A 144,179-nucleotide genomic window follows, 5' to 3' on the forward strand; every position below is an offset into this window, starting at 1 on the left:
CTGTTCTCCAGCAACAAGTGTGATGGAGAGATGAGCAGCTTGCAAAAGGACCTGGCCGAGGACTCCCCTAAGGCCATTGTAGAGGAGGAGCACGGCAAGAAGAAGCACCGCAGGAACCGAACCACCTTCACTACCTACCAGCTGCACGAGCTGGAGCGTGCTTTCGAGAAGTCCCACTACCCGGATGTCTACAGCCGTGAGGAGCTGGCCATGAAGGTCAACCTGCCCGAGGTCCGCGTGCAGGTAAGGCCGGCTTGAAAGTGTACATCATTCAGAAAATAATATTTGACCTCCACATTCCTGGAAGTTGGATTTTGATGACTTGCACAAGGGCACTTTGATAGAGCTTGGAAAGTGAACTTTGAGAGAAGCAACCAGTCCAAGATCCGATATTGTCGTCCATAGGCGGTCTTTACCTGCAATCCGGTGGGGTGCAAAGGGTGGGGACAACGAGCGGCGATCCTGGATATTTGCTTTGGGGGGGGCGGGCTATCCACAGACCCCTCACCATTAAATAATTTCATGGTTCAGGTATAGGTTCAGAGCCTTATGCAAGAGCATGTTGGCGGTATCTCTGGTCCAAGGCCAAGATGTTACCGAACTGGCCAATCTCACTTCCAAGTTCCAATGTTAATTTCATAGAAGGTCTTAAAACCGACAACTCTCTGCTCCAAAGCCAATCCCAAACAGATCAACTGACAGTCCTGCAGGAGGTTTATTACCTTCCGCAGTACTTAAGAATCTCTCCTTAGCAACCAGTCTTAACTTAAATATTTCAACTCGTAATGGACAGCGACTCTGCGGTCCAAAGTAGTTGGGAGTTTGGTACAACTCCTGCGCACCAGAAGAATCATAGGTTCAGTGATTCCAGATCACGTCAACTGTTTTCGGAAAGTGAATTCACCTCTTTGGCAATCAGTACCAAGTTCCACTTTTCGGAGCACAGTCTTTCTAAATCCTGAAATCCTCTGGGACAAAGCCAAATCCGTAGAGACTGGGCTACCGTGCCCTAGCGGAGTTTAGTGTCTTGCTCAAGGACACTGGAAAAGGTTTGGAAATGTAGCCTTCTATTGTTGAAAACACTTCCTAAATTCTAAAACTTTGGTGTAGCAGGTCCCAATAAGAGAAGTGCCTGGCTCAAGGCCACTTCAAAAGTGCTTGGAATTAGTCATTCATTCTCTTGTTTGAAATGCAAGGTCCAGGTCTCAAACAATCGTCCAGTCAAGACTTATGCAACTTAAGTGGGAAATTGTGGCAGGCATCAAGAATTTGATTTGTTTCCCTTGTTCGCCCATCAACAAAAAGCGCTCCTCTATTTTTAGGTTGTTGCTTCTGCACACTGCGGCCAGCATCTGCTGACTGCCATCCTTTGTCCAGTTCGCCGCAAGCGCAAACATAAATGACAGTTTGGCTAAGTGGTCTTGATGAAGGTTGCTGTATGATGTACAAGTGGTGGGTGGAAAAAAAGAGTCAACAGTGTTCATTTTGGAGAAAATTCGCTTGAGAGAACTTAAGGCAAATACAAAAAAAAAAAAAATGTGAGGAATACTTTGTGGACTTTTACAATGGTAATTGTGCAGGCCATCCCCAGAATACAAATGGTATGATCAGTTCAATTAACTTTTATGTCAACATCTATGACGTTAGAGCTGAATAATGTTGATAGTGATCACAATTTTATTCACCACGATTAAATTAACTTGAACGTCGACTTTTTTCACATTTAAAACGTGAGCTCTGCTACATTTCTTCTCAAGAACTTTTTTCAATCAGTTATCAACCCTTTGCCAGTGAGGAAAAAAGTGATTAAGGGCTTCATTATGTTGCCCAAATAACAAGTGAGCACATGTGAAACTTTGAAACCACTTCCAAGTTTTATACTTTAGTCCGGATCAGGTCTTTTGGGTTCAGTGCCTTGCTCAATGGTATGAAGACGTGTAAACCGATTCCATGTTTTGTATTTTTGACTGGTTTTAACCTGCAACGCTCTGGTCTAACATCAAGTCCTTAAAAACTAATAGTGACTCTCTAGTTCAGGGGTGTGCAAACTTTTTGATTGTCGGGCCACAATGGGTTCTAAAAGTTGACAGAGGGGCCGGACCAGGAGCAGACGGATGGAGTGTTTTGGTAACCTCACCTCATCGGAGAAAAAAAAATACATTTAATTTTAAATGAAAGTGAACAATAGCATTACAACAAAATATATGTTTTTGACACACCACAGTATTTCGAAACTAAAACATTAAGGTTTATTCATTTCAATTTTTTCAAGTTCAGCGGGCCGGCTTAAAACGTTTAACGGACTGCATATGGCCCCCGGGCCGTAGTTTGCCCACGCCTGCTCTAGTTTGTAGTGGTCATGATGAGTGAACGCTTTGCCTGTGTCCAGGTGTGGTTCCAGAATCGGCGCGCCAAATGGCGCCGTCAGGAGAAGATGGACTCCACCACCATGAAGCTGCACGACTCTCCCATGCTTTCCTTCAACCGGCCCCCATTGGCGCCCAGCGTTGGGCCCGTGGCCAACCCAATGCCCCTGGATCCCTGGCTCACCTCTCCTATCTCCAGCACTACGCCCATGCACGCTATCCCAGGCTTCATGGGCTCGCCGCAGGGCTTGCAGCCGGCCTACCCGGGGCACGGCTTCCTCGGCGGTCCGCCCGGCCTGGTGCAGGGCATGCAGCCGATGGGGGGGCCGCCGCCGTACCAGTGCCCATCTAACTTCAATGACAAATTCCCCATGGAGGACGACAGGAGCTCCAGTATTGCAGCACTCAGGATGAAGGCCAAAGAGCACATTCAATCCATGGACAAAACCTGGCAACACATGTGAACCTCCGTTTTTCTTTTGTTTTTGTTTTTTCTGGGCTGCTCCAGTGAATGTTTACAAATTATGGCGACAACACACGGGTACTTTGGATGTCAGGACTTTTGGAGGACCATTGTGTGTTTAGACTGTGTGAACTATTGCCTAAATTTAGTCTTGGGTTAAGTTAATGGGGCCAAAAGAAGGGCTCCAGTATCTTTATTAAGTCGGGGGACCAATGGGCTGGGGTCTGCAGCTTTGAAAATATCTGAATGGAGCCTTTTTGTATCGTCAACTATAAATACCAGGTGGAAACGTGACTACTGTAAATAACTTTTTTTTTTTTAAAAAAAAGCATTTGATTTAACGTATTCATTGAGGTGGCCACAACATGTTTTTTTCATCAGCATTGAATACAGATTAGACATTTATATATACAGTATATATCAAAAGAAAAATACAAATGGTCTCATGAATTTTACATCCTGACTTTCCACAGTCAAACTGCCGACATCCAGTGAAGATGATCAAGTGTATTTAGGTTTAACAATGTTCTGTCTGAATAAAAAGAATGTCTTGACTGTTACTTCAAATGCATCCACCTTCATTACTTTGCTTGGCGGAAGCGGCAGCACCACCTGTGCTTGTTTGAAAATTTGTTCGAGTTTACAGTTTGGAACCATGTCGCACCTTGCGGGGCGTTGTCGTGACTGCGTTGCACCTAGCGTTCCAGCGGACAATTTGGTGATGGTAAATGTAGACTGCTTGGCTGAAAAACGGGCGTATCTTCTTACGTGAGGGGCAAATCTAGTTTCGCGTGTTTGATCATTTGGTAGCCCACGCTCTGCCTCAAGAGGCGTTCCAGTGTCATCGAAAGCGCAGCCCAGGTGCATCTAGCAATTGGTGACTAAAACCTCCACAAGGTCAGAGCTTGACTAAATTTGTATAAATGTGTGATGAAGGTCATGCTCTGAAGAAATTTATTGGTGGCCCGTACACGTAGAGGTTATCTACAGTGGTGCCTTGAAATACAAGTTGAATTTATTCCATGAGAACGCTAATAACTCAAAACACTCGTAACTCAAATCATCTCTCCCCACTGAAATGAATGAAATTGCCATTAATTTGTTCCAGCCTTCCCCAAAAATAAGGAAACTCGGGTTCGTATTTTAAATGAAAAAAAATCTGAGTAATAACATAATTAAATGGGTGACATCATGAAATGCAAAGAATTTAAACATTGTGATGTAATGATTGAATTGAAATCAAAGTGCTATTTCTTATTTGAGTGACTTAGCCAGTATATTGCGATTATTGATGTTAAGTCTAAACCTGTCAATGGTCTTTTCCATTTTGCGTCAGTGTTAAGCTAGCGGTGGCGTTTCTAAATTCAAGTTGTTTGGTTGTTTTAAATATATTTGTAATTCTTTTTCTTATATGTTTTGCAAACTTCAAGTGGAAGGCGCATTGCATCTTTTTTTGAAGCATCGTTAACTATGGTGCTCAAATCTCAACATTGCGCTTGTAAGTCAAAGCAAAGAAAATCATGGAATGACGGCTCAGCTCTGGAAAAAATTCCGATACGGGTCATTTGTATCTCAAGGCACCACTATACTATATTTGCGGAGGGGGGGGGGGCTGTAAGGATTCGTCCAATACACGTCATTCTTCATGTTGAATTTAATCAGATCATGCCTCAATATTTTGTTCATTTCAAAAACATGTATTATGTTGGTGGCACACATGACAACGCAAGAAGAGGCCTGTCGCAAAGTTAAAGAGTGTAATCTGGCCACTCAGAGGCTAATTTAAAGAGACAAGCCTGCCTCTTAACACCTAATTACTGCTTTTAAAGCGATTAAGTCCAGATCCTCAGTCATAGACGGAATGTCCTCAGATGCCCATGAATAAAAAAGCCTTTTCATGACCTGATTGTCAACCAACGACCCATTTAGATTATTTTTAAATGTGATTATCTTTCAATGTTTAGATGAGCTTTGAAATGACTGAAACAAGTGCAGTCAAGTTTCAGAGCTTTTGAGGTCCGATGGAAGTCTTCATTACGCATATGCAAAAATAAACAAAAAAAAACAAAACATTAAAGTAGCTCGACTGTAAGACTTGCTTTTCTTGACTCGGCTGTTCTTAATGAGAGGCTGTGTACAATGGCTGGGATGGCGGCCCACCGTGGATATTTGCCAGGCTGTTAGGCAGATGAGGCTCCACTCCATCAGGCCCAAGAGGGGGTGTCATAGGACCCCCCATCCGGCCCGCTAATTGCCCACCGATAAACTTCAACCACCAGCATGTTATTGTCCATTTTATACTAAGTTCTATCTGTCCTGGAACTTTTGTGTGTGGACTGAGAGGTCAAAAACAAACAAAAAAAAAGATATTGAGGTAATGTTAGAGTCATACTACCTGCACAATCCGGACAAATGGCTGGCTTGTTAGGGGTGGAGTTTTTGTGACATTGTGTATTTTGTTCCACTAAGCTGAAAAGCAAAGGGGGAAAAATTTAACAAATTATTGATGACAACAAATTCATCAGATTATATGTCAGACACATTGACATTTGTTGATACTTATGCTAATTTTTTTAATTTAAAAATTAAAAAAAATCTAAGAATACAAATCTTTAAAACCTGATATTAAAACATGGAAAAAATTTATCTCAAATTTTTGTAGATTTTTTTTCAAATAAAAAAAATCTAAGAATACAAATCTTTAAAACCTGATATTAAAACATGGAAAAAATGTATCTAAAATTTTTGTAGATTTTTTTTTCAAATTTACCAAATGTATTCAAATTACAAAGTAGAATATTTTTCTTTTTTTTTTATTGTATAAAAATTAACTCATCAGATTTGGAGACCTTTTTTGGGATAACAATACGTACATTGTTAGTTAGTTAGTTTTGTGAGTTTTTACACACAAAGAAAAATATATTTTTGCCACCAAATTTAGAGATACAATACATAGACATCATTGTCAAAAAAGGTGGTAAGTAAAAAAAATTATAACCTTTAAAAAAAATTCACCAAATTATTTCATTCATTTATATATATATATATAAAAAACAATTTTTTTGCATAAAAAAATAATATCCAAATATGTACACTTTGATGACTTTTGCGGGTATAGGCAGATCTTTTCATATTTGAGCATCAACACTGCAGCCACAGGCTTGTACTTCGAAGAGGAAAAGGATTAGAAAAATAGTGGAGATTTGGCTAAAATTAGTGAGAACTTCATAAACACACCTTAATATAGCAACAGGGCCCAGTTCAGTGGGCATTAATGACGCACGCGCAGTGATGTTATTTGCTTGGCTGAGCATGAGCCGGGGCTCCTGTTAGCAGGCCCACGAGCAGATGGGGACCGCGGTGGAAATAATAAGGGAAAAGAGCGGAATTAATGAGGTTTGATGCGGAGCACTTCTCAAAGAGGGACACCGGTTGACATAATTGGGGATCACTCAGGAGGCCAGGGAGCGCTTCATGGCTGGCGCCACTTGAATTTCTGCTGTCCAGTTGAAATGCCCCCCCCCCCAAAAAAAAAGAATGAAAAGAACTTAGGGCAAAAACGAGGTTGTTTTCAATACAGTCAATACAGCATATCACAAAAATCAATTAACAAAAATGCCCCCACGCAAAAAAAGCCCTCTAGTGGCTGTAAGAAGTAAATCATGGAGTTATGGTTTACTGGTCGCACATGTGTGAGAATAATATTATAATTTACTTGCACCGCCTCAAACTTAAAGGGACAAATTGTCACCATTTAGGGGCAATTTGGAGCCCTTTATTTTTATTTGTCATTTTTTATTTTTTTTAAATAAAACCTCAAATTGGAGGATACATGCTTTTGGTGACTCAAAATGTAATGAATTTGCAATCAATAAATCCAAAACAGATTTGACATAGAAATACAATTGACAAACGTAAATGTTTGTAAATAACGGTAGGCATGCATTACCAAACCTCCTTAGTATTGTGTTTAGTGTCGTCTGAAATACAAAAAAAAGGAAGTTGAAAAAAAAAAAAGACGTAATTTTTTTCAAATTACATACTTTTGGTAACACAAAACTGTGTGATGATGCAAAGGTTTTTTTTTTTTAATTTTATTTCTAAATTTTATTAGTTTGTATTATTATTATTTTTAAAATACTGAATACAACTACTCACAAAAAGTTCAGGATATTGGGCTTTGAAATCTGTTTGAACCTTTTCCAAACTCCGCAGCGCACATGAACTGCATGAAAGCATGAACTGCGCTCTGCACACAAAACGCGTCGAATGAGCAGTTGGATGAATATAAACTATATTTAATAAAACAAGCTGACAACAAACAGTGAGACAATGAACACCGATGTCCATGCGCTCATTTGATATCGCAGAGAAGGGCGACGCCTCGCATGATCCAGTGGTCGGGCGGGTGACTGGTGCCCAGTATCACGGCGGTGATGTAATTGAGGTCGGTACGCTTGGGTTTTTTATAAATGGGGCACACGTAGTACTTGGGGTCGGGAGGGGCGGTGGAGTTGATGGCAAACATGTGGATGACAGGCAAGGGCGTAAAGAGGACTTTGGGCGCCGATTCGCAGAGGACCGAGTGCTTCTTGTCCCAGTCGGCGCCCTCCAGGAACAGGCCGTGAACGTACACGCCTTCCTGTTGAGCAAAAGTTATGGTGTGAGTGTGAGTACATAAAAGAACCCAAAAAATATTCAAATGTATTGACATTAACAGGAATAAATAATTCCAATTCCATTAATTACAATGGAAATATTTACCAAAAAGTTTCCAACTTTAAGAGAAAATTCCCTTTGCGGTTTGTGTCTGTGTTACTCACGTCTGGATCGGCCTTGATCTCCTCCTTGGTCTTCTTCAGGACTTTATTGTTCAGGGTGACAGAGTCCAGAGCCCAGCCTTTGTTTGCCCTCGTCACCTCTTGCCTCATCGCAGTGAGGAAACCTGCAGTGGACAGTGATGTCAGTCAACGTGAATTGGAATCCATTTATCGCAAAGTCAATCTTTTGATGCATTAGAGACAGAAAACAGAGAAAACTGTCGGCTATCTGTCGTTCAGCATCATTGACACGATTGAGTCACATCATGGCTAGTGCACTAAAGCAGGCATCATATTGCTTTTGTATATGTAGTGAACCCAACATATTTGCAGTACAGCATTTCCAAATTTCTGAATTTATTGGAACGTATGCTGCTGAAAAATTAAACTATTTGCTGTTTTTGTGCACTGTACAAAGTTTTTTTAAATATTACTTTGGCGCCTCCTAGGCAACGTCCTTTTTAAGTTTATTTCATTGATTTTTTTTGGGCAGTTTTTGAGATGTCCTGTTTCATTAATGGTGCTTGAACGCACCTTGTGCAAGGGAACATTGAAGGTGACTATTTTCTTTGTTTTCAATCTTTTTTCAATCTAGCGTTAATTGCCTGTGTAATGTACTTTTAGCGTTACAATTTTGCCTGTATTACCTAACATTTATTATTATATGTAACTGCCAAAAGTTGAGTTTAATGACTTCTACTGTTTGCATAAAGTGGTACTGGGCGTGTATGATGTCATGACAGTTTGTGCTTGGGTGTTATTAGGCTAGTCTGCCAGCGAATATTATTGATGAACTTCCACTGAAGGTGAATTATTTGTCTTCTACGTTTTGGCTTGATTATGTGATTCTTATACAAAAGGTGAATGTCAGGATTTTAATGATTTTTTTTTTTTAAATGAATCCTGATGTCTCGTTTACAGGTGTTGAACATTAATACTCACCCTGAGGGTTGAAGAACCCCGTCATCCAAAAGGTTCTGGGTCGCCGAGAAAACACCCAGCTGTGAAACTGTCTGTTCCTGTCCAGGAGTTCAGTGAACCAGAACCCCAGTGTGGTAGACTCCCACGAGAGCTTCCTCCACAGATTGGGTACGCGGGCGTCAAAAATGTTGTCCAAGGCGTCACGCAGGGTCTAAATGGGATAAATAAATAATAGATAAATACATACAAATGGTGCAGCATCACATGTAGACAGAAACAGTAACAGTTTTCAGTCGTATATTTGTTACTCTCTGCATAGAACTCAACTCACTGCAACTCAGCTTTATTTATAGAGCACTTAAACATTTCAGCAACCAAAGTGAGTAAAAATTAGTCGTGCAATAACAAAATAAAATAATACTGCAAATGAATAATGGTTAATGGACAGCTGCTACATCTGCAGTGGAAAAAGGCTACAAACGCAAACATAACCAACATAGTGGACCAACCTCGCTCATGATGATCGTGCCCTCGATAGCCAGCTTAAGATCCAGAAGAGTGCTGCGCACCACGGAGATAATCCTCTGCATGCGGTCCACCTCCTGCCGGAGGAAGATGTTCATGGGGTTGAGCGGCCCCATCTTCTTCAGACTGGCTCTGACCTGACACCGGCAAAGACGCACGTTTGAACGACAACATCCAGTCGAGAGGGGGGCGACGTTTGAGATGCAAGCAAGCCCAACCTCGTGAGGTATGTAGTCGCGCGGCAGCTTGTCCAGCATGTCCTCTGCCATGCTGTACACGATGCTCTCACGGGTGGCCCCCGAACCGCCACCGCTCTCCTTGGGCTGGATGTTGGTGATGGTGTCGAGCACCTCGGCAGACGTATTTCTCTGATAGCTGAGAAATGGAAATCACAATGGATTGTTTTTTTTTCATCTATCCATCTTTTTCTTATTTCATTTCTCTCATTTCTTACACAATGTCAGCGTTGGGGTGCAACCCCAGTGCTTGCGTGGAGTCCACAGCAGGCAAGCCCTGAATGTAGTCCACATACTCCTCGATTGTCTTACATATAGGGATTTGGTACTCCGTGTAGAAGCAGAAGGACGGGTCCAACATTTTCTTACTGAACCACACCTGTAATAGGAAACATTAATATATTATATATACATATATATATATTTATTTATTTATTTTCACCAACTATCTGTATTCAACAATAAATGCTACTTAATAAATAGCAGAGGTGAGGTTTTGTTTTTCTTCTTTGACAGCAGTCTTGTTGTAGGTTCAGCTGGTTGCAGCCACATTATGCATTTTATTTTTGGTCTCAATTCAGCGACAGATTGATTATTTTGCCCACCCCTTGTATCTATAGAGAAGGTCAAAAGTAAAAGAGGTCCTTACCCGGGCGAAACATTTGAGCAGACGTTTGTCATAGTCGTCAGTGACTCTGCCTCCGTACTGCACTTCAGCTAGCATGTAGCGTAGCGTCACCCAGGAGACGTCCTTATTGAGGGTGGACGGTTAGGAAAAGAAGGTAACAAATAACAAAAGTGGGGCATTATCCCATGTGTGTGTGTGTGGGGGGGTGTGCGTGCGTGTCTGTGTATGTTCACCTTCCTCGGCCCGCAGTCATCCAGGTGTCTCTCTACAAACTCCACGCTGGCTGTGAAGTCTGCAGAGTTGAACTCGTATGGTATGTTCCATCCCAGCGGTCCAAATTTACGCCGTTCCTACGACCAACCAGTCAACAATGCTGTAAAATGACGGTGTGATTGTAATGTTCGTACGCAAAACGCAACATTTTTTGGATCGCCTCTGTCATGCTTTCACCAGCAAGGATTTCAATTTTTTTTTTGTCAGTGAATAAACGGCAAAAATTGTGCGATATTCACAAGATTTTACGATGGCAGGAAAGAACATCACCGGAGTGAACGAGATTGTGTTTGCTGAAATGTTTTATTTCGTGGATTCGATCAATCACGTTACTGAGGGATCGACAAATTAATATATACGACAGCCGATCAGACTTTGCATGAAATGCAAAATATCCGCCGATTTGATCCTGATGATCAGATCAGTGTAAAGTCTATCAGGAATATAGCTAGGCCTTGGAGCAATTGTTATGTCGTCTGTCTACATGTGTTGCTGGACTGTTAGTGTTCATCCGTTGCATAAAGGGTGACAACAAAAAGTATGTTAAGAGTGTTGTACCTGAACGGCCGAGTGGAGAAAGGCCACTCCGTACAGCAGCGGCTTCCATGTCGGCAGGTTGCTGACTTCCAGCTGGTTTTGCGAGATGCTTACAAAGGTTCGCTTCAAGCTGGCGCGAAGTCCCTGCGGTGGGTCGTTGGTAAACTTGATGGAGGACTGGAAGAACACAGATTGCCAAGTAAGGGTGGTGTTGTGGCAATAATTTCTATAGTGGTACAATAAAGGGGAGTTTCAAGCGTCATCTTTGCAGTCTATTCCTTGCAGGACAGATTGCACACAACAAATGTTGGAATGTACTGGTGTATATTTAAGATATGTAAATATTGCACTCACAAAAAAAAAAAAAATGGGAATTGTGATAGTAACCAGCAAAAAACATTTTATTGTATGTGATTATTTTGCAAGTACCACAAAATTTGTAAAGGCCCAACTAAAAACCGTCCGTAAAAATCCGTCTGTCTTTGAGAAAAGCAATCGAATTCTAACAAAATTAGCATCTCGTTATGTTCTTTTTTTTTTTTTTTAACTTGCAAAATGAAACCATTATCACTTTGTGTTTAGGATAGAAAAACGGAAGAGAGGAACAACCTACTCTGGAAAATTTAAGCGTTCCCAAAAAGTGTGTGTTCTGCAAAAATTAAAACAATTAAAAATAAAACATCAAGTGAGAGAGATACAACCAGGGAAAAAAAACTACCAATGATTTCACGTTGTCATTTATCCCCAAATTAGACCATTTTAAGGTAAATAAAAAATCTGCAGATTCAATCAAGTAAAATGGCAACCTGTAGGAGCGTGATGGAGAAGAAGTCATGTGGTTCGGTGGTGACCCACACCCTGAAGGTTTTGTGGACAGTTTCGGTGACTGTGACCGTCTCCAACAACTCATCCATGAACTCCAGCCCCAAGTGACAGTTCTGCAGGAGCACCCAGCCTCCCTACGGGCACAAATGCCGGGCGAGATGAGCCATTAAAAACAAGGACCGTAAAATGCATGCATACGAAGATGTAAAAACAGAAGACGGTCACACCCGGTCATTAAAATGTAGTAAAGTCAAATGTGTGGTTTTCGCAGAGGATAAAGAATATATGCCTATGTTCTTGGTTTGAATTCTGGCTCGGGAAGCAATCAAGTAAGTAATGAGGAAGAAAAAAAAAAGAGTAGGAGAAAAACAGAATTGGAAAATAAGAAAAGGAAGAAAAAGCCCAAATAACATTAATAATAGATAAAATTTTTACTTTGTATAAAAAAAAAATCAAATAAAGTAAAGCACTACTTTCTACAAAGATTGGATCAAAATTCGTGGTTTGAACCAAATCCTAAAGAAAATTAGTAATAAGCTAATACATTTAGCTGTAACAAATGACATGTTTTTTTTTTTAAAGTATGTGCAAAGTATCATTATTTTCAGTGTACAACACAAACCTCCGCCATTGAGCTGTTAACAAGCTTCCTCGCATGCACTTCTTGCCCTTGCCCCATGGAGATCGACCGACAACCTGGGAGACACAAGCGGACTCTGACTCGGGGGGCATGGCTGAAAAAAAATATATATATTGCTCATGGCTCTGTGGACTCACCAAGATTGAGCTTCTTGGCTAGCGCTTCTATTTGGTTGGTGGGATCCGAGCCCATCGAGAGGAAGCAGATGAGCGGCGTGCGGATGTCGCTCTCCTCCCACGTGCCCAGCAGGTTGAGTAGGACGGGCTCGGCAAACCTGGCGCCCATCGAGTCACCCACGTACTTCCTGGCCTGAGCTAAGGTGCGATCTGGACACCAGGACCTGCCCAGGGAACAACGACTCACTCTCAATAAACTCAATAAACACGATTGAAAAAGATTGCGGTACCTGATAAGCATGAGTTTACTGAAGACGTCCAGGTTGTTGTAACCATCTGGAATGACAGTTTCCTCTGGGGCGTCGCCATTGGCCCACACTTTCCAATGTTTTCCACCTTTACCCACCTGCAACACGGGACGAACAACAAGGTGTGACGACACACTCGTGGAATCGGAAGCTGTGAAATTCACAAAAAGCGACCTGATTGAGGATGTTTGCAAACTGAGGAAGTTTACTAAGCTCCACGAGGTTAAGCCACACAATGTCGAGAACCCAGTTGAAGGGCTTCGGGGGGCACGCCTTCAGGTCGAGAGCAGCGCCACCTGCAGGTTAAGGACTTCATTAAAATGCTTTTAGGTGTATTTTTTCATCTCGAAAACCAAAAGTTTTCCCAGAAAAATGCAAATTCTCATAAAAATTGGACAGATCGGACTAACGAACAACTATAAAAACAATAAATTGAGCTCATTACATTTCTAAATACGGACGCAAACAACTATAAAACAAAAATATTCTCTCACTGTATTTTAGATCTTTAAAAAAAATCATAAAACCTGCAATAAAATAAATAATAATTTTTTTACATTATGTTCCAGTAGCAACGTAAAAAGGCGCCTAATAAACATTTTAAATTGCACTTTAAACACCTTTAAATTTTTTTTAAGGAGTACAAATACAGATAAGATTCCAATGGTCCAATGGTAAAACAAAATGAAATGGCGTTTTTCAATTTTTTTTTTTTTTTAAGTAGCATACCTTTGATAAGAATCTGAAATTGGCTGTGTTGAATCCTGCCGTTATGCAGATCGATCTTAAGTGCCATGAGCATGGTGAAGATGAACTTGTGGTTTTCATACAGGCCACGCACTGTGTACCGGAAGACTTCATACGTCAAGTACTCGATGATGTTGGCGATTCGTTTCGACGTTTTGGCCGACTTCTCCGACCTGTGACATTAAGACAAGAAAGAGTAATAAAAGCTGGGCAAAAAGGGGGGAAAACATCCTCCCACCAATCCTTCCTCCTTCCATCCCGCCAACCCACCGAACCCAACTCCCGACATGAGCGACTTTACCTGGCCAGCGAAATGTCGAAGATTTTGAGGAACTGACCGAGGGAGGTCTGATACATGACGTTGACCATGCTCATCTCTGTGATGAGGAAGTAAAGGATGCTACCTCGGCATGCCACCGGACGATATTCCGACTGAGCCGCCTTAATTTTCTCCTCCGCCTCAGCCGCAATGTTCAGCTTGACGCTAACCTCGGCAGCCGTTTGCTTGGTCGTGCTCAAAATGCCGATCATGGAGTCATCATCCACCAAGGAGCCTGAGGGCCAAACGGAAGGAGAAAGTCCTGAACTGACTGCAACTCTTACAAGCAGGAAGCCGCGAGAGTGATTTTGGACCTTTTGTGGTGCTCAGTTTGTACAACAGGTTGTCCTCCAGCTCCTGCATCTTCCTCTTGTTAGAGGTCACATCCTCAATAAGCTTCAGCCTCTCGTTTTCTAGTTCCTGTCAAATGCGTTGCAAGAATGAAAGGCAGCTCATAACAGGATATTGAGCACATTTTAATGATATAGCGATTCAAAGACAGAAAACAACAATAAAAAGGGTTGATAAGAAACATCCGAAATGAAAAAAATAGAACACTCCCAAAATGCAGAGTGCAAAAAAAACACACTTTCTTTGAGTTTTGATCAAAGATACACAACATAAGGAGAGAAACAAGCAAAAAAGCAAAAGAAATTGATGCTGCAATATGTACAAACCTTCTTCTCAGCGAGGATGACGCGACCCAGCAGCTGATCTTCCAGACCTTTCATGTTGACAGTGAAGTCAATAATGGACGTCTTGGCGCTCACCTCCGGAGTGTACGAAGGATTTGGCAGTTTGGTGGTGATGTAAAGTCGGAACTTGTTGGATACGTCCACATCTTTGTCTCCCACTTTCACCTGCATGGAGAAAAAGCCTCATGAATTCCGAAGGGCTGCACTTGAACCGTTTTTGAACTACCAACAACAAGAGTGTAGGGTGGAGTGTACAGTTGTTTGTTTTTTTTTGGGTCAATCTATGGTTTACAAGTTGCACCTGATTATAAGTCTGAGGACCAGCCAAACTGTGGAAAAGTGACTTATCGTCCGAAGAAATTGGTAAATATATATTACTTTATTTTGCACATGCAAAAAAACTAAAAACAAACAAAACAAAAAAAACAACAAATTGATCAAAACAAAAGAAAGAAAAGAAAATATGAGGGAAATTTTTTTTGTGTGGTTTAGATGGAAAAAAGTGTCAATATTTGGAAATAAAAAAAAAATAAAAATACTGGAGTAAAAACAACAAATTGATAAAAATAAAGGAAAGAAAAGAAAATATGAGGGATTTTTTTTGTGGTTTAGATGGAAAAACGTGTCAATATTTGGAAATAAAAAAAAATACTACAGTATTAAATCATTGGTTGTCAAATGAAAAAAAAACTTCTGAGACAAACAACAAAGTATAGTGTCATCGAAAAATAAAACCCCTCAAAACGCTCATCTATCGGCATTCCATAGAATTACCTTGAAGTTGGAGCCAGATTTGAAGAAGTTTTTCTCCAGGACGTTGTCAAGGGCAGGATCCAGCTCCTCGCCCACATCTTCAATAAGTAGTGGCCTCCCCAAGGAGATGGAGTCCTCTAAATGTGTACGAAAGAACTTGTGGTTGAGGGACGTCAGCTGGAAGCAACACAACACCCACCGTGAGATTTGAGAGTTTTATTTCAGTTGAGGTTTATGAACTATACCTGAAGGGAATTGGCTTTTTCTTTTGCAGTGATCCAAGTCTTTCCTTGAGTCTGAGGATCGACCAGGAGAGGATACCTTGACGCTTTGGTGACGATGATGCCATTCTGCACCGACAGGTCATCTCCGGGCAGCCCCTGAAGATTCCACTCACTGATCTAGACCAGACAAAAACACAAATTTTTTTTCTCCACCTAGTCATGAATCAACTGTCGGCTTATTTTTCTTTTTCTTACTGTAGGAGCGTCCACTAATGTGGAGATCAGGTTGAGGTTCTCCGTGAATGGGATTTTGTTGGATATGAGCTCGCTCTTCCACATGTCCAGCAACATGTCACGGAAATTCTGGTTGAAGGGGCCGCAGTATGACAGGAAACCCGTGAGCTGCAGGACGTCGCCCACCAGTCTAAAAGTTAAAAGTTTTTTCTTAAGAGTCTTGATAAATGTAGAGGGGGTTTATTTTTTTTTATTTTTCTTTCGTTTTATTTTGGGTGTAGAATTTCAGGTACATCACAACATTAGGAGAGAAACGAAAACAACAAAATATTAGCTTATGTTGTTGTATATATTAAAACGCTGATCACAAAATTCCCCCAAAAATTAAAAAAACTACCAAAATTGTTTTTTCTTTTTCCTTCGAAACAAGCAACATACAGCATTTGGAGAGAAATAACAAAAATATCTCATTGTGTTTCTTATAAAAATTTAAGAAAACTGAAAAGACAAAAATTGGCAGAGAAAGAGCAAAATATTTTCTTTGTTTTTAGAATAAACTCACAAAATGTTTTGTAAGTGAAATAACCAAATGAAAATGAACTATGTATTACTTTATTTTTATTTTTTTTTTTTTATTATTTTAAGAAATTCAAAAAATGTGAAGGTATCAGATTAAAAAAAAATAAAATATTGGGAGAAAAAAAGGCAACATATATTCCTCTTTATTTTTTGGAATTTCTTTTTTAAAATTGTCCACAAATTGGAAGAGAAACAACTCTTTGTGCTTCTGATTTAGAAATTAAAAAAAATGAAATGAATAAATAAAATGTGCTGTATATACTGTCGAATTGAATTGGCCACGCTTCCATGTTTGGGATAAAAATTGAAAAACTTGATAACTTCCGAAATTTGGAGAAAAAAAACAATACTGATTATTCTTTGTGTTTTGGGTAAAAAAAAAAAAAAAGAATAAGAAAATTTCTACCTACCTCTTGATCTGAGATTTAAACTCTTTGCTTTGCTGAGTCCAGCGAACTTTCTCATTACTCAGCCCGCCAATAAGATCTGAGGCGGCCTGCATTTTATTCTTACACATCTCGGAACGATCCAGCAATTCCTGAAAAAAATGTTCAAAGAGTCAACAGCATGCACTTCCTCTAGCATTTAGTTTACCTTCCAAGTAGCCTACCTGCTTTTCTTTGCTAGCGGCGTCACTCTTTGCTTGCACCAGGGCCAGTTCGGCTTCCTTCTCGGCCAGCGTGGCCTGGGCTGCCATTTGCTCAGCGCTGGCTTTTTTGTAGCGCACTTCCTGAACCGCCAGATTAGCCTAACCACAAAGCAGATGGATGGAGTATTTTGGTAACCTCAACTCATCGGAGAAAAAAAAATACATTTAATCTTAAATGAAAATGAACAAAAGCATTACAACAAAATATATGTCAATGACACACCACAGTATTTAGAAAATAAAACATTAACAAGCTTTATTCATTTAATTTTTTTCAAGTTTTGGCGGGCCGGATTAAAACGTTTAACGGGCGGCATGTAGCCCCCGGGCCGTAGTTTGCTCACACCTGCAGTAAATGAACAGTATGCACGTCTATGTGCCTGGCCTCTTCCGTTCGAATGGCAAAGTCACACACGTCCTTTCTAAGCGCACATTTTTTTTTTTTTGTTACAGCTTACCTTGAGCGGCAGCACTTCCTTGTTGATGTCATAGAAGGTGGCCATGGCCCTGGTCCACGCGAGTAACCCAGCTACGCTGCCACACACCTTCTTGGCGTTTTCCATGGTGTAGTCTTCCATTTCAAAGTAGGGCTGCAACAGCTCCACCGTCTCCTCGTTAATCTTGTCCTTGACGAACTGCTGCAGCGACGCCAAGAAGCCTGTGCTGCCCATGAGCTGTAGAAGATGGCAAGATAGACAAAGGTGAGAAATCGGGACATTGGACACGATGCGCGAACATAGAAACAACAAAGCGTCTGACACACCCTGAGAGCATCCGGCCATGATGGCTTGAGACAGGGCAGGTTGGGATCCACAGTGATGGTCTCCAACTTTCTTTGGAACAACAGCAGGCAGCAGTCCATGATCCTCATGATGAGGTGTGGCGGCTTGGCCAGTTTTCTCACAGTGGCGATATCAGCAGGCTTGATGGTCTGTGGGATGTTGTTGTTTTTTTTTTTTTTAACACACAAAAAACAATGCATGCAAAATATGTCTCGGAAGTGGGAATGGATGTGCTAGGGCCCTAAGAAAACATATAATACTCAATTTATTTCCCTTTCAAGTTAAAGAAAAATCAAACGACAATGATATTATTCAAATCTTGGATGAAGTAGATCTTCAAAGATAATCATGACACGAGATGATAATAATGACTGGCCAATTAATTTCTTATGTAAAAAAACAAACAAACACACAAACAAACAAAAAACACAAAATATATCTCTCTCTGTCAGATTTTCCGGACCATAAGGCGCACCCGAATATAAGCCGCAACTCTTTTGATGATGATATATAAACCGCACTAGGCTATAAGCTGAAGTTTTCTATGTTGAAAAGAAATGAGTTGTTAACTCCATGTACAGAACGATTTTGTACTGTGAATGCATCTAAAGGTACATAAACAGATTGTTAAAACAGTGCCTTTTAACATGGCAACAACTTTGTTAATTAAAAAATAAACAGACCCAAGAGGAAAATTTTTTTTTTATTTATTTAGCGTATTTTCTTAACTATAGAGCGAAAAATCCACAGAAAAACCGCATGGTTCAAAATCTAGGAAAAAAGTAGCGGCTTATAGTCCAGAAAAAAACAGTAAGTACATTTTTCTGCAGTACCTTGAATATTTATTAAATCACCAACCTCCCAACAATATTGTGATAATTATCAGATTGTGATAATAATAGCATAATATCGTGACATTCCTTCTTAGGTTTCTGGCATGAATAGGCCCCTCCCCGATTATGTAAAAACTTGAACGCCTTTGTTTGAATTACCTTTTAATCGACGCGCAGTTTGATAGCTAGTTATGCCAACACCCTGAAATTATACCGGCATATTTTCTTTCGACTTGTTGCTACCTTGTTGACGGCCATTTAGAGAGTAGAAAAATACAAAAGTCCCAAGACATCAAACAGTGCGGTCGGTGTAACCAAATTATCGCCCAGCGCTACTCGAAAGGATAATAGAAACTTACGTTCAGTGCATTTTCGGCCTCCATTAATGCCGGTTTAGCCGCCTCCAGTTTTTCTTCTGCGATGGCCCTCTCATGCGTGATTTCGTCCACAATCATCTGGGCTTTATCGCTCACTGTCTGGACCTCGTTCTTGATTATAGTGGCCGCCTCGGTGCTGACCATCACCTCGGCTAACACCTAAAAAGGTACACCTCATGTCATTCTTATGGCATAGCAGAAAACTGCTTCGCTCACGTGATGAGTTCTGTTTTTTATTTTACCTTGTCAGCTTTGGCGGAGGCCACCACTAACTCTTTCTCACTGACTTCCAGCTCTTTGGAGAGTTTGGCGACAGACACACTGGCCTCCATCAGTTTGTTCAAACCTGACATTAAGTCGGAAAATAAGCCTATTAAAAGAGCCTTGGGGAATTTTTTTGTCATTCATTTCAACTGTGAAACCCCACAGTACTCAAAATGTGTTTTTTGGATGGGTCAGTACATGTCAATCATTTATACGATATACACATAAAACTCCATTATAGTCCCCTCATTTTGTTTGGTGATTCAGACAGCACGCTAAATACTTGCTCCTTGTCGCATATCACGTGCCCACCGCACCTGTCATGGCATACGGGCACATTAAGATCTATGACTATTTATTGTGAATAAAAAAAGATATTCATTTTAAACTGTATTTTATTCCCTTTGTCATACATATTTTCATTTAAATAAAATGAATTAATTATTTGCATAGTGCCTAGTTATTTTATCACCTTGATATTTGTGCTTGCATTGTGGTCTATATTAATCTGTTGTGGTTAACGTGATATTTTTTTGTGAACGTAAGGTGTGTCAGTTGCTAAGTAGGATTCTACAGCTACTTTATAATTTTCAATCCGAACTAAGTCTCTGGAACCCAAATGCACTCATCGAGTCTGAAGCTGCATTTCCACCTAAAGTTCCAGGAACGTTAGGTTCTATGGTCCTTCAATGAACAGTTCCGGGAACTAACGGGTCATTGTACTTCTACATTTCCGACTAAAACGTTTCTGGAACCTGCAACACCCAGTGTCTGAATATACTTTGCCACATAAAGTTCGGAGACTTCATGGAACTCAAAGTAAGCTATATTTCAACCTAAAACAATTTTGGTCCTTAGTACTTTGTGTTTTGGGTTCCAAAATGTATTTCTGCCTCTTCTAATTTTCCTCACCGACATTCATGCGCTGGGCCAGCGTGTTAATATGCTCGTGGTTTTGATGGTAGAGCGTCTTGTAGCCGTTGATGAACGACAGGTACGATTTGGGGGTGACGTGAGTTCTTCTCCTGAATCTGTACAACACAAAACAACGCATGGTCTCAACCGCTCCACATTCCACTGCTAAAGATGAGAATTTCTTGTTGAATGACATCAAAATAGTTTTAGTTACCGTTCAAAGTAGCTTTCGCACGTCTCAGACACTTTGCGATGGTACACACCCATGGTGGTCACCATGGAGGCTTTTACCTCTGTGGAGCAAACCACAGGAAACGCTGATAGGAAATGATGAGCCACCGCCACCAGGGCCTCCTCAGGCCACGGGGCAAACCAGTCCATTGTGCAGCCAGATATCAGGCCCGGGAACTTCAGAGACCTAGAGCGAAACTTTGGTCCCACCTGGTAGACAGATACAGTGCTAAGTATGCTTGCTGCACACGTGAGTGCGTGCGTGTGTGTGTGTGTGTGTCGAAAATCGATAAAATACCCATTTAATCTGCATAAAATATGCATCGATGTAAAAAAATATAAATATCGATATAGAAATTTTGATCGCAAAAGGAATTGTAATGATTTCAGTTCACGCTATTGTACATTTATTTATTTCCATGTTTAGTTTTGGCACTAAAAAAAAAAAAAAAACTGACAAGACAAAAAAGACAAAATTAGTCATTCATTTTCAAGTTTTTCTTGTAAAGGACAAAATGCAGTTGTTAAAATAAAAACAACACAAATTTGATATTCTTTTTGAAAAGACAAAAAAAACATATATACATATATATATATATATATAAATAAATAAATAAATATATATATATATATAAATAAATAAATATAAATAAAAATATAAATATATATATATATATATAATTATTTTTTTTAATTAATGTATTGATTTTTTATTTATTTATTTATTCATTTATTTATTTTTCATAACCACATACCGGCGAGAAGCACAAGACAACGTGCAGATTCTTCCGCGCCCGTGATATGAAGTAGTCGTAGAGGTTGTCAAAAGTGGGTGGAATGCGAGGAAATTCCCTTTTCATGACCGGGATCAAGTTTTGGGTAATCTCTTGGATCTCATCCTTTGCAAAAAGGTTGGAGACCTGCGTAAAGATGAAAGATTGGTAGTGAAGGCATTTCAAGCGCGACATCAAATACTGTATCGTGTAAAATTTCCCTAAAATATGTAATCACCTCTCCAGATGACAAAACATTGTTCAGGTACTCGAGGAAGGCCTCCTGTTTTATTTCATTGTCTGTAAAAAGGAAGGTGATGCCGCGGCCTTCTGCACCACTTGATTTGTACAACTTTTTTAGATCATCCATGAAATTAGATATATTGTAAGACCTGAAGGGAAAGACGGAAAGGAAAGTGCGACATATGCCATTTAGAATAAAGAAATTGAATATACATGCACATGTGATATTTGCACTTTTTCTTCGTGACATCTGTAACAAATTAGCAAGAACATTGCAAAGGCAATTCATAAATTTGCCATAATGTGGCCCTATGTGTACAGGGAAAAATACATGTACTGTAATCCATGATAGAATACCACTTTACGTAAGGAGGGTGTACTTGTATCAACTGAAATTAGGCTTTTTTTTTTTTCATTTTTAATAAATTAATTTAAAAAAAATCCCTGGACGTTTTCCTCCATTGTGTCATTATAGAGAAGCACATGCAGAATTTCAAGGGGAAAACGTATGTTATTAATTTTGGAATAGAACATAAAGTACTCTCCAGCTAAACGCTGAAGAGTGTGCTATATTTTGTGTTCTCCTTACTTGGTCAGTGTGATTTGGTTCACTTCGTATCCAGCTATGTAGGAGGCAAGACGAGTCAAACTCTGTTTCCCGGATCCGCCCACGCCTACGAGAAGGGCGTTGCCAGTATCCGTGCGAATGATGCGTGAGATCTATAAAACAAGAAAATACAGATACTTTGTTACTGTACTTCAATTTTTCCGGATTCAATATATTTGAAAACAGATCTCTGTGCAGTGGACCCAAGTTGTTGTTTGTTGTGTTTTTGTCACATGATCAATTGCTGCGCAGTGAACGTTTTTTTTTTTTTATTTCATTACGAAACAAATTACATCCACGCATTATAAACAACTTTTAGAATGACAAAAATAATCGGTTTAGCATGGAAAAACCCTCGAAGTTGCAGTATTGATATCGATATATCGAATATGCAAAAGTGGTTTCGAGTCATCGTTTAGCATATAGGTTGTGACATGCACCACTCTAAAAATTACCAGATCCTGGTGTTAAAAATAAAATCCATCTGATCTGGAAAAAAAATATATAATCACACACACAAGCATGCTGTACTTATTAGTAATTATCAATGTTCCCTCGAACTTTTCGTACAATGACAATAAAGGGCATTCTGATTCTGATTCTGACCACGATGACCACACCTGAGATCATAAATTAAATGATGCGGTAAAAGATATGGTACAAAAAAATAAAAAGTCAAACCACCTGTATATTAAAACACAAAGTAGAACAAATCACTGAATAGAGATTTTTTGACACAACTAAAATAGTTATAATAGTCCTCGATTGTCACTTTTATTTGACTTATTCTGACCTTGACGAGGTGAGTCATGGCATCTGTGAAGAACACTAAATCCATGTGAGAGCCCCTCACTTCATCGTTGTGCTTGGCCTGATAGAACCTTAGCTTCTCCTCCAGGAATGCAAAAGTGGGAACCTGATAGAAAAATAGCTCAGGTTGAGGACAGTTGATCGGCGCAAACAAAATAGTCTGAATGGCAAAGTTATGTTTTCATACAAGCTCGTAAATTTTGGGGGCGTCGAAATTGGCGTTTTCGTCCTCCTCGCCAGTCGGTTCGGGCGCCTCTCTCAGGAAATCCACAAAGTACGGTTCATTGTGGATGGACGCAACGAGGCTGGGGTCGACGTGCTCTTTGACCACGCGGCTTATAGAGCTCTCAAACCAGTCTTTGTCCTCGGGGCAAATGAACCTAAAAAGACAAGCAATAACAAAAATGTCTTCAATCGGACTTTCCAAAAGGAAGGCCGGATTCAACCTTAGAAATGACAATTAAATAATTCTTACTTTTTTGGATTAGAATACGTGATAAATGTCCAAAGACGCCTTGTGAGATGCTTTGTGTTGAGGTATTATTTGCATTTGTTCTGTTTATTTCTATTGTGTTAAGTGTCAGTTCCCATTACTACTTAGTGAAAGGAATGATGGCATTTTTTACAATTAGCACATTGATGAGTACATTGTATGCTGGCCTAAGGTGATTTCTCTTTTTTAAATTTTTGGATTAATTTAAGTTACTTCACAAATGATCTAACATGAAAATTCCTTTTTTTTTCTTTTTAATAAATTGATTATTTTTAGGTACTGTGGTTATTTCTATTGAGCAAGTTGGCTGGTATTAACAACTGACGAAAGGAGCCATCACAGTACATGTGGTGGACTTTTAGTTTTTTGTTTGAACCTCTCAAATCATTCATAGTTCTACTTTGCAAGGTGTGATCTAAAGAAGGAACTAAACCCAAAATGTAAAAAAAAAAATTTTGCATATCTACATTATTAGCTGCTGTTTACTTAAAACCACCAAATATTTATTTATCTTCTAAAACAGCGCATCAATACAAAATATGAATTGAAACTATACTTTTGAGTTATATTGGTTATCTTTCAAATGATCAATTCATTATTTTATTAATCATTTGGAATTGGTATCAGTATTCCGTGCACATTTTGACTGGATTATTTCTTATCATTCTATTCATCTTCCTATTGTGCAAGGTTGTGCAGTTATCATGAAATGAGCCAAGCCCGCCAGATGTGGAGAAGTGTCCCAATCTTGAGCACGCATCCGAGCGCTTATGCAAGCCATTTTGGCCCAAGCATGATTCCAGCAGCCTAGTGTGAGCACGTCGCGGTTGATTTGTCTACCTGTCAGCGATGACGCGCGTGCATTCGCTCTTGAAGAGGGCCACAAGGGTCTTTAAGTCATTGCACTGCTCGGCCTCCACCTTCAACATTCCTTGCCAGATCCTGGACAAGTCTCTCAAGTTGAAGATGTAGTGGAATTTGGAAGGTGTGGGCAGCATCTTTATCTAATGGAGATATATACAGTACAATCGTCGGTTCGGAAACTTACATACCATCATAATGACGGTGCAGTGCATAAAAAAATGCGCGCTTAATTATATTTATGTAAGCCACTGTTGCATTAAGCATAGTTGGAAAATGAAAACTAGACTTAAATATGGGGAAAAAAACTGCACTTGATGATGATTAATGATTAAATCAAAACGGGTTGAACATAAAATTTAAAATGTCTTTTTTGGAAGGGAAACTCCAAACTCCGCCTTTAAAGTGTTATTACTAAAGTATAACAATGCTATATGCATGTGAGGCGCAGTTCTTATATTTTCTTCACTTGGGGTTGCCATCCAAGCATCCTAAAGTAATGTACTGTGAGAGTGTAGATATGGCTGGCTGTTAATTGACCGTGTATAAATCTGTACTTGTGTTTATGTAGTTACCGTATTTTTACGGCCATAAGACGCGCTGCATCAAAGGGCGCAATACCAGTTGAGGATGCTATTTCGGTATATTATGCATATACTAGGCGCACCGCACTACAAGACGCTAGCTCAGCTGCTCGCGCTAGCTCAGCTGCTCAAGACGCTAGCTCAGCTGCTCGCGCTAGATGATGCCAGCGTACGAGGACTCAATTCCCTAAGGGATCGCTGCCAGAAGTATCACCCCATTTCAATGACAGATGTCCTGAAACTATAAGGACTCACTGTCAGTAACACTGACTCTAACCAATAAAAGGTGTCATAGCAATAGTCTACTAGACAACGTCAGGGGAGGGACTTCACTGGTCACCACACTCCTTAGAGTCACGGTTTCAAATCAAAACCAAAATAAAAACTCAGCATACAAGCAAACAATGAAACAAAGAAATAAGATTAACACAAAACATGTATCTCTCATGCCATCTATATACCCAAAAGAAATAAAAATAACACAAAAAGATTATAGCAATGGCTTCTTGGGTGCCACTCAGACTCGGCCAATGACATGGCTGTTTAGAGAGATGTGCAGTTGTGCTTTGGGCTTTTTGCAGTCTGTTGTCTAAACCTGGGACGTTTCTTGCTTGCAATAACATAAATGATAAGACAGACTACAACATTGTGGACAGCTGAACCTTTTGTCCAGCTTTCTCCTACACCATCACCCAAACACCATAGTCACATAATGTATAAGTCACGGTCAATTAGAAGCATAGATGACTCAGACTTTGACCAGCAGGGTGTGCTTACATGCACTCCGAACAGCCCAATGAGTAAAAGGGTTGATGGTCGAGAGTGATGCTCAGTCCATATAATGGGCGCGTCGCTTTACAAGGCGCTTTGTTTGTTTTGGGGAAGATTAGGGACTTTAAAGAGCGCCCTATGGCCCGTAAAATACGGTACCTTTGTTCAATAATGCAATTGAAAATGCACCAGCATCTTTGTCTGGCATACTGGTGGAGGGATTATTGTTTTAACTAGCTTTGTTAAATTAGTTAACAAGGTTACCGTAAACATAAAGTAGTTTAACTTGAGCCAGTTGTGTATTGCAATCAGGACTATACACGTTAGGTTATTTTATTGTAAAACGTGAAATGATCCCAAAGCTCTGGACACTCTTCTTTTACGCACTCCTTATTCCTGGCTCATGCTTATTGCTTTGCAGTAAAATTAAAAATCTGAGACTCAGTGAAGTTGCGAAAAGTGAACTGTGATATGATAGGATGAGTACATCATAAACTACCTTGGTCCACTGCCATAAAACCCTCCCAGCTGACACAAGCTTCTTCACCATGGCTGTTATCTGCGCCTTGAACTTCCTGCACTCGTGGAAATAGCCGCAGCCGACCACACCTGCGCGTCAAAGCCAAACGTGACAATTTGCAAAAGTTGTCATTTTAAAAAGCAGCATTTTGCAGACCGATATTTACCGAAGATTTTGTCAATGGAAGTATTGGAAGGCAATGTGCAGTTGAAGACGGTAAACTGCCTCTTGAGTCTCTGTGGGATGTCATTTCGCCCGCCGCCAGGGTGAATCATGGCCCCCAGCATTTGCACGTCCACAATCGTGATGAAGTCGCCTGGTTTGTCCAGATTGTACATGCCGCCCATTTCCATCATTTGCCGGACTATCTCATTGGTGATCTGCGAGGAATTCACACATAGCGTAAACTGAGACAATCTTTAAGATTTAAGTTCAAAGTGTAAAAAAAAAAAGGCAAAAGGCCAAAAGACATCAGTTAAAATATTTTCACTAGAAGTGCACTGAAAAAAATGATTAATTGGAAACTAATCAATTTTATTATTTATGTATTTATTATTAGTTATTAATTGTTTATTATTTATTATTTTCATTATTCGTTTTGACACCTTGTGTTAAAACTGTCCCAATCCTTGGAATGTCAATCTCAACGGTAAATAGTCTCAGATTTCTGTCATCCCCGTTAGAGCAGACTGATCATTTATTGCCTTTTTTTTTCATTGTACCGGTTCTTCCCAAAACAGCCTGGTTTCGCCCTGTGTGGTCGCATTTCCTTTACACTTTTTTCGTTGCTCAGAACCGCTTCCGACCTTGTTCGAGATCGCAGGCTGTTTTTTTTTTTTTATTCTTCAAGATCCTGTGCCTCCTGTAACCTCCTCTGGCTGAACGGAGGTGTTATTGAGCATGACATGAATCCACACACATCACAAACGTAGAGAGTGACACACACCTGATCTCCCCATTCGTTGACAAGAGGCATATTGATGTCATCAACGAAGACCGACATCCTGCGCCCGCCTGGTGGTCCGTACGTGCTGCCGATTCTTTTCTCTATATAGCTCTCCACAGTGCGCTGTCGAAAAACACACTTAATTCTTAACCAAACAGCTAATGTATAATTTCACAATATGCTAAATCAAAATGAATATGACTTATTGTGCAGGTGCACTTTAAGGCCAGTGATGGAAAGTAACAACGTACAAATACAGGCACTTTGTTAATTCATATCGGATGTATTACGTCCTCTCTGGATGAGATAGGTGTGCGCTTAAAATGTACATAAGTGCTCTGATTTATTTTTGTTTAGTTTATTCGTTTGTTTATTTGTATTTTTCATTCTTGAAGTTCAGAGAGGTCAAGGATAGGTTGCCACACTCACATAGACACGGTCATGAAACAAAACACTCCCTTTGTTGAAAAGAGATCTGTACATTATATTACAAAATTTGAAAATAGACATAAATAAATAATAATAATAAAAATACATAATAAAAATAAAAATAAAAATAAAAATTAATAAATAAAAAGAAAGACTGTCAACCGCGGGGTCTTATAAGCAAAACAGAGACAGCAGCAACATATTAAGCATGAACAATGTTAGAAATTCTAAGAGGGAAGACATTTCACAACTATGACTTTATTCAATCCAATTGTTAGATCTTATCTGCTACTAGAATGATTCCTGGCGAATGAACCAGCCTAAGAAACACCATACAAAAGTATCCATCTAATCAAGAAAACATAAAAAAGTAAGGTGTAATTATCATTAGCTAATTTGGTGTTTTTTGTTATCCGGTTCAGTGATTCCGTATGCCATTTTACCTGAAACATGATGGGCTCTGTGGCAGAGGAGAAGTTGAGTGACTTAAATAGATCCATCTCAGGGTCAAACTTCTTGGCGTGGCTTTTGATCATCACCGTCTTGGCCGTCCCTTGCTCACCAATAAGCAAGACGGCCTGTGGCGTTTTAAAAATTAATACATGTCGTAATCATATTTACATTGCTTGAAAGAAACCGCAACCCACCTTGTACTGCTTAGCAATAGTATCCAGCAAAAACGCAGTCCTGGTGTTATCAACGTTGGGCACAAGGATGGAAGAGTAGTCCGGTACGTGATCTGTAGGATACTCGTACTCCCCTACGTGTTCGTTCCAGTGACACCACTTACCTGGAATATCAAGAAAAACAGTTGAAGGATCTCTTATGACTTCCCCTTTAACGTGTGGACAGGCATGCCAGAGAACTATTTGCATACACTTAAAAATAAAAATGTAAATTTTCTATTTATTTTTGTGAGCGTACCATCTGTCCCAACCATGTATTCAAACATAGTTTCGCCTTCCTGTGTATGAGGCAGATCAATGTTGCTGCCGTGCTCTCGGAAAAAAGCCTCCATTTTGTCTCGGTCATCCAACTCCAGAAGGGCTCCCAGACTCCACATTAGGCCAAAGATGAAGAGGCGCTCCAAGTGTTTGTCGTTGACCAGGCCCCCCATCTGCTTGGTTGGGATGAGGCCCTCCAGTAGATTACAAGACTGCGGGAAGACAAATGAATCAAAATCAGAACGTAGTGGTGGTGGTTACTTTGGTTTCCGTACCTGCATGATGTAGTTACACTCCAAAAATGGCATCTTAGGTTTGAGATTCTGCCTCATGTATGAATACACGTCCCAAAATATCCTCCCGTACAGATTAATGATGCTCTCAGCTTCTTCAGCGTTACGCTTGTTTGTCCATCCCTAAACAAAACACAGACGAGATTTCAAATGTGCCAAATTGTAAGTGCCAAAAAAGTTTTGTTTGGTGTTATTTTCTATATTAGATCAGACGTTCACAAAACATTTATAGGCCATGTCACAAACTATAAACTGCGAGGTGGCTCTTCCTACACTACCAAATTCTAAAAGTAGTCTCTGATATACACCACTCTGTAGGGCAGGTGTGGGCAAACTGCGGCCCGAGGGCCACATGCGGCCCGTTAGACGTTTTAAACCGGCCCGCCGAACTTGAAAAATTTTAAATGAATAAACCTTGTTAATGCTTTATTTTCTAAATACTGTTTTTCAAAGACATATAAATATTGTTGTAATGCTTTTGTTCACTTTCATTTCAAATGAAATTTATTTTTTTTTCTCCGATGAGGTGAGGTTAACCAAAACACTCCATCCATCTCCTCCTGGTCCGGCCCCTCTGTGAAATTTTAGAACCCATTGTGGCCCGCCAATCAAATTGTTTGCCCACCCCTGCTCTAGGGGCAAGTATCCTATCAGATAGGATTTCTGCCCCGGACGGTGGAAATACCGGTTTGCCGGCAGTGGTCACACACTGCTCTGGGACAGTATTTGGGAAGAAATCAGGTCTGAATTCTTTCTACCCACATTTTGGAGGTATTCTCTGATAAATTCTACTCATTTAGGTTAAGCAATGCAGGATGAACATCAGTTGCAGACTGCATTAAAATTCAATACCCAGTGGTTGCATTGGCCACACACTGCTGTGGGACAGAATTTGAGGTGAGGTCAGTCAACATTGTTTCTACTTCCAAATTCCGGAGGTAATATCCTTTATGTGCGTATCTCTGGAGGAGGGATATCAGTCCCAGATTGTAGAAATATGGGATTCAGCGCCACACAATGCTGTGGGGTGCTAGTCACTGATGGTGTAGTGGTACACTCGCCCAGGTTGTGTGCGGGCAGCGTGGGTTCAGTTTGCACTCAGTGACGGTGTCTATGTCTGCCCTGAGACTGGCTGACGACCAGGACAGGGTGTAGTGCGCCTTTCGCCCGTAGTCAGCTGGGATAGGCTCCAGCATCCTCCCGCGACCCTGAACAGGATAAGCGGTGTGGATAATGACATGACAATGCTGTGGGAGGGTGTTTAGTATAAGGTCAGGTCTACATTCTAATTGCACCAAACACCACTCTGGTGGTAACCGTTGGCATCTTGCATGATGGAGTTCCATCCCAGATTTTGGAGAAATTGGGATTAGCTGTTCATCCAGGTTCGTTACAAACGGGGGAATAAACAGGATTATGTCCTTGCTGGATGACAACTATACCTTGAGGATGGGTTCCCAACTCAGAGCCGAGGAGCTCATGAAGACCATACCGACACGGGACACGGTGGCCGGAGAGGCATTTTCAATATTGTGCACCTCAAACACCAGCTTGCAAGATGGCGACATGGTGATACGGTCACCGTTTGCCAGTGTGAGGGTTTTATTGTCATCAAGCACGGAGTTGAGGTTTTCAATCCAGATGGCGTCCACGGGACCGTCCAACACGATCCATATGATCTCCCCTGTGGGTGAAATTGATCATTTTTGCTGCTACCATTTTGCTCACTATAAATGCGGGAATGTTCACACTGTCTGGTAGTGAGACGAATGAAAATGTATTGTCCTATTTGACTTTAGGACATCGATTTGAATAAGCACTTCACCTTTCTTGGCCTTTAGCGTCCTCCTCCATAGAGTGGAGAAGATACCGTCAGTCCAGTCGTTGGTGGCAGCGTCGAGACGGCCAAACATCTGTGGCGCGGTGATGGCCTTGGGGTTCATGCGCATCTCTCTATGTGGTGTTCCGCACTCTGTGAGCGATCGCATGAGGATGTTGATGACCGCCGTCTTACCCGCCCCGCTCGGCCCCAGCGTCATCAGGCCGTGGCGCACAAGGGAAGCCTCGTAGAGCTGTTGTCATGAGTCAGAACAACGGATTAACGTCCTAATTAGTTCAGAGCTGAGCAGCAGTATATTTTGCAGTACCTGAACTAGTTTCAGGTTCCAGTTGGGGTGGTTAACCAAAGCGGCCAGGTCAACTTGATTTTTCACGGCGGCCTGCAGTTCATTGTAGGTGCTGTTGTCCAGCTTGATGCCAGGGAACAAGTCATTGATGAGACTGAGGAAGAGCGGCTCGTCCTCATCCACCTGAAACAGTGTTCACATTTAGAGTGTCTAATTAAAAAAAATAAAAATATGCAGGGGTGCACATAGGTGGGGCGCATTTGGGTTTTGGATACATGCGCAGAGTGGTGTATGCGTAGAAGGTGGTGAGAATCTCCGTTCCGGGTGAAAGCAACTCCCACTCCTGTCGTTCAGAATGACTCCCACTCCCGTACCGCTGCCATTTTGGAGGTCAGCTACATTAAAAAAAATTGCTGCACATCTGAGCTTTTTTTTTTTTTTCTACTGGATAATCCCATTGCCATCTGATTTTTATCCTGTACCGTCCCAATCCTGTGATTAAAGGTAAATGTTGACTCTCATTTTGAGGGAATCACATGGGATTCCTGTGAGCCATGGCTTTCCCGAAAAAATGTCAACTTCTTCATGCAGTGCTGCTTCTGCGAGTTTTATTGTCTTCACAAAACCTTAGTGATTAAAAAAACAGCATGTATTAAGATCTAACACAAAGCCTAGATCTTGAAAGAGAAAAAAAATATATGTGCACCCCTGTTTTTATCTGTGGCGTTCATGTGATACCAGTTTGGACAGATTCATGTCACGCAGCACTCTCATGACTGTGCTGGACTCTGAGTCATCGGGCCGTGCTCTCTTGCAGGCCCCAAGTGTCCTCAACACGGACAGGATGTTCCTCAAGCCAAAGTCATAGTGCACCTGAAATATAAAAAAAAAGGCAATCTCTACTTTGTAGTGAACTGGATGAAAAAACAAAACAAATCTCAATGACACTGGTCCGCAAAAAGTTTTAAAACATCTGCGACATCCGTTTTAAGGGGAGCTCACGTCAAATTATTCCTGCTGCTTTGTCTCACCTGTTTTGTAAGTTGCTCTTCACACAGTTTATAAAGAACAAAGAATTTCTGGGCTAAGAGGACGTTCTCATTGAATCCACAACTGGCCAGCTTGACCCTCATGATGATCTGCCAAAGACCAGAGGCAACAGGACTCTTATATCACAACAAATACAGCAAGTGGGAAGCTCTGTCATTTAAAAAAATAATCTTCAATCTACCTGCCGATCAGGCACCATCATGGACACTGTCCTGAACTGCACTTTCAAGTTCTCAGGAAGTTCCTGACGACCGGCATAACCGGGGTTCTAGGCAGGGAACGACACACTTTAATGCTCTTAACCCTGTCATTTCAATTTTGATGTCTTACCATAGTGATAAAAAGGCCAAACTCCGGATTCAAGTCAACAACGTCACCATCCGTGAAGATAAAAGTCGTCTTGTGCGTTTTGCGAGCCACCAGAACGATGTAAATTTGCTGAGCGGCCACTGACAACACCGGCAGGTCGATCCTGTTGAATTCGTCAAAGCAGCCCCACGAGCCGGACTGTGCAAGGCCTGGAAAAAAATAAGTAATAAGAGTTGAATCTGCCAGCAATGACTATTAAATGGCTTCTTCAATCCAAATTGCCATTTTCCTGTGTTATGGATGGCCGAGTGGTCTAAGGCGCCGTGTTCAGGACCCAGTCTCCCCAGGAGGCCTGGGTTCGAATCTCGAATTTCCCCATTGTGGGACTAATAAAGGGAATATTATTATTATTATTATTATTATTATTATTAAGGACATGGCTCCTTGAGACTTTTTTGTGGGTCAACAAATGATAGAACACGTTTTAGGCCGAAACCATTTATATATTTATTTTTAAAAATAAAGTGAACAATAATATCAAGTATTGAAATTAGCTTATTTTTATAGACGATCTGACTAAACTATTTTTTTTTCTTCCTGGAAAATGATAATTTTGAAGATGCAAGAACTCCGCCGGACAAATTTCATGCTCCTAAGAGAAACTTTTGTTGGGGGCTGTATCCAAACACAAATGTTCACTAAATTGGCCACTTCAAAAGTAGAAGGGCAGAGTTGCTGTGTATTTTCAGACAAAGGTTTTTTTTTTTTTTTTGGTGTTTAGTCAGGGACGGGATTCGCTAAATATTCGGCCAGTTTCTACTAAATGTACATTTGCACCAAAATGACTTCAAACAAAAAATGTGACCCTGGCTAAAAGGTACTGAGTCAAAAATGCAAATTGAAACTTTTTTGCAATTATCCTAATGATATACCAAATTTTATGTCACGAAGAGAAAATAAAAAATGCATTTCCAAAACATTCCTAGCAAAGAAATTTATTCGAGGCTTTCCACCTCATGCTACAGTCCTGTAGTGAGAAAAAAAAAAAGCCAATAGCATAGCACAGTGCCTTTGAATACCTTTGTAAATCCTGCCGAGTCCCCTGAAGTCCATTTGGTCAGAGCAGTTGAAGACCACCACATACTTTCCCAAGCACCGACCCATGTCTTTAGTGGTCTCTGTCTTTCCTGTGCCGGCTGGCCCAGCAGGGGCTCCGCCCATGCTCATGCCCAGCGCCTGGGACAGTGTAATGTAACACCTACACACGGGCCATGATTACGCTTGTGAACAAAATCAATGACGTAAAGCCAGTACGCTAATACACACAAGAAGTGTAGAGAAATTGTGACAATGTTGTCTTGCCTGTCAGTGAGTGGGGTGATGACCAGTCGGTCGGTGCAGCCGAGGAACTCGTTCTGATAAATAAAGTCGACATTGGTGATGGACACGATGACCTTATCAATGCCGTCATTGTAGTAAAACCTGCTTTGCTTCAGCCACTCAAAGTCATTGGTAGATTTGACTGATTTTGCCACCTGAAGAGAAAGCGACATCAACTTGGTACAAAAAGGCAAAGAAACACAAAAAACAAAACAAGAGTTATAAAGCAAGAGTGAGTCTACCAGCTCTTCAAAGATGTCACTCTGGTGCACGTGGATGGTGACGAGAGTCTCGTATTTGACCCTGTCAAATTTGGTCAAGTCGTAGGTTGTCTGCTTGATGAGCATTCGGAGGAGGTTCAAGAATTTCTTTTTGGTGAAGACCATCACCTCCTTGCTGAATTCAGCATTTTCAAGGGCCTCTTCTGAGTCCCTTGTCCAAAGCATTTGGATCCCAAGCAGGCCCACCTAAGACAGGAAGTGGAATCTGTGATAACTAGCAAAAACATGGACCAGTACATTCACCAGCAAAGGACCCAATCTGTCCCTCATCTTGCATAATGTGCAGGCGCAGCACAAGCAGACACGTAGACAAATAAATGATTCATTTATTTGGCTGCATGTCTGGTTGTGCGGCATCTGGTGTGACGTGGTACTGGTAAGTCTGTTCTCAAAGCCGTTTGGCTGACTCAAACCCAGTGGGTGAAATTCTGACGAGAACTCGCAGACGGACTAAAGCACTGACAATTGCCCACAACTGCACATTTCCTGTCCCTCCCATTACGGTACTGAGCTGAGGCGGCAGCCCAAAATTTTAGCTCACTGTTCAGCGTTCATGCGCGCCCAGACAGAAGATGAATTGGCGGCAACTTGTGTGTATCTGGGACAATCCACTTGCGGAAATGTGTAAGCGGGCTGGAATGACACTGACCTGTGCTTGGAACTTGTCAAGGAACGGTATGAGCTCAAACTCTTCGTCATTGATCACATCATCAGCCGCTTTGATGACTGTGTGCAAAGACGTCTGCTGCTCCGAGAGTAACTTCCCAAGCCAGAGCTCCACAGGACCCTGAGCTAAGACAGGTTTGTCCAGCTGAAATGGCACAAATATACAACATGAAACCAATTAGAAAATGCATACAAGTATTTACAGTACATCCTCCATGGATTTGGGTCACCCATGAACAAAGACCGAAGACTAGGTCCATATCAACGATTTGCATGCGTACCGGCAGTTTCTCTGATTCTTGAGACAGGACAGCCAGAATGCTGTCATACTCATTGACATCAAACTCAGCTTCATTCACATTGTCAAACACCCCGAGAAGATGCGACTGAGGAGGGAGAGAGAGGGGGGGGGGGGCCACGAGAAAAAAAACAAACACTTTTTATTGTATTCATTTTTGACAATATTGCCATTTGTGTTTCCCAGTCAATATCGTCCATTATAAATTAATCAACTCATGCTGTATGTCCAGTGATGTAGACAATTGCGGTTTTATTGTCAATTAAATGCACTCACTTGGATCGTGTGAGAGTCGCTAGCTTGCCCAAGGATTTCCAGGAGGGCAGGATCAGACACGAAGAAGAAACGTGGGAAGAGGAGACGTTTTTTCTCGAGGTACCTGCAGCGTTTGCGCTTGTTAGTATTCCGACAAAACTGTTTCCAATGCAAAATCATGTCATTCAACTTGTGGTGGTAATGTGCTTTTACAATTCACAAACTTTTTTTTTTGTTTGTTTAATACAACCTTCACTTGGCTCAAACGCAAGTCGACTAAAAGGAATTGTGAAATTCGTGACTTTAATCCAATCCAATTTTATTCAGATCGGCCACAAAATGTTATGGCCTATCTATCCTCAGTTATTCAGTGTAAACTTCAAATATTTGTTTTGCTTTTATGATCAAGCAAAAACTATGTCTATTAGGCATCAGCACCATTTAGTGGAATCTTGATGTTGAGTTTAGGATAGGCTCTTCATTAAGTCGGGCCACAACTTTGTGTAATGAAAGAAAATATTTGCTGCCATCTTGTGGCATTCCTATGTAATTACAACCCTTATTGGGTGGCTGTAAATTGTCAATTTTGGCAGCTGAACCTCCACTAAAGGTAGTGCTCCGTGGCGGTTCACTGTGCCAGTTTTTTTTTTGGAGTAACTAACAAGTTCCAAAAATGAACAAGTAAACATATACCCTGTGAGTGACTTCTGACAAAAGTCCAGTTGCTTCTGAAGATCTGGCAGAATCTCTCCCAACATTGGATCCCCGACACAGCACTCCACCACGTTCGGGACGTCCCGCGCTCGCTGCATGATGTTGATCCATGTTGAGTCAATTTGCTGAAAGCGCTCTGCTTCCTACATGATTGTAAAACACACTCGAATTAATGATCAATTCCCCCATGTTTGACGCCGTTTTTCTTCATTAGTTTTCCGGGTGGGCTTGAGAGTTGTCATTGGACGATAGGTGGGGCACATCCTGGAGTGGTTGCCAACCAATCACAGGTCACATATAGACAAACAATCATTCATACTCACATTCACGCAGAAGGACAATTTAGACCAGGTGTGGGCAAATGCTGGCCCACTTTCACCGAATATTAACATCAACAATAGACCTGTAATATTTGTAGCATTATGCTTTTTTTCTTAAATGGTTAATTAGAATGTTTTTCTCCCATGTTTTATTGAATTAATGTATGTTTAAATAATATGTATTTAATACATACACATTTTCTTAGCTAATAATTAACAGTGAATAATATTTTCTTTTAACAAAAATGATTTAGTATTCTCTTACTCAAATAAGTTATTTTATATGTATCACAAATATTTGGACATTCCCAGATTAAGAGCGACAGGCAATTTTACCTGCGGCAGGTCTTTGGCGATGTCACCCCCGACAAACACGGCCTCCAAGTAAATCCAAAGATTTTGCACGATCACCCACTGCTCAATGACGTCTGTTGACGTGGACAGCTTGGAGACCCAGTCCTGAATCTCTGCTTTGTAGAATGTGCAGTATCTAAATAGACGCAGAAAATATCACTATTATGAATTTTCTTGCACGTTGGAATAAAAGAGTTGCCTTTGCGCCTCTTTCACAAACCGTGCATGCACACAAATTTGAGCGACAAACATTTGACGCAGGCAGATAACTTTTCTTACATGAAAGAGGCTGTTAAAAAAAAAAATGGGTGACTTGACTCTCTCCTCACCGGTTGCTGAGCAGCGATCCCAGCACCATAAGACTGTCCTCTAGAGTGGTGAGGATCTCTGTTGTGTCGCTGCCTCGCAGCATGAGCTCCCCCCTGTCCTTAAAGTCCATCAGCGTCAGGTTTTGGTCATGCCAAACAGCTTTAACACCTGACAATTTGGCCTCGATGTCTCTCTCTTTCACGGCGGATATGCAGATGTCCTGGAAGATGCAAAGAGGAGCGTAGCGAATTAAGCTGCAACCTCGCCAGTGCGGGGCCGAGGCAATGAGAGAAGAGATCGTCGACAGCTAACCTCAATGTCGTCCTTGTGCTTCAACAGCGGCGCCTCCATGATGTTGTCCAGCGTGCAGGTGGGCGACTCAACCTCAAAAGTGTGGCCAGTCAGGTTGGAAATCTGATCCCAGTGCCTGCGGATCATCGACTTGTTGGTCATCATCTCGAGCAGAGGACACAGCTCGTTGAAGTCGTCGATGGTCTGCTTTAGGTCCATGAAAGCCTGCCACTCCTTCAGGGCCTTGGGAAGACGTCGGCACCTGGAAGTAGACATTACACTTGCTGCAGTTACGGTCGAAAATTTACATGGGGGAAAATTTGGTTTTATATTCAGCGGTGAGAAGTAACAAATATTCTTTAGTGTATTTAAGCAGATTTTTTTTAGGTCTCTGTGTTTTACTCAGATGAGTGTTTTTGCATTTTTTTATTCTTCTCCAATGAACCCACCACACTGAGGAAGAAACAACCTATTTATTGGACTTCAATGTCTGTCAGGCGTAATAACTTTACATTATTTTAGTTGTATTTTGCGCTTGTTAACTCCTCTTGTATTGCACTTTAAACTTTGATTAAAACATTGCTTGTAGGACAAAGTTTTTTGGATGGCGAATATGTATTTGAGTTCCATTAATTGGAAAAAATAAATAATTTATATAAAATGTTCATGGTGGGGTGTAGACGCTACATGCACTAAAATGAGAAACACAAATGGAACCTGTTCTGGAAGTCCATAAGCTCATTATTGATCTTCTCGATATCCACTTGTGTCCACAGGAGCTTGGAGTGACCACTGATGGTCTTCATGACAGTGTCGTACAGGCCGTAGAGCTTCTGAAGCAGGTCCAGCTCTTTCCTAAGGGATGAAATGCATGTTTTAACGTAAGGTGATCGTTCACTTTTGAAGACTTCAAGTGTTGAGCCTTTGTACTTTTTATTTTGAAGGCACTCATAATCAGAGACAGGCAGGCCGAGAAGCTGTTCGCCGGAGTTGTAGGTGGTGAAATTTCGCCACAGCTCAGAAAACCGGGCCTTGAATGAGATAAATACACACACAATTAAAATGACTACAAATAATTGGAATGATAACACTTTAAATTATATTGACAACAAAAATAGTTGGAACGCAGCGCTTCATTTTTTCATTGATGGGCAGAGTCAGAAAAAAAATAAAGTGCATTGTAATATACAAATGAATAGAAACATTTTAGGAGACAATTTTTGTCTGTGTTTTCCTTTCAGAATGTTTTTGTTGTTACGAAAGTCATGCATTATTTATTTATTTATTTTAGAAAAAAGACAAAATTTCAATATTGTGTGATTATGGTCCTCTTTTTTAAACAAAAATCACAACAAATAATAACTAGCACAAGTACCTGGAAGCTTTGGAGCCTGCAGCTGGCTTCTTTCGGTTCTATTCCCTCAACCATGGGGCCTTCCTGCAGTGTGTTTAAAAATCAGTTTTAATATGCACGTACGCCATTTATTTGACAAACGGACGGATCGGCAATGTGCAGCTTACAATATCGTAGTCATCCATGAAAGAGCCGACATCTTTTTCAAAGACGCCGACACGCTCCATCAGGTCCTGCTTGAGGCTGGGTTGCATGCGGAAAAGCTGATCCTGAACGGACATCTGGGGGGCAAAAAAAATGGATACAGTATAAAGAAGAATATCTTCTTTTTTTATTGATAATTTAAAAAATGTTATTATGGTAGTTATGGTAGTGCTGTGAAAAATTGGGACAATCGAACTCAACATAAGAATAAATTTTTTTTTTTTAATTTAAGTCATGTAACAAGTCAGAAAATCGTCATCAAAATGTATGTGGACATCATCTCTGCTTATCCCCACAATAACCGCTAAAAATATCACAATGATTGCCCCAATATTTTGTATTTTAAGGACCAAGCATGTTCCTCATCAAGCAACATAAGCGTCTGTCATGGACGCCTCTTTGGAGAGGGAAAAACTAAGCCATAAAATTGAAAATAATGGGGCCACCGATTTTATATTTTCAGAGGCTTAAGTGAGCATAAATATATTTCCCCAATTATATTCTCACTTCCCTATTAGGAGTCAACCTTCAATTTTGATGCATGATTTTTTTTTTCTTGATTATTCCCATAAAGTCCCTTGAAAAGTTTATAACTGTGAAAATTCCAGCATTTTTGTAACTCTACTTACAGCCTTAGACAGAAGCCTGGTAAAGAAACGACCCAGCCCGTACACCTCTCCTGGTTCCTTCTCAGTCATTTCAGCTTCGTAAAGGATCAGAACTTCATAGGCATCCTAAAAATAGGGAAAACGTGTCAGATTGGATCCAGCTGGAAAAGAAAAATGGAAAGTTTCAGTATTTATACCTGAGTGGAGACCAGCGTTATATCGGTGTTTATTTCAGAATCCCGCAGGTTGGCCAGCGTCTTCATGGCACAGCGGACGTCATCCAGATTTGTAATGGGATGTGACAGTTGTGTGAAGCTCCTATGGGTGTGCAGGCTGATGTCGATGATGCTCTTCCGACACTCTATGCGCAGATGTTTGCACAGGATCCACTTCCAGGCCTTAGCCTCAACCCTGAGGGACTCCTTCAAATGATCTGATTCAGAAAATAACTGCTTAGCTCAATTCCTTTTCTCTATACAAATAACTACAGTGGTGCCTTAACGTATAATTTACATTTTTTCCTGACCACACTCAAAATCACTCAACTTTCAACATTGAAATGAATAAAAATCCTATTAAACCATTATTACTCCATTATAACATGTTTTTTCATCATATAAATAGCACTCTACAGTTTTGTACCTTATTTAAAAAAAAAAAAAACTTGCTTCCTGGCCATTTGAAGTGGCTGCACGCATTATCTTTAAATTAAGCACAAGATAGGTGAGCAGTCTACATGGCGGAAGCATGAACTGACTCACTAGAGTCGACGCACGCAAAGTATGTGAATGAGGAACTGCAAGATCGCCACTTGCAGATGATGTCAATTTGGCCACTGTGAAGTGGACATTTGGAGAGCGCCTTCCACCCCAGATCATGTGTCCGTGTGATAATAATAAAAATGATGCAGGGAGTTTCATGCAATCCGCTCAGATTATTTGTAAAAAACACATCAGAGTACATTTTATCTTACTTGTTGACAATTGTATCATCCCAACAACGATGACGTTCTGGATTTCCTCAATTTGGCTCTCAAATATGTCGTAGTGCTGCAATTTATTTTTAATCTCAATCAAGGTTGGTTTGCTGTCAATGAAGGCCTTTAAAAAGCAAACACAAGTGTCAAAGAAGCGCACCACGAGAAGACACTGACATACAGGGAAATTGCACCCAATGACACATATATATATATATATATATATATATACGACATATATTACTTATTGGGAAGAGCACACCCAACCAACATGTGTGACACCCCCTCATAGTCCCTTTTCCCCTTCAGATTGATGCCCCAGATGATGTACGTTCCCAAACCTTGATGACGCGTTCCTTGTCCTCGCCCCATAGCTCCTTGAACTTCTTAAAGCGATCCAGAACGGTGGCGGCATTGTCCCTCTGCAACTTCAAGGCCGACTTCAAGGCAAAAATGACGGCTTTGATATCCTCGTGTTTATTAACGCGAGTGAAGAAGTTCAATTTCTCCCGACCTGAGAGAGAGTTGAGCGTCATTCCAAGTGAATGCAGTATTATTTCGGTCCATGGACACTCACCGTCATTAGATGAGCTCTCATGTCTGTATTCAATTTCCCAGCATTGAATGCCCTTGTTGACTTCCAAGATAAATTCAATTATTTCATGTATGGCGTGATGAATCTGATCTACAGTGGGGACCATCACCTGTGGACAACCACACATTATTATTATTATTATTATTATTATTATTTGCTATCAATGTCAAAAATATTTTGTGGGGTTTCGAGGCAGAGTTATAGTTTGAAATCAGGATTTGAAACAATTGTGTCAAGTTAGGTTTTGAAGACTGGTTTAGAGTTCCAAACAAATTTGGGTTACTAGGCATGCTTGGGATTTCAAATGATTAAATACAGGGTTCAAGCCCGGGTTATAGTTTGAGACAAGGTTTCAAGGCAGGGTTAAAGTTTCAGGTAGTTTTGAAATGAGCATTTCAAGTCAGGTTTAGGGTTTCAAGTAAAAAAAAAATCTAAACAAATTTTTAGGATTTACAATAAGGGTTTCAAGCAATGCTAATGATTTAAAGTTCGGGTTTATAGCTCGTATTAGGCTTTCAAACAAAGATTGGGGTTTTTGAGCAAATTTGTTACTTAAGAAATGTGTCTCAAAGTGGTAGCCCTTTGCATTAATCAGTACAAGAAGTAGCGCTCAGTTTTAAAAAGGTTGGTGACCCTAGATATTTAAAAATCAGTTGAGAATTGCTCCAGGTTGATTGCCATTGTTTCCTGTGAGTTACTCACCACATTGGGTGCATTCAGATGCACTTGAGATTTCATCATGGGGACCCAGCCGGAGTCAGCTCGCTTCTGGAAAGAGCTGCAAGTCCCAATGTCATGAGGAACAGGAACAATCCATGATGTGTTTTTATCAGCGATAGCGACCGAAGAAGACTTACTCATAGCCGCAGACTCGCCTCTCCAAGGTCTTCAGGGACAACTTGGTCATTTCCACCAGTGCATCCAAAATCCTCGCGCCGAAGGAGTCATACTGCTTTGTGAAGTCCTGAAATTGTTTGCAATTGCATTGTTTCTAGCTTTAATTGCACTAATATATATATATATATATATATATATATATATATATAAATTCAATTATTATTATATATATATAAATTCTATTATTATTATATATATATAAATTAAATTATTATTATATATATATATATATATATATATATATATATATATATATATATATATATATATAACTGCCCACAAGCGCCAGACTCCAGCAGTGTTAGTTTGCAAGGCCTAGTAGTAACTTGAACGAGGTGTTTTGTTCTGAGACGTGCTAAAGATGTACAGCTAATATGGCACAATGTTTGCAAAGTATGCAAATTATTTTTTAAGTAAACCAAACTGAGTTAACTGAGTTAAAATATTTAACGGAGTTAAAAAATTTGGGATTAATCACTTGAGTTAACGCTTTAATTTTATATTTATACATACATTCTAAAAAAAAACACATGACCGGAAGGACACAACAAGTCTGTCATTTCGGTTTGAAACGGGTATTTTGAGTCCATTTGGAGATCGTCAAGAGATGTTGTCCAGTAATGCCCCACTTGACAAAAAAGTGTACTATCGCCATGACGATAGTGAGCACACAAACCTTTTCAAAGCGTGTCGCTTTATACTTCTCTTGGTTCTCCGATGTTGCGTCAGAAGTTCTCTGGGGCTCCTTCTGTGCTACAATGTCAAATTAAAATGACATAAAAAATAAACTTGTTGGTCACAATCTGAGGTAGCCCTGATTGACATGGCCAAGGTGCGTGTATTCAATTTCACTCCACTGGATTTACAGTACAATTATTTGGGGAGGAGAAACAAATGTGCGAGTACCAGAACTGAGTCCTTCCGTGGGCTTCTTGGTTTGCTTGGACTTGTAAATAGAATTGAACACCCTACCCAACTCGTTCACCGCTTCCTTCACGTGATAGCACTTGTGTTCTAGTCTTGTGACACCCTTATGGCATAGACTCTTAAAAAAATAAAAATGAATTGATGTTGAAAAAAAACCCTAAATGCAGCGATATGCGTTAAGTTGCGATGGCGGCCTTTTACCTCAGTGAGATGAACAAGCGGTTCAATTGCAGAGGCCTGATCTTCAGGCAGCTCGATGAGAACAGTCTCTGAGATCTCTTTAAGATAATCGTCAATGTGAAACTTACAGATTCCTTGCACCTGACAACCAACACAACACACAACATTTTATTGACATACACAAAAATAATTAAAAAAAAAGATTATTTGTTTTCATTCATTTTAAACAATTTCATTCAACAATACAACAAATGTAAAACAATTTAAAATAACGCAGAGAACTATTAAAAAAATCTATCCCTCAGGAATGACGAAAACATAATTTTTAAATTATGAGCCGACATGTTTGCTACTTGCAAATGGGCACGATCAATTTCCGCTGAGCATGAAAATAGGCTGAAACACTAATTTGAAGCCTGAAGCCAACTTTGACTAAACTACAACTAAACAACTAAATCTAGTTTAAACCTCTGTGACCATATCGTCAAACCCCTGTCTTGGTTTGGAAAAACAATTTGCAACCCTAAACTTCATTTTAAATACTATCTAGTCTTAAAAACCCAAACTTGAAACCCAGACACGAGCATCAAACCCGAAATCGAAATTAAACTTGAGGTGCAGTACATACCTTAGTCAAGATCCGCTCGAGTTCAGACAAGGCGGTGTCAATATTTATAAAATACTTTTCCAGAAGCAGCGATGACCACATCACCATCACTGACCCGTAGCGAAGCAGGGACTCCATCTTGTAATTGGACACAAACATAAATTGCGACTCATGAGTAACTCTCCAAACAAAGCAATATTGTATTTCTATTTCATGCCTTCTGACCGCTAACGGCGGTGCCTAACAGCGGCGTGGTTGTGCACATGATTTGGGGTCGCTTCGGCAGAACGAGGGTGGATCTCTTTGCCTCCAAGGACTCTACAAACTGTCCTCTTAGGTTTCTCTTTAGGGAGACCACTAGTCCTCTCGACCAGGATGTGCTGGCCTTCTCTCCGCCTTCCCTCCACACCCTCTAACTTGGTCTGTTGCTTCAGAGTTTCCTTCAGTAGGACTACGAGCTGCTGCTGGTGGCCCCGTTCTAGTCGGCCCAGATGCGGTTCCTCCTCCTGCTGCCAACTCTGCTTCTCTGACCCGTGGTGTCTCCTCAACAAGATGGATCTCTTACCGTTGGTCCTAATCCTCTAGGTGTGGTCTTTTGCTCTTCGGAGGATTCTCAGTGAGGTTTGTGTCTGAGATTCCTCATGACTTCCCGTCTATAAAGTTATTCTGTGTTGTTTGGCACCAATCGAAAGGGATGGAATAGTAAAAGACTTTCGTTTAACAAAACGACGGATCTATGCGTGCCGAGCATCATGTCTCTTGGAATCCAATTCTGAGGGGGTGACTTTCGGGAATAAATTATTCTATGTTGTTAGGCAGCACCCCTAGCAGTCATTCGAGACTCATAGAACTGAAGTGACATACATAACTGGCCTTTTTTTTGGGGGGGTGGAGGGGGCAATTCTGAGTTTATTGTATTGCATTCATGAAAGAGCTTACTTGAGTGGTCTTTGATGTCATCAAGTTGGTAAAGTCCGCTGGTATGTTGTCACAAGTTTGCTTGTAGTCCATCAAAATGGTCTACATGAGGAAACACAAGGACGCTTTTAGGTTGTTTTCAACGTACAACGAGGACAGCAAATGATGGAAAATAGACTTACGTGAAGACGATGGTGATAGGTCTTCAACTCGGCCTCTACCTTGAGGAAATGCAATGCCTGCTTGGGAACATCCAGGCCCATTTTCACCAAACTGCTGGCCTCCTGAATGGCCTCACTTATTTTAGGATCAAAGTTGACCAAGTACTTTCCCGTAACAGTGCAGCGAATCAACAGTGTCGTATTCAAGGCTGTCGAGATACAAAACAAATATGAAATGCAAAATGTTACCCAAAGTTCTGTGTGCCGCTATTTTTTTTATTCTTTGAGTCTATTGACTCTAGCCCCTTTCACACAACCTTCCCGGCATACTGGCACGGCACATTGGAAGCATGCATTTATGCACCGCTGCCTTTCAAGAAGGTGCATCAGATCACCGGAGGCTACATTTCCCACAGGACAAAAGCTGAGAATACGACATTGATGACCGGTGTGAAAGGGGCTACACGGGGATCATTGTGTCCCTCACACTACAAGGATGGCCAGCCCAAGGCAGTGTGAAAGCAGGTAGAGTTCCACCTCTCAGAGAGACTGATAAATTTGCAGGTCAAATTCAACCCCTCATAGGACAGCGAGATGTAAAAAATTGGGCGAAGATGGCCCAGCGTGAAAGGGGGCAACACACAAATTTACCGTCAACTTCAACTCCCATTCAATATTGGTACCTTAAACATGCAACAGCACAAAAGGGGCTGTACAGATGCTGATTCACATCTGGTACTACTTTGTTGACCGGTGAATTTGCACATTGAATTGAACCCTGCACTCATACCTTTCACACAGTACAGCAAGATAGGAGGGGCTTCTATCGCTAATTTGGTTGCCTTAACACAATTGCAAGAGAACAAACCAAAATCCAGCTTTGACACTTCCGCCGTCCAAGCTTTGTGGTGGTCCGACTCGAAGCGTTGTAACACGGATGTAGTCTGATTGTACATTTTGACCACAGTACGTCCCTCAGGGGTGGTCAGGATGTCGGAGTTCTCCTGTAAAGAGAGGAAATTAAATCTCATCCAAGATCAGGTAGAATTTTAGAATGCATAGCTCTTGTAAGGCGCTCATTCTATCTTACACGTATATACGATATGGGCTCGTGTATTTTCTTGTAGAGATGCCGGGCCCAGCGAAGCCTACCAGAGATTGGCGGCATATTTCGACCCAGTGGCGGGTCCTCGTTTTGCTTCTCAAAGAGCTACAATAACATTAGCGCAAGGGTAATAAACATGTGATAGGTGCATGACATCCACAGAGCAATAAATTCACATGATACATTTACCTTAGATACCGCCTCCACTTCTGAGACGTAAAGCTGGAGAATAGAACCCAAAGCAGTGGCCATTTCTGCCTTTAGACAGGGAATGTTTAGTTTCTGAAAACTGCAACAACAACAAAAAAATGTGCAAAAAGGTGCTTTAAAAAAATGCTACAATTAATAAAACATTGTTTGTCTAGTTTGGACTCACCGTTGTATTACACTGAGAGCTTGCTGGGATGAGTCAAACTTGGAAAAACTAGAGTTCATAAATCCCTTTAGCTGCTCCTGCAAACAAAAGAAAAATAGTCAATAAAACGTTTTATTTGAAGAGAGAGGTAATGTTTTTTAGGTAACGTTTTACCTCTGTCATACAAGAGTAAAAAGAACCTTGATTTAAATGTAATATCTACCATATCTTTGTGATTTCTGTAGTCATGTTGCTTTCTTGCTTCACGTTAGCATTACAGTAGAGCAATTCTCATTTGAAATAGGACCCAATCGCTGAAGACATGTAAAATCCTTTTAATCTACTTTAGTGCTTCCTCTTTTCAGTCTATGATCTTCAAAAGCACTTTCTCTACTCAGGTTGCTAACCTGCTGCATATTAATTAGAACACCAACTGATTATATTATTTTAATTTAAAAATCATTTCAAATCCAATCCTCCATCCAAATCCCAGCACTCTTCCTACTCGAGTGGATATCCTGCAGGATGTTAAAATACAAACTCTGAGTATTAGGGATGCACCAATCCAGTGACTGAAGGTTTGACTGCTTGAATTTTGGCTATTTAGTTTTGCATTTGCTGCCGCTGCTGCTGTTTTGCTCTTGCTGGTGTACAATGTTGCGCCTCCCCCCCCCAAGCAAGAAGAAAACAATTTGCGCCCCCACCCCACCAGCACTCTCCACCGTAACTATAAATAATAGCATTTTTGTTCCGAACCAAACCTACACCGAATATTCGCGGCGCACAATGGGCAATGAGAGCGCCACTGCTAACTACTGGAGTGGATGTGCAATTACACTTAAAGCGAAAAAAAAAAAAAGAATGTTCCCCAGGGTCACACGTGCCCCCCTCAGCAGCACACCACCCCCCCAAGGGGGGGCTTTTTAGGAAAAGTATGTTTTATATTTGATTAAAATAATATACATTTCTGTCACAATTGAAAGATGTAATAGCTCTGACAAATACCGCAACTTGATATTGGTGAGTATTCAAATAAGTAAGTACCTTTATTCATAGCAAACAAAAAGTGGTATTGGTGCATCACTAGTCAGCATGATAACTATTTTGTCATCCTCAATTGAAATAGTATCCTAATAAAAGGCACGTACTACAAGGCAAAATCTAAGATCATATTCTATTTGCCGTTTTGTTTTCAGGTTGGTGGCAAATGCAAAACTTAACTATGATGCAAAAGCAAAGAAATATGTACACAGTACTCTGTGGACTCATGGCTACGTACCTCCAGATTGCTTATATGAGTCATGAACGTCTCGTAATCCGCTTCGAATGCCGCCGTCCTCGACGCAAACACGTCCGCCTGCTTGTTCTTCAGGTCGGTGGACACTTTGCGGAACTGGCCGGCCAGAGTCTCGATGCCCTCAATGTTGGATTTTGCCAGGCAATCAAACGTCTTGAATACTGCTAATATTTTGGTAATCTGTAAAAGGTATATGTTTGCGTACCAAGTTAGCATGTTAGTGTTTAAGCAATTATCTCTCTAATTTTAAAAAAGTGTCAGAAAATAGGGAAAATAACAAATACTTTTTTTAAATCTCTTATGCTTCCTGAACTTAGAATGTAACTTTCCCGTATGTTATCATGTTAGCATTTTATCAGCTTTCATTTTTAATCGTATCCAATAAGGGCCACATACAGAAAAACTGAAGGATGTAAGGGTCTCTTTTTTCCCCATTTCTTTTTTCACTTTAAATTATTAAACACGTCAATCCAGGCCTTGCATTTTGTTTATATATTACAGTTACTTGTATATAGCTCGTATAGTAAAATATGATCAGGCAAATTGTTTACGATTGCTTTCAAAACATTGGGGTGGCCCAGACCTTAATCCTTTTAGAATAGACCCGCCCCTTTACTAAAAAGCTGCCAAATCCCATTTCTTGTATTGAGAACCAAAACAATAGCCTTCTATTTATAATTCATTGTATATTTATATATTCTACACCTAATTTACCTGGCAACAGCGGAATAATGTGAGTATCTGTACTTTTTTTTTCACTTAAAGCTCTGGAACACATGATTTGATGTAAAAGAATTATTAATTGATGAATGGGATTTTTTTCCACTGAATAAATGCCTTATTTTATTTTTATTATTATTTTTAATTATTATTATTATTATTATTATTATTATTATTTTTATTATTATTATTATTATTATCATTGTTATTATTATTATTATTATTAAGATTCAGGGTGAAAATAATTTACTACAACCTAAAGAACACATGATGAACAGGGGTGCCAATATTTATGGAGAGCAGCGTATGTGGATAAGTGGCAGCATATCAAAGATAAAACATACATGTTCGAGGCGCTTGCAGAAGACCTCAAATTTCCTCAACACATGCATCTCGGAGAACCCAAAGGGCCTCTGTCCTGGCATTTCCTTTGCTTTTTCCTGCGTTTTCTCCAAACAAGATTCATACTCCCGATACAAACCAAGGCACTCCTATCAAATGAAAAAAATAAAATAAAAACAAATTGCTCACTTTATATCTGACTCAACATAATTGGCATGGTTGTCTTGTCATCCTTACCTGTATTTTCATCACAACATTTTTAACATCTTGATCCCATATTGCTGTGCCATTGTTGGCAATGTATTGCCTGCATGCTATGATCATCTGATTTGTGACCTGATTGCACATCATATCAGATTATGAATTTATTGCAATTGCACTCTTGGTATACATCTTACGTTATGCGTGGGGAGCCCAATTGGATCCACGCACTTTGATGAAGATGGCCGATATCTTTTGACTGGTGTGGTAGTACCGTGACACCGTGTGGATCATCTGAACTGCATTAATGATGTTCTGCACGCTTTTCACAATGGTGGCCTGAAAAAGATACAATTAAAAATCATCTTACACTGACCTTTCAAAAAGCTACCTAATGATGAAAAGAATTGAGAGTACAAACCGGGTCGCTGATATAAAGAGGCTGGCATACTTTCTCCAGTGCGTCCAGGAACTTGACATTGTCCTTGGACTCGTTGTAGATGTCTGTCACCCTAGACTCCAGCATGGGCCACAGCTAACCAAGACAACACGATGCAATGCACTCAGAAAGAGATGGTCTTAACATTTAATACACCTTAGCCCAAGTGTGGGCAAACTATGGCCCGGGGGCCACATGGGGCCCGTTAAACGTTTTAATCCGGTCCACCGAACTTGAAAAGAATTAAATGAATAAACCTTGTTAATGTTTTATTTTCTAAATACTGTGGTTTTTCAAAGACATATATTGTTGTAATGCTTTGGTTCACTTTCATCTTAATTTTTTTTTTTTTTTTCTCAGATGAGGTGAGGTTACCAAAACACTCCATCCATCTGCTCCTGGTCCGGCCCCTCTGTCAAATTTTAGAACCCATTGTGGCCCACCAATCAAAAAGTTTGCCCACCCCTGTCTTAGCCAAATTATCTCTTATCTGATTTTGATTCGTTGTGCTTCTTATTATATTTGCTCCATTGTGCCTGCTCTTAACTATATAAAAAGCTCATTCAGTCCCAGGAACATTGACGTTTTTTAAGAATCCAGACATTCAATCCCAAGTACGACGGTTTGAAAATGAAACTGAATGAGTTTTAAAAGTCTATAATCTTTGGTGCGGGTCTGCTTCTGACCTTACGTTGCAGTATGATGGCCGTGGCGACCAAGAGAGCATCCATACCTTCAGTGCTTTGGAGCGGCTAAGTCTGAGCACAGTTATGACGGCCTTGCACCGTTCGCCGTTGATGTGACTGAGGATGGAGTAGAACTTCAGGAGCGCCTGCCTCCAGTAGTCTAGCTCGCTCAGCGGCCCGTCCGACACGAGACCTTGCTTCAGCGCATGAGTTTCCAGCAGGACCTACTCATGCAAACAAAGTAGATGGTGTTTTCTCCACTGAGATCTTCTCTGTGCAATGTGTTAAGTCTTTTTAGACGCTACCTGGTCAATTTGCTTATACCACTGTATCAGAATATCTTCCAGCTGTTTAACCATTTCAGGGTTTTCTGCTGCTAACGTCATATCTTGATGGGATGCCAGTGTACTGAAGTCAATGTTCTTAGCTTCTGCCAATTTAACATTCTGATAGCTCATCTGTATCACTGGCGTGGAAACAAGACAAAAATAGCAGCTATTGAAACATTTAAGACTATTTTAATCAGAACAACGGATGGAAGCCTTACCATCTAAACCCATCACACTATGCTTGAAGATGTGCTCAAAATTTGGTTTAATCCTGCTTCTTTTCCTGGTCTTGTCAATATTTAGCAGTGCTTGAAAACTGGGCAGCAGGTTATTAAAGCTGTTCTTGATTGCTTTATGAAAGCCATCACGCGCATCAAACATGGAAAAATAGGTCTCCTGAAAAGCGGAAATAATGCTGAGAAATGACTTGCTGGTTCATGTGAAAAGCAGCCGGAACAGGCAGTGTTATTGTAAGTGATGATGATTATCATTCTTAGCTGTCAATCTACAGATGATAAAATTATGGTTTTTAATTACATTCTCTGCGTACTGTACGCATTTGCTACAGTATAAATTGAGTGTGATTTTTGCTTCCTTTAATTCTGCAGGATATTCTTTCTGCTGTTCATTCTCACTATGTGATCTGTTTATACTGTATTGGTATTTATCATGCACAGTATAGAATTTATTGCTTTATACAATACTGACTATTTTTTTGCTTTTGCGGTTCACATAGACATATGAATAAAAAGTATGCATACGGTAGTACAGTATTAGACAGTCTTAAATTATTTAGTAATTTGTACTGTCAGTTCGTAATTTAAAGCAGGCGTGGGCAAACTACGGCCTGGGGGCCACATGCGGCACATTAAACGTTTTAATCTGGCCCGCCGAACTTAAAAAAAACTAAATGAATAAACCTTGTTCATGTTTTATTTTCTAAATACTGTGGTTTTTCAAAGACATATATATTGTTGAAATGCTTTTCATTAAAAATTAAATGTATTTTTTTTCTCAGATAAAGCAAGGTTACCAAAACACTCCATCCATCTGATCCTGGTCCGGCCCCTCTGTCAAATTTTAGAACCCATTGTGGCCCGCCAATCAAAAAGTTTGCCCACCCCTGCTTTAAAGATTATTAATTGATGCAGTACATAGTAGTGTATTAATTGGAGTGTATTTCTCCATACAATGCTGCTGAGTATTTTTTGCTGCTATTCACGTTCATATCCAAATGTTGTAAACAGATATTTTTATATTTCTAATTCTGTCCTACCTCATGTATTTTGTCTGCAGTCACAGCAACATCCACTCGTATTCGAGTGAAAGCGCAATATATGCCCGTAAGGCGCTTCTTTGATAAATTGGCATGGACAAGTCGCAGTGCTTTCCGGGGGCCAGGAATTGCACGGCCACATTCTGAGGTTAAATTCCACATTAGTACTAATGAGATAAATGTAAATGAAATAAAGATCATCTTTCAAAGATGATACCTACCTGCCCCAGGATGTTTTGCCTCTTGATACACAAAGGCAAGGGTAGCACTTCCATTAATGGCAAAAAAATTGTCAAAAGGAGCCAGCTGCATACAAAGACAGCGAAAACAAATCAACTCCTCCAGAATAAGAATATTAAACAAGATGAATACAAGCTACTTTTTAACATGTTTGATCTTATTGCATGGTTTAAATCTTGCACATCTTATTCATATTTGGTTCAGTGATTCTGTTTTTCTGCCTGTTCTCACTATAGAAACAAGAATTGTGATGGATTTTGATTGGCTAGGCTTTTGTTCCTCTTGAAAACCATGCACCCATTTACAATTAGTGCTATTCTTCTGCAGTGCAACTCTTCCCCATTTGTTGTGCATTGGCAATCCCGTGAAATACGTTGCACATTCTCACCGAGAAGTCCAGAATGAATTGTTCCACTGCTGACGGTGTCAAGCCCAGCCTTAAGGCCAGCATATTGATCACATAGCGGTGTCTAGGTCCCAACTGCTCCTTTCGCTCCTTCCTTGCATGCTTGTGATTTTCCTGTGGAAAACAACCTTCACGTTAAGTACTTTTAAGTAATGGTAAGGCACAAAATTTTCTGTAGTGGACATATCCGCGCAGTTCTGTACCTGACTTATCACTTCTTGGGGCTCCATTATTTAGAGATTTGAATTCTGACTTTGTAGGTAAGCGGTTCTCCAGTTTTTGTCTACATAAACAAACATGATTAATAATAATTAGCTACTCATCATTACTAAACACATGATATTCAAATGAAGCTCAAGACACAACTGATTCCTACACAGGACTGACACATTAACCCAGTTTTTACACTCGTACTTATATCGACAAGAACACAACGGACATTAATTTAATCAAAAGCAGACAAAATTCTCAACACATCTCAACCTAACTTTATTTATAAAGTTCATTAAAAAAAAACACTGCTGTAACAAAGTGCTACAGCGTGCATAAGAAACCACCTCAATAAAGCATCATAAATATGTATAAATAAATGTATGTAATGTAAATGTATTCCAATAAAACTATACAAGAGCTCAATTTACATCACTACAAAAAAAAAAAACATGCAATATTTTTACTGACAATTTGAATTTAAATTGATTATTAAGTGATAACCTGGAGCATGTTGCGTTAGCCTGACACTAACGTTCAGTGTGCTGGCTTTTCCTTGCAAAAAAAAAAATCAATGGCTTGTTTTTCAACGAACGCATTAGTTTTCCTAATATCTGACAGTGGAACACAATGGAAAAAAAATTGACCTGTGCGTCGTACGTGTGCCTACTTTGTCATTGTTGTTTCGATAAGTGTGTGATTGTGTGTCGTGTTCTCCGCCATAAAAGAACAATTGCGTCATACTTGCGGCGTGCGCAACAAAAAAAAAGACGTTTTCCCTTTTGGTGGTATTACGGTAATCTCTATTCTCGTTGTCGAGACTAATGGTGCGTTCAATGACACCAAGAAATTGGTGATATTTTACAAAAAACAAATGAAATCTGTTCATGTACACATTTGTCGGGACATCTTGTGGATATAAAAGGACTTTTGAAAGACTATATAAAAATATTTGCCTGTATTTATTGGCTGCACGATATGATATTTCACCTTTAGTCACAACACTTACACTTTATCAACTGCGCATAACGTTTTGTGATTTAGTTTTTGTAATAATTACGTTAATGCACTTTTAACGTCTTTTTAGGTCTCGTTAAATAGTTTTGCTGTTTTTTTCCAACAGTCGAGCCAGGTAAATTTCAAGTGGAAGATTTCCTACTTTTCACTACTTTTGAATGTAGCATTACGTTAGCTGATGTCGTTACACGTCAAAAGAAAACTACGTTCAGAATGTTTATGTGATGTCGTTACACAACATTTTAAAGTCGTATACGCTTTTGGAACAAGAAAAGACACAATTTGACATATACCGAAAAAAAACAACACGATTGAGCCATGTTGATGTGGGAAATTGCGACCTCTATATGTGGACTGACATATAGCGCGAGACCGTGAATTCATCAAGTACTGATTCTGGATCAGTCATTATTGTCAACCTATGGTTCGTGGTCCACTGTGATTGGTCCCGCCGCACAGTGTGCTCGTCCAATGGCGTGCGGACATCTGTTAGCTTGAGCGGCTTCTGGAAAGACACTCCACTCAAGTGTCAAGTCTCTCCCAAAAGACCCCCGAGAAGGACATCTAGTCCGAGACCACTCAAGATGGGCAAAATGCAACTTTTGACCGCTGTTACTGTGCTTTTAGTAACATATTGCGCTCAAGCCAAAGTGTACTTTAGGGAAGACTTCTCGGATGGCGGTAAGGTTGAATCAAAACCGAAAGTTAATATCCTGCTATTAAATCAAATGTCGATCTTATATAAACTCCAATTTTACTCGTATTTGACAGTGTTCTTAAATCCTTTTAAAGTTACATAGGTGTTGCTATTGTCTTGGCTAACGAGGCGTCGCCTCTTAAGTGGGCGTCGAGGATCTGATAGCGTATTTTCGTGTAACCTGTTAAGTCATTAATCTGGTTGATTCCAATGTGTTTGTTGTTCAGATGAATGGAGAAGTCGTTGGGTGGATTCCAAACACAAGTCTGACTACGGCAAATGGAAACTGACGGCAGGCGAATTCTACGGGGACGCCGATAAGGACATAGGTGAGTAATATTCTCCTTTTAGGTTTGACTGCATGAAAAGGTAGCGCTAAAGGTGCTCTAGCGACTGTTGGCCTTGTACCTTATCTTTCAGTTAAACAAAGAGAAAGCAAAACTGCTTTTTAAAATGTCATTCTTTCTCATTTTATCCATCCGCGTAAAAAATAAATAACTTGTAGGTTGGCTTTGCCGGTAAGGCTTAGTGACTTGATGAATGCTATGGCGACTGATACATGATGAACATATTTGTCAACGGCGATGATTAAAGATGTGAGATTAATTGGCCCTCATGCCACCATTTTCATAGGGAATCCTCAGAATGATGATCAAAAATGTTCACGTAATGCATCAAAGCTTGGTAATTTACCATCTCATCTGTCTAGGGTACCTGCTTGGTATTGGGGCTTATCTGTGCACATTTCAGAGGAGTTTAACGAGGTATCCGCCCTGGAATTTGCTGCTTCAAACAAAAATGGCAGACCTACATTTCAATTTGGGGTGCACAACATGTTATGATAGCCACACATGTCCAAATTTATATTGATCAATGGTGGTGGGAAATACTGGAAATCGAAGGAGTTTAGAACATGTTAATTACAAAAAAAAATACCAAATAACGTGTGCATAGATGTATTGTATAGTGGTGAACACTGATTTGAATGGAGAACAAAGAATGGGCGTGATGAAAAGGTGAAGTACTGTATAGTATAACCAATGAACGCTGATTCTTTTTTTTGGGGGGGGGACAAAATCTGGTCCTCGAGGCCTGCACTACTGATAGTTTTAGATGCTACTGATAGTTTTAGATGCCCCCCCTCATCCAATAATTGAAATGGATCATTATCAGGCTCTTGTAGAGCTTGCTGATTGTTTGACTTCAGGTGTTTTGGAGGAGGCAAGCAAATAAAAGACGGCATAATAGAGGCCCTCGAGGACAGGAATTTGAGACCATGATCCAAAACCTGGCTAACCCTTGACCCTTTGGAGAATAAGCATAAAAAAGATGTATTAATATAGACACGTCAGAGCTGAGCTCTTTGTGTGCCAGTATCACATTGTATCTTTTTTTTTTTAGGTCTGCAAACAAGCCAGGATGCTCGATTTTACGCATCCTCAGCCCGCTTTGAGGCGTTCAGCAACGAAGGCAAGAGTCTCGTCATCCAGTTCACTGTCAAGCACGAGCAGAAGATAGATTGTGGTGGCGGCTACGTCAAGGTCTTCCCGGCAGACTTGGATCAGATCGCCATGCACGGGGATTCCTCATACTACATTATGTTTGGTAAGTCTCACCCATACAAGCCACAGCATTGTGTGTACGTTAAACACTTGCAAGCTTTCGTGAATGTGATTGTTTGCTTCACACAGGCCCGGATATTTGTGGCTACAGCACCAAAAAGGTCCATGTCATTTTCAATTACAAGGGCCAAAATCACCTCATCAAGAAGGAAATTAAGTGCATGGTAATTTATTAATATATTTAAGGAGCTGACTTGCACCGAATCCCTAAAACATACGTAGATTTCTCATTGAACTGTTCCCTCTGTTCTTTTCAGGACGATGAGCTCAGCCACCTGTACACGCTGATTCTAAATCCCGACCAAACCTACGAGGTGAAGATTGACAACAAGAAGGTGGAGTCCGGCAGCCTGGAGGAGGACTGGGACTTCCTGGCGCCAAAGAAGATTAAGGACCCCGAAGCCAAGAAGCCCGAGGACTGGGATGACCGCGCCAAGATCGACGACCCCGACGACACCAAACCCGAGGTGAGAAAGAAAAACTAACATTCCCTGTCAGGCATGTGTGAAAGTAAGTTACAGTGGAATTACAAAGTAAAACTACTTTGGATGATAATGTCTTAAATATGAACAAATGGCAAAATTGACTTTTGATATTGGAAATGCGTTAACTCTTCAGGACTGGGACAAGCCTGAAAACATCCCTGACCCTGATGCCAAAAAGCCAGAAGACTGGGATGAAGACATGGACGGAGAGTGGGAGCCTCCCATGATCCCCAACCCAGAGTACAAAGTAGGTGATTAAAAACCTGACTTTTTTTTCTTACCCAATGGCTGCCTGAACTGAGACTTGAGCATTTTATTTACTCTTCAAAACACTTCCCAGGTGTCAAATACGTGAGGGATCCACAATTCTAGTGGCTGTCAATTCCAATAATCTACAGATGCCATAAGAAGGCAGCAAAGCACACTTTATCTTTGAATCTCATCCCCTCACTTCAACATAGTCTTAGAACCAAGATGACGCCAAAGAAACTAATGTCATGTCAACCCGCTCAGGCGCATACTAGGAAATTGGCAGTTCACAAAAGATTTTCTTAGTCGTTTAATTTCTCATTTCATTGATGGGCCGAGACTACAGATCCTGCTATTGTCAATTTTACTTTCCATGTCTCCATGATGCGACTTACTGATGCTGTTTTGACCATAACTATAAATATACTTAATGTTGCAGGGAGACTGGAAACCCAAGCAGATGGACAATCCCGACTACAAAGGTAGCTGGGTACACCCCGAGATTGACAATCCCGAATACAGCCCTGACGCAACCATTTACAAGTTTGACAAGATCGGTGTGATTGGTCTTGACCTTTGGCAGGTAAGAGTGACAAATGTGTTTGTACTACGAATATCACATTGACTGGAAGCTTGAAGCTCAATTTTGCGCTCAGGTCAAATCCGGCACCATCTTTGACAACATCCTGATCACAGATGACGTGAAGGAAGCTGAGGACATCGGAAATGAGACATGGGGTGTCACAAAGGTATGAGGCGTATTCTGTCAAGTCTGAAAGTACAAAATATGTATCCTAAATATGTCCTGCATTCATCCACAGGAACCCGAGCGTAAAATGAAACAGGAACAAGATGACCTGAAACGCAAGGAAGAGGAGGAAAAAAACAAAGAGCAGGACACCCACACTGAGGAGGATGAAGATGATGATGATGATGAGGACGAGGATGATAATGAGGATGAGGATGAAGGTGACGAGGATGACGCAAAGCCAAAAGATGAGCTTTGAAAAGGTCTGCTTTGCAGAGAGTAAACTGTACATTCCAGGGATATCGTGGCTGCTGTGCACCCTCGCCCTAAAAAAAAAATAAAATTTGTCAACAAAGGGCGATAAACTTCACTTAGGCCACTCTGTCAACATTGCGGCTACCTTCAATGACTGGACGCATAATTACAATCGAATTTTGTCTGAATTGCCATCTTCGATAAAGGAAGTATCAATCTCCTGTCCTTTCCTCATCACTTCTGGGTCGCAGTGAATGGTAAACGTAGCAAGTCATTCATATTTAAGTGGTAACGTCATTTGCTGTGGAAAAAAATTGTGTACCATTCAAATCACCCGAAAATAATCGAGGACGATATTGAAATGTTTCACATTCACCCACTCTACAGTGCAAATAGGAATTGCCCTATGATGCCTTCAAATGATGTGAAATCACTGTTGACATTTTAAATATTTTGTGATCAAAGCTGTCCAGTAAATCAACTTCTCAATCCCTAGCCTGATGTGACTAAAAGCAAGGCATTGCTAATTTCTATGGGTCTAAATGATTATACCAAAGTTTTTATTAAAGGTTAACCGATTTTGTCTGTCTTATTTACAATTTGTGCACCTGCATAGACAAGAGAAAATATTAGGTGCCGGTTATTGCTTGTGCGAAGTCAGTCAAATTTCTGGATTAAAGAATCCTGATTTGCAAGGTTCAAGCTGCGGACACAATTGAAGAAGCTGAAAAAAATTGTGTGGCACTGATGAAACCATTTCAAAAACCTGTCACAACTGATGTCACCGACGATACTGATTGTGAAGAATGTTTTCGATCTTCCGCCCCTATTCATTCACATTCGTGAAACCACCCCAGACGCAACAAAGATGCAAAGCATACGATAGAAATGTAAACATTTCAAGCAGATTAGTTTAAGCATGCTCTTAGTCTCATTTAGCACTAATTATAATAAAATAGCCCTGCATAAGCGTCAAAAAGAAAAAACATTCGACCATAAAGACACAAGCAAATGCATTTTATGACACCGAATGCACAAGGTTTTCATTAAAATCACTTCAAAACGGCTCATTGACTATCAAACTATAAAAGCAATTCAAACCATCCTCATGACAACAAAAGGCATCAAATTGCAAATGAGGAGCGCCAACACGACTGCACGCTTTATTGGAAGTGGCGTCGCGAGGTAAATTATTTTTTTTCCAAATCGTTAAATTAACTTCCTGTTCAAAATCTGCCTGTAGCGCTTCCGCCAGAAGTAGAGGCCCAAAAAAATATCGCATCGTTGATGGTTTTAGCATACCATGGTCGTGAATCGAAATCGGTTTAGGGGCGTTTCGCTAAATTAATCACGGTCGGGTGTGGATTCGATTCCCGGTCAGTGAACACGTCTTTGACACAAGGATATTTGTACCTATGTACTTTTGACAATAAAAATGCTGACTCTTCCATGTACATTTAAAATTAAAAGGGAAACATACGTTGTTCCCTTACGTGTCATTTTCGCTTGTCCTATTTTGAAATCCGCCCACTGTTTGACAATATCCAATCGGATTCAAGCAGGAAGTCTTCGCGCTTGCTGAGAGAACTTGTCAATGTAAAGTACATAAACATATAGTCAAATTAACTTACTGGAAATGAACTGTGCAAAATACGATTTAAATAAATCGCAATGTGGGAGAAATATTGAGGAAAAATGTAAACTGAATCGCCAATGTTACGCAAGCGTGTACAAGTTCATATCAGCGTGGGACGTTCGTGCCTACGCACTAAAGGGGCGGATGGACGCGCGCTCCCGAGACACCAGGAAACATGGCGGCGCTCATGACTCTCAGCCAGGTAATAACTTAACTAGCTTTGAAAAAGTCGTTTTTTCTTCCGTATATCGACCGCCACTCTGACACCACAACTAACTCTACATACAGCATTGTAGTCTGAGATATGTGCGTTACTTTCCTCGCCTAAGTCAAGTTTTTCGCAAGTTTTGTCGGTGCGTATTGCCGCTTCCTTTCGTCAGGACGTTCATGTTCACTTCGATGACGGACAAGAACCGACAAAGCGCGACTAAACGCCACAGCCGCTCAACGTTATAAGCTGCACGCCTTTTTCATCGATTTCCTTGTGCTTTCCTACAGTTATCGAGTGGCAACCCGGCCTATGAGAACTACTACAGAAAGGTTACTCAACTGCCATAACGCCCTTTTATTAATAAGCGTCAGTTTGCGTCAATAAAGTTTTTGTGTGTCACAAAACTCACCATGGTTTTGTCTTTTTGCAGTTGGATCCAGTGAACATTGGCAAGATATCTGCTGGGGATGCAGCTCAGTTCCTGAAAAAGTCCGGGCTGTCGGACATCACACTCGGAAAGGTTTGACTTCCAAAATACAGTGCAGTGTTTCCCAACCATAAATGTGCTGGGGCTCATATTCTTTATTAGAAAATGTCATGGCAGACAAACGTTTCGAAGTATAACCACTGAAATAATGATGGCAATGTCTCATTTGACTGTGCAGTGGACCCTCTATTTAACAGAAGATTTTAATTTTCAGATTTTATTAGTTACGAATTTCTTAAAACAAATTAATCCGCCAACCAGTGTGACTCATCCACTCTTTTCCTGGAGTTGAGCGCCCACTCACAGCACCCCATGCATATGTGCAATTTTATTGTGCGTTTCCCTGTTGAGTGCACATTAATTGGAAACATTTTGAAATTATATTTCATTTATGTAATTTCTTGTGTGATTATTCAGGATAATGATAAACGTTTTGACTTTTAGCCACTTATACTGATCGATCTAATTGAATCTTTTACTGCGCTTTGCTCTTTTTTTTTTTTCTTGTGAGCGTCAGGTTAAATCCTTCCATAACAAAATGCTCAGTATTGAGTTGGATTTTTATTACTGCTAAAAGAAATATCATGCAAAAAAAGTAACTACACATAAGTAATATTTTCTTAGTGTTAAATAAGACAGTGTAAAGATGCTAAAGATGAAATAATTATTGCTATGATATTCTATCATATGAGTATCAAGGGCCAGGAAGTGATGACTTATTCTGTTGTATGAATGTCAACATTTGGGTACACATTTTAATTTGACCTTCAGTCATCACGGTGAAGATTGTTTAATTGTTCTGCCTGTCACTCTCTGTTGCTAGTATGGATGACCAAAGAGGCATTTTATTTTTTAAATAAATAATCATAAAAAAAATTTGGGCTGTTCACAATGAATTGGATAATTTGTGCCACAACACAGCCGTTGGGAATCACTGCTATACTTGACACATATATATTTAGAAGCTTTAACGTCACTTTCCCCCCCCTTAAAGATATGGGATTTGGCCGACTCGGAGCGAAAAGGCTATTTGGACAAGCGGGTAACGCATAGACTTTCTTTTGTACAAAATGTGATGTCATTGTGGAGGCCGACGTGGGCGCCAGCCACTGGGTTGTTCTCGCTCTCCTTCCCCTTCTACTTCTCTCATCTTCTCCTTCAGGGTTTCTTCATTGCCTTGAGACTGGTCGCCTCGGCGCAGGCCGGGCATGACGTTAGCATCAGCAACCTCAACCAAACGGTGGCACCTCCTAAATTTGTGAGTAGCAAAACGAACTCACTCTTGTGAATAAATTACGAGCTGGATATTGCTACATGCATAAGACAGAAATACTCCAGTTTCCTCTCGATTTCAAAAAACATGCTCGTTAGGTTTGCATTTCAATTGTGCATAAGTGTGAATCCTTGTTTGTCAAAACCTGGCCTGCAATTGGCTGTTGACCCGTCCAGGGTGTAGCCCGTCTTTCGCCTAAAGATAATGTGGGGTTGACTTTAGGTCCCCACAACAATAATGAAGACATGTGCTATAGAAAACTGATGAATAAAATGCAGTATAAAAAAAATCTCAATTTACAAAGAAATAATAATAAAGCAGAATTTTTGTAGATGTTGATATGTAATCAACATTGCAGACTAATAATATTGTAGTTTTCAGTAGCGCTGCACTGCTGTTATGTTGCGAGTCACATTGACCTGTACATTTTCCGGGTTTAAACATTCCTGCAATACAATATTGACTATACTTTTAGTAGCGGTGTTGCAATTGTTCATTGTTAATTAATTTTTAGTGATTATAGTGATTGTCTACATGTTATTAATGACATTACACAGATTATTTTTTTGTTTTACTTTTGGACCATTAAACACTTTCCAGGGTATATTAACAGAGGATTATTGCTTCTGTTCCTGGCAAACAAACATCAACTGTAGAATTAATCCAGCAGATAGCCTGTGTGGGGTGGTCAAACTTTACCCAAAGGTAACCAGAAATGATCTCTCAATATGACGGGGTGCAAATTTACACCACTGTGAACTACAACCATAATAATAATCAAATGAATATATGTCTGAACACTTTGATAAGAATTTTGTTTTGAGAGTGGTTTGCCTAAAGTTGTGGCGAGTGGTTGTACTTGACTTAAAATGACCTTTCTCTCCATAAACTTACTGAACTTGATGTTATTTCCCCCAGCGAGACACAAGCAGCCCATTATTAAGCACTCCAGCGCCTGACTCGCATTGGGCCATAAGAGTAAGTTTTTTTTTGTTTTTTTTTTATTTAACATTCCCCAATATATGACATTATTATGCTGCATTTTCTCTCCCCCTTGCTTCTTCTTACTCGTTTCTGTTTTGATTTTCAGCCGGATGAAAAAGGGAAATTTGAGGGCATTTTCGAGAGTCTGACCCCTGTGAAGGGCCTCCTTTCCGGTGATAAAGTCAAACCCGTCTTAATCAACTCCAAGCTACCTCTGGATCTGCTGGGGAAGGTGATGTTACCTACTTAAAATGACAACTTTTGTCGTAGACCATGTTATAATATTTGTGAATTGACGTCGGGGTACTTGCGGGTGGCAAAAATGTGATTCATTACTGCTGGCCTGAACTGAAATGAATTTCACCTTGTGGATATGCATGTATACATGTGTATTTTTTTTAATCGAGTTGAAAAAGAAAATCTCAATTAATCCAGCAGAACCTGAGTTTTAGGGGAGTAAATCAAGTGGATGACACTTTGAGACTATGGCGGTACAGAAAAAGGCAGAAATGATCATTCAAGCCATTGACTCTGTTTCTCAGTCACTCCGACTTGGCCAAATAACATGTGAAGGTTTGTTAACTTATGATATCAGAGAGTATCTCTTGCAACCTGGGAGTTCCGATGACATCATGAAGAAAAGGTCCAAAGCGTTAAATTAAAGAGTTTTTATTGTCATGCAGATTTGGGACCTGGGCGATGCAGACAAAGATGGCTACTTGGACAAGGAGGAATTCATTGTGGTAACTTGCCTACTTGCTCATGAACACAAAAATGCACCTCTCCTATTCTTCACACAGCTTATTTTATTCCATTAGGTCATGCATCTTGTGTACCGAGCCATGGAGAAGGAGCCAGTGCCGGTTACCCTGCCAGCATCCCTCATCCCACCCTCCAAAAGGAAAAAGGTGGCAGGCGCAATACCCGGCGCCGTGGCCGTGCTGCCCTCCAGGTCCGCCTCCTTTGCTCTCAAGGACAGCACGAGAAGCGTCTCCCCCCTCGCCCGATCGTCTCCCTTCGCCAAGCTAACCCCAACACACTCCTTTAAAGACAGCAAACAGGTATGTCATCTACTTGTAGTACATGTACGTGCTGGCACACTCGCAATATAGTGAATCTTAAAGGCAATATCTTAGAGAAAATGTACTTTTCAATAACTTGTAAAGAAGTAGAGTAACTGGGTATCTGTTTTGCTTGCTCACCCTTCAGGTGTGAAAATATACAAAGTCAGGCTTTTTTTTTTAGCTTCACATTTCCTAAAATGTGTCTCCTGAGTAAGCTGATCAGAATTTTGCCAGACAGTAATGTCTCAAAATTGCCTAGAGTAGAGATGGGTGGAGTTAGCAGTGGCTTATTTCCATGATAGGTTGTCCTGCATTGTTGAGAAGAGTAATTTTGACATTTGATATTTTTGTGATTCATCTTGTGGATGGTTTAAAAGAACATTACAAGATATTGCCCCCCCAAACCAAAAACTAACACACACCTTTTTAATATACATTAGCTGGCACTTCTTATAACATGATTATTATTGGATGGAAGATTCAGACTAGCAATCTGCTGCTCTGTGCAATGTACATTTGCATATACAATGTGCAAAATCCTTATATTTAATACATGGTCATTTAGGATGCTTTAATTTTTTTTATCTAAAATAAATTTCTACTAAGCAAATTTGATAACCTTCAACTATGGGATATTTAGAACTTAAACTTATTATTGAGTATTTCACTAATTAAAAACATAAATATTCTAACTACCAATATCCATTGGAATTTTTTTCAATCTTTTAAATATTATAATATTATTATAAGCTGATATAGGATATATTTTTTTAAATGTACTTTAGATATTTGCATTTTTGTGAGCACTTATGCTTATGTTAATATTCTGATATAGGATATTTTTGAAAATATACAGTAGATTTTATTTATTTAAAGAAAAATGTGAATAGGTCGCTAATGTAAATGTTGTGAAGGGTATTTTAGAACTTATTTTTTTCATTTCAGGGCTTGAGACTGTGACCGATATGGTCGCATGCGCGACCTGTTTTTCCACAGTCTGCGAGTAAGAATTTCATCTGGTCTTGTTGGTGCGAGCACATATTTCTTAATGCTGCCACCAACCCAAGCACTCTATTCGACACTGTGGTTAAAAGTCACCCCTTTTTCAGTAGTCTATGGTCTCCGAATTGTGCATCAACTGACTACTTTAAACTTTCATGTGGACCGCAGTTTTGCGCTCTGTTCCGGTCACGAAACATTTTAGGATGTGTGCATGCGTTCCACGCATACGAATTTGTCCCCATGTGACGTTAGTAAACATGTGCACGTATCGGCGTTTATAATCGAAAGAGCAACCTAGCAAAAGATAAACACCAGAACAGGTCCCGTGTTTGTTGTAACATTTGACGGAAATACAAGCAGTTCTTCTCATTTAACGTTCCTCAAAGCAGGTGTCCATTGTTGTTTATGTTTGTTGTTCACTCCACACAGACCTGACTGCTGATAAAATCACCTCCACGCCGTCCTCTTATCATTTTTGATCGATGGTGACACAGAGGTCTACACATGCGCTAAGAGTGTGATGCGAGATTGTCTATGCCCTCAGTATTTTGAATTAAAGACCATCCAATGTACTCATTTTCCACATGCCAAAGGCCGTGCGTAATTCCTTACGTAATAATGAAAAATGCTCAGGGAAAAAAAACAACAATAGTAGTTTTTTATTTATAATTTAATGTATCATACATTTTATCAAATCAAAAAACAACATTAACTGATAAGTGCATACTGACATACAGTATGTGCCTCTTTTATTCCGGACATTTAAAATTAATTGCAAACAAAGTTGCGTTTCACTGTAAAATATTTAGCAAATAACTCAAGTCACTGTCAATATTCACTTCATACGAAACGAAACTATGACACACCAATTATAGCAACTACTAATCAGCATGGATGCATGGTTGAGCTTATTGTTAGTTTGTGCCACTTTCATCTTTTTCTTTACTGGGGGAAAAGTGCCAGAATTTATTATACAGTATGTGGATGCATTTGTGATGTAAGATGCAGAGACGGCTTGTGTAGCAAAATTGACATTACAATTGTATTCAGTTGCGAATCAAGTGGTTCGACTCGTTTTTCCACATTTTGCCATTCTTCACCTGCCGCCTACTCTTTACCTTGTTTTTACTTCAGGGCTCTGTCACTTGCAACACTGACAAACAGGTTTTACCATGGGCGGGAAGTCAGGCCTGTAGATCACATTTTCCCATCTTTTTCTGATTGTCACTTTCATTTTGTTACATGATGACTTTGTTACTTTTATCTTTAGTAGGGTAACAAAATGAGTAAAATTCTCATTACCTGCATTTTTAACACCAAAGTTATGTAGCACAGCTGCTGAGTCACTGGTGGGCGAACTTTATGTGGGGGGCGGTGTTTGGTAAACACTCGTTCACAGTGAGAGGCCGTATGATTGGTGGGTAGGGACTCAAACTATTTGTGTACAAGTAATTAAGAAGTACATTTTTCTATATTGTATGTGTGTCTCAATAATATCCATGACAATAATAATGATAGTCGTCCTGTTTTCTCTGTTGAGTTCCAGCCAGAGCAGCAATGGGTGGTGCCCGAGGGTGACAGGGAACGTTACAATGACATCTTCAAGAAAACCGACGCAGATAACGACGGACTGGTCGACGGAACGGAGGTCATCGAGATCTTCATGCACTCCAGCCTATCCCAGACCATGTTGGCCCAAATCTGGTGAGGCAGTGACTCACTTTGTGTGGTTGGGGCGCTGGTGTGTTCTAAATAGAATCAAAATAAATAAAAGCTCAGGCCTTTTGTGAAGCGCACAGACCTAGGAGTTCCCATGCTGTAATGGTTCTGCAAGCTACAAAATAACTTATGGCATATCCATCCATTATCTGAATTGCGACTCCTCACAAGGGTCGCGGGGGTGCTGGAGCCTATCCCAATTGTTTTTGGGCAGTGTGCGAGAGACACCCTGAACTGGTTGCCAGCCAATTGCTGGGCACACATAGACAAACAACCATCCCCATCCTCGCTCACACTCACATTGAGGCCATATCATTCAAAAAAACTAAATAAATACCCTCCTAAGTACATATGGGCATCGGCGGGTCATATAAACAAACATACTTTACCAATTTTTCCGCCCTGCATTAGCTTTGGAATTTTGAAGGCTATGATATGATTGTGATGCATAACTTAATTCTCACATCCTTGCATATTTGGCTCGCTTATACACAGTTTTTGTGGTTTGAAAGCACACACCTCATGTCAAATAGCCAACATGTTGATAACTTCTTTGTCATGTATACATGGGCACCAAGTCTTTGGAAGTGTTATGCGCGTTTGACTTGACTTGAATGTTTCGTCTTACGGAAACCAACGTGGCTGTTTGTTAGCAGGAAATAATTCTTTTTTTCTTTTTGACTCACTAGAATGTGTTTGAAATGCCTTCTTTACTAATTTGAATACTCATTTGTGACTGTGGTTTTACTATGATGACTGATGATATGTTTCATGTGCAGGGGCCTCGCCGACACCAAACAGACAGGCAAGCTGACCCCAGAGCAGTTTTCTCTCGCCATGCATTTGATCCAGCAGAAGATCACCAAAGACATCGACCCGCCAACCACTCTCACCCCAGACATGATTCCCCCTTCGGAGAGGACAACAAGTATGGTGGCGCCTTCCGCAACCCTTCCCGTAAGTTCTTGATTTGAATGAGCCTTGAGTTGTTTGCTGGGTTTTCCTGCTGTTTTGTTTTTAAATTATTTGTGCTTTCTGGCTCTGCCTGGCTAAATTGTCCTGTTGTCATTTTGCATGTTTTCTTTTTGGTTTGTTTTGTGTTACATTCGCTCCTGTTTGACAGAGCTTTGCTGAGCTTTTTTCTGCTGGGAGACTTGACTATGAATATGCTCCGCTGGCTCATGCTCCTATTGTGAGTATTTGCCACCAGGGGATGCTATTGCTCCACCTAGAGGTTCTACACCTGCCCGTAATGTTGTACTTTTCTTCCTCTTTCCTGGACTTGTCAATGTATATATACAGTTGCAGCTTTTTTTCTTACCTATTCCTAATTTATTCAAAACATAGCACCGATCTGGAACTATACCTATTATTAGATTTATTAATTTATTTATTTATTTTTTTATCTGGGACAAAGTCTTGCAATTTAATGTGCACAGCTTTTATGGAATTGATCATTTCTAAATTGCAACCTTTTTGCACATTGTAGTAGTAAATGCACGCGTACACAGGAAATACACAGACTGAACGGTATCCATTGTTAACCCCCTTTTTTAATGTAGTTGTCTTCACCACTTTTTTGAGGGGGGGGGGTTCCAAACAGTGCGTGCAGTCTCTAGTGTAAGTGGTCACGCTATTTAGCACCCGTTATTTGTGATTGTAGTCAGTCAGTGCCCAGAGTGCTTTTGCAGAACAGCTTGCAAGTGTGTGTGCGTGCGTGCATGTGCGTGCGTGTGCTTGAGGCAGGCAAGCAGTGATGAGTCCCTTGAAGTAAATTAAGCAAAAGAAATATTGTAAATCTAAAACTCTTGGTTTGTAAACAATACTTCCGATATGTTATCTGTTATGTTATCTATTCCGAAAATGACCTTCTTTTACTTTGAAAGTTCCATCGATACTTTCAAACCTAAGAGGGACAGAAAATGCAGGATTGGTCCATGATCTCCATCAAACTTCCTCGAGCTGCATTTGTCATGACATCATAATTATAAATGGTGCGTTCCTTTGTGTCGTCTCGCCGGCGTGCTTTTCATGCATTGTGCGGCTGTTCAGGACGCATGAGATGCATTTCCTTCCTGTCTTTTGTTTCGCTCCACACATCAGCGGGGAGCTCCTTCACTGATCTAATCCCTAATTCTTAACTCGTTTTCTGCCCTATTGCAGCATCATTTTTTTTTCTCACTTCATTTTTTGTAACTTTCCGTCCCTCCACAGGACCTCACTGCCTTAGCGCCCGCAGAGGTGACAGGGATCAAAGAGCTGGACGACCTCAGTCAGGAAATAAGTCATCTGCAGAGGTGAGCCCCTCAAAGCGGCCAAGGAGAGATTTGTTTCTCTTCCTTTTGTGGAAAAAGAAAAGCGATGGGAAATGAGCTTGGTGGAATGACAAGCTTTTATTTATTTTTTATTATATCAACATTTGTGAGCCGTAATGCTGCTGCTCCTATCAGCTGTTTCATGCCAAGCAAAGCATTGTCCAGCAGCAGTCTTCATTAGAAAGTCAAATCATCCAACTTTATTATTTTTATTTTTCTACCTTCTTTAAATCACATTGAGTTAGATGGCTAACACAGCAGTGCAATTTTCTTGCTCATGTATTATTGTTTAATGGCCACAAATCAGGCAGCACCAGAGCTATTTGGAAAAATGTTGGCTTTTATCAACATTATGATGCTCAGCGTTGAGGTCTTAATTCAACTGTCTATTTGTCATGGGAAGCACGACGGACTAGTGGTTTGCAATGTCTGCCTCACGGTTCAGGATCCCAATCTTGGTGCCGGCCTTCTTGTCTGATGTTTTTGCATGTTCTCCCCACACATGTGAGAGTTTTCTCATGGTACGCCGGCTTCCACTGGCATTCTAAAACCATGCACGTTGGGTGCACTGAACTCAAATCTAAACTTTCGGAAAATGCAACACCATTGCTCAGAGCAACACTCTATAATTATCATGTTCCTCTAGTATGCTTTAGTTTAAATGTTAGATTACTATACAGGGAGTCCTCATTTTATCGTGGCCATGGCATTTTGTCGTCTTCACGTGGAAGAGGTAGTTTTTGATTTGTTTATGGCCTACAATATTAATTATGATAATGACTTAATAGATAACTGCCTGTTCCAACTCTTTGCTCCGCTGTAAACCAAGTACTTTTATGCTACATAACGGTACAATGCTGCGATAAAAGGAGTATTCACTGAATGAACTCTCTTGCGTGATTCCCCTGTAGAGAGAAATTAATTCTGGAACATGAGCTCAAAGAAAAGGAGGAAAACATCCGAAGGCAAAATCATGCTGTTCAAGTAAGACAAAGCCCAAAAAATATGCGTACTTGAATTTATGAAGTAGATTTACTGTGCAATGTTGTTTTGTATTTAGAACATGCAGCATGACCTAGACCGGGAGAGCAGCAGTTTGCAGGACATCGAGTCTCAGAAGCATGACGCCCAGAAGCGTCTGGACGAGATGGACCAGCAGCGCTCCAAACTGGAAGGGATGCTCAACGACGTCAAGCAAAAGTGTCAGGAGGAGTCACAAACGGTTAGTTGTCTTTTTTTTTTTTTCTTTTCCCCTGACTTTATTGAACAATAGTCGGCAAACACCAAATCCTCTCCGTCCCCTCGCAGATCTCCACCTTGCAAAGCCAAATCCGCTCACAGGAAAATGACCTTCGGAGCCAGGAGAAAGAGGTCACTCGCACCAAGACGGACCTCGGTCGCTTGCAGGGCGAGGAGGCGCAGCTGGAGCAGAGCCTGCTAACGGGCCGTGTCCAGCTGGACAGCATTGTTAAGTCTCTCAAGACCACCCAGGAAGAGATTAGCCAGGTGAGGGTGGACATAGACACACATTTGCATAAAGGTAAATCTACTTCAGCTGGCTCAAGAATATCAAACTCTCACTTTGGCATGATTTGAAAACTTTCATTCAAACGTCAGCCAGTTCTTTTAGTCTTTCATGTTCGTTCCTGAAGACTGTATTTTGCCAGTTAGACTATTTAATGGGCAACAAGTTTAGTACACGGTCTTGTGGAGCCTTTCCACCATGCAGGTGCAGCAGAAGGTCTAATGTCTCCAAAATGGTTCCTGATCTTATTCTGTCCTTCGCCTCTCTTACGCGGGAAAACGCCCTAACCTAACACATGGAAGTATATGTACCAAATTTTGTCTTAACTGCCTGCATGGGTGCAAAGACATAGGAAGATGCAAGCATAAAGATTACAGCAATATAACGTTTTAGCTAAAGTCACGTTCCTAATTATGTGAACCAAACATGCCTAAATCTAAATTGGTAGATCTAGGTTTGCGGACACTCAAGAAATGAGAGGCGAGAATAAATACTGTACACCCCCTGCCCCCCCCCCCTTTTTTTTTTTCTTTTAAACGTCTTTTAACTTTGGTCACATTCACCTTTACCATTTAAAAAAAAAAAAAAAAAATCAGTAGGGTTCTTGTTCTTAAGGTGAGCATGGCACTGAGATTTCCGGGCAAACATGAGTGCTTTGTTTTCTGTTAGGTTCGCCTTCTTTTGTGGGCTATCATAAATCTAGAGTGTCCAATCTGTTCCTATTTACATGAAGGAATAGAACTTCCGTTTTGCATTTTGCACCAGACGGTCCCATGCCTTTTTGCACTGACTAAATAATAATCTATGAGAGTTTGAATAAAAATGGGTAAAAGAAGAAAGAACAGGGTTGACCCAGGCCAAATCCTTTCTAGTCACGCAGCTACGCGGGTACAACAATAACCCTGTATGTTTTTCCACATGGATGAAAGTCTTTTCTGTTTTTGGTTTTTCCTGCGGTGCTTTCAGGCTCGCAGCAAGCTGTCGCTGATCCAGGAGAACCAGAGGGAGTTCACCAAGACCATCGAGCAGTACAACAGCGCCCTGCGAGACCTTGCCGGGGGAAACAACATGGCAGACACAAGCCACCTGTTCTCTGAGAAGGAGAACGGCGCCTTCAGGAGTGTGGCGGTGGGCATCCTACTGTATACGTGTCGTATGGCTGTCAAATCTATTGGAGGCATTCAATCCATCTTTATTTATCCCCGCCTCTTTCAGGATGATTCAGTCAAATCAAGGTTAGCCATGTTCAACAACAACGCTGCACCAGTGGACCCCTTCCAGACGGCGGACCCCTTCAAATCCCACCCCTTCAATGGTCCTTTTGAAAAATGAGAGTAGAGCAAAGTGCGACCTACTTTCCATACTCACAAGCTGTCTGTGTCCTCATAGATCCTTTCAGAGAAACGGCTGGTGATGCATTTAGCGGGGCGGGAAGCTCGGATCTGTTTGCATCCTCTGACCAATTTGCAGATAAACCCAAACCGCCAGTAAAGGTGATGATGGAAAATTTGAGGTGTTACTGTTTGCTTGAGTGCCATCGCTGAACTTTTGCTTTTTTTCCACTCAGCCCGGTTCGGTCCGTGCTCGTCTCGGCTTCTCATCCCACAGTCCAAAGCCAAAGCATTCAGGTACCAGCGTCACTGCATGCCATCACACAGTCCAAGTCCCAAGAGTCTTAATAACAGGCTTTCATTAAAATACACCGAGGATTTTAAATCACAGCACGCTTCGTGCAACGATTAATTGACAATCTATTAGCAAATGAAAGCAAAATAATTGTTGATGGCCTTAGATTTCTGTCGTCCTCCATGTGAAAGCAGACTTCTCTGTGTTGAATCAAAGTATAACGTTTGCAAACAACTTTTACTTTGGAAAACGATGATCAACATTTTTTTCTAACATGTAAAGGGCCAAATCAGTAACTAACTCTTAATTTGTTAGTGTATTCTCTACGCAGTTATTTTGGAATAATTGTATATTTTTTTTACGTAGGAATGGAAACCTTTTTGGATGTTATTATGTGACAAAATAATCCAACACAATCAATTAATCAAATAATTGTTTGTGGCAGCCCAACTTCACTTCCCTTAAACCTGTGCTTGAAATGATCCTGTTTTGAAGCGCAGATTTGTCTCATGCAAACTAGCCGCTGCTAACACCGCCCTTCTACAGCAAGGCAATTTTGGCTCTCATCTCCATTATAACTTGGGGTGGAGCCGTCGTGTGGCAATTTGTTGTGCTCAGAGTCCTAATACAAGAGTGCAATGAAAATCCAGGGCTTCACATTTCCCCACAGGCAGTGAAACCATGTACGGTACAGTTCAGATAATCGAATCAGAGATGGATTTTTTTTTTTTTTTCGAAGTTTTGGACTGTGTAGGGAAACTGCATGAACTTGTTCTGGTGTATTAAAAAAAAAAATAAACCATTTTTTTTGTTCATTCCAGAAATTGACATTCTCTGTCAACAATCAAAACCCAGCACTGAATTCTGCACTATGCTACTTAAAAGTTAGTTTTACTTCCCCAAAAGTGGAACTGTATGAGACATCGAAAGCTACAGCCCCCTTTACACCGCAGTCTAATTTTTTGGAGTTGGAACCGAAGTGGAATTGGGGGTAATGAAGTTGTAACTTTCCATCTTTGTGGGAGCAAGTTTCTCTGTTTATGATGGTATCTAAATAAGCCGTTTCAGGGTTACAAATGTCGTGCGGTGAACTCATTTGGCAAATCGTCGTTAACTTATATAGCACGTTTCCACTTACTAAGGCACTCAAAGCGCTTCACACTGACTTCACAATGACTTACTGATGAGACAGCATCAGGAGCAACCGAGGCGTCAGTATCTTTCTCAAGGACACTTGGTCATGGTCACAATGGCCATGGATTGAACCTACAACCTCTGAAGTTGGAAGATAATCACTCTACCACTGAGCCATGCCGCCCCATTTATGTGAAAATATGTTGTCAAATAGCACGGTATGCTCAGTTCCTGCCGCGCTTCGTTGTTTCCTCTTAGTTTATAGTTACAGCCTTGAAGGTTTTTTTCATGCAATTATTTGTCATTTTGACTTGTTCGCAGATTATCAGACTGAGGGCCCCTTGCATTCAAATGTGGGTTAATTTACTGCTGTTGGAACGGAATTTTGTCATAAACCGAGCACCCACTATATTAGAGCTGAGTCTCCTCCTACGTGTGAGCCTGTGAGGGGTTTGTTGCCAGACCAGGGTGGGAAGTTTAACACCTGATACTGACTTCTCCCAGTCTGTTGTCTGAGTACCAGTGTCCAACATTTGCGGGGTTCTGTCACTTTTGCGAGAGCTCTGTCAGAGGCAACTGGAAACGCCGGACAACGCATACTGTACAGTACTGCTTGGTGAAACCATATTTTTTTTCCATACATAGAAATAATTGGCACAAATGTAATGCCTCTTATTCATGTGAAGGAACATTGTGCAGCGCTCCTCTTGGGTGACATGTCGGAATTGAGTTTTTACTCCCCACGTATTCGCTATTCCTGTGGTTTGAGGCTATTTTTAGATGAGGAATTACTCATTTAACTACGGGCAAACTAAAAATACCCCCTCACGGACCCACCTACCTTGGAAAAACAGGAGGTTGACAGGAGCCTAACACAACAGAAAGTCTGTGACTGTACCAGGACACACCGTCACTCCTTGAAGCCCTCCCTCCACCCTACCCGCCTCTCACCTTCTACCTTGCTGCACTTCACTTTCGTTATTCACTGCGGAAGTTGTTTTAAGTCCGCGACAGGGGTAAAAGGTAAAAGGGGAGGCTATATCGTTGACCGGTGCGTTGCCAGTCATCAAACGCACACAGAAGCAACTGTGGACCTGCTTCGGCTTACTGTGCCAATAAGAAAACACACGGCTGGCCTCCACATGAATGGGCCCTCTTGTGGTTGCGCACGCACAACAAACATATTCACTTACAATGTTTTGTTTTTTCACTGTAATCATCTGTACGTTTTCCCCCCTCTCTTTTTCATTAAGCGGCATACCACAAAGCTTCAAAACAAGCCGGGCACAGTTCTGGTTTAACAGTGCTCCAACTGACGCCTTTAATTAGCTAATCAGATGCATACGTCAAGTTAAACAGAACCCCCCTCTGCTTTTTAGGATTTGGGCAAATGTCATGGAACGTTTAGCAGCCGTAGCGCCCTCAAAATAGCACACGGGTCCTCAGTGGAATAAAGTGTCATTTTAAAACATGTGGTCTATAAGTGAATTTCTTTTTAACTTTTGAAAATTTTCCACAAGTGTTTCGCTCTGCTACTTTTGCAGAGTCGGTCCGGTTGCCGAACCACCTCTTTGCAGGCAGGAGCAACGCTGGATTTCCAGATTTTAGCCCATTGTCCAAGGTGAGCTTCAATCACATTAATTAATCATTTATTTACTTTGGGGTCTGCAGAATTAATAATAAAAAATAAAAAAAACTCAAGAATCATGGTACCCTTAATATTTTGTTGCACTAGCTTTTGAGGCAATCATACAAGTTTTACAACTTTCAATGAGACTTTTCAAGCAGGTATTTTGGCACACTCGTTTCAGGTGTGAAGGTTACCTTCTATCGACGGCTTGTTTCAACTCCATCCAAGATGTACCACAGGATTTAGATCAGAGCTCTTCAAAATCCACTTCAGTCTAGTTGTCAAACTTTTTACTATTAGGCATTCTTGGGTGTTTTTAGCTGTGCATTTTAGGTTATTATCTCGTTGCAAGTCTCATGACCCGCGACTGAGAACAAGCTGTCAGACACTGCGAAGCACATTTCTCTGTAGAATCCATTGAAATTCTTGACATTTCATTGCACCTTGCAAAGATTCAAGGCATCCTGTGCCAGATGCAGCAAAGCAGCCCTTGAACATGCGATCCTCCTCCATGTTTCACACTAGGGACTTTGCTCTTTTCTGATTTATTTTCAAGAGTGATATCCCCCTTGGTCATCTCTCATGAAGTCGACTCGGACTCAGAGAACGATAGACTGATGTAACTTGGAAGTTTTCATTTCTTTCGAGGTGCCATTTGTGTTTTCAGTCACTTCAGTTGCATTAATTTTTCTCCTGACGTCACTTTCATAGAGATTGACTCCCGTCCCGTGGATCATAACTTTATGAATAGTATGTGCATCTGTAGTTAGTGTAACCGTTTCTAATCTCTTGAAACGACTCCCTCCTTTGCTTTCACTGGTCCATGTTTAGTCGGGTACTCACCGCGTCATCAAACAGCACGTTGACTTACTGTCACCGTTTAAATTGACCAACTGAGTGATTAGAAATTTGTAGACACCTGTGACTCAAATTAGAGGACACACCTTGGTTGAACATGGTCGTTGTTTTCAAGCTTTCTAAGGGCACCATGATTTTTTTTTCCATCTCTTTGATTTTGTTTTTAAAACTATTTTGTTGAACCACAATTCCAAAGCAATGTTTAATTTTGATTAAATGTTATTCCTTTTTGCTGGTTTACGCCATCCATTGGAGTAGAGGCATTTATTTTGCACCCATGACAAATTGAGACACATGCATCTGTTTAACGAAATACGGTGATCTTACAATAATTACAGTTATCATCTATACTATGATCTAGCACGCCTCGCTCATCACGCCGTTTTATTTCTCTTAAGCCTCAACCACATGTATGAACACTGTCGGTGTCAGTTTGATGCCAGAGGCTGCGTGTTGAATGACGGTTGTTGATTATATTTTTTTTAAATCATTATCCTTGTATGTTAACAGAAGTCCGACAATTCTGCTCTGCCATCAAAGAAAAACGCATCTAACCGCCCTACCCCGCCCTACGGTAAGCGTGTTTTGTGTGTGTCTTTGCGGCACTTCCTAGCACGCAAGCAGTGGTTCATTCCAAATACATTCTTTTAGCTAATTGCACACCTGGCCCATGGGTTCCATGGCGACTGTTCCGTTTGTACAGCAAGCTAACCGTGTGCCGGGAAAGCATGACCTCTGAAAAAGTGCCACTTCCCTAATTACGCTGTGAGGTACAACGAAAGTAGTTTCTTATTTTGAACCTGCAGCTTTGAGATAACTCATGAGCTCACAGAATGACAATATTTCGGCCGGAAATTGACAGCCGGAAGTTTTCTTACCTTCTGCGCATGTTTACAAGTGGCGACGAGTTCGTTCAAATCCGAACATTTCGGATTCCTCTGACATGACTTAAAATAGCTCGAATATTTTTAAGTAGACAATTCAGTTGTGAGTAAGGAATAAAAAATTAATAATATTGCATCTGGACATTCTGCAAATTGCATTTAAGCAGACAAAATACAACTACCTATTTCCGATTTTTTTACGACTATTTACCGAATACGTTGGAAGTGCGCATGTTTGGAATTGTTATTTCCGTTTCCGTTTATTACCGAACATAAAGAAACGTGCGACTATTACGAAGTTTTTTTTCGAGAATTCCAAGGCCAAGCCCTCCAAAACAAACGGATAAAGAACCTCAGCCATCAACATCGGGAGTTAAACGTAGGACGAAGGGAAAATCCAAAATCCCAGCACTATTTAAGCAACGTTGTGACGCTACTAGTACAGTTACGAGTACATCTTCCGGTGACGATACAGAGGCCACCTCAACGTCTTCCAAACTGCATCTTCTGTCATTCGACTGGATTCTGCAGTAATCTCCAGTGATTCCGATAGGCCTACATCTCCCAAGAAAAAGCGGCATGTGGACTCTCCAGTACGAAAAAAAGAGCAAATTAGGACTAGTACAGACTACTCAAAAAAGCAAAGCTGTGAATGTGATCTCGAAAAAAAGAAAACATCTTCTGAAATCAATAAACAATATGATGAACATTCAAGAGTTCGGACATTTCAAGAAAGCTGGAAAACTGCAAACCCATGGCTTGACTATAAAAATGGCAAGATGTTTTGTACGATATGTTTAGAGTTTCCAAAAAATTAGACACTCTGTCATACAAAAAGTCACTCAGGGCAAGGTAATTTAATCTTCGAGCAAGAGAAAAAAATTTTCACTTGCCCAAGTTGGGCAAGTAATTTGGCCACTCGGGCAAGGAAAATTTTAGTGGCACTTGCCCCATGGGCAAGTAGTTTTTAAAGTTAACTTCCAACCCTGCCCTGTAGTTTATTGGAGATCTGTTTGTTTTTTTGTTTTAACCGAGAGTTGTCTCTGGAATGCTCGCAGATCATGCCTGAAATTAAGCAATCAAGTAAATACCCTTCTGTAATTTGCCAGTTTGTGACATCACAATCCATCTAATTTACATAATCTACTTACCCACACTGAGTTTCTCCTGCCACGACTTGGCAGCTGGGCTGGGTGATGATTCTATACTTTTGAGCAATGTAACACAGAATTCTACAAAATGTCATCGACACCGATCCGCTTCACCAAATGACTTTAGAGTCTCCTAATTGTGCCGAAAGCTTTTCTCGACTCTGGCCAGTCAGTACATGGAGTCGTGGGCTGAGCAGTCACTCATATGTATTGTAAAAAAAAAAATGCAAACCTTTTTTTTTGAATACTTGGATAAGCCTGAGAATCACTCTCGTCTACGCACATTTTGTGTGTGTAAGTGTTACTCATGCAAAACCCGCAGGTTGTGCCCATTGGCTGCCCTTCTGCTGTCACCTCGCACTTGTGCTTGTAAGCAGAAGTGGCGGCGTGAGAAAGTTGCCGTTCCCTTTTGCTTGACCATGCGGAGTGGCAGAGCCATGCGTGGCCTCATACGTGAAGGGGAAGTGAGAGCCCCAAAGCCGTGGGCGACGAAAAATATAGTAGGGCACTAATAATAAATACAGGGCAACCTCCAAAGTTGAACACAATATGTTGAAAACAATTTTTTGCATGTGAAGTGTATTAATATGGTTCCAAGCTCAAGCTTCTAAAGTCTTTAAGTCTTCAGGCAGTTTTTAAATATAAATTATAACTAACTTTTTCATGGCTGTTGCTGACATTTTGTGTGACATATTGCTTACTTATTAAGCCGGCATCTCACAGGATTTTCCGACATTATAATAGTCATCTCTCAAATGATCAAAATTGACTATTTTTGTGGAGCAGTGGGACAAGAAAGACCTCTGCCAAGGCCACAAACTTGGATCCGCACCTTATCCTCATTTTCACCAAAATGTTGTAACGGTTATACCGTGCACAGATGATTGGATACAAAGGAACCTCCTTAATTAATTTTCTATATCAGCGGGAATCGATGGATGCTTTCGAGTTTTTGTTTTTTTTAGATGCCTACTTTTTAGATGCAAATTGGAAGAATGTTGCAATTCAGCCACGAGAGTCACTTTTCATTTGAACCCCCGCTGATTTTTGTTTTTTTGTGTGGGCGTGCTGTCAGCTCACCGCAATTTGCTTCCTGTCAGAATTTTGTAACGCAGTATTGCACATCTGGATTTGAAGTGCTGCATCAGAGCGGAGTGTCAAGTGTCCTCTCTTTTACTCCGCCAGACTCTGGTAGAGCTCCCACAGATGGTCCTGCCTCTGTAAGTTTGTAATGAGTTGTTTTTGTTTTATTTTTGCATGAGCCTGAGGAGTTGCTTTGCCATTGTTTGTAAAGATGGCCGCCCGGCATCTTCGGAATAGTGTGCAACTTTGCAGCATCTCATTTATTGTTTTTGTTATAGAGGAGAGTCAATGCCTGCATGACTGACCTGGCCGCCGTGATGTTAAGCTTCCCGTTTGGTCTATTATTCCACCAAGCAGTACAGTTGCAGTTTTTATGTTTTGGGGGTTTAGTTGGCTCACGGAGGAAACATCACTGATTTTTGCGTTTGGGTTATGCTATTATGTGCTGTCAAAATGTTATCCTGAGCTACACTAATCAAAAACTAAAACATGTCTACAATAGCCTATAGGTCCACAATTATTTATTTATTTTTTTTTTTTAAATCTCTCAAAACAAGAATTTCCCACTTTCAAGCATGAAGTTGTCAAAGGCCTTTTGTTTTGTCTTTTAATCTTCCTGCCAGGATGTGAAGATGACCAGGTAAGGTCGGTCAGACAGTCTGCCACCAAGCTTTTGCATGTGCCGTAATCATGAACATGACCCGCTCAAAATAAATGTTTACAAGTTCGCATGTACACGGGGTATCATCTGGTGTGCTTTTATCTGCTGTATTTCTTTTTCTTTTTGCTGCATCGGCAATGTAAACAACATCCGATTCTCTTAAATCACGCCGGCCGTGTATTGGATGTGCTTTCTCTGTCAAATTTGCATCCAGTATTCAGTCCAGTCCCCAGGTCAGCTTCATCTTTTTAGCCTCTGCTTCATTTTCGTGGCTAACCTCTCGTTGTTTGGCTCCTGCAGTTTGGAAGTGAAAGCCAGCAGCTGGAGTGGGCCAAGCGGGAAAGTGAGCGCGAGGAGCAGGACCGGCTGCGGAGACTGCTGCTCCAGGAGCAGCAGGACCTGGAGCTGGCCATCGCGCTCAGCCGAGCTGACGCTCCCAGCTCCTGAGAGGGCCCACCAACAAGCCCCTTACCTAAAAGCCCCCCTACCTGCAGACGTTTGCACTGTCACACTCCAAAAAGCCCCCCCCCCCCCCCCCCCCCCCCCCCCCCCGCCCTTGTGCTCAAGCCCAGTGACGCCCCCGCCATGTGCTGGCCTCAAATGACTCCACATTTAGCATGTAATCTATGTTCATTGCTCCCAAACGACAAGGCAACTATAATCATGGCCAGGATGGATCCTCTTGATGTCAAGTGTGGCTTCATCTGGACACAACGTAGTGATTTAGGGAAAACACGAAGCAGATGGGTGCTTGATGCTGCCTTATTCCAAAGCCTGCACGGAAACTAACCTCTTTTGTTGTTTTTTTAAACTGTTTTATTGTATTTATCAAGAATGGTATGAATGGATGTGAAATGCACTAAATCAACCATTTTTAATTCCCTTTTGCCGACCTAGGATGGTTCCTTGTTTGTTTGCGTCTGATATTCCACTTTCCACTTGAACTGCATTGCTCTAGTTGAAAACCAATGAAACAGCTGTATCCAAAATGTTATACGGTGGTGTCCTGAGAGCGGCTCAGATTTTTTTATTCCCCTTACCACTGCAAACGCCAACCTCAATTCTAAGCACATTGCTAAATGGCTATTCTGTCTGTGTCAATCAGAAGTGGATGTTATTTTTGTTGGGACTCAATTTCTGATACCACTGTTGTATTGGACCTCATTAGAGTGTGTAGGGGTACCTAATGATGAATTGAATGTATGAATTGGAACTAGGACAATCAGATTGAGTTTTTTTTTTTTTATAAATCTATTGCACTACAATGCATTTTTGCCTATGCATCTGTTTAAATGCAATTGTTTTCCAATTTGCTCGCATTTTAGTCCTAAAATTACAGCCAAGATGTCAAGTATATGAAGACGCAAGCACTATAATCCAAACTGTCGTCATTTTATTTTTCGCCATGTACTGTACATACAGGAAAATATAAGTTCATTTGCCTCTCCAAAATGTGTAAAACCACTGGTACTGTTACACCAATCCTCATCACTTTAACCTCCAGTGCTATACACAACCGCTGTTACAAGGTCACCTCTTCTGTTCGTGTTGATTTGAATTTTTTTCATTTTATTTTCTTTGTCCGACAATGTTGAAAACGGTGCCTCTGAAGCTTTTAACACTAATCAATGATTTGGCACATAAACTTGTTCATTCCTGTACTTGTTTTTGAACATATCCTCGTTATATCCATCTATGCGCTAACTATCTAATGGAATTTGAAACTAATCTGAAACTCTATTTAATGCTGGAAGAAGGTCACGTTTATCTTGTTAATAATAAATCTGCTATTTAATATTGTTCTGAGTGAAATTGAGTGTATTTTTGGTATCTTAAATGCTCGTCAAGAGTTTCATATTGGAGTCAACGGAAAAAAGTGAAATGAGAGTGATAGATTTGCATCGACCACTGGTGATATTTTTGGACCCTGAGAGCACTTCCTTTTTTTAATCTGAACAATGTCTTGTTCTTACAGAATAGTACAGTCGTACTCACGGCCAGCTGGTACGTCTTGGAATGGATGAGACTGACATGCAAAACTACTGAGTGAGTGGCCTTCTTCTTTTGATGTTGGACCAAAGACACGATATTTAGTCAATGACTAGTCATGCACTGCCACTGGATACAAACTCCACCACAATAACATGATTGATGTGTGGACTTTAAACTTTATTACAAGAAGCTTTTACAATATGTTCTATGTACCCACATTAGTCTCTTGGATGCATGCAACATGAATCAAGCTGCAACGTCAACTGGTTTTTAATCCGTTTCAGAGGGCCGTCTTTCTACTACTTGTTGTCGAGCACTTGCGAGGACCACCTGTTTTCTGTTTGATGATGCGACGTTCACAACCTAAGCCATGATTGGCCGTTACTTCAGCCCTGAGCGACTGTGATGTCATTTTGAGTTGAAAGGTCACAATGGTCGCCCCCTGAGATGGATAAAAATGAGTGGGTTTTGCTGCTTAATTCATATTCCGTAAAAGCAATATTAATCTGAATAACAAGTTTAGAGTAGTGAGGCCGCTTCGAATTGATTATTGTACGGAATATTTTTGACTTGACGTCCTCTTTAATCAGCTATCACTGTACAATGTTCCCTTTTTTTTTTATCTTATTATTGGCGCATATGAGCGACTACATGAGTTTATCCGGGCCCTGCGTTTCATTTTCATTTCACCTTGGACCAATGTTAACACCTTACTATGTGGAGTTTCCAGTTTTCCCCAAAACCCAAAAAATAAAAACATCTGTCAGTTTCCAGTCAGTCCCAGTGACCACACCACCGACACAAGATTTGGATTCTTTGCCCGGGGTTCGACACGGCTGCTGTCCACTGCTCCTCTGGGAAGCGTTAAATGCAGAGAACAAATTTGCTGCATCTACAATGAAGAGGCGCCTTCGTGAATGTTAATAGAGGGTTTACAACAAAGTGCAAACCACTGGTAACATTGAAAAACAGGAAAGCCAGGTTAGACTGCCAGAAAACATCAAAGAAATGTTTTGGAATCAGATACTCTGGACAGAAGAAAACCCGGATCAACTTGTATCAAAATGATGGAAAAAGGCACAGACCCAAGGCATACCACATCATGCGGCGCAGCCAGTTTAATGGCATGGGCATTGTGTCTGCCTGCTAGTGGTGAGCTTACAGCCTGCCCGCGTTTCAATTGAGTATTCCAAAACTGATCGGAACGATGTGTCAAGGCATGAAAAATCCTCGGTTTACGGCAGTGGAGGCATGCGACGTTTCAAAGTTACGAACGGCGCTATGTGCTCGTTGCAGCTGAGTTTGAATGTCGTCACGTGCGCAAGAAGGCTCGCTTCTTTCATGATTGTCCCAGTCTGATCGCAACCCGATAGAGTATGTTGGACCAAAGTGGGGCGGCAAAACTCACAAAGAATAAATCTGTCGAATTCCAATCTGTGTTAAACATGCTTGTAATTGCAATCTTAGCACTTTGTCTGAATACTTGAACTCCCGCAGGAAACGGGAGCGGACAGAGGCCTCCCAAATGTCTCATGAAAACTGATAAGGTTTTCCTCACTTGAAAGTAATAATTGTATTACTATTCTTAAGTCACACAGTTAAAAACTCAATAAATGTGTGGACTATCTTGATTATTTCGATGCCACCCCTTACAGTATCATACAATGGGCTGCTCCATTTTACCCTCACATGTGCAGACTTGAATCCGAAAGACGATGGCAAAATAAACTTGCTGACGTGGTTTGCGAAGTTGAGACGAACGTAAACAATTTATGGAAGCTACAAAAGGGTTCAACCTTTTTCACTGACACACCGAATGTGAGTTCCCGGCAGCGAAGAGCAAGACGCTATTATGTGTCGTGCGCCACTCTTGTTTGTCAAAGTCAGCCACGAAGAAGAAGAGGCGTGTGATACGCACGAGGCTTTGCTTCACCAAGATGTAAGTTTTTACGCGGTCAAAATGTTGAACTGTTGAATCATGTTCTTGTCAGTTACTGGAAAGGCATCGATTCACTTATTGATAACAATCCTTAAGAAGGAGTTTGAAGATTTGATGGAGCTCGGGAAATGGGTGAATCATCGAAAAATTGGTTCTAAATATTAACATGGAAGGGGAGCATATGTCACTAGTAATTTAAGATGCTGTATAATAATTTGGACAGTGTTGAGGTAGAAATAAAACAATCGTTGATGCGGAACACCGATGTTGAGTGTCTCAACATGGGGCCCCCCCCAAAAGCTCGCTAAACTGAAATGCTCTATGTAAAATGGCTCTTTTTCTGTTTGTGAGACATCTTAATTGAAAGCTCAAAGTCTACCCTTCAATCCCAAATTGATCTGTTTGACTTCAAACGTGTCATGGTGGTAGATCCAGGCCAAAAGGAGAAAAAAATCGTGACAAGTCTGTCATTGTCCAAATACAAATTGGTACCCTGCTTGGGTGCACTTAATGCTTGTGAAGTTAGTCTGAAATGACACCGTCATGCACCGCGCAGACGTCGCATGCGCTGGAATCAGCAGCTTTTCGAAGTGCACTGTGTAATTGTAGTATTAAGGGGCCTTTTTGATCTGCGACTATAATTGGGAGGCATCAGAAAGCGGAGTGGAAGAAGGGCTCCCTGATGAGGTTTTTGCCGTGTACCCCCCCCCCCTCCTTTTCCACCCCCCCCTCTCTCTCCTTGTCCAGACGGCTCCGGGCTCCCTCTGTAATTACTGAAGATGGAGTGTTTGTATTTATAGGCTAAATCCCGCAAGTGGCTGCAGCCTGTGTGTGCGACTTTTGCAGCTGCAAAACATCACAGCGGTGGAAATCAAGTGCTCATATTTTAAAATTATAGCGCTTACACAATGGCAACATGATGGCTTACAGGACCATAGGAAGCGATTTGGAGGAAAAGAGGCGACGAGAAGATGGTCAGTTTCAATGTTTTTAATATTTACAATAAATACACATTTGACAGTATAAAATCCATGTACATATTTATATAACTTTAAGTAGAAAATAATGCACAGGACGTCAAGCCCTGATAGTGTACAGGAGGGGCTGGATTCAGAAGCGACAAAAACCGCATCGGTACAGCTGTTCAATTCATCCTTCGAGGCAGTTTTCTTTGGAGAAAAACATTGTCTATACACTAAGTGTGCATTTCAATCCTGTCAACATGATTGTCTACTATGTGGTGGGAGTTGTTTCACCATCAGTTATTTGTTTAAACAGTAGCAGAGTCATAGAAAGGCACTTTTGTGTCCAAGACATTCCAGTTGTAAGTATACACTGTACAAGGGCCAGCCCCTTATTGGTCTGCTCTCATAGAACCAAAGTAGTACCAGCTACATGTTTGGAAAATAATAAATTTCTATAGTTTTAAGGGGGAAAAGACTTTGGTCACGTGAAGAACACTTTAAATAAAAAACACATCACAAAAAGTCTCTTATGTTGTTGTTGTCCAGGCTCATTCTACATGTGCCTCTTCATGTGCAACGCGAGGTGGTCAGACCTGGAGAACGCGCGCTCGCACAGGTGACACTGGAAGGGCCTGTGTCCGGTATGTTTGCGGAAATGACGCGTCAGCTCGTCCGAACGTGCAAACTTCCAACCGCAGCCTTCCCAACTGCAGTGGTATGGTTTCTCACCTGGTAGGATAAGATAAAGAAAACATGATTAACCTGCACTGGGAGTAACGAACGACCGAGTTGTGGCCGTGCGTAATTACGCAGGGCACAAAGGGTGAGGTGAGCTTACCCGTATGTGTGCGCAGGTGAGCCTTGAGGTGAGAGCTTTTGGTATAAGTCTTCCCGCATCCGGCGAAGGTGCAGGTGTGCGTGGCGGTGCGTTTGCGCGGCCAAGTGCGGCGTCCGCGCTTGGGCTTGGACTCGAGCAGCTCCAGCGGCGAGGAGGGCGGCGTGAGCATCGCCCTCTGCGCGCCGGGTGGCGGATGCTGCAGAGACAAGGCTTCGTCGTAGACGCTGAACGCCGGGTGGTGCGCGCCGTGGTAGGCCATGTGCATGTGTTGTTGTTGCTGCTGGAAGGAGGTGTTGTTGTGGTACTTGTGGGCGGCGAAGCAGCTCATAGGCGCGCACAAGTCCGAAGCCGCCACCTGCTCGTCCGGGCTGAGCGGCGGCGTCATGCTGCTGCTGGCAGCCCGCGGGGAGATGGCCAAGCGTGGTTGGTCAAAGGGCATCATGCACGAAACGTTGCCCTCCTGCTTGATTTTGCTGCAGCTTTGGGGTACCATGCCCAACACGGGGCCGTAACTGTCCATGGGGGGCTCAACTTTGATGTCCTGGCGTGGGAAGTGCGTGGCGTAAAACCTGCCCTGCACCGCTTGTTGGGGGTTGCGCGTCACTCCGTAGCCGGCGTCGGAGCGCAGAAGCTCGGTCATGAGGCTGGCCCCGTACGGGGGCGGAGGGGAGCGGTGGTCGCCGGCGGGAAAGGCTGCAGGCACGGCGGCGTCCGTCGCGGCGTACGCCCCGGGGTCGGCCGGGGCCACGTAGGCTGAGGCTCCGTCGAGTATAAAATCCAGATCTAAGTAGTTACTCAGATCCTCGTCGTCCTTCTTGGGGAACAGGTTCTCCACGCCGTGCACCATCTCCAGCATGGAGCAGCTGCCGGTGGGCAGCTTGTTGTCATTTTCTGCTTTCCACCTCTGAAACGTCAAAACATGCCATTCAGACACCACCATCGCAATACTTGTACAAAAGGTATGCAACGTGACGATTAAGTTCATGTAAAGACGGAATAATTGTTATTTTAAGAAAGACTGAAGTGTGCTCCAACTTTACAAAAACTTTTTCCAACAAACTTTTTAAGTGAATATTCGAATTTAACTTACGTTTTCCCAGCTTTTCTCCCTTTGGTTGGTGAATGTGGCAAAAGAAGGAAGCATCACTCCTGATAAAGCCATTATTTGCTGTCGTCTTGTTGAAAAAACTCAGTCCCAAAAGTGTTGCGCGCAATCCGTGCGCCTCGACTACTCGATATAGTGGCTGTGGCTCCACCGCCACGCAACAAGTGTTCTCAGTGCAGTGAGTTTCCACCCCCACCGTACTCGGCTCTTTATAAAAGTCCTCTTAGCCGCCCAGGAAACCACGTCGACTTCGCGTAATTTTAGCTCTTTATAAAGCGGGACTTCTCCCCAGCCGCTTCTTCCAGTCGCGCGCGCTACTCGAGTGCTGACGGCCACCGCGTACGAGCGAATGGGGTTCCTTTAAAAGCGAGCGAGGGTGGGAGTGGGGGCTGCCTACGCGTAATGACGCACAAGCTCCTCCGGCCACGCCCACTTTGCAGCTGGAAGAAAAGTGTCAAACACACACGTACACACACAAGCGGTTCATATAGCAACCGTAGAGTATTACGTAATTTGGCGCAGGGAAGAAAACGGTGCTGTCAGGACATCGCGGTCGTGATTTATGCACTTTTTAAGAGAATGAGAACATTTTCAAAAGCCCACGCACATAAGTTAACACTTTTTTAATAAGTGTAGGCGCGCACACAAACATATAAGCTCACGTCTGAATGATTTCCAATGCATGGAAAAAAAAACGTCTGACTGTACAAACAACAGAACTTGGTGGACGATGACCACTCATTTTACAATAGAAATTCTACACTTTTGTGCTTGAAATTAGGCGAGCAAAAAGTTCAAATCCGTCACTGGAAAGGTGACGAGTGCTCACCTTTGATTGCCCCTGGACAGACAGCTAGACATGTTTCTAATATTTTGTCCCGACAGGAAAGCCAACTAAGATACAATTTATTCTTCCCACAATGGGGGACGTTGCATCGTTTCAGCGTCAATAATACAACAAATCAGAAACGTGGCAGGAATGACATTTGTCGGGCATGTTTTTCCTTTATATCTTATCTTTTTGGTCCTTTAATTATTACTCAGTTATTTTGAAAAAAATATCAATAAGAGGTATAGGATTGTGAATTTCTAATTTGGAGTGGTGTTTACTGGTTGCCAGAACCAGCTGCCAGGAGGACAGAAGGAACACTTCTTTTCTCAACAAAACATGTCCAGTATCTATCCGTCAGTGTGCCTAATGGAGTGGCCCTGTGGGAGCACGCGTTCACCGCCACCCTTGTCGTGCGCGCGCACGTGCGGTGAGCCCGAATGGAAGCAGGTTTAGTTGTGAGCCAGCAGACTTGTCCAAACAGGCGCCAGCGTGCTAAAGAGCAGCCGCGATGTAAACACGATTTCAGGTAACATGCCATTCAGGTGCTAATAGCGGTTGGAGCGGAGGGAGGAAGGGAATGGGGGTGCAATTTACATCACAACTGCATCAAGTTGTGCTTTCGAGCGTGTTTTCTCAGTGTGATCGATACTAGCAGTTTTGATTGCAGTACAAAGCCTTGAGTGTCAGATACATAAATTAAATACTGCAATCTGTTCTGCCTGTGTAATATTGTTGGGGCTTGAGGTTTTTATTGGTTTATTTTACAAAAAATATATTTAGATTATCAAATTGTAAATGAATATTTTTTTTCATGTAACGTGGTGATTGTGGGACACTTATTTAGTTACACTTGCTCAATCCATAGAAGTACTTTGAAAAACTTTAAAAAAAAAAATCTGCATGTAATAAAGAAATATCCAGAAATGAATAAATATAAAAGCGTGCAATGCCTGATAGCATATTCCCATTGGCTGAGGTTTGACTGACACTCAAGAAGGCAGACAATTGGACAGAGGCAACATGGGTCACTTCATTAGGTACATCAGCTAATACAAACGCTCTCTGTACGGATTACAGTATGAGTTAAAATATTGACAAAATATTCATATCAGTACTGAAAAATCAAATAATGTAGTTTGGATACACACACAGGCGGTTTTACAAGGTGGCAGTTGCCATAAAACTTGCCTGCCCAGGGAATGCAGAAAAGGAAATCTGAATTAGCAATCTGTGCATGTGTGCGCATCTGCCTAGAAGTGGGATAATCTCTCTCCCTCAACTGAACCTTCTTCTCCCTCAGTTAAAGATTCCTAGAACCGCCACCGGATCCACATCATATCAATGAAACTGTGGAAATGGATGCTTTATACGGGCCAGGGATCAGATTAACAAATTATATTACCTTTCAATTGTGGATTGACAAAACCATACGGCCCAATTCATTAGGTTCCCCTGCAAAATCAAAAACTAGTTGTGAAGTATTGCCATGAAATATGAATTGAATTCATTCGATGTCCAACCACGACATTCAAAACACTTGAATCTGAAAACTCCTTTCCTTGTTAAAGTGAAGTGAAATGCTATTAATTAGAATTAGAATTAGAAATCCCTTTATTGTCATTGTACTCAAGAGTGCAACGAGATTAGAGGGCTCCCCTCTCTGTTCCAGGCTCCCATACAACAACAATAAAAAAAATTGAATGTTTTTTTTTGTTTTTAAATAAAAAAAATCACTCTTTGATAATATAGTTTATGTAAAAAAAAAACAGAATAATGGCAAAATAAAATAGACTCAGTTTTGGTCACAATTTCTCATTCAATTCAACACACGTGCTGCTCATTCTGGTTTGTGTGCCTTAGCCACCTTGTGGGCAATGCAAAGGCAATTCAGACTCTACGCTTACTTTTTTGTCTGGATGCTGCAGTCAGCCAATCATATCGCAGTAAGGCATGTTCCGCATGGTAACTAATATACGGTAAATCAAAAATATGGTATGGCACTGTTCATATTGTGTTTTTTTTTGTCTGCGTGTGTTGCTTCACTGTTTGTGTCCAAATGTTTGTCGCTTTAAGGGTCATAGCACAGCCGTCCATCCATACATTCATCCATCCTCTGAATGGCCTTTTCCACAAATATCAAGCGGGGCATTGCGGTGAGGACGGGAAGGGGGTTTTCAGTTTTGCACGGCTGTGAGAGAAGTGAGCGCTCGGCGTGATGATGTAAGCAAACAGACGGGGCAGCTGAAGCTCGCATCCAGCTGTCATGTTCGGCCATCACTTGTGAGCTTTCCACACCACTTTCTGTGTGTGTGCGCATGTGTGTGTTCACTGGAAAGTGTATCACGCCACGTGGATCCAGTAAGAGCAGATGATAGAAAGTGCCTCTCATTTTGTTTTGCATAATAACGCTCGAAGAAGCAGCACGTGGTTCGGTCGCATGGCTAAACAATGAGTCGCGAATCCTTTTAAACAGCGTTAATAATAATGACTCATTTTATGTTTACTCCTTTGGTTAGTCAGTTCAACAGCTGCTCAGTTCATAATTGTGGTAACGTCTTGTCAGGTGTTTGGAAAGGTCAGAACACTCACAAATGTCAGATGAAGAATTTGTGTTCTCAGGCTCCTCCTAGAAGTGTTAACAGACAGTTTTTATGCGCAAGGTATACAAACGAGGGTGAACGCACTGAAAATTTTGTTTTGGTTTTTTTGCAACTAGATTTCTGTCACAGGTCCATATATATATTTTGCTTTTTCTAATATCCCAAATTTCATTTTTTTTTTGAAAATTTTAAAATTTTCAGTTGTTTTATTTCTCATCTGATGCTTTTGTTATAGTACTTAAAAAAAAATATATATATTTATTTTATTTATTTTCAGAATTGTTTTTTTTCAAATATGCTTTAATTTTCCATAATGTTAGTTTTTTTCTTTCTCAAATAAAAGTGTTATAAATAATATATAGGATATATATAATCATTTTTTCCAAATGGATCTATTGTCTGATGATTTTGGCAGAATTTTTAAAAATTATTTAATGTGATTTTGCTAATACTATATATTTGTGTTTTTCCCAATATTTTTGTCAAATATTTTTTAATTCTTTCCCAATTAATTTTTTTTCACAGCTTCATGTTTTTTTTTTTTCAAAATATTTTTCAGTCTCAAATATTTGTGTATTTTTCATTTTTGTTTTAGATATTTCTTAGAATATTTTGAGCACCGTTTTTTGTTTATTGATGATGATGTGACATTTTCTCGAGGTATTTTTGCTTTAATGTGAGCAAAGCAAACTAACGGGAATTGTGAAGGGTGGACCCATCTTTGGGATTCATTTAATTAATTCCCCCCGAGGGACATTTTCATCATTTTGTTTGATTTTTGCACCTGCCTCGAGCTGTGAGTTCAAGAACAAGACAAAAAGCTAGTCGGGATTGAGTGTCTAATTTGGTTTATTAACCCGATGGTCCTACACTCTACAGCCGTTCGCGCAGAAAGCAGAAGCCGTGGCTGCAAAAATCAATGAGCAACATTTCTACAGAAGCTATACTGAGAATGTTTTTCCCGAACGCTCTTTTGCACAATCGTCTTGTCATTGAGCAATGAGGTGTGTGCGAGGGTGGACACGAATGTGTGTTTTTTGTTTTTTTTCTGAAAGTTTGTTCAAATTTCTTTCATAATTTTGATTTTGGTCATTTTTCTTTGTCAAACTTTATATTTTTAATGGAATAATTTGTTGTAGTGTTTTTTTATTTGTTATTTATATTGTTGTTATTTTCAATTATGTTTTAATATTTTAGTATCTTCCTGATATTTCTGTGTGTGCACGTGTGTATTTGGTATTTTTATCTATTTATTCATTTATTTATTTATTCCCCTGTGACCCCAGTGAGGAGAAGCGGTACAGATGATGGATGGTAATTTATTAATTAATTTATTTATTTTTACAACGAAATCACACTTTTTGTCAAACATTTTTCTTTTTCTCATTGTCGTGGTATTTTTGGTTTTGTATTGCTCTTAAATATTTTTAATATTTTTGTTTTTTTCCTGATGTTTTTTTTAAAAATATTTGTATGAGTGTGTGTGCTTACGCATGCGTGCGTGTTTGGTTTGTTGTTGGACTTTTGGATTTTTTTTTTAAATGAATTAGATTTTTTTTGTCATACACCTTTGTATTTTCCATGTAATATTTGTGTCACTATACTTTTGCGTGCGTACGTGTATCTATGTGCATTTGTTTGCGCTTTTGTTTTAAAATGTGCGCACTGTAAAAGCATGGCCGTTAGCTTGTCCTCACTATCAACGCACTGTCACGCGGCTAAGTGAGTCGCAAAGGCGCTGACGGCTCTTCACGCCAGCCCCTCTTTTCTTGGAGCTGCGTTGTTTTCTTTGTTGGCCGCTTTCCCACGAACGCTTTTTGTTTATGTCCGAGGTGTGCTTTCAGGAATCTGGGTGAGGCCGATGGCCGCTCAACGCGTTCTCTGCTCAAAATCAAACTCATTCGAACAAGTTTTTTATGGACCTCAAGTAGCTGACCAACGTTTTAATATACAATTCATTGTCTTTTCGAAGGAAAACTCACATTTTGTGTCATGCGTACAACCGATCTGGCAACCCCCAATATTCCTCCCCGGCCACAACAAGGGCTGAGGCTGACTTGTAAGTGTCATCAAAGTGGAATAGATTTTAATTCAAGGAAAAGACAATAGCAACATGCAGAGTTTGAAACTCGAAGATAAGAAACACAACTTCTATAACTAAGCATGGGCAAATGCCGATACCAGATAGCGGTATTGGGCCGATACAGCTTTAATTTGAAACCTCTGCTAAACTCACCTCCAGTCAAACTTATTTTTAGAGCACTTAAAATAGTTTAACGTAACACAATTTAAATACAAACTAGTGTCATGTTGAACACCAAGGAATAAAATCATAAAAAGTTTAAAAAATCAAAAAGGGCCCACGCCTCTTAAGGATCTTCTTTAAGCTCTGACCCAAAACATCACTACGGTATCGATGTAACCCCCGCTCAAGTATGCCAGCCGACTTGTTAGTACTGCTGGCGTCATTTTCAACGCACAGAGAAAAGTTTTGCCGCGCCATCATGTTGATCAGTTTCTGGTTGGTGAAAAAGGAAATGCGTGAAAAGTGCAGTTATTAATCAACAACGACTTGATAATTGACAATTATTCTTGATGATCAGTTAACCGTTTACTGACCTTGTGTAGGTTCGAGCCTGTCCAAATCCTCGGAAATTCAGCCTTCTCAAAAGTTCATGTTCTCCCGTCGTCATAAATGAATCATCATGTATCTTTGTGTCAAATCATTTTTTTTTTTAGAAAAATGCTAACATCTGCTTTTAATTTGAAAAACAACGATCGGTATTTTTGCATATTTTCTGACGTCACGTACCAAACCAGTCACTGAATTATAATTTGTTTGAACCTTTTCTGCACTCTCAGTTTGAAATAATGTCCTGGTTTTCAATAAAGGGATGAAATTAAAATAAAAAATGAATTCCTTGAAATTGAACCACTGCTCAATTTAACTCGCAGAGATGTTGGTTTCGCTTTAGTTTCAACACTAATGTATTTGAATTAGTTTTATGTTGGAAGAACAACATCAAAAGTAGCCTGACCCTCAAAACCCAATACAGGGTCGCCAGCTATAATATTTTTGTGCAGTGGTCCATTCCAGTCAGGTTCAGCCGCTTCGCACGGTGTGCGGTGGGTCTTTGACTGACAACACATAGAGGCTGAAATCTGATGGGACATAAAATAAATCAAACAATAACATGTTCCGAAAGCAGTAAATTGTCACTTCATTTCATGGATCAAATATTAGAATTTAGCTTGTAAATGTAAGTCAGTGCTGCTGATCATGTTTATCACAGAAGGCCTCGGTGACCCCTGACCCTCCTATCTCTATCAAGGGGGGTGTCCCAAAACTTATGCAGTGATTTGACGCCACATAAATTGAAGCGACTTGTATGAATTGGCGCAAAAGGAAGGAGGTTGAAAGCTTCACGGCGGGCTCATAATTTCCATGACGATGTTGTTGTTGTCGTGGGGTTCAAGCCAAGCATGCATCACGTCTGTGTCAAGTCTGCAAGATGGAGCATTCCGTCACCTCGGCAGGGGGACCGGCCTGCTTGCGTTACTACAACGTCCATGGAAAATCAACGTGTGTGTGTGTGTTTGTGTGTGAGAGAGCGTACGGGACGACTTGACTGGAGCAGAGGCAGCAAGCGTTTGAGAGCGAGTGGGCCTCGACGCTCGGGCTTATATAGCCGGTTATTTTTATCCGCCCACCCCTCGCTCATTACAGCCGTTTCCCCCTTCTCGGACCCACTCAGGAAGCACGTTTGGCTCCTTTTCCTGCTCGCACGCGGCCACATTCAAACGCAGGCAGAGAATGAGAGCATTCAGCCACTTCTGCACCTCCCCCACCCCACCCCACCCCACCTTACCTCCTCCTCTTTCGAGTAAGAGAATGTTTAGCCTAAAAGATGAAGCACGTGCCAACACTGACATTCCAATACCACTCCAATTTCACTAAAACATTTGGTACCAAAAAATGGGGGAAGACAAACGCTGAACAGACAGGATGCTTCATTGTTGGCCTCGGCATCTCAGTTTTGCACGAATCCTAATAGAAGATATATACATTTCATATCTGTACTTATAATTCTATTATCTACTGCATATATATATATATATATATATATATATATATATATATATATATATATATATATATATATATATATATATAATTTTTTTAATTTTTTTTATTTGTTTATTTTTTTTTATTTATTTATTTATTTTCCAGGGACTGATTCCATATTGCCATCTGTGTTCCGCCCCCCCCCCCCCCCCCCAAATCAAAAAGTAAATATCAGACAAAAGAAACAAGCCGATACTCTCCGAGGGAAGTCTCACCGTTGCTATTAACATCACCAAAGACGAGCACAGTTTCACTATGAGAGCCAAGAAGCAGAAAATAGCCTTCACCTTAATTGCGCTTATTTGCATAAATCCCAACATGAAAGCTGCTCGCAGCAGACTGTCTCGTCAGTGAGACATTGCCTCGGGCCTTTTTTTCACTCTGTGTGCATGTGTGGGTTTGACAGTACAAAATGTCCCATCGAGGCTCATTACAACACAATTATGTGCAATTAAATCCCCACAGTACTGTATGTCATTTAGTCACGTTAATAATTTATGTTATGCTGCACACAGCACAAACATATAGTTATGTGTTATTGCTTATTACTTATGATAAAAACATCAAACCTATCAATAGGTATGACAAACAGTGTCAAAAAATATTATTAAAATCTGATCGAATAAAACTGACAAGATAAAATCGGTCAATAAGTATAAATCTCTTGATAGCGGCAATAAAAACAGATAAAAACACAGGTACAGGTCTAATAACATTTGACAGATATAAAAACTGATTCTATTCAAATAAAAACATCAATAAATATGCAAACTGTTAACAGATATAACATAAACTGATACCATAAAAATATCAATATTGATGGTAATATGGCAATTGCTATGATCAAAACTGGTACGAATAAATCTCTCAACCAGTACGATAAAAAACCATCGACAGACAAAAACGGATATGATCAAAACTGTCGATAAAGTACGACAAAAACTGTTGAGAGATATGCTTAAAATCAAATAGGACGAAACATTCATTGGATACGATAAAAACTGATACGACAAAATCTGTCAATCGGTATAATAAAAACTGTCGATCACGACGATAAAAACTGATACTATACTGTAAAATCCCTCAACAACTACCATAACAAAAGGAAAAATTGTCAACGTACAATTAAAAAACTGCCGATAGGTACGATAAAAATTGATACGATAAAAAAACCTCAACAGGTACGATAAAAACTTTTGGCAGATTCAATTAAATCTGATACTTTTCCTTGTATCAGATTTTATTTTATCTGTCTTTAGATATGATTAAAACCTGATATGATAAAACTCAACAATAAGTCACTTTAAAAACTGTCACTAGCTACGATAAAAAAACGTGCATGCAGCATCGCGTCTGTTTAGCATGGCTGCTAATAATGAAGCCTGCATGCGGATATCATTCAGCCAGTGAAGCACTTCAGGAGCCGCAATTTACTAGCTGTTAACACTAGCAATCCGACCGGCCCCCCACACATGCACACACACACACACAAATACACACACACTTGCTGTAAAAATGTTGTTTTTCTCTTCTAAGTGAGAAGAAAGGCGCTTTTTATGTGATATAGCAGAACTGGCAGACGGGTGGGCGACGTTTCGGGCTCTTGAAATGCTCTGATGCTCTCTCTCTCTCTCTCTCTCTCTCTTGTTGTAAGTACCCATGAATGAAATGACACAGATCGTCTGCCATTTTGGTTTGTAATGAGCGTATAAGAGTCATTTTGGCCTTTTCCAAGTGTCCTTAAAAAAAGAAATTACCCCCATTTGTTTGTTGAAATTTAACTACGCCTGTACGCTAGACATGATGGCCTATGCTTCATGAAGCAGTTTCTTCTAGCACGAAAGTCAGAGAAATGACAAATATTAGTCCCCTGAAGCCTGTTTTCTTTGGCCCCATGACTTTTGCTTGGTGTGGCTATGATGATTAAACCCACGAAAAAGAACCCATGCCCCAAAATCAAACAGGAAGTGTCCCATTCTGGTTTGAAGCAGCCATTTTGAGGTTATTTTGGTATAAAATTACGTTTCCAGCATACCATGGAATTTATAGGAGGATTCAACCCCTCAAGTCAGTTTAATTTACCTCCATGAAATCTAGTCAAAGTATCTATTAGGCGTATGATGTGGATGAAAAGACAGGAAAGCGACCATTTTGGCTTGAAATGGCTATTTTGGGTTTATTTTGGCAATTTCCAAGGGTTCTTGAAAGACAAACTACTCCTACAGATTATGTGTTGCTTACCAAATTTTAACCACGTCCACAACACAACTGGACCCTCTCTAAATCTAGAAAAACTTTGTTTGTCATTGTGTGAAGCAAGAGCATGGCAGTGAAGTTTAATGACTTGCCTTATAAAACCCGTGAAACATAATGATAAAAACGTAACCGCCAACACCAGTTTTCAATAGACATGAAAGGCTAATCTACTTTGCATTAGAAGAATCTACAAGAAAAAGCCTCAAGGTCCCACACCTAAAATTGAACAAAAAGTCACCCAGCTTGATTTGAAACGTGCAAATTCCAGAGCTCCTACTTGGCAATTTGCCCAAATGAGCCCCCAATCTAAATTTGATGCCGATGGACGCCAATCCATTGCAAAGCATTTTTTGCCTATGACATCTAATGGAGCGTGGCATCAAAGTTAGAAAAAAAAAGAAGCTGTCCACTGATCCAGTCATAATCAAACTTGAATGCACGGCAGTGACACCATTCGATAAAAGTGGAGTCCATTCTGTTATGTTTCTTTCCACGGCCACATTTGAACATGCCGAACTAAACTTTGCCAGCTGTCCAAATAGCAAAAGCCACCAGGGCCCGGGATACAGGTTCCCCATTGAAGCCGCTGCTTGCCCTTGATTGAGCGAAGCGGCCTGCAGTGCACTTTATAGTGTACACACCTCCGAATGGCGACATTTGTAAAAAAATCAAAATAAAAAGCGGCTAATAAAAACATTCCTGCCGCATGGAATGCTCCAGGTATTTCCTCCTCTGCACCTGGTTACGATTCCTTGAGTGCACTGGTGTGTTTGCACAGGACCGCGCTCTGTCAGAGAGACCTTGTTGTTGCTGCTCTCGTGCTCAATGGCGTTATGTTGTGCTCGATACGGGACTTGGACAAACACAGTGGCGGCCCCCGTGTTTCAGACCAATTTGGGGGGGGGCAGGTTCTTCTTGTTGCGACTTAAAACAGAGAAATGAATGGAAACATGAAGCAGATGGAAGTTTATTTGTACAGTTCTTAAATGGGTACCTTTGATGTCAAAGCTGTCGAATATTTCGATCCCAAATGAATTGCGTTCTCGCTGGTAAAGAAAAAAATATATTTCATGAAGATGGTGCAGGTAGTATGTACGCACTCTGAAGTGCAGATTTTGATTTGAACTTCTATCTCAAGTTTTGCTGCCATAGGCGTTGCTTTGCTGAAAAAGATATTTTACAATCTTTTAATGGTTAAATACTGTCAATTAGAGCTCTCTAGTGCTAATTCCTCCTCACTTTGCATGATTTTACCAATGAGCATATCCAAGAGAGCCATATCGCACCTTCATTTGTTTCAAATGAATAGTGTCGTTTCCCCCTGCCCCAAAAAAGAATTCCAATTAAAAAAGAAATGAAAGCGTGTTTACCAGAGATGAGCCAAGTTAAAGTGCTAACCTGCTAATTTTTCCTGATTTGATCTCATGTTGCCTGAACTAAGAACTAAGTTCTCTGTTCCCACAGCTATAGATTGTCCTTTTTTTCCAAGTTTTGCCCCAAAAAGAGCATTCCCAAGCATTTGACGGATTTGGACCAAGTGTGTCTGGAACAGCACAGATGTCATTGATGAGCTCGTTTGACCTTATTAGCAATGATAGCTAGCGAAAGCATGTCTAAAATTATTTAAAATGAATAGCGTTATTGCGCCTAAATAGATGATTCCTGAACGTTTAAGAAGGAGTGGGCTAATTTTTTGATTGGCGGGCCACAATGGGTTCTAAAATTTGACAGATGGGCTGGACCAGGAGCGGATTGGATGGAGTGTTTTCGTAACCTCACCTCATGGGAGAAAAAAAAACTTTAAAAAATTTAATTTTAAATGAAAGTGAACAAAAAGCATTACAACAAAATATATGTCTTTGAAAAATCACAGTATTTAGAAAATAATACATTGACAAGGTTTATTCATTTAATTTTTTTCACGTTCGGCGGGCCGGATAAAAACGTTTAACGGGCCGCATTTGGTCCCGGGCCGTAGTTTGCCCACAGCTGGTTTAAGAGGTGGTTCATTTAGTGAGTGAGTTTTAGGCCGGACGTGCTGATTTTGCCCAATTGACCTTTCATCTCGGTTCATTTGTTCAACATGAATAGCGCTTTTCTCGCCCCCAAATACTTTTTTCAGCATTTAATAGATGTGGTTCAGTTTCAGCTCTAAAGTGGTGATTCTTCCTGATTTAACTTTTGATCTCAGCTTTTCATTTAACATTTAAAATAGTATTCTTGCACTGAAAAAGAATTCCCAAGCTGTTACCTCATTAGTGCCTGATTTCATCCGATTTTATCTTGATTTGTCTTGGAGTTTTTGCCTTAAAAACAAATTGTCGAACATTTACCAGTTAATTCAAGTGATGTGTTTAACCCCTGACATGCTGATATGGCTAATTTTGCCCAACTTACCTGTCTTCATTCCTTCAATTCACTACAAAAAAGTATCTCCAAGAATTGAATGCAAATGGGTCAAGTAGTACATCTGTTCGAGCTCTGATGTACTGATTTGACCTTTGACCTCAGCTAAGACAACTATAAAGTTGGCCTCCGCATATCTGGAGATATTGACCAGAGTGCCCTGGAGGCCACTAGGCCGAAGTCTGCCAGTCCAGTCGCTCCGGAATGGAAGCCACAAGGTCAGACAGGTTCCTCAGAACATCGTGGATGTTATCTCAAAGTAGCTCAGGCGCATTAACCCCCCCTCAACCCCCCCCCCCGTCCAAGGGCTGTATAACAACCTGATTTAGTGGTGGGTGCGGGGTGAGAAAGATGATGTTATCTGCTCCAGTGGATTTGGTATCAGGGAGTCATCATCGGACATCATCTATCAAAGCCTGCTTCCATCCCGTAATCCAGCGATCAGATTCTAAATAAATGCAGGCAATGAACTGTCTGCATCCGGGTCGGAATTAAAACTGAGAATCTTTTCTCGTCTGCCTCACTTGGGTAAATAAAGTTTACGTTAACAAATAAAATAAATACTATCTTTATGATAATGCTATGTCCTTGTTAGCGCCAAATGCTACGCTAGAAACATGCTAGCAGTTAATCTGTTGACGCTCAGCCGATTTGAGGTCTTGGAAGTTTTGCTGGCGTTACCCAATACTTTTTACCGTATATGAGCATTGAAATTTAGCTGTGACATGGCGTTATTTATCTATTTTTTTTTTAATAATTGAAGGATTGTTGAAATGGTAGAGCAACAACACACTTACCCGTCCATTGCAGGGGTTATGTACTGAAACATTTTTAAAGCTCTTTAAACACAAAAGAAAAAAATCGCATGTAAATATTGAGAGAGAACAAGAGCAATGTAGAACACAAAAATCAAAATATAATATCACTCCAAATCAATTTGCGATTTCGCAGGACTGTGAAAGAAATATAATTTATTTACAGCCATTGTATTTATTTTTATTTTTTTTAAGAGTGTTTAGTTAGCAAGTGTATGGATTAAGCTACACGGTCATCCAATCAGTAATATGGAGTAATATAAAAATGAACAGGCACATTGTTGTCTGTTATTACTCAACTCAACTTATTCTGTAGAGCTCTTAAAAAAAAAAAAGAAAAAAAAATAGCGTACGGAGTTTTGTGCATTTTCATTTCGGTCAACAGTTGCGCTTTTTGTTAGATGATCAAAGGTGACCAATGTATTATCCGGAAAGGCTGTGATGCTGTTAGAGGTCGCAGTCTACAAAAGTACAACGACTCGGCGAGCGTGCCGAGTCAGCAATTTCTGGGAGCAAAACAACCTCGTTTAGTGTCATTCGGTCGGTTAATTCAGTTAAAGGGCGGCTCTCGGAGTATTGCTACCGCTGACTAAAATGGTGGCGAACTGCGGTCGTCAAAAGTGAACGAGATCTGGCGTCGCGTGGATGGCGGCGTGGAACGCGGCACGCGCGGCGTTTCGGATTCTGATGTGGCAGGAAGTTGCCGTGCGCGGTGGCTAACGTAGCATCGATACTGGGTGGTTTCCTCTTCTCGCTGTCAGTTTGTGATGTAACCTGATGTCACATTTGACAACAAATCGCTGTAGCTTTCTCGCTTGAGTGCACACACACACACACGCACGCACACAACTGAGAAGAAAAGCCTGTTGGTTTAGCTTGTGAAGCTAATTGATGCATTTACTATCGCTACTTAACACGTCAACTGAAGGGGGGCTGTTGAGTTGCTGTGATGGTCCCCCCTGAGGGCTCCTTGCTGCTTCTCCTTAATAACCCGTGTCTCTCTACGGGCTTCTTCAAAGCTCTCGATCAGGCCCGTGATTTATGGACCCGCTTTGTCATGCGTCTTATCATATCTGAATATGTGAACAATGACAGCTTGATGAGAATGCGTGTTTTTAATGCAACGTGACCATGCCAGTCATCCGCACAGCTGTGAGCGTAACTCACAGGTTGCTCGGAAGGTCAAAGTTCAAAGTGACCCTGACTTTTTGACCCAAGTAAAGCTGGAAAGTAAAACCCCCACCACGACCGCCACCTTCCCAAACTTGACCACTGGCCTTTGAGAATGCTGGCGAGTCCGAAATGTCCTACTTGGAAGTCCAACCTAAACATGGTGGATAACCATAATTGGCTAGCGTTGGTTTTGTTGTTGATCATTTTCAAGATGTATTCCAAAATACTGTGAAGTTTCAGACCTCCGACAAGGAAAAGTGCAAAAGTCGGGGCAAATCAATGCACATGTACAAAGAATGCAGTTATTCGACGTTACAGCACAGAGGCATACGAGAGACACTCCATCAGAGACATGAAAGTGCTTTTTCTTCTTTTACCAGTTTAAAAGAGTTCCGCGTTGTCTCAATGTCGTGTCAGTGACATCCTTTTGTTAAAATACCACAATGATCAAGATTTTCGTCAGACTTTAGGCGCCCATGTTGAAGTTGGCCTGTTTTGAGAGGGTGAGGTCCTGCCTAATGCAAGTGAGCTCGCCCTCACCCCCGCATAGTAAATTGCTGGCTTTCATGGAATTCTTGGTGGAAGCTAAAACGTAGCTTCGTCCAGCTAAGATGATCACATCACTATGTTTGTATTATTCAAAAGTTGGACAGAAATATTTTCGGTTGGACAGCAAATGAAGATCGGCTCCAAAAGATTGGTTATCAACCTCATTGACGACTAATAATTGGTTTTGGTATCAGCTATGTATTAATCACACTAACGCAAAACGTAGTCTTCAAATAACATGCAGAAGCACGGTGGATGACTGGTTAGCATGATGGCCTCACAGTGCAGAGGTCGTTGGTTCGATTCCGGCTCCGGCTTTCCTGTGTGGAGTTAGCATGTTCTCCCCGTGCCTGCGTGGGTTTTCTCCGGGTACTCCGGTTTCCTCCCACATTCCAAAAACATGCATGGCAGGCCGATTGAACACTCTAAATTGCCCCTTGGTGTGAGCGTGAGGGTGGATGGTTGTTCGTCTCTGTGTGCCCTGCGATTGCCTGGCAACCAGTTCAGGGTGTCCCCCGCCTACTGCCCAAAGACAGCTGGGATAGGCTCCAGCACCCCTCGCGACCCTCATGAGGAGAAGCGGTACTGAAAATGGATGGATGGATGGATGGAAGTCACATGTCATGTTTTTGGAGTGTGTCTATAGTACAAATGAGAAACTGCACGTATGTAAAACTTCTCACAGAAGGCAGAGGCCTGGATTCAAACGCCGAACCTCGGAACTACGAGGCAGATGTGCTGCCCGCTACGCGCCCTTCAGTAATTCTGTAAAAGTGCTAGCTTGGAAAACTGAGGTTGGACCGCACAAACGACGTGAAATCTAACTATTTCCGAGCGGTCTTGAATTCAATATTGATTTCCAGGCTTGGAACGGCATTTGATCGCGATTTTCCGAGTAAGCGGTCAATTAAGCAAGCCACGCCATTCACCTCCCGTCACCTCGCATCCTGCCCAGCTGTCATTCATGCCTCGCCTACTTCCATTCCCATCTAAACTTCTCCGGCGAGTGTCGGCATGCCGGCAAGATCAAGTCGCGCACTTCAACCCGATGGTGAGGCGAGGGATGATGGGATGGGCTTGCGTTTAAGCACCTTTTGACCCCCCCACCAAATGGCAGCTGCTGCATTTCACCTGGAGGAGAAGCATAATCCCGGGCTAATCTACCTGCTCGACATTTTTCACGCGCCTTGCGGATTCCTACGTGATAAGGCCAAAAGGGCCTTCGCGTTTGTGAGCGTTGACTTTCGAACGCGCTCATTTAGGAAGCACATTCCGAGACTTAATAAGGCGTGAGTGGCGGGTGGTGCATCTCATAATGGAAGCTGAGACGCAGGTGTCCTCCACTCTTTACGCTCCGATGCCGCGTGCAGCTGCTCACCACTTCCTGTTTTTTCGAACAGTGAATCTTCTCTGCAGTTCGGCCACTATTTCCTGAAATGTGTGTGTGTGTGTGTGTGGTGTGTGGTGAGCGGTGGGCGTGTGTGCAAGTAGAGGTGTGCCGCATGCACTGTGGAGGCAATCACAGATCTTCTCTGCTGCAAGTCAGTTTGCGATATTGTGTTGCCAATGCAAAAAGAAACAACAAAAAAACTCCATTGTCAGTTAATTCTAACGGTGGCAGAAGTAGTCGTACTTTGTAATTCGAGAGAAGTATTGTTTAGTGAAACCTCAATTTAATGAACTCATTCGAAGGAAAAGCTCTTCTATTAGAGTCAATTACACAAAAGTACGTTTTTCTTCATGGTGTAAAAACACACAATATAGTACAAAATGATTGTCTTGTACTTTTTTCATAACCTAAAAATTCAGATTGATAAATTTTCAAACTGATCCAAACTTCTCCGTTGGTACTTGGGCGGGGATCATTTTGTGCATTACATCAATATGTTGATACAAAATGCTTGTTTTGAGTTGCATGCCTTCCATGATGCTAAGTTAACAAAATTAAGGAATGTTTGAAGCTTGAGTTTGAGTAGCCACCACTCATTTCATCTTCCGATCTGACAATTCATGATTTACGACTCGCTCATCTGCTGCTGTTGCTGGAGAACAACGCTCCGGGGAGGAGCGACACATTTTTCATACATGTGCGCAAGCCCCACAATACAAGAACAAGATGGCTGCCAATGAGAATAGCGTTTAGCTTCGCTAGCTTTGGTTGTTCCGATCGCCGTTTGTCTTAATATATTCTTACCAGCAGTACCACGGGACTAGCGGCAGTGGCGCAAAATGACGTTGACTGCCATCCCTGGTAGAATGAATGTATTTTTTGACGTCTATATCCGTCAATGGGAGTGAATGAGTTAAGTTTCCTCTTTGTAGCCGAAACATGCCCAATAATGTGTTGTGGGCAACGAAAAAAATGTGACCGGTAGCACAGTCATGAATGCTGAATATTTTGGAGCTTGCCTAAGATCTGCTGCACTACAGCACGCAATACTACGCTATGCCGGTCTGTCACTATATGTCTTCCAATGAAACCTGTCTACGGTGGTGTACTGAGCTGAAAATATCAGCGACATCATGAATTCCTCAACTTGGATTCGGCTTTCTTCACATTTAATCGACTACAAAAATTTTTGTAGTCATTCCACTCCTAGCGGAGGCCAAGCGGATCAGACTCATGTGATGTCACAAAGGAAGCCGCACACGCACACGCGCACCACAAGTCCTCCCACTGGAAATAAATCTCCCTCAACGTCTGTTTGCGTGACCGCGTCCACCGCCGTTGCCGCTCCAAACCCTGTCGTTTACCTGCCGCATGACGGCAGGATTGGGAGACATTTTGCGAAGCCCCCCTAAAACCCCGATGCTGAAATAGCCTCATCATCAGAGAGGGGCTGTAATGGAGATGGATGGCGGGGTGGGGCCTGCTGGGAGAATCCCACTAATTATGGGGGGAATTGTTCTCATCTAGGGATGCTGGGTTTTTTTAGATTCGGATTTGTGATTATATGTTTCGTCAAAGGTGGTGACCGCATGGGGAAGGGGACTGGTAATGTTTGAGGGAAATGATACTCAATGGGCAAAAAAGTCATATCGGCCATCTTTGTGGAACGTGTTGTGACAGGAGTCAATCCTAAAAATCGCACCCAAACTGCTTTGGGATTGGGACCAAATATAACATTTTCACTGTAGTATGTCCGCCATCTTTGTCGAGTGTGTTGTGGACGTGAAGAATTAAGATTCAAGGGGCATTTTTATGCTCTACATAGACTATATATACACAGTACTCGTCAAAAGGTAGGAAACACCTTCAAATTCAAAGGTCAAGAAAGTCAAGTGGGCTCGTGGACCAACGTCTCTAATAATGCTGCAACCCGAAAGTAATTCCAGGTAAAGCTGACTGAGAAAATACCAAGATGTGAAAAACTGTTATCTAGGCAAAAGGTGCCTACTTTTAAGTCTCTCTCTCTCTCTCTCTCTCTCTCTCTCTCTCCCCAAAGCAGCCTTTGAGGACCTTTCTTTGTTATTCCCAAATGTCTTCAATTACGATTTAGGGTAAAACAATCAAGACCTGTTTGATGAATTCCCCGATGAAGAGGCCCGCTTGTGAAATGCTTTAATTGTGTTTTCTTTTTTTTTTCCTCATGCCAACAGAGACATTATGATTTAATCAGCCACAAGCGTGCTGATATCATTCCTCGTTAAAGCCTTTGTGTCCCCGTCGCGTTGCGTTGCGTGTCGTGCTTTTCTTGGAATGTGCGCTTTGATTGTTCTCTTTCCTGTGAGGCCCTCTTGTTCCTTTTGTCTGCCGCTAATCAGGGAGCTCCGACACGGCGTCACCGTTATGATATTTTTGGCCGTGAAGACAAACAATTAAAAAAAAAAAAGAAAAAGGGAGCTGTGTGAGGCGTCTGACCACTTCTGTAATAACACGGAAAAAAAACCTCCTCTGCGGGGTCTTTTTCTGCTTTTAACCGCGGTGTGATTGACGACTGGATGCATGGTGGCCTGACTGGACTGCACGGGTGGCTTCTCACACCTCCTCAAAACGTGTGAGGAGGAAGTTGTGGGAATCTAAAAGGTGGCAAATGTACTCAGACTTTAACCTAAGTAGAAGTATAGATAGTTGTATTTAAAAAGTCTCTGGTGAATGTCGAAATATTGATTCAACTCTTTTACTTTGGTAGAAAAACAAAGTATGTACAGACGCTGAATTGTGACGCAAGGGCGGAAAGATATTTTTTACTTTCAATTATACAAGTAAAACAGGTACTTGAAATCTCTTCTCACGTAACTCTTATATATTGTTAATTTTCCATGCACACATGCTGTATGTATCGTCAGTTTTGAATGAAACCAAGAGTAAGTTTAATTTGATTTCCACAATGTTTTATCTAAAAGAAATGTGTGTGTGTGTGTGTGTGTATTTATTATTTATTATTTATTTTTTATTATTTATTATTTATTATTTATTATTTATTATTTATTATTTATTATTTATTATTTATTATTTATTATTTATTATTTATTATTTATTATTTATTATATTTATTATATTTATTATATTTATTATATTTATTATATTTATTATATTTATTATATTTATAAGGAGAAAGTGTATTTTTGCAGGCACCTGTTTTTACAGGTGTGCATCTCACGACGGTGCCAAGGCACCCTCTGACCGCTCAATGACTTCTCCTCCTTATACTTATCTACGGTCATTCTTATCCTGCTTTACTTGCTCACTCTTTCGAGATGTCTCTTCAATGACCAATGTTTCTGCAGGCATCTCCGCAACTGTTGGCTGAACACAAAATGTACTCAGGACAGTTTCTAACACCTCGTTAATACTGTTTCATATCATTGCATACAAACATGACTTGGGCTCTTTTGCTGTTTTAAGATTCCGCATGACCAGCAGGTGCATGTTTCTGCTGATTTGGTGGGAAGACACAACTTGCAACTCCCTCATGAACCCTGATACCACTGAGCCATCCTAAAAGGCATACATTTGTGGCATGTACAGTTTTACAGTTTCAAGACTCGCACCATGATTTAGCAAAATTGTGGCACTTGAAAAAATGAATTAGATATTTTCATTTTGTGTATTTTCAGTCACACTAAGAGGTTTCATCAACTACTCGGGTGAGAGAATGACATTGTAAAGTTTTTGTATTGCTGTCAAATATCATTATAAGTCAAATTTGTACAGCAGAGTAACAAAGCGCAAATACTTGTTACTTCTCACCACTGTCAAACGTTTGCTTTCACAACAACAATGAAAGCAGATGTGCTTACTAATGCTTCTTCTCTAAAGTGTGAGAACATTGTGCTGTCAGAAGGCCTCTTTTATACCGCCTCCGAAAATAAGCCCCTCGTCGATTGGCTGAGAAGCTGTCGAATCACGTCAGTCCAATTAGAGAGTAACACTTCCTGTGCTGCCAAAGATGTTTCCTGTTGATAGTAAGCGCGTTGCAGAGGACATGAAGGACAGAGGAGGGAGGCGGGGGGAGCTCAGGGGTGCTGTTTCCGCAACCTTTGGGACCTTCGTGCTGGAAAAACTGATGGTCGGTGTCCGGCTGAAGCGTGTGTGTTTGTGCTTGGACTTTGTGTGTGTGTGTCTAACCCGCACAGGTTTTGCTGAAAGGAGCTGCCTGAGTCTCACACACACGCACACACACACACACACACACGGATGTGACTCGATGATGATGGCGGATCCTGATGTTTCACATTCTGGCGTGAGCTTGTTCTCATGAGAAATGTCGTCGAATTTTGTTCCAAAAGAAGTCACACATCAATTTTAGATCAAACAATGAAGTTGTTTGTTCTGCTTGTGATGCCAGATTACATGAAAAATGACAGTTGGGACAGTTATTACTTTTTTATTTTCCTGATTTTTTAACAATACATGCGATTGTTGATGACAAAAAAAAAAGAAAAAAAAAAAGAAATCAGGCGTGATGATGTGCAACTCCAAATTAGTTTGGTATTGTTGGCCTTGGCGGAGGTCCGCACTCCACTGAATGCCATTCTAGTTAGTGTAACAATAATAATGTGGCCAAATGGCTAACATCTGCGTTCAAATTGGGGCACGAGAAAAATGTTTTGTTGGCAAATTTTTGTGTTTTTTGTCACAGTGCGTCAGCAAACTACATGCCGAATGTTGTGGCAGGATGAACAAGTTATTTAACTCCATAGGCACACCAGCTAACAATTAGAATCTGTGTGGCGGTCTGGTCGGCCTTCAGATAACGGATATCTGAGCACAAATTTCACAACATATTTATTATTTTTGCATGCAATACTAACATAAGTTCTTTATGTTCTTCTGCTGCAATGAATTCGTAATATTACTGCCGTAATGAGAAGCAGAGAGAGGAGCTGAGCCTCTACTACAGTATAGACCAGGCCTGGGCAAACTACGGCCCGGGGGCCACATGCGGCCCGTTAGACATTTTAATCCGGCCCGCCGAACTTGAAAAAAATTAAATTAATAAACCTTGTTGATGTTTTATTTTCCAAATACTGTGTTTTTTCAAAGACATATATATATTGTTGCAATGCTTTTGTACAGTTTCATATAAAATCAAATGTATTTATTTTCTCCATTGAGCTGAGGTGACCAAAACACTCCATCCATCTGCCAAATTTTAGAACCCATTGTGGCCCACCAATCAAAAAGTTTGCCCACCCCTGGTATAGACATATTTTTGTATTATACTGCCCCCCAGGTGGGCAAGGAAGTGCAGCACAATTAAAGGAGTAGGAATGACAAAACATTCTAAATATTTGTAATTGAAAAGGTGAAGTCAAACCCAAAATTTTCTTTCCAAGAATATGTTCTCTGTAGGCCCACGAGTCAAAACATGGCATTCTGATTAATATTGCGTTGGTGGAATATGAGTTAAACAATAATTTCCATCAGTTTTTAGTCATCTTAGTTGGCAGCCATTTTGTCACTTCTGTCGACTGAAAACAACATCACAGTTGCTCTAGGCTCAGCTAACGACCAATCAGCTTCAGGATACAAGGGAGCCCTGTTTGGTTGTTCTAACGGCTTTGAAATTGTGACCAAACCTTTTTTTAATGCATCGAATCACATCGGCCATCTTTGTGGAGTGTTTTGTGGGAACACTCGACGCATTGTCAAATTCTGTTTGCTGAGGATTACTGAGAAATAAAATACCCAATACACCCACCTCACACTGCTTTAAACCTGTGGCAAGAGATATCATTTCAATGCAACATGTCGGCCATATTTGTGGAGTGTGTTGCTGTGGGGCATTTTTTTGGGAGCATTTCCAAAGAATTCTGCTGAGAACTCATCGACCTGGACTGTTTTGTGACAAAGTGACAGCTTGGCTCGAATCATCTACCCCGTCTGAATTTACACTTCTGAGGTTTAACGCATGGCTTTACAAATCTTCACCTGTGCGTGTGTGCGTGTGTGTGTATGAGATGTGTTCCTCTAGCAAGGTTCTCTGGAAGCGAGGGGCCCGATGCTTGCGGCCGCAGGTTGCAGGAATGTCTGCCGTCTGGACGGGAAAACGCAATCAGCTGAGATCAGCAAATTAGAGGCCGCTCACGCTTTCGGCTGCACACACACACACACATCGATGCTTTCAGCTGAGGAAAAAGGACACCTTTTCTCTTAGCTAGTTCCTCTGTTTTTACATACTTGGGTCTGGGGCTAAAGAGGCATGCTTGTGTTTGTATGTGACAAAAACACAGAGGTCTTTATGGACCGGGCAGAAGGTGAATGGTGCAATTCATCACACGAGTTTCGGGTCTCACTGGAGAGATGGTCGCTATCTGCGCTCAACAAGCGGTGCCATGCACTGTGAACTTTCACCCCTGTGTGACACGATGACCGGTATTCTGAGTGTTTTTCTTTTTATTTATATATATATATATATATATATATATATTAGGGATGTCAAAATTAAAGTGTTAACTCAGGTGATTAATCCAAAAATGTTGAACTCAGTTAAATATTTTAACTCAATTAACTCAGTTTGATTTACTTCAAGAATAATTTGCATACTTTGCAAGTATTGTGCCATATTAGCAGTACAACTTTAGCAAGTCTCAGAACAAAACGCTGTGTTCAAGTTTCCACTGGGCCTTGCGAACCAACACTGCTGGAGTGTGGCCCTTGTTGGCAGTTTTGAGAAATGTCTCAAAGAAAAATGCCTGCAAAGTTGTCTCCATTTTTCGCAAAAAATTGTAGTTAAAAAATGTGATTAATCGCGATTAATCATGATTTTTTTTATGATTAATTAGTTAAAAAAAATTAATCACTTAACAGCACTAATAATTATATATGAAATCCTAATCGTATTAATATTTTTGGTGTCAATGAAAACAGTGCATTCAATCATAATCTTCATCAGAACTCTGATGGGATTAAAGCAATTCTGTTCATGTAAATGTAACCGCTGACATGTAAACCTGCCAAAGACTTGATAGTCAAAGTTTCACAGGCCCAAGTAATTTGTGGTTCTGACTTTTATGACTTAAAAATCACATGACTACTGATTGAGGTCTCCGCTAATGACGGTATGGCGTCTCTTCATTTAGCTCCTGCGCTATAAAGGGAAGACAAGCGTAAACACATGAAAAAAATATTTGACAATCTTGCACGTAGGCTGTGGCCACCATCCACATCTAGTCTTGTAGAGAATAGGATATATTTTCCGATTTTTTTTTTGGTCCTCTCCAGGGTCATGTAAACACAGCGCCAAACCTGAATGGGATCAAAGTGGTCATTAAAGAAGCCCACAACCCTGAGAAACGGCAGAGCAAATAGCGCGTGATGGCAGGCGAAAAACACTAAATTTGGAACAAGGCGGCACATTCATTTGCCAGGAACGTGTTGTCTTAGGCAATTGCCGTTGAGCAACGGCAGCCTTTTTAAAGCCACAGTAACAAGCTGCGATGTTGAAAACACCGTGGGAGTTTGTTCTCCTGAGGAAGCCCGTAAGCTCCTCGGATGCCGCGCTTTGACGCGTGAGTGAACTTTGCATGACCTTCACAGAAGAAATAAGTCACACACGCCTCATACTACACATACAGGCCCAATCATAAAACTCTTGCTTATCACCGAATGAATCATTTTCTCTTAAATATTGATGTTGACCAAAAAAAAAGTACACCCAGATGTATTTCACCGCTTTACAAAGAAAAAAAAAATAAAAGGAATCGTACGGCAATGCGTCAACAACAGCAACTCTAAAAACAGGGCCTCCAGTTAAAACAACACGCTTGTATGGAAAATATGTGCCATGACATCGTCCCTGCGAGCCACCGAGGTGTCATAGTTTCTGCTTATTTTACAGCTTCCACCAGCTGTTGTGGAACAGCACACCGACACACACAGAGAGGCTGAATGCAAACGATTCATCAGCTCGCCGGCCATTGAAATCAACGTTTACTGCGGTTATGGATGCCCATATATGGAATACACACGTATGGACGAAATGGCCACTCAACTTATGGATCTAACTTTGGGAAAAATATTGACTTTTAGATGAATATTGATGTGAGAACAATTGAGCCTTGGTAATGTTTCTAATGGCTGATGTAGATTAACCAATGCTTGTATGAAGACTAAGTGACAAAACCTGATCACTGTGCTGGGCACTTGACCCTTTTTTGCCGGTCAGTCCCCCGCTTTACTCTTCCGCTCTCAACCCACTGTCCTTATTTATTAAAATTATCGGGTATTTTTTTAAAATGTATTATTAAATTTCTAGCTGGGTTTACATGGAGCCATCTATTCCGATTAGAAAGGATCCGAATGACCAAACGGAATGAAAATGCGCCATATAAACACCCCAATTGGAATAAGAATTCTGAATCCAAATGGAATTTCATTCGTATTCACAGAGGTGGTATATGCCTTTTGCCAATTTGAACGAGCGTCCTGTACACAATTCAATCCGCATAGCCAGGCTGCGTCCGGTCTGCGCATGCTCTGTCTATGAAATAAAATGCGTTCTGTTTTCTTGGAGTCCTTCTTCTTCTTCTTCATCCCCTTCTTCTTCGTCTCATTCTTCTTCTTTTTTCTCTTCCAAGAACATGCCCAATGCAAGTAAGTACGCACAGTTGTTAGTGGCGCTTTTGACGCGTTCAGAGCCAATTTTTGTCGTTTGCCTATTTCGCTGAGTAGGTGGAGATGAACTTTTGGCCGCCTCGATTCTGAAGCACCCCTAAAGTCAAAGAATTTGTGAGCTTTTATTCACTGTGTGTCCTGTGTGTTGAAAAAGTGATTAAAAGAAAAGAAAGCCATTTTGTACTTGTTAACAGTATTTATCAACAAAATGCTAATAATTTTGCTCCCCATTCCCCCTTTTCCTTGAAAATGGAATGATCCACCCGCTCTTGATGAGCCAAGAATGCATATGCGCAGTCTTCCAGTCACATGGTGTAGTTTGACTGAGTCGTCCGACCACCAAACAGTACCACTGTCCTTTTTTAATTGCAAAGGGAGAAACACATTTTGACTCACTAGTATGCTAATATCAAAGCCAAAATGATATTGACTAGCTAACTAGTTAACATTGAAACTCCCGTTTTGTGTGAGTGTATGTCTGGGCATGCAAGTGTGTATGTTTATTGAGCGGTAAAATGCAAAACCCCGACATTACAGTCAAAAGCGAACGCCCTCTCTATCTAATGTGCTCTGGCACCAAAACTGTCAGCACCCATTAACTACTGATCCCAGAAGCCCCCCCCCCGGTGCCACAAAATCTTGTGTTTAGGTTTGAAGTTTTGTTTTTTGAACTGTACAATCACTTGAAAATCAAAGTGAGGTGATAAACCTGTCGCGCAGTAATTGTGCAAATTCCTCTCAGCTGCCTGTGGCCCCTCCGCCTTTGAAAGGCCGCTTCTTCTTTTGTCTCGAGATTTGTCAAAATCCTTCATTTTAGTTTTTCTTGCTAACTTGAGGTGGCTATTCCGCCGTGATTTCAGCAAAGCTCATAAAGCGCAACGTGAACTGGTCACAGTTTGTGAGTATTCTCGAATATGTCTTGTCATTGGCATTATCCACACCGCTTACATTGACAATAACGACAAAGAAAATGACTGAGACGCACGGTAGAGTGTTTTAATGTGGTGTATAATAAAGATGCGGTGTATAAAATGGAGTTTTAGGAGTTGATAGGAGAACATGTCCTGAAGGAGTGACTCAAACTTAAAGTAACCAATATCTGCATGAAGATGAGGAGATGGAACTGAAACAATCTGTGGTACCACCTGTTATGTTTGACAAGTGTACCAGCCAATGCCTCCCTGAACAGCAAATGAGATGAAAGAAGGTGGCACCAAATGTGAAAAGAACAATACAAGTCAATAGAGGAAAATGAATGTCAGCTGATTTTGGAATCTCTTTTTTTATGGTCCCTATAAAAATAGGACATATTTGGTTGGTCACTTGAGGTTCCATCAGCTTGAAACAACAAGCGGTCAGTGTACAAGTCAGCATTGGGTCAAATGACAGAGTTGACGCCAAGAGGACAAAAGCTGGTTTTTCCCTTGTTGTGACCACAAATCAAAGAGAAACAAGCAGCAAACAATCCACACTCATCTGTCAACTCGCATCTTTCTATTTGGGTCTTTGTGATTATGGCTCTCCCCGGCACGGCCCTGTAATTACGGGCCGACTCCCCCGCCCCTGTCCTCGAGTAGACTTCACGTTACAAGTGCGGTTATCGACATGTGTGCCATGGAAAGCGAAGCGGCGCTGACGAGGAGTTGATAAGGTCCACCGTGCTCCGCCTTCCCGCCGAGACAAATATTTGCGTGTTACACGGCATTTATTCTAACCTTTCCATCCTGCATCGGAGATGCATCAGTCACCATGCATTTTTTTCTCTCGCAGCCGTTCTCCAAATGGGCACACTGCCCGTGAGTTGTATCGTAAAATATGGTGGCAATGTCAGATAAAATTAGTTAACGGTCTCAAAAAAAGCAATCTGCATCAAATCATGGGAATGTGTGACAAATTCTGTTTATTATGTCACCAGTGTATGTTTTTATAAAGAAACTCACTCTCACTGTTACGCAGACATCCGTCTTGCAGATCCGCCGCCCTACGCAAATTTACCAAGATGGGGTCTAACCTGGGCCTAGTTTTCGTACAAGCCTTGGTTACTTAAGTTTTCAGTCATTACAGGCTGCACCACTGATTGGCCAGTCCTTTTCCCTATTCTCTGTGGAAACATTGGTTAATGTACTTGATAATCATTTCAGTCCGCACGCACCACTGATAGGATGGTTCTAGTAGTTTTTCATGCTGGCGCGGTTAGTCTTCATGTCAGTCATCTCACTGCAAGAGAAGACCCCAGGGATTAGTTTTCAGTTCCTCAGTGACCGCACGGAGAAGACAGCCTTGAAGTTAGCAGAAAGAAGGCCAACAAAGGTGCGACCCAAACAGCTTGTTAGGCCTCTTCGCTCTCAGGTCCACATGTGCTCTCCATTAGGACTCCTCTTTATCACCTTCATCAATCCATAAGTCGAGCACTACAGCTTTTTGGCAATGCGCACCCGATATTTTATTTCTAGCTTGGCCTCGATGCTGAGCAGCTGTGTTGTGTGTTTTTTTTCTTTTTCTTCCCCTGGAGTGCCCCAACTGTAACCTGCCGAAAAGCCGCAAAGCTCGACGAGATCCTTGTTCTTGGGTTTCACATTTTCTTAAGGAGGAAACATCTGTGGCTTACAAAGTGCGGCCGTGGATGAGAATGCTGACATTTTAAAAAGAAAAAGTGGTTTTCGGACTTCTATTTCACCCGGCAGGAATTGCCACATTCCAAGCAAACTGATTCGAGTGCCTCAGAAAGTCAACGGACCGGCATGGCTGTTATCTTCATTTTGGCGACTTCACCAGCACCAGCCGGAACCATGCACCAAACATCACCTACCGCGGAGGTCTCAACGTTTTTTCTTCCACAGAAAAAAATGAATGGATGGATTTTTTCCCTTTGATTTATTTACAGTAACATGCTCAAACCAATCAATACATGTATGTTAAGATATCCAGCAATTAGTCAAATATATTTTTTATATATATTAAATATATATTCATAACGCTCCATCCATCGGCTTTCGCTTATCGAACATCAGTTTGCAGTTGCAGCAGGTTTAGTGGGGAAGCCCAGACTTCCATTTCCCCAACTGCTTCGTTCACCTCATCCAGGGGAGGATCCGAAGGTGCTCTCAAGTCAGCAGAGATAGTCTCTCCGTGTCCTGGGTTGTGCCCCTGGGCCTCTTCCCAGTTGGCACATCCCAGAAAGGATGTGCCAAGAACACCACAACAGGGAGACTCTCAGGATGCATCCCATCTAGTCGCCTGTGCCACCTCATCTGGCTCCTTTTAATTTTGAATTAACTAATGAATTAATTTTTATTTTATTTAATTGCCTCTCTGCTTCGCTCCTTCTTCACCACGACAGACCAATACGGAGTCCGCATCACAGCAGATGTTGCACCGATCCGCTTCTTGATCTTATACACCGTTTTCCGACTGAGGACCATGATCTCACATTTGGAGGTGTTGATTCCCATTCCATCAACTTCACACTTGGTTAGGAACCGCTCAATAGGGAGTGCAAGAATGTGGCTTGATGAAGCTAACAGGACCACATCATCCGCAAAGAGCCGAATCGCAATACTGGTGTCATCAAATCCGAGACCCTTAAGATCTTGGCTGCTCTCTGTAGAGGTTAGAAACCGAACTGGAATGGGAATTGTTGAACCGCTTCGCTAAATTCACAAATCTTAGTTAGTTTGGAGACCACTTGATCTATTGGCTCGGTTAGGTCGGAGAACCTCACCAGCCACTGCGTGAAAGCTCCACATCCTGTTCAAAAGAGGAAGTGAGGGTGTGTGTGGAAGCCTCTCTTAAACGTGTGTGGTTGCCTCGACAAACTTGAGTAACAAAAACGACGCTCACACACAACGCGTTGTGCACATTGATGCTCGCCTGGTAATACAAATGCAAGGGCAAGCTGAGCGTCAGTGGCGGATGTGGAGCCGCGATATCACCTGAAGACAAGCAGCGTGTTGACGCAGTGACTCATTGCTGCTTTTCTTTGCTGTTTGCACAAGAATTGAAGAGCATTCGAGTGGCCGGACTAGCAGGATCCTGCTACGCTCAACTCACGTTCCCACAAACTTACAGCACAACGCATGCACAAAGTATTTATTGTACTGGTAACTCATTGAAAAATCCTTGAAATTAATTTAGGACAAGCAAAAATTGGCTTCTTTCCCAAATTTTCTATGAAAGAATATCACCCAAAAAATTGCAAACCACCACACCAACAAAAAAAAATTAATTTGGGGGGAGTTATTTATATATATTTATTTTTGACTCAATTATGTGATATTAATATATTCATAAAAATATATATTGATTAGCTAAGTCGTTTTTTTGTTGTTAATTTCAAATTGTTTTATTTCTTATTGCACAATTTAGCATTTTAAAATATTAAATACCAATGTAAAAAACATTATCTATATTTAATCAATGTACATTTTAAATTTCATATTGAATATAAAGCTTCAAAATGACTGTATACATCTGTGTTAAATATCAAAATAGGTATAGTGGCTAAATAGTTCATTAAAATAATATTTCTCATATTAATTAGAGTTGTGTATATAATTTGTGTATATTTAAATATTTTATACATTATGAGAAGTATTGATTCAACTAAAAAAGGAATCTGTATGCAAATGTAGTGCATGTTTCTGTATTACTGTAAATATAAGAAATGTTAACGCTTATGAAATATTTAAACGCTCAATTTTGCCAATATAATATTCACTGGTATTTTATATTGAATACAAAGCAGCTTTTTAACATGCAGAATGAATATGAATACAAACATTTGTGTTGAATGTTAAATATTTACACATTTGTAAAATACAAGTAGAGCATGTACAGTAATAAAATTATATTCAATTGCAGATTTCATATTTAATACAAAGCAGTTTTCCACTTGCATATGCACTCTGATCATTCTCTAGTAGTATGACTGGCATGTGAGCCACTTACAATTAATCACGACAAATTCTGCCCGGCAACAAGTGGCAAATGTATCACCAAAACAAAGAAAAGACATGTCATTGTATTTTAGCCAGACTTTTCTGCACTTGAACATACTGTACTCGCAGACACACTTGGAATGTGTTGCCGTTTGGACCTGCCCGGTGAGTGCCAGTCCACGTGTGCCACATGCCCATGTGCCAGCGCCCGTGACTCATGCGGCAGACAATGTTTGCCCAAGAAGCCATGAGTCATCAGTGCATGCTCGCAAAGATCTTTTCTTTGACTCGACAACGACGCCTGTTTGAGATTTTCAAGCGTTTTGGTCCAAGGAATGCTTAGCGTGCTCATCTGCACGCCAACGCTGGATCATTTGGGCTTTTAAGCCTCCTCACAAAACATAACAACCGATTCATGACTACTTTTTTGGAGAACTTTTGAAGGATTTTGTACAATGCTAGTCCTGACAGATCCTGGTTCGTATTCTGATGATTATGTTCTGACAAGAATTTTGTAGCATTTTATTCAAATTAATGACCTGCAGTTAATAGTCATATCAATCATGTTATGAAAATTAATATGCCGCAAACAGATTCATTTTTAAATTATGTTGCGGATGAAAGAAATTCATGTAACGGCTTCCTTGAAAGGTTATTTGGTGAAAATAATTATAACTTCCCAAATTGTGGGTCCCGATTTAGGATTAGTTTACACGCACTTCCCACAATAATTTAGTTTAGCTTAATTTAGTTCAAAATGATTTTGAGTGGGATTTCAAACACAATTTTCCTGTTTTTTGATGACACATGACAAACACGTGTGCACGAACTCTCGCGCACACGCATACATAACCGTGAGCGTCTTTGTCATATCCTGGTCAAAGGACAAAGGTGTCGACACGGTGAAACTGATACAGAAAAGCTCTTATCTTTGCCCTCATGGACACTCTTCAATTCACTGCACTTGGCAACACTTGAAGAGCAGAAAAGGAAAAAAAATACGTCCATAAAACAACACAAGTGACTGATAGCTCCGCTGGGTCTGTAATTAGCGTGTTTTACACGTGCGATCCAAGAAGTTGTTGACATGCGAGGAGGTCACGCCGGGACACGGGGAGCTCCCCCAAAGTCCTCACGTCACATTGGAGCTACTGGTGGTGTCGTAAACATGAATTGTTTCATTGCGGCTAATGTGACTAATCGTGAGGAGGAGCGGTGGCACGTTTCAGGCAGATGACAGCTCGATTGGTGAAACTTTGCTTTGCCATTCACTATCAAACTCACTTCAATAAAAGTGTTGCTTTATCTTTTGTTTGATTTTCAGCCTCACAGAGGGCGGGGATCGTCAGGTTCACGATTCAGGATCACTTCTCACACACTACTGAAACCCATTTCTGTAGTGCGTGAGAGCATTTCAGTATTGAGTGTGAGAGTGTTTCAATAGCGTGTGAGCAAAATATAATTGCAGTGGCGCGTGCGAGACTGGTGACTGACACTGTTTCAGCATTGTAAGTGTTTCAGTTGCATTTAAGAAAGTGTTTCGGGAGTGTTTGAGTTTCATTTGTGTATATGAATGAATACACTTCAAACGTGAGTGAGAGTATTTCAGTGCTGAGTGCGTGTGAGTGAAATCATTTTCGGCGTAGTAGCAGTAGAACTGTGAGAGTGGTCCGTGTTGTGTGAGAGTGTTTCAGTTGTACGGTATGTGCAAGCAGGAAAAAATGAAGTTGTATGTGTGAGAGCATTTCAGTAGTATGAGAGCATTTCAATAGTGTACGTGTGTGTGTGTGCTTGAGTGTGAGATGACATCTCAGTAGTGTGTGAGAGCTTTTCCGTAGTGGTGTTCATTAATGTGATCTATAACCTATAAAAACAATCTTTTAAAAGGAAAAAGTGCAAATAAAAAACCTGAGATAATACTGTTGCACAAGTGTGCACACCCTCTTACAACGGGAAATATGTTTGAATGAGCCAATCACATTCGAACTGCTGTTGAATGGGTGTCAAAGCGCATTTGCTGCCATTTACAGTGGTTCGGATTAACCCCAAGAAAGTTCAGCCGTTCTAGTAGGCTTTTTAAATTTGGGATCAGGCTGCAGTTTGGGTCAGGAGTTAATGTTAAAGCTTTAGTAAAGGTTTCAAGTTACGATTTCAAATTTAGGACTCAAGACAGGGTTAGGGTTTGAAAAATGGGTAGCCAGGGTTAGGTTTCAAACAATGGTTGCTGTTTAAAATGGGGCCTTTCACCTAAGGTTAGGGTTTCAAATTAGGGTTTCAAGACAGCCTGAGAATTTAAAGTCAGGTTTAGGGTTTCAAATGATGGCTTCAAGTCCAAAGTTAGTGGTTCAAATACAGGTTTTAAACCAGGATTATGGTTTCAAGATGAAGTTCCAAGAGAGGGTTAGGGTTTCAATTAATGGTTTGAAGCCAGCGCTGTATTAGGCTTTCAAGGTAATGTTTTGAATTCACAATTCAAACTCAAGATAGCAACAAGGTTTGGACTTGAAATTACTGTTTGAAGCTCAGGTTACAGTTTGTGTTTGAAATTAGGGTTTCAAACCTGCATTAGGCTTTCAAGTTACGGACTCAGGCTCGGGTTAGGGCTTTAAACTAGAGTTTGGAAAATGCCGGGCGGAAGCCAATATAAAAGTTTCAAATTAGGATTTCAATGAAAGATAAGGTTTCGAATTAGAGTTACGGGTTCAAGTTGGGTTTCAAAGGAGGGCTCCAAAGTAGGTTTAGGCCTGTGTTGGGTTTCTTTCGGGATTTCATGGCAAACATTTGGTTTTATTACACAATACATGAAATGATGATTAATGTTAACATTTTGTCGCGTTCCTATTAGCAGTATGAATGAAGAGAATGTTGAAAGCGTCCTCTTTGTGCAGCTGCCTGTCCGCTTGCGAAAGGTGTTGCAGCCTGCTTGCCTTCCTTTTCCATGGGAAAGGCTTGGATCGCGTTTGACCCCGTCGGATTTATTGGACGCACCGCCACGCGTTCAAAGGCCTTGACGACATCCATCGGTATTTCTGAGGGGAATCGCAGCTCCTCGCCTTGCGTGATTTAGGGTCAAGTTGGAACGCGGAGCGGCTCTTTCTTTTTTGGTCGAGAGCCACGTTCCCACGAGTTAGCGCAGAGCTGCTCGTCGTTTACATCGCTCGGGCGCTGGCTAACTTTTGTGCTCAGATTTCAAACCGATTGGTGGCCTAAATAACAAAATTAATTATTCATTTATTTAATACAATTACGTAAAACTGTTCAAAATAAATGCAAAATATATAAATTATATATATGCAAAATATATAAATATTATATATATATATATTTACATTAATTACAATAAATAATTTGATTTTGTAAATGCTCAGTGGGTTGGATTATAGAACAGAGCGGGTTGCATTGGAATGACAAAGTCAATACCCACATGGAATGTTGTAATAATTTTATAATCCGGCTGCACACAAAGCGCACCCACTCTGTCATGTGACTGTACAAACATGTCCACGCTTGATTTATGGCTATTAGCTGCACATAAATCAAGCGTGTAAAGTCTCCAACGTGGCGTTTTTGACGCAGCTCGTATTGGAGTCAATTCCACTCGGGTCCTCCCGACTTGACGTTGATGTATCAGCTCCATCTTATCAACAGAAACGGAGGAGATAAGAGCCTAAGTGGAAGAAGAAAGAAAAAGAAAAAAACAAGTGCCAATTTGCTGCAAAGCCCCAAAAGGACCCTGCAAACACTGGAGGTGACATCCTTGAAACCATGAGTGCACCTCAGCGAGGGTCTTATCAGCATCCAGCATTAACAAAACAAAGAAAACCCACTCGGAGGTGCTTTTTGCGCTTAAAACAGAGCAAATTTGACTCCGCTGCCCCAGTGTATTTCTCAAAAGCAATGGTGGTGGGAGGTCAAGGCCTTCAAGGCCTTCTCTGCTGGCCTAACATAATCAAGAAATCATGATCATATTCTTCACATTGATGTCATATTATATCCTAGTGTTGAATTTTTAGGTTTGAATTTTTATCCAATCAGAATTCAGCCAGCTCGTGTTGCCAGGCAGATTTCATTATACCAGTAGCACACACAATTCGTCCGCGGCCTTTAGATACAATTGTGCAGGCGACTGTTCTGTGTCTCAAGGTTTTTTGTTTTTTTTTACAGTTGATAGACAGTTGCGATAGCCAATCAAATCACGAGCTGATGACAGTAAGGCCTTCTCGCTGGCTTTACGTTCAAGTTGATGAACGCGTCTTGTGATTGGATACTCACTTGTGAGAGGACAGCACTATGCGAAATCAACACACCAGAAAGTTATAACTGGCGAGAGTTTGAAAATCGAAATTTTATCATAGCTTTTTTGAACGGCAATGGCCAAAGGAGGGAAAAGTGTGGAATTAATTGCAGGTACACTTGTGAGGCCATTTTCAAGACGGACCTTTCGAGAGAAGCTTGGTCGTCCAACACTCACTCAGTACTGCGTCATTGTGTTTCTGTATATTATTTCTCCAGCCGTGGTGTCATGAATTATGTTATTATGAGTTATTATTAAGTTGATCATAGATGAGAAAAGTTGCATGGACAAGAGCATGTTAAAACATGCGTCAACTTGAGATGCAAGCACGTTGTAATGGCAGTGAACTCAAATCACTTCACAAGCAGCACTTGGGCGAAAAGGACATAGTTGAAAAAAAATTTATGAGGGCATGCTGGGGAGAACTTTTTACACAACATGTTTGTGGTCCCAAAAATGTTTCAATAAAAGATGCAAGACGGACACCATGTGGGCTTGAAGTGCGCTATTCAGTCAGAACAAACACAACTCAATATGTGAAACAAGTTTGTTTTCCGAGTCTCCTCCAGCAACAAGTCCGCAGTGGGCTTGACATTTACATCACGATGTTTGCAAGCACATCTTGTCGACAGTTTGTTTACATGAAATGTTTTGGTGGAACTGGATGAAATCTATGTAAAGAAGGCATTTTCATTTTTGAAATGCAGCGCTGCCTTGAGACACGACTGAGCCGACTTTGGAGATATGAGGCGTCATTTGTTTTTTTTTTTTGCTTTGACTTAAGAGCAGAAACTTGAGATGCAAGCTCTGTATGGTGGCAGTGAAGGCAACTCGCGTCACAACTTGCATCCGTCTGGCAAATTTTCTCAGATAATCAGAAGTCGCATTACGGTTCAATTCAGTGGGATTGTGATTCAATTCGATATGGCGCGGTTCAATTCAGAGAGGGTATGACGCAACACGTTTTTTGTTGTAATTTTACATGCATAAGAATGAACTTGTCAGAACCGTAAATGCGGCATTTCCTTCAGATACGTATGTCTCTTCAATAAAAGACAATACGTGCAATATTTATCTCAATATACTTTGAAGTGAATCAATTTGGTTCAATTCAGTTTGATAAATCAATGATTTTCTAATTAAATTGTTACAGCCCTTATTTAAAGAGGGGAGAAAAACTAGGTACAATTATAAAAGATACAAAAAAAAACACATTGTCTTTTTTATATAGTATAATAAAAATACATTCATGTAATATGTCACTAATGTCACTTACGGTATAGCTGCTTTTGCTCCCCCTTGTCTGTGTATTTATGGCAAAATAGTTTGATAATTAATTTTATTGACAAACAGTGTGTTTTTAATTCTAAAATACGGTAGGTTTTCATGGCAAAAGATGGTGTTTCTAATGGCAAAATACGGTGTTTTTCAATTCAGGTATTGAAACTTCTTTACTTTGTCACGCATGACAGTTACCTATGTCATTGCTGTGTACGTAGGAGTCTGGGTGTGCAGGGGTGGGTGTGTGGGGGTGTGTGTGCATGCATGTCTATAGATAACCAATGTGCACAAAATGAGTATCGAATTTAGTGCTCTCACAAACTATCATCCTCCTTTCATTCTGGCTTTTCATTAAGGGGATGGGGGGGGGGTCGCCTTTAGGGGACCTCACAAGTCTGCTTTGGTGCCCACACAGCCAGCGGTGCAAGCCTCACAAAGATAACTATAATAATACAAGAGCTTCCCTCACAATGCAGAGACCCCCGTGGACAATGCGAGACTCCTGATGGGGGCAAACCAGGCCTGCGTGCAGACGTCTGGACTGGGGGGGATTTAACCCAAGGCCCTCGGGGGGCCATCATACCTGACTGAGGGCAACCTGAGACGCAGGCAGGCGGTGGCGTGGGGGATGGGCACCCGTGCTTGAAGCTTTAATAGGTTTCAGGTGAGGCAAATATTCAAAGGAGTTCTTGGTGATTTACCACTACGGTGTTGGTGCTTTAAATACGCTTGAAATGCGGCAGAGGAAGGAGCAACACATGTAAACAGATGATATAATTACTTGCAGGTATAACCTAGATTCATTAGACACTATAAAAAAAATTACAGTCAGCTTTTGTCACTTTTCCTCTATTGTTGTGTTGAATTGTATTTACTCCAAACGCAGTAGGCTAAATCATATAAATGATGTGGAAAAAAGCATTGAGATTCATCCCGAATGTTCCTATTTAAAGGAAAATGGATTCAATGCTAACATGCTAAGACGTAGCATGCAAACATTTTGTGGGAATAGCAAACTGAGTAAAGAAGAACTTTGAGTTGGGTACGACTTTAAATGTGGATTCATGACACGACAACATGCTAACAGTTGGCATGCTAACATAGAAACAGAGCAAAGTACAAAAATAGAAAGGCAGAAAGGATTTAATATTTTACTCTGTCGTCTGATACTATTCCTACATGAGAATTGATCAAATGCTAACACGCTTGAAGTGCATTTGAGGATCCGAAGCCCCAAAAATCAACAGCAACAAGCCAGCGAGAAAATAAAAGCAACACTAAACAATTTGACCCTTATGCCTCTGATACGAAAAGAACATCTTGCGGTCGTAGTGCTCGGGAGCAAAATCAAAACAAACGCTTTCATTCTTTCATTGACGGGGTGCCAAGTTGTAAATTGCAGCCTTTCAATGACATCCGTCGGCCTCTCGGAGCCGAGCTTAACTCATCTCTTCTCCTTTGTGAGTGACAAGCTGTAATTGCAGAACGCAAAAACGCAGTGCCCCGCAGATGTGTGGCAGATAAGACGAGCTTAACGCAACCACGGCCGAGGCCTTGCTCTTTCTTCCTCCTCCGGGTACGGACCACTTTTCCGCTGTGGGAGTCACCTTTCAAAGGGATGGCGCAATTAGTAAAGAACGCCGCTGATTATGCGAGTGTGTTACAGCCAGTGGTGGGAAGTAACTAAGTCCAAATACTTTGTTACTGTACTTAATTTGCTTGTTCAGGTCACTGTACTTGAGCGCTTTGTTTAAGTTCTTCCGCTGCATATCTAAAGAGGCAGAACTAAGTCCAAACGAGTGGTTGGTTAGAGAAGGGAGGTTAACTACTCGTCACCTGATACCATCTCTGACAAGTAAGCCCCCCAAACCGCTTGCCCCCCTTCTCTTCTTTATTAACAGAAAATGAAGGTAACAAGCAGCCCCAAGCACCTTCAATGGAATGACAATGGCAGTCTTTGCTCGGACCCTCAACTTCAAAATGAGCTTTGGCTGTAGTTGGCTTAGCAATGACGTCAGAAAAATTCCTGTAAAGATGATTTAGATTGCATTCAAGGATCGAAGAAAGCTATTAGAACAATCTTTGATTTAAAATACACTTCATATTTGGTGATTTTAGATTAATTATGAGATAATATTCATGTAAATACCTGTTAAAAGCTTCCCAAAAAATAGTAGTAGAAAAAAGTGATAAATCGCAATTAATTACGCACTACGCATTAAATTTTTTGTGATTAATTAGTTAAAAAAATGTAATCGCTTGACAGCACAAATATATATATATATATATATATATATATATATAAATAATTAATAGGACCTTGATGAACGGCAGGTACCAAATTAGACTGAAACCGTCATTCACAGATATTACAACGCTATTACTAGGAAACATTTTCACCGCAGATTATTTTTGCCCAACATTTTTTTTTAAATGCCAGTCCTGCTGGCTATGTTGTTTGCTCGGTAACTTGTGGCACAATACTATTATTATTATTATTATTACAAGTTGGTATAACCCATGTACCAGCAGAATAACAGGGAGTGACACCAGGAACCAATAAGACAGAACATTACTCAAATTTCTTTCTCCCAATCATGTTAGACATTTGCTGCTCAACTTGCCCCAATGCAATTATCAAACTGTATTTCTTTACAACAACAACTGCACTATTATTTTATCTTGCCAGTAAGTCTAGCGTTTTTATAGGCTTCAATACAATACAAGACAATAACAATTAAACATGCATTGTATTTTTTATTTCATTTTTCGGTGAAATGAGGTTAACAGTTTCAACGCAATGAGTCACTGCAGTTGAGCCATACTGTGCCGTCAAAGTAAACAATTCAGTTAAAACCAGCAGAGGTGTAACCAGCACGATAACCACCACGGGTTTAGTTAGCGTCAAACGCTCTTTCTCTATACAGTCCCCCAACCAAACCCCATTTGCCCGGCAGATGCTAACTAGCATGTGCCAACAGCACGAATGAGCAAAGTGTCCCAGACGACGAGATGGCGCGCAAAGAAAAGCGCTACGTCTTTCAAGGACAACTGAGACAAGTCGGAGCAGAAGCAAGCAGCAATTATGCCCTCGAGAGGCTTTGATGACTTTTTCTGCACTGATAAATAATCCGGGAATGGACCATGTGAAGACTTGTCCTTTAGCCAGCAGCAATGCCTTCAATCGGAATTCTATGATGATCCCTCACATTTCCTATACAGGCCCAATTTAAGTGTTTTTCTTGCAGCTTCAAAATAGGACTTATAACATGTCCACACAACTATATTTAATGCAGACAAAGAGATTGCCCAACCCTCAAGTCAACTTTATGTCCCTAGCTCATTAAAATAAAACAGCCACAACTGTAACAGGATTCTGTACAAAGTAAATATCAAACGTAAAACACATTTGATGGTTAAAGTAGTAGTAAATGGACAAAATGTCATTTTATTTTTACCAATTAGGTGGTAAACTATTTTGTTGTTCCTTAATGTATAGTATATATGAAATTTTAATTTAATTGGATTTTTTACAATTTTAATATTAAATGTTCACTGTCATGTGTAATAATAAATTCTTCACAGTTTGATTTTTAAAAGTAAAACAATAGTAAAAATTATTTACTCGCTGTCATTATAAAATTCTGGTCTGATTCATAATTGACACCATTGGAGAATATGAAATTAATTTTAGTGTTAGAAATTTTACATCAAATAAATAGAAAAACTTTTATTATTATTATTATTATTATTATTATTATTATTAACATTATTATTATTAACATAATTATTAATTATTGTAAAAAAGTACAAAAACAGCTCAATTGATTTAAGAATAATTTGATAAATGAATTAGAAAATAGCAAAACTGCAAATTTAATTAAAAAGTATACCTCTGACATTGATATCGTAATCAATAATTAATATATTGATTTGCCTTTTTTTTTTTTTTTTTTACTTCATAGAACTTTTCCCGTAAATTAAAATGAAGTACATCCATCCATTATCTGTACCGCTTCTTCTCACTAGGGTCGTGAGGGTTGCCGAAGCCTATCCCAGCTGTCAACGGGCAGTAGGCGGGGGGACACCCTGAACTGGATGCCAGCCAATCGCAGGACAGTGATACTTGAAAAAACAATAGCAACAGCAAATGTTTAGGTCATGCTAATCTGCATCAATTTTTGATTAAGTTGTCTGCATTTACCATGATTTCTTTTGTTTTTTTTTTTAGGTACAAACATTTTTTTTTTTTAATCTTTTTTAGAACTTTTGCAACTCTCAATATGATCCCAACAACAACCGAATTTTATTCTTTATGATATCGATTACCCAATCCTAAATCTCCATTATTATCACTATTTTTCACCTCTTTGTTCCACAGCCTCATGGTGACAAGTGCGGGGTCCATTTTGAAGTCCAACTTAAGTCCCCTTTAAAACATAAAGATTTAAAGCAAACAAAGCAAACTGTAACTTAAATGCAACATCCAAACATCTATGAGAATGTGAACCATCCTGAGAAACCGCGTGCCGCTCCCGCTGTTCTTGGCTGTGCATCAATCCCCTTTGCATGTCTTTGCATGGGAGTTGTTGACGCTCGCATCAAAATAGAGATTAGTCAGGCCCCTTGGCAGGCGGCTGACGCTTCGGTATGGATGTTGTGCAGACCACAGATAGTGTCGAGCTTTGTGAGGGAGTGCAGAGGTTCTGCCAGGTTCAAGGCCAACAACATCCACAAATCCAATGTGTTCTTTCTGAAACCAAAAATTGCTGTTGTGCTTCAAACGGGTAATTAGTAGAGTTGTTACATCGAAGAAAATTCTTTTTCCCAGTGTCTCAAAAGGACACATCATCCCATGGATAACGCACATGATTCACCAGAATTCTTTCACATATTTGCTGTCGGCTGAAATGTCAGTCCTGTCTAGGTGGTTCGGATTATATCCAGACTTCACCTCATCCTTATTCAAACCTATAAAAACAAAAATGATCGCTAAAAATCACATTCACTCAAAAGGTGGGTACAAAAGGAGTGAGGTATGCACGGAGTTGATTTGCACCTTTCATACACAAGGCGACTCAAGCCGCTAAATACAACCAAACACCTAAAAGCATTAACGAAAAAAACGACTAAAGACATTCATAAATTAGAGAGAAAAATGTAAGCATATTTATAACCAAAAGATTTCAAGATATTTAAAAGCAAAGGAAAGATTAAAAAGTAGTGTTCTGAAATCACTAAAAAAAAATGCTTTGCTTGGAATGTGCCATTTTAGGGTCATTTTAGTAAAAAAAAAAAAAAAAAAAAGAAAATGCACATAGATAGTATTCTCTAATTGTTTAAACGTTTCAAAACTCTGAGGCTAGTTTCAACGTGAAATGAACCTCAATCGGAAGCAGATGTATAGACACTCGGATGGGCTGACAACTGCAAAATAAAAGAACATAAATTCTAAGACAGTCCATTCCGATCCAGATGTTACACCTCATCTGTAAAACTTTCCCACCCCCCCGTTGTTGCCGAATGTAATGTGTGTGCTGCACATTGCGCACTTTGCACCTGTCCACCCACCAAAGTGGCTGCATGCGATCTTTTACTGGGCTCTCTCTCCACCTGAGATGACTTTTGACTTATAAAAAAGCACCAAAGTGGACAATGAAGTTTTTAATACACTTTTATTGTGCCCCCCCCCACACACACACCCAACAGTTGAAGAAGTCAAACATTTACAGACACCAAAAATAAACTTCTTTTCCCCTCAGTCTATTGTGTAATTACATAGCAGGGAGAGTTATCGTTTGCAATGGGAAGGGGTTTGCGTTTGCGGGCTGAGAGCTGGGGGCGACATTTCTTACAATATAATTAAAGTGGACTTGACTTATTCTCTTTTCAACATAAAAAATAGATGTCCTTTTTATGTTTTCATAGCTGTTCATATATGTTTTGTTCTGCCTGTTCATCCTTGTTGATACGGTTCATTGGGTTTTACGTGCCTGTTCATCAGAGGGCGGGGGACTCGAAGCACAAGTTTTGTCAAGAGTCCGACTGAAGTTGACAATTTTACCGCACGTAAAACTCAATTTGACTTTGACATGGTATTCGTGAGTGGATGCTCGTTAATCTCTGTTCACATGCAGAAAGTTTTTTTTATCCCTGTTTATGCAGTTATCATTCGTAGATGAAATAAAAAAAAAAATAAAACGTGTCCAGATGGCTCAAACACTTTCGGACGTGAGGCTGAAGTGACATCCGAACCAAAGAAAACGTTGATACTCTTCTATCGACTTCATTTGCAATCTTGTTACTTTGTTCTTCTTGGCCGGCGTCCAATTAAGTTTAAACATCTTTACATTCTGATTCAATCTGGCTATTTGAAGCCGCTTGCATGCGTATCCGCTGTAAAACTGTCAACGAGATAAACCCCATCCCTCCTTTTTAACTGGCAAACGTTCAGGTAACCTTCCACTCTCGAGTCGACTTATGCAATTCGCGCGCGGGAGAGGTATTTTATTGAAGTGGTTGCCTGTTTGCCCTCGCATTAAAAGGCCTGAGGAATGCATCCCTGCGTTTGCTTGAGGTTGTTTTGATGTGCATTCACAAAAAGGAGCTCATTCACAGCTTGCCGGGGGGAGGTCAATGGCTTCGTTTGTCCTCGCGGGTAAACACTCACCCCGAGGGAGGCCCTCAAATATGGACCTCGCTCCATCTTGTGTGACAATGAACAAATTGCCATTGAAAAGCACTTACTGTGCGATAGCGCGCCATTGTGGGCCCCTTGGACACACCTGAGTAAATGAATGAATGAGCCAGAGCTGTGGGGGGGGGGGTACAAAAATGACCTTGAACTGTACAAAGCAGTGACAGATATGGTGGATAAACGTCACGATAACAACACGCCAGAGAAGTAGGATGGACGAAAACTATATGCTTGAAATGGATTCTATGAATTACGTGTAAATGGGATCCAATGCAGTAGGTGTAAAAAAAAATTTAAAAAAATTCTGATTTTACAAAGATGTTTTAAAAGTTTAGCCAGGACAATGTCAGTTCACAACACAAAATTTGCCAGCCGTGTCTGAGTTGACCCACAAAGAAAGTCTTAGGAAGCCAAGACGCAGGAAGTGTGACTTTTTGATTTTATGAAGCCATTTTAATGAAAATCTATGTTGGCGAGGCACTACAGGGATTATTTAGAAAATTCAGACCCTCGGTACAGCTTCACTTAGCAGCATTTAATTTGGTAGGCATGACAATCAGGAATGCACCCATAAAAAAAGGCATGCGGAAAAAATACCGTAAATCTGACATTCTGGTGAATTGACCTCTAGGTGGTGATTTTGGTCAAAAAATATATTTGGTAGCTTCAATACCGCTCGTTGGTATGTCTGGCATGAGTCGCAAATAAAAAAAATATATTAACAATCCTTGCCTGTGTTAGGAGCATTTGGTGGCAAATTCACTTTTGGAAACATCGCTCGGGATGTTTTGAAAATTCAGCCCCTGAATTCAATGCTTTCTGACATGACGAGACCCACCAAAACATTTTCAACGAGTCATGGGTGGAAATAGAAGCAGTTGAGCCGGATGGAGCAAACACCAGTGCTTTTTGGTTTAATTACTAATCAATAATCATTTGTTATCAGCGACACCATCCTGGCGAGGAACCAAAGTCCCTCCAAAACATCCAACCACGGCTGTCCCTTGATGAACTCATTTCTAATCCATTCTGGTGACTAAAAGAAAACCTCAACATTTTCATTTCCACCACATCCACTTCCTGTTGTGTCGAATCCACACAATATGGCCGCGGTCAGTTTAACTCCGGGGCTTGGTACCCATCCCCAGTTCCGACCTGCTTAAATGTGTTTCTTCACCGACTCACCATACTGGACTGTTGGCTCCAAGTAGTTAAGATGCTTTTATTTGTAGTCCACGATTCCACCTTCACCCCTCTCATTCACACACATATGTTCTGATTTATTTTTGCTAATCTTCATGCCTCTTCTTTCCAGTGCGTGCCAGCACCTAAACATCGCTCACTCACAGCAGCACTGGTTTGTTTTACGAATAAGACTATTCTTGATAAGCTTCCGTGTTATATCTGCTCTGAGATCGTGATGATTCAAAATTCCATGAATCTCCGATGTGCCGTCCGTGCAGACTGAGGCAAACAAGAGAAGTCTAGTTTTCTTTTGTTCTTGGTGTATGTGTAACCGTATCCCAAGATGCAGGTAAAGTGAGGCTGAAATGTGCGTGCAATCACAGTTTTATCAGAACCGAACAAAATAAACATTCCTCTTACTGTCATTTTTGTTGTCAAGTTACTTTAGGTTTGGGCTCGTGGATCTGATTCTGAGATCTGATTCAGTTCTGATCCAGGATAGAAATCGAGGTTGTCTTGGTGATGCTAAATATAAAACTACTGCTTCTAAACACAACTACGGTAGACATGGAATGTGCTTTTACAGATCACCTGCGAATCGAAACCACAAAGAAACACACGGCAATGCGTGTTGTCTGGATCTGATATCTGAATCAAAACACACCCTGCAGTGACTCATCGCCGCTGGACCACTCTGGGATGTCTTGTGAGTGTTTTGCGAAAGGCATTCCCAGGTGAGGTGTGAATTTTCAAATTGTCTGTCATGTCTCTCACTGAGCCCATCACTGGTGGACAGAGATGGCAAATTAAGGTCGAGAAACGAAAAAACACATTTTGGGTGACAGGATTTTTATTTTCTTTCTTAATTCATTCAAGACATGTCAAGAAACACATAGCCTAAACATTCCAAACAATATCCTGGAGGTATACTCACCTATCAATACACCACCTATGCCGAAAAAGAGCTACTAAGAAGTACAATGCCTGTCCCGGAGGTCCTGGCGGTCGAGCGATGAAAGCTTTTTCTCACAGTCAACAAGCTCCGCCCTCTCTCGCTTTCTCGTTGCCGACACTCTCACGGTGTCGGAAAGTTGTGTAGGTGTGAAGGCCTCACATTCCACACACTCATACTCACGTGAATCAAATGAACGCTTGCGTGACAGAAAAACACAATGCCACGACGGCTTAAGCGTCGAGTCAAAAGCCGCAGCATTCATAAAGATTGGTAACGTTTGTTGATGCGGCAATGTGGTTTGGTTACTTGCAACTTAGGCAAGGGGCCGCAGCCGGAATCGATCAAATTACTTTAACCATGCTATTATATCTTATCATAATTATATCCAATGTGAAGCTATTTCTCATGGTGTAATGATTTCTCACAGTTAGATATCAAAATGCAACACTTTATTTCTCAAAATCTCTTTAAATGATCACTTCTACAACATTCCCAGGAAATTATAATGTCCCATCACTGGTGGGCTATTATATGCTATAAGTGGGCTTTGGAGGCTAATTGGAGCCCCCAGACACCATTCCTTCCAGATAATAATAATAATAATTATAATAATAATAATAATAATAATTATTATTATTATTATTATTATTATTATTATTATTATTATTATTATTATAATAATAATAATAATAATAATAATAATAATAATAATAACAATAACAATAACAATAATAATAATAATAATAATTTCTATCGAGAAACATTTATCATTCTGTAGGAGCCATATTGGGTAATTTGAGCATGTTTCAAAATGGATGCCTCACGGCTCTTGAAAATCATGTGATTTCACTCAGCCAATCAGCAAATAAAGTTCGGGACACCAAGTAAACAACAATTAAAAACTTGTAAAATAATGAAAGAATGTTACGAACATGTGATGATGTGTATCACAGTCGACTGTAAGAAAAGTGACTCTATTTCTGACTTTGCAGACATTTGTACTGTAATCTTGATACCACACTTAAAGCATTTTTGGCCAACCAGGCCTTCATGATTAAAAATGCTTCACATTTTGGTGACCCACTTGCAAAAAAATGTAGGCCAACATGCGTCAGCTAACCGCCATTTTTGGGCTTCTCAGCGTCTCCTACGCAGTTTGTTTTCTTCTCAAGTGGACCCGGATGGCATTCTGTTTAGCTTGCCGGTCGGTTGGTGAACATAAATTGAAAAGTAAGTTATGTCAGTGTAATGACAGCATGATGTTCTATCCTGTGTGGGAAGGCCAAAATTGTAGCTCTTCTGTAGCTAATTGATCCAGCATGAAAAACTTCTCAGCCTCGTATACAGTGCCTGCTGAAAGAGTCAAGCATTCATCAATCCATCCCACCATCTTCACTACACTGTTTATCCTCCCCGGGACAAGTTCCCCAATTTTTTTTTTTTTTGCATGCCTCGCAAATTCGAACTTGCGAACCTTTTGCTGCGTGGTGACATTGCCCGCTAGCTAAGCGTCCACTGTGCTGCAGTCAAACGTTCATTGTCCTGGCGAAACAGAATTAGCATAAAAACATAGATTAAGACTTAATCATCCATTCAGAGTCAGCTTGTGTCATTGACCAAAGCTTAGAATGTCCATTTGGCCTGATCATTGTCATCAAGTCATTGTCATCATTTTCAAAAAGATCGGAACCCCTAAGCAACCAATCGGATTGTTTTGTGTCATTCACACGAGATCAAAGCCGAAAGCGTCCAACCTGATGGCTTTTATGTCATTGAGGAAAAGCATCAGTCTTCAGCACCCAATCAGATTGGTCAAAGACATCAAAGCCCTCAGTGTCCAATCGCCTGATCCAATGTCAGCAGTGGTTCCGTTTACATCATCACAGCGGGCTCACGTTGCAAAATGTCACATGACTAAATTGTCATGATCAATATTTGCTGCTTTTGGTTTAGTATTTGGTTTCATGTTTTTTTTCCTTGTGTTTGGTGTGTCTCGTCATGTTCATTGTGTCCACCTGTGTTCATCGACCCAAGCCCCAGTGTTAATCAGTCAGGTCCTTCCAACCCTTTTGCGTCTTGTCCAGGTGCTCCTCCTTGTCTCGTCAATTTGTTTGTATTTAGTTCCTTGTTTTCTTTCACTTCTTGTAGCTGCATTGCCCTTGTCAGATGTCCAAGTCAGTGTCTATGTCCTGCCTGTCTCGCTTTAGTTTCCGTTTAGTCAAGTCTTTGTGTTTTGTTGCTCCTTATTATTTTGCATTTTTTTTTCAAAACCTTTTAAGTTTCTCCTGCCTCGCTTCCCTGCTTTTTTTGGGTCCTCCTCTTCCTCAACCTCCGTCACAATCTGACAAGTTGTTGAATCATTCACTTCGCTGTCTGTAGTTTTTCATATTTGATTTCAATTGTTACATATTCTTGTTTACAAGAAAGAAAATTGCTTTTATGTTTTCCATTTTGTTCCTTTTCTGTACTCAATGTAAACCTAACGGTAACTTTAAAACCAAAGTAGCTCCTGAAATTCATCTGCACGTCGTCTTGATGCATTGGCGTGCAAATCTGAATCCCTTTGTATCAGATCATGTCAATTGCAGGGAAGGGTGGGTATGTAATTTCAATGGGGACATGTGTGCCGAAATTAGAGTGTGGCGTGGTCACGGAGGGGTGGGGGGGCACGATGGAGCCGGGGGCCTGTGGCTCACGACTGGCTGCTCTCTGCGCTAAAACACTGCGTCTTTCCACTCGTCGCGACGGGCGCTTCTGATGTGGCCGACCGCCGTGCCCCTGATGACGGACTCGCATGTGTTCCTTGACCCTGACCATAATGGACACGGTTTAGCCGCCGGAACAAAATTATAGCCCCTCTGGAATGCTGCTGTTATTATTTTTCCCTTCCTCCATATGAAATTTCAATGTGCAGGCCATTATAAAACCAGCGCAGCTGAGGGAAATGTGTACGTAGGAGGCTAATGGATGATTAGTAAGGGCAGGGATGGCCGCGTGGGGGGGGGACGCATGTTGAATTAGAGAAGAACAATCAACACATTTGACTAATTTCTTCCTGCGAAACTGCCTTCTCTGATAGGTTCCACCCCGCCTCAATTGTTGCTGTCACTAACTCCCGGTTAGATGCTGAGGAAATGACTTTGAAGACATCCAGTAACTCAAAGAGTAGCACACAGAGCTTTAACTCATCCTGAAAACACTTTTTCCATCACCACTTTCAGACAATGACGAGGTTGAATCAGGAATGATCAATTCAAGAAAAGTGTGTGGGTGGGGGTGGCGGGGGGGGTGTAGAAAGGATATTGGAGTCGTCACAACAGTGGAACAAGGAATTAAACAAGGTTTGGATTGAATGCTGTTTGTAGCAAAATCTGTTCGAATAGTCATGATATGTAGCCCGAGGCTCGGAATTCAATTATTTAATTAAAATAGTATAACCCATTGAGACTTCTGTGGATGTAACAATAAGCGGATCGGAGAATGGATGTAAAGTATATATTTAATAACATGGTATGGATAAAAGCACTGTATAATCCTATGAATAACACGAATTCTTTTCCTCAAAAATGATCCCAAATCAGGTGGGGGTATCATACATGGAGCAAAATACGAAATTATTTTTTTTCCCGTTGTTAAGACGTTTACCCATGCCCAAGCAGCCATTCAAATAAAAATTTGAATCACTGATTTATAGTCCATTTCATAAACGACGTAACTCAAAATTATTTACATGCCGTAATGAAAAGTACATTTAAAAGCAGTTACAAATAGATGTAAATATATTTAAAAGAAAAGTATAGAAATAAAATATTGCTGATTAAAATTTATAAAAGAACAATATTTTTGAAAATGTGATTTTAAAAATATTTTGAAAGACCTTAATCATAGTTATGAGAAATGGGCAGATTTCAAAGCATTTACACTTTGTTGGTGTGTTTTGAATCTTTGTCCATTCATATTATTTGCTCTGATCATAAAGCATACCTCCAAATTGGGTATTACACACAAGTACTGAGAAAAAAAAAACAAAAAACGAGCCTTTTTGGTTTTTTTCTGTCATCTAACAATTTGCAGTGTTAAGCTGAAACAGTCTCATCATTGTACGGTGGGCAGTTTGTTTTCAGTTACAAGTGTTGGAATGGTCAACAACATTGCATTAGTATACAGCAATGCCTCCAGAAAGTCACATTTAATCACAAAACAAGTGGTGCCATTCGGTTAGCTGTCATGCAAGACTCATATAGTTTTCATCCTGAAAATACATCAGCTCAACCAACGGCGGCTGCTAGAAACGAGCCAAATGTGACTCATAAATTGAAATTGCTTGATATATTTGGCTGAGCGGAGCAAACTTAATGAGGGATTTTGTAGCACGCCAAATAGAAGAACCGCATGGGTCAACGCTAAAAAATCCAGGCCAGCGATGTCGCAGCATCTGCTTAAAAGCTTGACACCGAAGAGGCTGCACCCTTCGGGCAGCCTATGGATGCTAAAACAGGTGGCGAAGCTGATTAGGCTCATTAGGATTGTTTTTTGTTTTTTTTAACTTTGAAGGAGGATTTTGTTTTTGAAGTACGTAGATAAAGATCACTGACATTAGCGCGGCTTGGATTGAAAGGGGTGACTGAAGGTCGTTTTGGAGAATAAGGGATGAGGGAAGGGGAGACCCCCCCAAGGGGTGCTGTAGCTTTTTGTTGCTCTCACCTCGCTTCACCTGTCTCATCGGGTGTGTTCGAGAGGGGAGTGAAAACTTCAGAGCTGATTGATAAGGAAGGAGTTACCACGTTACAGATTCAAAACTTCCGAAATGCATGGTAGGCTGGCAGTGGATTCGCCTTCACCGCATACCGTTGCTTTGCGAGATGTGTGTCGTGACAATCTAAATCTGCGTTTTTAATTTCCTCTTGAAGATGGAAGGCTTGTAGTCGGGGTTGTCTGTAGATGTTATCATTTAAGTGTGAGATATATGAACAGAAATGGTGCAGCAACACCATAGATGGACAATTAAACAATACTCCCAGGCATATATATTCTTTATCCTCTGCAATGATGACTAATTTGAGAAACCACGAGAGGAGCCAAATCCCCCCCCCCACCCGCCACATTCTATATCATGCGGTATACCAAGACGAGGACACCAAAATGAGCAATTCAATGTGCTGTGTAGGAGTAAATATAAGAAAAAAACTGTTGAATATGTTATTACTGTGTAATAAAAGAGCACTATTGTTCTCTGAATTGGATCGCAGCATTATTTCATGATGCACACAATGTTCAGTTCAATTGAGAGAGGCTATTTTTCCTTATTAAATAACAACCCCAAACATTTGGCGGCGGTTGGGTGGGTTCTAGAACAGATTAAGAGCATTTCCTTTCATTTCAATGGTGAAAATGATTTGAGACATGAGTGTTTTAAACTAGGAGCATGGTAATAGAAAAAATTAAAGTCATATCTCGGGGCGACATTGTATAATAAATTATACAGTGCTCTAAGGCCTCCAAAACGCATCATAAAAAACATTTGTCGTTCGTTTACCAACGTCTCTACTGAGGAACAAACCAAGCATGGACGCTAATGCTAACTTTGACACACAAACTCGCATGTTTTCCACAGGAGTTAGATTGAAGGCTTTAAGTTTATGTTTTTAATCTTTACAAATTACTTTTTGTACATACACTTTACTAAATTGTCCTTCTTTGACCTGGAGTCCACTGTTGTACTCTCACTGGCATGTGAGTAAGTCAGATTGCCGCGCTTTTGTTACTCACCTTAAGACGTGACAATGAGCACACACTAAAACCAAAGTTTATCGCCGAGGTCAACACTGAGCAGCAATGTCTGGAACAGTAAGCAATCAATGGAAAGAACTCATTAGCTGTTAACAGATTACTCATGTATTGACACTTCTTTACTGTCATTTTTTTATTTTTTGCTGGACAAAAAGTGGGATTTCCTCACTAGTGGACTCCCTACGATGTGTTTCCGTTTGGCTGTCAATCATTAACAGCACAATGATTTGCATTAACAATCCTTCCATGTGTGTTTAAAGCCTCGATACCGAACTGTGATAACATGTTCAACCAGGAAGCATATCCTGGGCCACTTCTTTGAAACGCTGGCATGATACAATGTGGTGTGATTCAGAACAAGTACCTTGAGATTAATGAGGGATACAATTTAAGGAAAAGAAATGCATGCAAGGAGCAAGAGAGAGAGGGGAATAAAGTGTACTTTTTCATGCACACACTAAAAAAAAAAATACATGAAATCATCTTTCCTGAAATGAATGGAAAAGCCTGCTACTCCAAAATTGTGTTTGTGCTTTTTAAGAAGGAAAAAATATCAGTCTATACTATTGTACTTTATAAAAACATCTTGATTTTATGCTGCAATCTATTTCAGTGTGCGGCTCCTTCTGGTGTGAAATGGAGGCAGTACTGTATATTTTCATCATGCAGAAACAAACAAAGAATAATAGTTTTCTTATTCTGCTCCACTACTGAGTAAAGTCAGCCATTTTTCAGAGCGGATAAAGAATATATGCCTGTGAGTACTATTAAATGATCTGTCTACTTTCCATATGTTGTTTTTAAAAAAAATTGCAACCAATTCAGACTTAAATGGCTGAAATTCAATTTAAGAGCAAAAAAGGAAAAACTAAATGTTAAAGTTATTTGCAAAGAAAATCATAGCCTCTATTTTTCTTTCTTACTGATTACATTATATACTCGTTAGTGCTGTCTGATTTTTTTTTTAATTGCCATGTTTTGCACGAACTTCATGGCTGGGCAGGCTTTATGGGGAATACATCCTCCTTACTTGATTTTTAAGCGGCAATTCAGTTATCTCTGATGTTATTCTTTTACAGCTGTCACTGACCACAGCTTGCAACAAGAATTCAAGATTCAGTCACTTTAATTATGTGTATCTATCACATATATTGTCCATGCTTTTGTGGGGTGTGTTGATGCTGTATCAATATGCCGGTAACATTTTAGGAGCCATGGTGAAGCAAAAATAAAACAATTGTAACTAGATAACCACATATTTACCCTGTGGGACTTTAGCCACGTTTTTTTTTTTATAATCTTATGATGACCTGATAAATATTTGTGAGTTGAATCGAGTTCACTGCCACCATAAAGTTATAAAATTATCTCAAAATTGCCGAAATTGCATCTCGTATTTTTTGAACACAGCCATAGTGAAATCAGTTGGTTTTGGTGGGCGTGTCCTGTCGCGTGCAAAGGAGCTTCTGCCACTCGGCCAAAGATGTTGCATCCACGCAATTAAAAGTCACCTTTCTACAGTATAGTACGTCGCCTTTAATGGATGAATAAGCAGATGAATCACAAGCATCAGCGTTTTTCCTCCAATTGCACAACTCTCGACTGCTGTACAAATCCTTCTAAATAAGAGGTAGCAATTACACACTGAGAAATGTGCGTGTGTGTAATTGCAGTGAGGTGCATTAAGTCTGACAGCACACGCACGCACTGTGGGCGGCGACCACACCTGCACATCAACAACGGTTATGAAGCTGCCGCAAGACTTAAAAAAAAAAAATGGCGATAATTGAGTCCCCAGATTAACATGAAGGCACATCTCAGCATGTGTGTGTGTGGGGGGGGGGGGTGCGCGTGCGTGTGCATTTATTGTATGAAGGCTGTGTGACACGTGCGGCCTTTCTGCAACCGTTCAGCCCACCTCCCCACCAAAAAACAAAAAAGTCATGGAGACCCCACCTCGAAATGCACATAGTCATCAAACCTGCTATTTTAGGGTTTGAGCGTCTTCATGTGGTTGCATTTCTATATTCGGCATCCCCTGACCCCACTGCAAATTATACAGGGGGAATAATCTGCAGTTATGTTATTATAACCAGCACAAAGTCAATTTAGCACCCCCCGCCTCACCACCCCTCCCTCAAGTGTAGAGGATGCACCCCAAACGTCTTATTTGGGGCTCATCTGCGAGCGGTTACGGCACCAAAGCGCCATATGGCTGCAGGCTGGAAAATTAGAGAGCCGGTGGGTCCTTTTCCCCGCAAGCTGATTGGGTAAACACTCATGGTTTGTCAAAGCGGTGGGCTTCAAGTTGGGGGGTTGTGGAGGTGGGGGTGGTCTTGAGGCCGAGCTGGCTGCTCTGCTCCTTTTCAGCCCCACGTCCAATTTTGGGTTACAGGAAGCAGTTTGAATAACAGCAGCACGCGCCTGTTTCTACAGTGCAAAGCCAATGAGTGACAGGATCCCCCCCTCCAATATGCCTTCAAGGTGAAAACAAGTCGAAATGCATTAAGATTGGGAGCGCCATCTCAAACTACATTCAGTCGTCGTTTTATCTGCGCTCGACCCAGCAGCCTTCACCACGAGTTACAGTAAAGTGGAAAAAACTAAAAGTAAAGTCCACAGTAGGTGAAATCAAGTAAAGGAAAAACAGCAAAGCAAAAGTCAAGAGTAAACTAAAAAACCCGAAACGTAAAAATTACAAGGTAAAGTAAAAAGTCAAGGTAAAAGTAAAGCAATATTAAAAATAGAAAAGTGAAAGGTAAAGCAAAAACTAGAAAGTAAAACGTAAAAAGATGAAAACTAATGGTAATGTAAAAAGCAAAAATTACAATTAAAATGTAAAGAGCAAAGGTCAACTCCAACTCAAAAGTAAGTCAAAACTAGCAAAAATTAAGAGTTAAAAAACTAAACGACAAGGTAAAGTACAAAGACAAAAAGTAAAAGGTAAAACTATATAGCAGAATAAGTAAAATCTAGTTTTAAAGTAAAAGAAAAAAAGAAAAAAGTCAAATGTCAAAAGTAAAGATAACGTAAAAGAAAGAATAAAGTAAAAACTGAAAAGGAAAACTTGAAAAAAAAAGGAAAGGTAAAAAGTAAATAAATGGAAATACAAACGCGAACGGAGTAAAAAGCAAGGTAAAACATCCAAATAAAAATCGAATGACTTCACATTTACGTATTATAAAGTACAAGAGTACAAGCTAGTGCAAAAGCAAAACTAAGTAAAGTAAGAAAACGTCAAAATAGATATAAGCGACATAACGTAGCGTCATGTAACAACATAATATAACGTAAAACAGCAACACAAGGAAAGTTTAAAAGTACACGCTAATGCAAATTAATGCAACAAAATAAAATATTGACAGCAAACTTGACGTCAAAGTGTTATAACACTGTAATAACAGTAACGTAACATAACATAAAGTAACAAAGGCCCCTAACAAAGTAACAATCGTAGCATAACGTGAACAGCAGAGGCGAATAAAAGCTTCATCTTTTATTCTAGCTCAAATGCGGCTTCCGCTCTGGACGGAGGAGATTCAAGGGAAAATCCTCCAGCGTTTGATGCCTCTTTTCATGTTCCCAACACCTAATCCTTGTGTCTTTCAAACCATTTCACAAGACGAGCTTTCAAATATGATGCATGGCTATGATTTCAGCGGGCAACAAAGCCACTTGTTGCCGCTTCGCTCGCACCCCGGCCACCGCCAAGCATCCGAACATTGGATTTTTGTTGATTGATTGATCTGTAATTACGCTACTGGAGTGTAAGTCAGAAGGGGACAATGGTGCAGCGGCATTGGCTTGTGCAGAGTGACGCTGATGTCAAACACATGTTTCCCCCCGCAGCCCGTGCGCGGAAATAGCCGGGCCTATTTCGAGGGCTGGTTAGCATGCAGGGTCCACGAGGCCCCGATGTTTGCAATCTGCGAGTCGCCACAGAGGGTTTTTACATGATCAGTAATTCAAAAAAAAAAAAAAAAGCGGTCAGGGCCCGAAGAATTTCTCTTTGTTTTGCTGCTCTTGCCATGCATTTGTGCTAAAATATGGCTCAGGCATTAGCACAGCACAAAGAAAATAAACAGAAGTCAAGATCACATTTCCAGAGGAACGGGAAAAGAAAAAATTAACTTTGTCGGATGCGAGGAGAAACCAAAGGGTGGCCCGGAGGTCAACTTGTCTTGAGATTTCGGATTTCATTGCACCCTGCACAGGTCTAGTCGTAGCAAAGGAGCCCCAGAATCTAATACAGAAAAAAATTAATTCCTCCATTGTTTCAATCTGTCTGACATTGGACGACACGTTTCACTCAAGAATGCCTGCTGTGGTGGCAAAGGAGGTGGAGTACTTTCTTAATCTGATTTTAATTATTTCATTTGGATTGGATTTAGTTTTGTCATGTTTTCATGTGTCCATTTTCTTGTGTCTTGTCATGCTCATTAGGTTTGTGTTTCCACCTGTCCTCATTTGTGTCGACCAGTCAGCTCACTCGTTTCTTGTGCAGGTGTCTGACTTTTCAACTTAGGGCACCCAAAGGGGTAGCAGCCTCCCTGTGTGGGACAATATTCAATGATTTAATACGATTTGAATGGACAAATTTACAATACAACGCATGATTCGAGTTAAGGGAAGCTATTTTGAACGAAAAAGAAAAACATTTCTGTAGTTAGAAGTTTCAAATCCAACCGGAATTTGTTCGCTGCTCTCGACATGATTAAGGAACCAGGATTTTTGGTGCGAGTCCAAGCTCCAAATTTAATATATACAAGACACCTTTGAGTATAAGTCACAGGACCGGTGTAATTATGAAAAAAGTGTGACTTCTAGTCTGATAAATACAAAAAAAAAAACAGTTTGTGACAAAAACACCCCAAGAATCACAACCACACCTTCATATTTCATAACATATTACAAACTTATTTCACTGACAGTTGTAGGTACAACATTGTTTTTCTTGTGCCATGTGTGCAAAGTAAAGAACACAGTAACTTTTGTGAAACATGAAGGAGGCGATTTGTGCTGGGGCTGCATTGCGACTTGTGAATCTAATTGCATTTATTTACTGCATTAAAATGATATATTTGGACAGGGGCTATCTTGGGAGCAGAGCATTTCCTAAACTGTATCAAAGAATTTGAAGGAAAGCCATAAAAGCGTTTGAAGTTCCATGCAACTGCCAGGTGTTCCACGCTATTCAGACTCTATTGTGTCCCCAGAAAAGATTCTTCCATTCCCTGGGCCCTCCAGCGACATTTATTTGGAACCTTTTGTGCGTCTTCTTTTCTTTTCTTTTTTTTTCCACGATTCATCCGTTTGGAACATGACAACTCACCTGTATTTGTTTTAACCGGAGATGTTTGCTTTTCAAACGTGAGGCCTTTTATTGCTATGTCACTTCCACGCAATCCTTCAGCCTGGCGGGGCATGTCGCAGCACCACTCGGAGGTGGTAGTAGTTGGCATATTCTTTAAAGTCACCCCTTTTGTCTTTTGGTTTGGATAAGACTGGAGGATGACACATTTATTAACCGGCAAAACAAACAGACTGCTATGCTAGCGAGCCACTAGTGTTATTTGGCGGTTTTGTTTGTTTTGTGTGTTTAGGATGGCGTGACAGAATCCAGGGAGGCTTTCCAGGAATAACAAGAAGAGAATTTCCAGGTTCTCTTTCCTATATTAAGCTCGAAACACTGATGTTCAGTTTGAGTCCAAGACAGTTGCGGCTATATAACGGAGAGCCTAGTTTGCATCCGGTTCTTATAACCGTAAATCACCACTTTATTTATAGGATTTAAAGACACGTTAACTATATATCAACTCAAGTTAGCTGTTACATTTCAAAATTCTGAAAGTCGAGGATTGTTTTTAAGATTTAAGATTCATCAAATCTATGTTTTGCTTAGGTTAGTTGTGACGTTATAATTTTCTAACAGGCAGGCTAAAATTGTGTTTGTGCTAAAATAAAGAGGCCACTATTGGATTAGATTTAGCTGTATTTAAAAAAAAATGTTTGCAACTTACCTCTGATAATTGATTGTTCTAATCTGCATGTATCTTGAATTAAAATCATTTTCATTGTAATTTCTAACTATAGTTTGCTTAAGTTGTTTTAACACTGACATGCAAGCATTTGTGTTTGTATTAAGCTAGGCTAAAGGGGGCATTAGCATTAGCCTCATTTATTTATTTATTTGTCATACAAAAGAGACACGTCCTTGTTTTTACAGAATGATTTGAATTTTGAAATTAAACAGTTTTGTATTTGTGTTAAGCTATGCCAAAGAAAGCGTTAGATTTAGTTGTATTTGCTTGAATTTTGTAAATTTTCACAATTGTGCAAAGCTAGGTAGCTTTTTTTTATGTTTTGCAGTACTTTTGTTTGTTTTTTTTCCCACACAAAAATATGTGTAAGTGATATCAAATACATTTTTCTACAATAGCCCTAAAATAATAATACTTCAAAGTGGAATTAACTTATTGGATAATTGCAATGTGTAGTTTTTGGACTGAATCCGAAAACCATGTGGGGGAGCTCCATGTGCAAATGCAATTTCTCAGGGGGTTTGCGGGTTTTTTTGTAGTATTTTAGCCACAGACATGCAAAAATAACATTGTGAAAAATGACTTCCCCCCCCAAAAAAAAAAAAAAATGGACAATTTGATGTTTATAAAAATAGCGCTAAAATAATCATTGAGATTTATTTGGAGACTACTTGGGAGGTCCCACAGCCTCCAGGTTGGGGAACCACAGTAGTAATTCACACGGCGTGCGCTGACAGGAACGTGGAGGACACACGCACCAACTCCACTTTGCTGATGCGACAGAGTCAGGAGCGCTTTTGAATTTCCAAGATGGAATTCAAACAGGAAAAACTCCCGGGAAAATGTTTTAGTGCCAGTTAAATATAGCAACGCTAGCTAATATTTACCCGTGCGTGAGCTTTGGACTGTCGTGCCCAGGCGCAGGGTTACATAGTTAACTGCTGAACATATCTCTGTTGTTAACCAAAACTGCAGAACCTACTGAGACACACAAACTTACTCTTAATAATTATATTATTGGCATGTTAGCATTTAATCAGTGATCAATAATACAGAGTTTAGAGTTGCCTTAACGCTTTCTCTACTGAGGTTGCTATCTTGCTAGCATGCTAGCATTTGAACATTTCTCATTACAATCGCAACAGGACAAGTGCTTGTCATAATTGTGGAATAAAAAAAGTAAAAATAAAAACACAAATGTTTTATCATTTCTCATTTGAAATAATTTATTATACCAGACTATTTGGCAAGATGTGAAATCCTTGTCGGCCTTAGCACTTTTGTACTCAATTTGTTATCTCACCACATATAAGCATACAAACGTTTAGAATGTTTGTGTTTTATCAGAAATAGTACCTAACCACAGGAAAAGTTTTAAAAGCCTTATCAGTCTGCCTGAATGTTTTTGTTCTTCGGTTGCAATTTTGCTATATGTTAGAATACCAACATTTAGCACCAGTGGTGCAGAGGTTTCACGTATGTGTCAAGGTCAGCTAAATTGAACAGTCAGCTGCGTGTGCGTTTTAAAGCAATATTGTTGCAAAGTCTGCTGGAAAGTTCCCCCGGTGCGGGCCATGGACCACACACACACAGTGTGCAGCCTCGCAACCACTTCTCTCCGTGGGAAGGAAGTCAGTGGCAATCCTTCACCTGTCAACTGTCTCCAGGTGACTCATCATAAGCCGCCACGGTGTCGCCATCATGGAGGCAGTCTGCATTACGCGCAAGGAGTTAACGACGGGCTCGACTCTGACGTCAAGAGTTAGTGTTGAGGGTTTCCCTCTGTTGCTAGGCAACGATGAAAAAAAAACATGGGGTTCCTTTTGTTATCTTGGCACACCTGTCCAATCGTAGTTACCTGTTGCCTCATCATGTATTGAGCAATTCTCATTACTTTTTTTTTTTTACAAGTGCTATCAGCCATAAAATCGTTTGTATGTCGTCGTCGTGGCAACCAAACAAGCTCTCGAGGATGACAGGTGCTTTGGCTAGAAACTATGAATCATTCTCACGTAATTTCAACAACTGCAAAAGATATTTTTAGTCTATGTGTGTGAAAAGGTTTTGCCTTTATGTTTTGCTTTACTTACCTTTGACACATTTCAGTGTGATGTTATCACAAAGGTGTATTCCTGATGCCAAAAAGAAAACCATTGGAGCAGAAATTAGCATGACAATGTTAGCGTGGTGACAGAGTGTGTGGTGCGCGGCGTTCATCTGTCCAGGCTTCTTAGTACGACCTGAAAAGTTTTTAATTAACTCAAATCTGTTTTGTATTTTCTTTGGTGTTTCCATATTTTTTTTTAAATCTGTCAGTAAGGAAAGAAAGGCTAGCTACTATCTTTTGCTTTTTTGGGGGGCAGTTTACTGGAAACATGCGATGATGTTTACAAAACAGAAGCGGACTTATTAGTTAGTTCGAAGTTTCGCTACAAAGTGGTTATCTTATTTTTTTTACACTTAAAGTCATTGCGAATTGACATCCATTGAAATGCATGGTATTTTTATTTTTTTTAGGCCAAAAATGTATATAATATGTGCACCTCTGCTAGTGCACAATATCTATCCATATAATCTTGTATGTATGTCGAGGCGAAGGTAATGCATGTGTTGCAATCGTGGCTACTATGTGGCTTAAGTAGCTATCGTGAGTATGTGATTAACCATTTGGAGTTTTACTAGGCGGGGCCTCAATTTTTACCCTTAGACAAATGATTAGATTTTTTTTCACTACCTGGACAGTTGGTAAAAGTTTTACGGTGGCCACAGTTTCACACTGGAGCAGATTAATTCCAACCGCCGATTGCCATGTGCCGAAGATCACAAACGTCTCTTAAAACGTCACTCGATGTCAGCGGAGCTTCTTATCACCAGACGGCGGCGATGGGAGCAGACGAGACGCTGTCTGATCTGTATGCTGCCTTTAGCGGCTTCATACCAGCCGTTCCAGATGCGACGATATGCATGCAAGACTGCAAATGATCTGTTTCACAACTGCGGCGGTGTTGTGCGCTCTACTTAAACAAATAAAAAAATAAATAAAAAGTTTTTTTTCCACAGCTCATTATCTCAAGTTGACAGGATGAGCTACACATTATGGACAC

The 144,179-nt window shown here is 40.7% G+C and overlaps 5 protein-coding genes across 9 annotated transcripts in view; 3 read left to right on the forward strand and 2 right to left on the reverse strand.

Moving 5' to 3' along the window:
• Positions 1–3,389, forward strand: part of LOC148325897 (retinal homeobox protein Rx1-like) — a 6,852-nt gene extending 3,463 nt beyond the window's left edge. Inside the window, exons 2-3 of the mRNA XM_088311843.1 lie at positions 1–243; positions 2,390–3,389. The exon at positions 1–243 is cut by the window's left edge and continues 8 nt beyond it. Of these exons, the coding sequence (XP_088167969.1) occupies positions 1–243; positions 2,390–2,830 (684 nt within the window). The 3' untranslated portion in view covers positions 2,831–3,389. The remainder of the gene's footprint in view (positions 244–2,389) is intronic.
• A 3,794-nt stretch (positions 3,390–7,183) lies between these two features.
• LOC148325898 (dynein axonemal heavy chain 8-like) lies at positions 7,184–48,643 on the reverse strand. The gene is made up of 84 exons (XM_088310655.1): positions 48,566–48,643; positions 48,371–48,469; positions 48,136–48,282; positions 47,054–47,251; positions 45,796–45,872; positions 45,609–45,708; positions 45,405–45,524; positions 45,183–45,318; positions 44,336–44,523; positions 44,175–44,255; positions 43,257–43,373; positions 42,650–42,769; positions 42,428–42,566; positions 42,198–42,274; positions 41,482–41,588; positions 41,327–41,402; positions 40,607–40,733; positions 40,371–40,543; positions 40,027–40,153; positions 39,251–39,486; positions 39,075–39,179; positions 38,409–38,522; positions 38,263–38,325; positions 37,818–37,918; positions 37,605–37,742; positions 36,909–37,149; positions 36,617–36,816; positions 36,270–36,423; positions 35,593–35,756; positions 34,921–35,023; positions 34,628–34,732; positions 34,330–34,491; positions 33,642–33,866; positions 33,382–33,554; positions 33,099–33,277; positions 32,041–32,228; positions 31,892–31,978; positions 31,692–31,799; positions 31,399–31,533; positions 30,682–30,843; positions 30,360–30,606; positions 29,977–30,218; positions 28,517–28,657; positions 28,222–28,453; positions 27,945–28,087; positions 27,741–27,875; positions 26,869–26,991; positions 26,089–26,302; positions 25,902–26,011; positions 24,027–24,190; positions 22,881–23,073; positions 22,677–22,799; positions 21,866–21,996; positions 21,272–21,425; positions 21,016–21,180; positions 20,244–20,470; positions 20,027–20,145; positions 19,093–19,196; positions 18,833–19,009; positions 17,622–17,789; positions 17,317–17,532; positions 16,820–16,957; positions 16,620–16,747; positions 15,652–15,820; positions 15,418–15,573; positions 15,194–15,349; positions 14,402–14,584; positions 14,039–14,144; positions 13,707–13,959; positions 13,388–13,578; positions 12,833–12,954; positions 12,641–12,756; positions 12,372–12,574; positions 12,217–12,290; positions 11,576–11,728; positions 10,791–10,946; positions 10,193–10,309; positions 9,981–10,082; positions 9,550–9,710; positions 9,314–9,470; positions 9,080–9,232; positions 8,592–8,781; positions 7,653–7,774; positions 7,184–7,471 (listed from the first exon to the last, which is right to left on the reverse strand). Exons 1-84 carry the CDS (start codon positions 48,626–48,628, stop codon positions 7,184–7,186), a joined length of 12,537 nt encoding a protein of 4,178 aa, XP_088166781.1. The 5' UTR covers positions 48,629–48,643.
• Positions 48,644–53,421: 4,778 nt separating this feature from the next.
• Positions 53,422–57,572, forward strand: calr3b (calreticulin 3b). Its single transcript, XM_088310403.1, has 9 exons — positions 53,422–53,618; positions 53,862–53,963; positions 55,036–55,239; positions 55,326–55,420; positions 55,514–55,723; positions 55,875–55,988; positions 56,430–56,573; positions 56,647–56,739; positions 56,812–57,572. Exons 1-9 carry the CDS (start codon positions 53,522–53,524, stop codon positions 56,995–56,997), a joined length of 1,245 nt encoding a protein of 414 aa, XP_088166529.1. The 5' UTR covers positions 53,422–53,521; the 3' UTR covers positions 56,998–57,572.
• Positions 57,573–58,554: 982 nt separating this feature from the next.
• LOC148325900 (epidermal growth factor receptor substrate 15-like 1) lies at positions 58,555–78,771 on the forward strand. 5 transcript variants are annotated; one of them, XM_088310399.1, is made up of 24 exons: positions 58,556–58,831; positions 59,128–59,169; positions 59,271–59,360; positions 60,322–60,369; positions 60,490–60,585; positions 61,519–61,578; positions 61,691–61,816; positions 62,268–62,327; positions 62,403–62,645; positions 65,191–65,354; positions 66,149–66,326; positions 66,493–66,561; positions 67,584–67,666; positions 68,596–68,668; positions 68,745–68,906; positions 68,993–69,190; positions 70,176–70,337; positions 70,425–70,524; positions 70,599–70,702; positions 70,777–70,837; positions 73,514–73,590; positions 74,968–75,031; positions 77,678–77,712; positions 78,537–78,771. In XM_088310399.1, exons 1-24 carry the CDS (start codon positions 58,805–58,807, stop codon positions 78,681–78,683), a joined length of 2,469 nt encoding a protein of 822 aa, XP_088166525.1. In that variant the 5' UTR covers positions 58,556–58,804; the 3' UTR covers positions 78,684–78,771. The 5 variants fall into 5 exon arrangements, with proteins under 5 accessions (XP_088166524.1, XP_088166525.1, XP_088166527.1 ...); XM_088310401.1 differs by lacking the exon at positions 78,537–78,771 and having other exon boundaries at positions 58,560–58,831; positions 77,593–78,528; XM_088310402.1 differs by lacking the exon at positions 77,678–77,712 and having other exon boundaries at positions 58,565–58,831; positions 78,537–78,688.
• A 4,371-nt stretch (positions 78,772–83,142) lies between these two features.
• On the reverse strand, positions 83,143–85,403 carry klf2b (Kruppel like factor 2b). Its single transcript, XM_088312094.1, has 3 exons — positions 85,061–85,403; positions 83,971–84,874; positions 83,143–83,861 (listed from the first exon to the last, which is right to left on the reverse strand). Exons 1-3 carry the CDS (start codon positions 85,130–85,132, stop codon positions 83,686–83,688), a joined length of 1,152 nt encoding a protein of 383 aa, XP_088168220.1. The 5' UTR covers positions 85,133–85,403; the 3' UTR covers positions 83,143–83,685.
• Between the last annotated feature and the right edge of the window lie 58,776 nt (positions 85,404–144,179).

The sequence above is a fragment of the Idiotropiscis lumnitzeri genome, chromosome 12, assembly GCF_059441095.1.
Source record: "Idiotropiscis lumnitzeri isolate Australia: NSW breed Sydney's pygmy pipehorse chromosome 12, RoL_Ilum_1.0, whole genome shotgun sequence".
Classification (NCBI taxonomy): Eukaryota; Metazoa; Chordata; class Actinopteri; order Syngnathiformes; family Syngnathidae; genus Idiotropiscis; species Idiotropiscis lumnitzeri.

Excerpts from the sequence above, each read along its gene's own strand:
- LOC148325898 (XM_088310655.1), bottom strand. The coding sequence starts at position 48,628 with ATGATCCACACGGTGTCACGGTACTACCACACCAGTCAAAAGATATCG. Across the intron at positions 40,154-40,370 it reads ACAAGGAACGCGTCATCAAG|GCCTTCATTGACAGCAAACC; the intron begins GTTTGGGAACGT and ends TGCTTTTTAAAG. Across the intron at positions 21,426-21,865 it reads AACCAAATCACACTGACCAA|GTCTTACAATATATCTAATT; the intron begins GTAAGGAGAACA and ends CTTTCCCTTCAG.
- klf2b (XM_088312094.1), bottom strand. The coding sequence starts at position 85,132 with ATGGCTTTATCAGGAGTGATGCTTCCTTCTTTTGCCACATTCACCAAC. Across the intron at positions 84,875-85,060 it reads GGGAGAAAAGCTGGGAAAAC|AGGTGGAAAGCAGAAAATGA; the intron begins GTAAGTTAAATT and ends TTGACGTTTCAG. Across the intron at positions 83,862-83,970 it reads TCACCTGCGCACACATACGG|GTGAGAAACCATACCACTGC; the intron begins GTAAGCTCACCT and ends TTATCCTACCAG.
- calr3b (XM_088310403.1), top strand. The coding sequence starts at position 53,522 with ATGGGCAAAATGCAACTTTTGACCGCTGTTACTGTGCTTTTAGTAACA. Across the intron at positions 55,421-55,513 it reads AGAAGGAAATTAAGTGCATG|GACGATGAGCTCAGCCACCT; the intron begins GTAATTTATTAA and ends TGTTCTTTTCAG. Across the intron at positions 55,989-56,429 it reads TCCCCAACCCAGAGTACAAA|GGAGACTGGAAACCCAAGCA; the intron begins GTAGGTGATTAA and ends TTAATGTTGCAG.
- LOC148325900 (XM_088310398.1), top strand. The coding sequence starts at position 58,805 with ATGGCGGCGCTCATGACTCTCAGCCAG. Across the intron at positions 59,361-60,321 it reads CGGACATCACACTCGGAAAG|ATATGGGATTTGGCCGACTC; the intron begins GTTTGACTTCCA and ends CCCCCCTTAAAG. Across the intron at positions 61,579-61,690 it reads ACTCGCATTGGGCCATAAGA|CCGGATGAAAAAGGGAAATT; the intron begins GTAAGTTTTTTT and ends TTTGATTTTCAG.